We start from the raw sequence: 144,179 nt of genomic DNA on the forward strand, positions 1-144,179 counted from the left end.
AGGCGCTGGGGCTACTGGCAAATATTGTAAATAAACACTGGGGTGTTTAAAGAAGTTTTATGGCATTCAGATGTTTTTCATTAGTAGCTTGAAGTACACTATTAGTATACCTAAATTGTAGGTTGAATTTACTTAAGTATAAAATAATACAACTTTAAGTAAACTAAAACTAAACTATACATATACTGCTGGTATACCTAAAGTGCTCTTGAAACACATTACATAGTAATACTTCAAACAAACAAAAAGCAAACCATATAAATTATAAAATACTATTAGTATTGTGACATTTTTGCTGCTGTGGGTGTACCCAGAAATTACAAGATTGCAACAGACATTGGATCAATCAAGCTCTTTATTCTTCCACCCTGTAACTGCAATGCATAATACAGATAAGGAACCAACATAGTATAGAGAGACACAAACATGTCAATATCAAACTGATTTAAAACAAGGATTATTATTATTAAAAATAAAATGGATTATGGGAAACTATATTACAGTACATGGGAAATGTATGAGATGGGATTTTCAAATACAGTGGTTAGTAATGTGGACATCCTGAAGTTAATACATTTGAAAGGTGTTTGAATGAGCCCCCTTATTAGACAGACTGACCAATACAATACAATACAATACAGTACAATACAATACAATACAATAGCAACAGCAAACATGAGTGAAAGTGCTGCATAAATAGGAAACAAAAGCAGATTTTATTTATTTATTTCAAAAAACATCATTCACATTTCATTCATGATTTTCCCGTCTTTTACATTATCGAAGAACATTTGTTAGTTTTAGCTTTTTTAGCTGCTATTAATAAGGAACCAGTTAAAGGAACTTCCAACATATAATGCGAAGGTTATAATTCAAAGCCACTTATTGATAATTTTTTTCTGTTTATGCAAAGCTGACGGCAGTAGTGCCCTATAACCTGCTTTGAATACGGGCTATGCCACCGCCTGTCTTCATCGCTCCCAGTCAGTGTAGGGGTTGAATAATAAGAAGTGCCAATTCCAAATTGGGAAAAAAAATGGTGAAAAAATGTCTGATTCTAAATTTATTTATATAGATTTAACAAAGAATATACAAGTAGAGGATTCATAATACAAAAAATCATAAATACAAAAAGTAACTCTGTGATAGAGCTGTTTGGGTGGTACTTTTTGTATCTGGGACCACAGCCTTCTCCAATTGTAAAACAATTAAACTTGTGAATGGGCTCAGCGTGCTTCAGGTGTGATATGTGATACTCTACATTCTCTCTTGAAAGGGTTTTGCAGCCATCAGCATTTGACCAACTGCCTCCAACAGCAGTGTTCCTTTTATTTGGTTAATTTTCATCTCCTCAAAGTAGTTTGAAACCACAAGGATGTTGCTCACTGAAATTCTCATCTCCTTTGCTAACATTTCAATCTGAAAGAGAATGAATAAAGTATTTGTTTAGAAGGAACAGCACATTTCAATGCCTGCTGCATGTGTCGTGTGAAACATGCTGTACTTGATGTCCTCCAGAAATACTGCACAGCGATTTTCAGTTTTATTTTACAGCTTTTTTTCTTTATATTTCTTTGTTTTATTGCCACACAAACAATCATTGTTGTATTAATAAACACTTGAATATTTGGGTTTACCTTGACCCATCCAAAAAGGATGGCTGTTTTCTGGACGTTTGGGTTTTACCACATTTCACCAAAATCAATCTATGTTTATAAGAAATAATTTTAACTTGTGACAGAGACAGAATGATTCTTGGTGATACATCTCCCTCCTGACCTGTGAGGGCGCTGTGTAAAGGGAACAGAGTGCCCTGGACTGGATGGCCAGATAATTCATTCCCAGGGTTGGAAGTCGGCCATCTTAGAAAGGGGGCGGAGCCACAATACTACAAGTCATTGCCCCAAAATGGTCGCAGATGTGTCAATCATTGATTGGAGGAAAAGCGATTGCACTCCTTACCAAAGGAGGCAAGACTGATGGTATAAAAGGGGAAGTGGCCAAGCAATCTGTTCCTTTGTGTGGTTAGATATGCACCAGAAGGAGACCGTAATTTCCATTACACGAGAGTAGATGTTAAACTTCATGCTGATTTGAACTCGGCTCTCGCCAAGATAAGCACCAACTAAGACGTAGCTTTACAGTAAACTAATGTGATCCATCTGTGTCTCCATCCATTTGCGTTTCCTTCCATATGATGATGTAGATATCCTTCTGCCTGGTGTTGATGGCTGAAGTGTAATGCCGGCTCCAGGGATCAGCTTATTTTGCCTCCCTAGAGCATCAGCACACACAACGGCTGCGATGCTGGCTCCGGGGATCAACCACAGTGCGGTCTCCCCAGCGCATCAGCATGACAGCCATCTGGATTGAGCTAAGTAGGGAACATCTCTGGGGTCTTCAAGTGGGCACCTTCCATCCTCTGTGTTTCGTCAACTAGCCCACGACACCTCAAGAGGGCTCGACAGTGATTCTGGTGTCCTAGCATCACCCTCCTCCGTCCCCCACTCAACTCAGCCCAGCTTACTTACCAACACATCAGCGTTTCTTTCTTTCTATTGTGCTTGACATCCCCAACCACAATCTTTCCGTCTCAACCACAGCCAGTTGTTGCTTCTCTCTGCTGCTTCAGATAAGTTCTTCACTGTGCAACGCAACTCTTGGCCACTGAATCCAACGTCTCTGAAAAACCAGGTTGTAGAGTGTGCCACAAATCCTCGACAACTCACCTCCACTGGGTAAACCTAGACTCTCCATCCTCGCTGTTCCGCTTCAGCGGCTAGTTGAGCATACCGCAATTTCTTCCTCTCATACGCCTCATCTACAGCATCCTCCCATGGCACTGTTAACTATACCAGGTGAACAAGGCGTGCTGATCCAGACCACAAGACAATATCTGGTCGAAGGTTAGTGGTGGCAAAATAAGCCGTTGACCAACATCTGCCAGCATTTTCCAGTCTCTAGCAGCTTCCAGTTGTCGTGGGCGAGGATTGGTTTTAACACCTTTTCTTGGCGGTTGCCCTCCTGGGCGGAGGAATGTTGTCTTTTGTGTGTAATGTTTTGATGGAACTGGTGGCAACTTATTGGTCATGTTACGCTTGTCTTCCAATGCTAAGGCCAAACATCGCAGCACCTGGTCATGCCACCAAGTAAACCGTCCTTGGCTAAGAGCCACATCTGCTAAGAAATGAATAATAATAATAATAATAATAATAATAATGTTGCAGGTGATGAACACAAAGGACACGAGGGATCCTCTCCTACCCAGAGGTTTAGGTTCTGTGTTAATGGGAGAACATCATATGTTGACCTGATGAGGAAACTGATCCTGCTCTGCTCCATTGACCATAGGTCTTGCCAGCCAATCTTGCCGTTGTATTGCCTGTTAACATTGTTATTATTTACTGCTGTTTCGCCATCAAGCAATTGGATTACAAAATAAAACACCCTTACACCTGGATTATCATTGTCTGTTTGATTATTGATCACCTGCACCTGCACACTGTTAACCACTTTGCCACATAACTTCATACAGTTCTTCTTTCCTGTATCTAGTGTTTACTTGAAAAAAATCACCCATTTATCAGTTCAGGTCTAGTGCTACTTGGACTCTTCTTACTAAATCTTCTTGAATAGCCCTGGATTTTATTAGTGTATGTTACAATCCATGTTGATATTGTTTTGACTCACCTTTTGTTTCATATCTCTTCTCATGTACAGACTTTTCAAATCCTCAGTTTTCTCAACAAGTTTATCAATGAATGTAACAAGCAGCTGGCATGGTACTCCTGAAAAATGATGAATTAGAAGTGTTGTGTTATAAGTATAGTGTGATGATGGATAGAAAATAAGATCATGTTTCAGGTCAATCACTCACATAACAGACTTGATTAACACTAATCATCAAAAACCTAATGTTCCTTTACCCCTGTAGGTAGCATTACCCAAGAAAAATGCTTATCAGGATCATTGAAAACAGACCTATTTTTTTTTTTAATTTAGAGTGCCCAACTATTTTACCCCCAATTTGGAATCTCCAACTATCATCGTTTCTCCTCAACAAACAGCGATCTCCACACAGTGCAGCAGATCTGAAGGTTCAGTGAGTATCCTCCTATCCCACAACCAAGCCAACTTCCTTTTTACACCCAACAAACCAAGAGCGGATATCAGCGAGGTACCAACCTCTGGAAGACAAAGACCAGCCCTGCAGATCTCCACCCAGGCTTACCAGCTGTCTGGCCTGTAGAGTTCACTGTGGCTTGATGAGGAGAGACAGTCCCTGACGGCTTTTCCCTCCCTAACCTGCTGGAAGCGTCAGAGCCAATGCAACGCCCCCTTGGAGTCCCCAGCGCAGACCGGTTGACTGCGCACAGGCAGGATTTGAACCTGCTCTGTAGGACTCATCCTGCACGCCGCGCGGCACTGCTTTTGCCAGATGAGCCACTCGGGGATTCTTCACCAGACCTATTTTTAAGCAGTCATGTTCAACGCAGCAGTCATTACCAGCTAGATAATCTACCACAGTGAGCTGAAGAAAGGAGCACTTAACCAAACACAAGATACAAATTAAAACATAAGAACATAAGAAAATTTACAAACGAGAGGAGGCCATTCGGCCCATCTTGCTCGTTTGGTTGTTAGTAGCTTATTGATCCCAGAATCTCATCAAGCAGCTTCTTGAAGGATCCCAGGGTGTCAGCTTCAACAACATTACAATTATCTGGGTACAAAACTGCCTCCTATTTTCTGTTCTGAATGCTCCTTTATCTAATCTCCATTTGTGACCCCTGGTCATTGTTTCTTTTAGCCTGACTGCATACGACATGCCTTTTAAACCCGGGATAATTCTGGTCGCTCTTCTTTGCACTCTTTTATTTTTATTATTATTATTTGTTTATTTAGCAGACGCCTTTATCCAAGGTGACTTACAGAGACTAGGGTGTGTGAACTATGCATCAGCTGCAGAGTCACTTACAATTACGTCTCACCCGAAAGACGGAGCACAAGGAGGTTAAGTGATTGCTCAGGGTCACACAATGAGTCAGTGGCTGAGGTGGGATTTGAACCAGGGACCTCTTGGTTACAAACCTGTTTCTTTAACAACTGGACCACACAGCCTCCTCTTTTTGAGCAGCAATATCCTTTTTGTAACAAGGTGACCAGAACTGAACACAATATTCTAGGTGAGGTCTTACTAATGCATTGTAAAGTTTTAACATTACTTCCCTTGATTTAAATTCAACACTTTTCACAATATATCAGAGCATCTTGTTGGCCTTTTTTATACCTTCCCCACATTGTCTAGATGAAGACATTTCTGAGTCAGCATAAACTCCTAGGTCTTTTTCATAGATTTCTTCTTCAATTTCAGTATCTCCCATATGATATTTATAATGCACATTTTTATTGCTTGCATGCAGTACCTTACACTTTTCTCTATTAAATGTCATTTGCCATGTGTCTGCCCAGTTCTGAATGCTGTCTAGATCATTTTGAATGACCTTTGCTGCTGCAACAGTGTTTGCCACTCCTCCTGTTTTTGTGTCGTCTGCAAATTTAACAAGTTTGCTTACTGTACCAGAATCTAAATCATTAATGTAGATTAGGAATAGAAGAGGACCTAACACTGATCCCTGTGGTACACCACTGGTTACCTCGCTCCATTTTGAGACTTCTCCTCTAATCAGTACTTTCTGTTTTCTACATGTTAACCACTCCCTAATCCATGCACATTTTAACAGTCTGAAGCTAGCGCACAATATTTATTCTATTCTCAACAGGTGGAGATGTTTACCTGGTGGAGGTGGCAGGGATATATAGTATATACGAGAGAGAGAAAGCAAGAGAAGGAGGAAAAGAAACAAAACAAAATAAAAAAAAACAATATTGTATATCGAGCACATAAAGTATATAAATATACACACACACACACACACACACACACACACACACACACAAGATACAAATTGCACATGATAACAGTCTGAAGCTAGCGCACAGTATTTATTCTATTCTCAACAGGTGAAGGTATATATATGAGTATATAAAGTATATAAATACACACACAGAGAAATTGGCACACACAATGCTAATGATATATTACCAGTCTCTGTGAGCATTCCAATTAATTCTTCATAAAACCGAATCAATGCTGGGTGCATATTTTCAGCGGTATGAAGTGATACAACCAACACAACACAGTGGATTTTGTCTCCTTCCATTTTTGATTTCAGAATATCGTCAAACTAAAAAATAAAAACAAAAATAAGTTTTAGAAAACAGTTACCATTTCTCAAAAGACACTTAAAATATTACCAAGAAAAGTACCCTTTTCTGAGATTATTGCAATTTTCTTTTTAATGCCTCCAGTTAGTCATCTGTATGCATTGAGAAGCAGAGCAGCTATTGAGAGACTGAGGTCTATTAAAATGACCTGCTGGATATCCAATGAATTTGATGACGATGATTAATAATACATTTTATGTTTGTGATTTATGATTTTTACTGAGAGGGAATGTTTTAACTGACTTATTAAGTTTGGTTAATTGCTGTGGTTTTAACTCACACAGTTTTAGCACAATTGAAATAAGCTGTGTTTTCTTTCAGTGTAATAATGGTGAGAATTCCCCACTCCCCCTAAAAAAAAACACGATGCAAAGATGTGTGTGTGTGTGTGTGTGTAAAGATCAAGCCTGACATGATACACCTGACATTAAAAAAATAAAAAAGCTAAGGCTGTTTGAAAGTGTATCTACTTCTGACATGAATTTGAATTTTAAAGGCGCTGAAAGCATTAGTTGTAAATGCATGGTGTGTTTGTATTCACTTGCATTGCATCATACTGTGTGAAAATAGTATTCAGTGATGTTACAGCTGCTGAGCCACTCAAAGGAGCCAATGCACTTTCAAAATGCTTTCTACAAGTCTTTTACACATCATTGCATTAACATTACTTACATACCTTTGTGTCTTCAGCCACTTCACCATCTATGATCTTCTTTAATATTATCGTGGCATTTACTGTTTTCTCCAATTCAAATCCTGCTGTATCAAAGATTTTCATCTTGTCAATGAATTTGTGGCATTTTAGCTGCAAAGAAATTATACAATGATCATATTTATTAAGTGTATGCATTGATGTTATGTGTAGCATGCTAAAGGTATAGGTACATTAACACTCAAGCCCAGAAAACCCAATTAACATAAAGTGCTACAAAACTTGCTCGACTGCTCCACCCCCAGGTTAAATATAGAGCAGAAGGAACTCAATCTGGTCTTTTAACAAGAAGTACTTAACCATATTCCGACAACTGCAAACACGTTTCAATTAAATGAAAAGTAGTGAGACATGAATTACAAAAGTGTAGTTTTATTTACAAGCCTCAAAATAATGCATTTAGCATAAACAGTTTATTTTTTACTTTTTTTTTTTTTTTTTTTTTTTTTTTTAAACACATAAATGGTGGATTATGAGTTACAAACTTCAAAAAATCAGAACACATGCAAAACTGTTATGCAGACTCGCTTCAAAACCGTAGACAAAAATGAAAGGAGTGTGTTAGGGACACGTCAGGCACAGATCTCCTATCAACAAAGCAGGGGCAGATCCAGACTGTCATGAAGGGGGAAACCTGATACAAAACATACCATTAAAGTAAACAATATATTGACATTTTTAACGAAAGAGGGGGGTCCGGACCCCCAATAATAATAATAATAATAATAATAATAATAATATACAGTACACATTTTATATAATGCATCAACCTGCAATTAAATATATATATATATATTTTTTAAATTTTATTTTAAACAATACGGTGCATCGACCTGCATAAATCTTATTACAGAGATAAAGATAAACAACATCTGGATAGGGGCCAAGTGCGTGGGGGCCTGGCCCCAGGGAAAAGTGCGAAACATGTATATTATTTAATTGTGTTGTCAGGTGTATGAAGTGTGTAGCGCTGGCAGAGTTGAAGTTGAAGTATTTGTTTAAACGTGTCATCGCTACACGTACGGTGTACCCTGAAGCCGTCGTCGTAAGTCAAAGTCACAAGACGGAACTGTCTGATTCCAGTCAACGCTGAAAATTAAAATAACTACCAGCAGCTGTCGCAGTCAGAATATTTCTGACTGACAAATGAAGAAACCAATAGCGGCAGCTGCAGGACCAATTCTGAGTCTGTACTGGCAGGCAAGATCTGTTTGTTTTTAGGTAGATTTTGAGAAGTTGCACCCAGCAGGGAGGTGTAGGACTCTACAGCTCATATCAAGTTCCAGAAAAAGAAGTTAGTTAGCACTGCCCCCATTGACCTACAATGAAAGGTAGGCCTACATAGTATCTAAATATAGACCTCATGGGAACTTACAGTATGTTTCTGGTGCAATAAAAGCATTTAAAAAATCATTTTTGTAGTTATTTTTATTGTGAAGTTGAAAATAAATTGTCAAATTTTGTCCTGTCATTTGACGTCATAATTTTTCAACTAAGTTGAAAAAGTCAGTCATATTACTTTACATATTTATATGTGGTAACATATCTTCTTTTTAATGTTTGTCATTAGTATTTTTAGTGGGTTTTGGCTTTCTTGAAACTCAAATTAACTCTACTTGTCTTGCAATAATTAAGAATGGTTAACCAATTAAAATGGAGAACGCAGTTCATGAAATGTAAAAATGCCTGATGCATTTCCTCGGGTAACTTGACATACACATCTCCTGTTTAGCCAATCATAGCTAACTTTAGTTGGAACTCAAAAGTGACACTCAACAGACGAGTTCTGGATGGGGTCACAAGCTTTACAGAAGGAACGGGCTGAAGTTAGTTACTTATTCCGGATTCAAGGCTGAAGTTAGTTACTGATTCGCACAGTTATGTATTGAATATTAGCTCACATTCTAAGGGGGAAATCACATAGATAGTCTGCATGTGCCACCTCAAGTAAGGTATCATTTTAAAGATTGAGCATTTCTTTTCAACATAAAGTAGATTGCAGAGTGGCACAAGTAGGCATTCACAGGCTATGCTGTGAAATATACACACACACCCTTCTTTTTCTGCATATTAACACACATTGTGAGGGCATTGCCACCTCAAGCTGGGTGTGATGTTGAAGGTTAAGCAGTTGTCTTGCGAATACAGTATGATGCATAGTGGCATGTACAGTACTATTAAGTGCTATTTAGTATGAAATTTAGAGCATTTATTACGAATTGTAAGAAAAAAGGCCTTGTTTAATAGCAGATATTTAATTAAAAAGTCACATGTTGTTTTGAACTAAGCAACAAATACACTATGTGAAACTAACTTCAGCCTCGAATCGGGAATAAGTAACTAACTTCAGCCCTCGAATCGGGAATAAGTAACTAACTTCAACCTTTGAATCGGGAATAAGAAACTAACTTCAGCCCTCGAATCGAGAATAAGTAACTAACTTCAGCCCTCGAATCGGGAATAAGTAACTAACTTCAACCTTTGAATCGGGAATAAGTAACTAACTTCAGCCTCAAATCGGGAATAAGTAACTAACTTCAACCTTTGAATCGGGAATAAGTAACTAACTTCAGCCTCGAATCGAGAATAAGTAACTAACTTCAGCCCTCGAATCGAGAATAAGTAACTAACTTCAGCCCTCGAATCGGGAATAAGTAACTAACTTCAACCTTTGAATCGGGAATAAGTAACTAACTTCAGCCTCGAATCGGGAATAAGTAACTAACTTCAGCCCTCGAATCGGGAATAAGTAAGTAACTTCATCCCGGTCCTTCTGTAAAGCTCGGTACCCCCATCCAGAACTCGTCTGTTGAGTGTCAGTTTTGGGTTACAACTAAAGTTAGCTGTGATTGGCTGAACGTGTCGGCAGACAGGAAGAGCAAGCCCCGATTTCCTTAAGTGGAAGTGGGCGAGGCTGAGGGGAATGATTGACACTTTGTGCTTGCACAGTTCAAATAAAACATATTTAAATAAACTGTGGAGCTGAAATACACAGCTCAAATAAAGGTCTTGCGCACCCTAGCGTAAACTGAATTTCAATTTAAGGGAAGCTGTTTTTTGTTCTTGAGTAAACTGAATTTTAAATTTAAGGGAAGCTGTTTTTTGTTCTTGAGTAAATTGAATGTCAATTTAAGGCGTGCTGTTTTGTTGTTAATAGATGTATTTTTGTTAATAGATGAGTTTGCATTATATTATTTACTTTTTGTTACTTTCCCCTCTCATATTGTTACCTCGTAGTTCATGATGACATTCGATCGGGTTTCGTCTTCTTTTCCCTGGAAGAGCATCATCTGCCTGTTACTCCCTGTCTTTAATACAGTTCCTTTGTACAGATGAAGTCCTTCATTGACGGATTGCACCGACGGATTTAAGGGGGAATGTGTGGTCACCAAATTGTTTTATATTAGGGGATTATGTTTGTGTATCACTTGGACTTTCCGACAAAATGGTAAAACATTGCTTCGGTAAAATTTGGTAAAACACACTCAATTACAGATGGTTGAGTATAGAGCCCTATATTTTTCAGGACTTAGGACCCAGGGGAACCCAGTGGCATGCATGCATTCAGGGCGCGGTTCTGGAGCTAGTCGTAGTAGTATACATTACCATGGTCGTCCTAAAACCCGTCGAGAGGCGCCCGGAGGAACCGGAGATGCCTGGCGGAGCCCGGAGACGCCCAGAGTCTATTATTATTATTATTATTATTATTATTATTATTATTATTATTAATAATGACAATAATAATCACATATTTATGTATTTATGTATCGGGAAACAGACAAAGCAAGTACCTTTCACGTTCTTTAGCCTGCAGCAAACCTGCAACCAAACAAAGAACATCAACTTCCTTCTATGTGTTTCATTGCCACTTACTTTTAATAATGATTTAGGCAACTCGATACAACTTTAACAACAACACACGTGTTGTTATGTCTCTCTGTTCTGTCCACAGCTGTGACCCAGTACAGAAACATCTCAAACAATATCTATATTGACACACTATGTTTCTAGTTCCTGCTCTTACATTCCAGTCAAAAAAATCTACAGCACCATGTACTGTGTGTATTATAAATGAAATAACAATACAACACTAACACCCCTTTTAACATTAGGATAATTTTTCCATTAAGAATAGGTCCATTTTTTAAAATGTGTAGACTATTTCTGTACCAGAAATAGTTTTACAATTTAGGATATAGTATGTCACTAAAATGTAAAACCTAGCTAACAATTTTACGTTGTTACGTTTCATTGCCACAGCCCACTTTGTCCATGACGTCCTGTGTCCTGTGTACACCGCCAGCTCTCTGCTTTCCTGTCCAACCACTCTCTGCTCGACCCTCTCCAATCTGGCTTCCGCTCTGCTCACTTCAACTGCCCTCCTGGCTGTCACTAACTCACTAAACTCTGCCCGAACTGCCGCTCTCTCCTCTGTCCTAATTCTCCTCGACCTCTCTGCTGTCGATCACTCTATTCTACTATCCTCTCTCGCTGACCTGGGAATCTCTGGCACTGCTCTGGCCTGGATCTCCTTCTACCTCTCCAACCGCACTTACCAGGTAACCTGGCGTGGAGCAACCTCCACACCTCACCCTCTCTCAACAGGAGTCCCCCAAGGGTCAGTCTTGGGTCCTTTCCTGTTGTCTCTCTACACCCACTCCCTGGGCCCCCTCATCGCATCCTATGGTTTCTCATACCATTTCTATGATGATGATGCTCAGATTTTCCTCTCCTTCCCCACCTCTGACTCCACCATCCCCTCCCGTATCTCTACCTGTCTGTCTGCTATCTCCTCCTGGATGCACTCGCATCACCTCAAACTCAACCTCTCTAAATCTGACCTCCTTTTCTTTCCCTCCTCCTCCTCCTCCTCCCCCTCCTCTGATCTCTCTATCTCCATTCTTCTGGAATCTACCACACTCTCTCCCTCCTCCTCAGCTAAGAACCTTGGAGTCAACCTGGACCCCTGTCTGTCTTATTCCCAGCACATCTCCACCCTGGCATGCACTTGCCGATTCTTCCTGAGCAACATACGAAGAATCAGACCCTTCCTCAGCAACTACGCCACCCAGCTCCTGGTCCAGGCCTTGGTACTCTCCCGCATAGACTACTGCAACTCCCTCCTGGCTGGCCTCCCTGCGTCTGCCACCCGTCCGCTCCAGCTCATCCAGAACTCCGCTGCTCGTCTGGTGTTCTCTCTGCCTCGCTTCTCCCACGCTACTCCACTGCTCCGCTCGCTCCATTGGCTCCCAATCACCACTCGCATCCAGTTCAAGACTCTTGTACTCGCCTACAGATGCCTTGACCAGACTGCACCCAGCTACCTCCAAACCCTCACCTCTCCCTACACCCCCACTCGACCTCTCCGCTCCTCCTGCACTAGAAGACTGGCTCTACCTCCTCTACACTCCCCTTCCTCCAGAGCCCGCTCCTTCTCCACCCTCGCCCCGCAGTGGTGGAATGACCTTCCTACAGATGTCAGGACTGCCCAGTCCCTGACCACCTTCCGGCACCTCCTCAAGACTCACCTCTTCAGACAGCACCTGTAGAACTCCACTTTTCCCTCTGGACACTATCACTCTTTCTTAAATGCGCTTTACTTGCTCTTATCTGCCCCCTATTTTACTGCATTTAATCCTGTACTTTAGAGTACTGTAATCTGTCACAAGTGTTATTTAATCTGTAGTATTTTGTATTTAATTATATCCTAATGTAACTATCACTGACATTGTTATCTGCTCTGTTATTGAATCGTATTTTGTCATACTTGTACTTGCTAGAACCAAAGTCATTGTATTTTATCTTGCTCTTAATTGTATTAATACTTGTACTGTGATTCCTGAAATGTATTTTTGTTTACGACTGTAAGTCGCCCTGGATAAGGACGTCTGCTAATAAATAATAATAATAATAATTATAATAATAATAAATAAATAAATAAATAAATAAATAAATAAATAAATAAATAAATCAGTGTATTCAGGGAGATACTGTCTCACTGATATATATATATACGTATACATGTATACATATCTACCTAGCCTACCTCACTCGCTCAGAAGCTCAGGAACACAACACATTGAAGTCAATACCCCAGTTAAGGGGAAATGTATCCTTATGTGTTGTGCTTAAATGTAATAGTTCAGGTGTTTTGTGCAGCCAGCCCCTGGAGTTTATTACAGTTAATCACAGCGCCTTCAGTAGTTTGCAACAGTTTAAGTGACAGTTGTTACACTGACACAAAATAGAAGAAAATAAACGAAAGAAACAGATATAAGCAGCCCACAAACCACTAACAAAGAACAGGATTCATAAGGGGGGTGTAAACTCAACAGATGTGTTTTACAAAGTGTCTGGAAATTGTAAAATGTTTTTATATCTAAGTGTTTGCAGTCGGCTATATTTCCTGTCACGTGTAACGCGGCACTATGATCTATTTTGGGCTAATTGTAGACGAAATAGGCTAAAAAGAAAATATACTAAAATATTTTAAGTCACCTTTTATTATCTATGTGTCATACAACAATGTGTACAGCGTATCAGCACGATGAATTTGTATTTGATTTATAACTGGTAGCTTATAGATTAAAATAAATAAAACAGAAAGTGTACTATTTGATGTGTAGCTTACTGCCGTACTTGTATAAGCCAATAACAGCTTTACATTCGTACATTATGTCATTTTAGCACAATGACTTGTACATTTAAAATAAATACACAAAACGTGTGTGTGTGCGGTTTGTTTTAAACTGGACACATTGACATTTCGGAGTTGGACTTATACAGAATCACGTATTTATATATTAATACATCGGGAAACAGTGTTTCTGTACTGGGCCACAGCTGTGGACAGAACAGAGAGACGTAACAGCAGAAGTAAAGTGTTTAGAGAGAAGGAAAAAGAACTGACAGAAGCATGCTAGCAAACCTGTAAGTGAAGCCAACTGCTTAATGAACATGTGTTGTTGTTAATGTTGTATCGAGTTGCCTAAATCATTATTAAAAGTAAGAGGCAATGAAACACATAGAAGGAAGCTGATGTTCTTTGTTTGGTTGCAGGTTGGCTGCAGGCTAAAGAACGTGAAAGGTACTTGCTTTGTCTGTTTCCCGATACATAAATACATAAATATGTGATTATTATTGTCATTATTATTAATAATAATAATAATAATAATAATAATAATAATAATAATAATAATAATAATAATAATATGCTCCGGGCTCCTCCGGGCACTTCTGGACGGGTTTTAGGATGACCCCACATTACCATTTACAATGGCTTTCTATGTGACAAGTGCAACTGGTCCGGTTAAAAAACACAAGTATTAAATCACGCAAACAGTGGAAGGTAAGCGTTCACAGTTTATATTAAAATTGCAACATGATGGGTTTGAAATAATATCGATTTATATACTTGTGTTCACATAATACTACAGCTAACTGTAGTTACAGTCCTGATTGGCAGGATATATGTATACAAGAAAAATATCTCCCTTTCTACATTTTTCTATCAACATGTAGACTAGTGTCCCCTCGGCTTAAAGCACCTGAACCTCATGTGCACTTGCTGCTTTTTTTCTCTGCTGTTACTGCCAGTGAGATGACAGGACACAGTAATTAAGCACACTAGATGAGAAGTGTAGGAGGTGTTGGAATTTAAACACTTACATGTTGTGTGACGCTTGTTTGTGCACCTGGTCTCACGGCTTCAATGTTTTGCACTCTGCCATTGAGTTCTTCTCTCCTGAGCTCTGAGAGCACAGAATTCAGAAAGCTTGACTTTCCGGAACCCACATTGCCCGAAATAAGAATATTTGTTGTGGAAGCCTTAGGGTGTGGTTGGTGGTTTTTTATTTCTTCTTGAAGTTTCATGTAAGCACTGTAAAACAAGTAACAAATGAAAAGAAATGTCAAACTTTAAAAGCTCAGTCTTACAAATATTTCAGAAAATACAAAAATAAAAATATAGCTGCAAGCAGCAATGTAGGGGGCCAAGTATGGCAGTATGGCTGTATGGATATGATATATGACTATGGATATGGCTGTATGGATATGGTATGGCTGTACAAATATGACATATGGCTGTATGGAAGCAGCAACGTACAAATCTGGTCACATAGTTTGGCAGCCATATTGAAATATTGCCCAATCATCTTAATTCATTCATAGACTTTATTTCTCACAGTCTTCTACTATTCTGTCAAGTTTCATCAGTCTACTATATTCTACCATAAGATTATACTGAAATATATGGATATAGACCATAGCTGATATTTGATTGGATTGTGGCAGCCATGTTTTTTAATGCAGCGACTTACCTTGACAAAGTGTGCCAATTTATCAGTTATTACCTTCCAATGGTCTGTGCAATTGTGTTGACATTGAAGTGCAATGGTGTTCTTGTTATGGGTTGCAAAAGTTTTTTTTACAATTATCAATATGGCCGCCAAACCATGTGACCAAAATGTGTCATTTTCACCAGTACTTCACGTGAGTCTATATGGTCATATAAAGTTTCATGACTGTAGGGTATTGCACTTTGGATTTATGCACGAATGTATGAAAATAGAGCTGTCAATTATTTGCAAGCCGCGGCCATGTTTTTTAACAAAAAATTTTGCATTGAACAAGCGTAAAAAAGGACCTTGCCGTGAACATGCTTGCCAGTTTAGGTGTCGATTGACGTTGTGGTTTAAGACAAGAAGATTGTTGAATATTTGGCGCCAATCCAGCGTAGCAGGCAAAGTAATTGTTCAATCGACCTCGATTGAACATATGTTTTTTATAGGCCATTGCTGCACTATCTGCTGCCATTGTCACAGTTCCACCTTAAGTTGTTTTTAACGGCAAGAGTTTTGAAAAATTCACAAAATTTCCACGAGATCCAATATTGCGGTCAAACCATGTGACTTTTTCATTTGGGGACATTATCTGCACATAGCCAGCTACCTACATACCCGATTTCATAAGCCTGCCATGAGGTCTCGGAAGAAAGAAAAATAATAATAATAACTAGAGTTGTGAGCAACTTTACGGCTTCCAAGCAGTTAGCGTGAAATTTAAGCGCATTGGCTGTTATAGATGGAACGTTATCATCACAAATCATTTTGGACACAGCTGACTCTCAATTTTGGCAAAAATATTGGAATCACTGGTTAGATGATCAATACTGAAATCTTACTGGCCCACAGCAGCCATGTTTTGTACCATAGCAACTTCCCTTGAACAACCGTAAAAGATAATCATACGTAGATCATTTATGCTAATTTTGGCTTCAATCAGAACTCTGCATGTTATATAACAACCATCTGCAGTCAATAAGAAATGATGGGAAGTTTTAAAGCCAGCTTTAAATTTGACCTTTAGCAGAACTTAACCATACTATATAAAACTAGTTATGTATTACACATTACACTACTTGCATTACCTATAGTGCTCATATAAACACACCAGTTTTGTAAAACAACAAAAGTCACTTCTAATAAATTACAAACATACAAACCTTGCAATTCTGTTAAATCCACAACAAATCAAAACCAATTGATATCAACACACATCCTATATTAAATAATAAAACATAAACACTTTATATAAATAGTGAGTATTTCAAAACTACTATCTGTAAAAATCATACATGCACAACACACTGAGCTATTTCAGTATAACGTTTAAAAGGGACAGTATTCAATACAGGGTTATAGTAGGTTTAAGAAAGAGCTGAAGTTAATATTCAGATATAAAAGTAGTATTACTGAACTGCTTTTATGTAACATTTACATGGGGCAGTATATAATACCAAATTAGTCGTGGGTTTTTAAGAAATGATTACAGTTAAATGCTTTAGCTAAAAAGTATTCACAAAGTTAGTCACCATACATATAAAACAAAGAGGATGGAGAGAGAAATGTGAGATTTGAGAGACAGTCTTACTAAACTCTATAGGTATTGCGTGATCACTTCCAGAATTTGTTTCCGAAGCATGTCTGGGTTTGGTCTGCGGAAAAGGTGGCAACCCTACTTACAGTGTGTGTGTCCGTATGTGTCGCCTACAGTTCTGTATATGCCTGCATGTCCACCAGGATATTTAAAGTAAACAAACAACATTACTCTGGTCAGCTGCAATTATACTAAAATGTCCGCTTTTTGGGGGGATTCTCCGTGCGAGCTTTACCGTTACAAGTGTATTTCATAGCGCAAGCGATTCTGAAGAGTTTTGTGTATACTTTTTTGTTACCTAAAATGACCTATATTATTAATTATAAAAGCCAGTCAATCGAAATTGTTCAAGTGTACAGGTGGAAAATGTGGACGTGAAATGTGTATGTTTTCATCTGCGGTTCACGTTGAGCTGCTAAACAGCGATTAAATAATGATACACAGTGTTTTAGAGAATATTTATAGTAAAATGTCCGTTTTTTGGGAGGATTCTCTGTGAATAGCCGTACGATCTTCACAGATGCAATTCTATTTAATAGAGCAAGCGATTCTGAAGAGTTATGTCTAGTTTTCAGTAGAGATTAGCTCAATGAAAGATGCGCTCACAATGTTGCGCCACCCCGTCTCATGTCGTCTTTTAAATAGGTTACACGCGCGGCTTCCTTACAACACAGTCAGGATTTGTGATTGTTTTATTATCAGTTAAGTCAGTAAAAATAATTTTATTTAAACAAACTGTATTAGTGTGACTTGTAAAGCTCATGTATCAGACATGTTATTGTTTCGATTGTCTTTTGGTTTAAAGGATGCATTTTTTTTCGAGTACCTTCTGTTTAGCTTCAATAGCGTTTCACAAAAAGAAAATAATAATAATAATAATAATAATAATAATAATAATAATAATAATAATAATCCTAACAAAAACAATAGGTTTCCCCAGACTACGGCTTGGAAGCCTAATAATAATAATAATAATAATAATAATAATAATAATAATAATAATAATAATAATAATAATAATAATAATAATAACAATAGATGTCCAGCAACTACGTTGCTTGGCCCCCTAAAAACTGATCACTTACTCATCACTGAATTCAACTTCACGCCATGGATTAGGGAGAAGTGGCTCTGGTCTCGGCGGTTCTGCAAAATAAGGAGAGATACATAAATACGCACAACTGTTTTTTTCTGTGGTAAAGATGAGGGTTTTAATATGATTTACCGCTTGATGGCGATCCTCCCATTGCAGCAGATGTTGAGATGAGGATATGTATTGTGGAAGGTGCTCTGAGGTTACAGAAGTAATGATGCTATTAAAGAAAAACAAACTATATATATGGTAGATGAGGTGACACCCCCTGACAAAAGGAAATCTAAATCCAGTCTATATTTGGTTAAATGGGAGGGGCATGGTAAGATTCTTCTAGTAAATGACTGTGTCTGAACACACTGTTTGCCGTATGTAGGATCTGATGCTGTGAACACACAATACATTGTCACCAGAATCCAGTATTTCCAGTTGCAGAGAGGAGCAAGAGAAGAAGGTAGGGCACACTTTATCTACTTATACTTATTGGGTGCTTTGGGTTGGTTGAAATTTGACAGATTGCATTAAAAAAAAAAAAAAAAACGCTGATAAATTCAGACAAACTACTATTTTGGGATCATCTGATAGCATTTCCACTCAGGTTTTAAGATTTCACAATTTAGTTGGACAGAAACGGTTTTGTTTTTGAAATGTTAAAGCATTAAGGAAATATTTAGCCTCTGTCAATTCTAGATTCTAGAGAACTTATTTCTGGTATATTTCTTGTTTTTACTAATGACAGAAACCTGCTGGTCAGGTCTTTTTCTGCATGTGTCTGGCTGCTGATTATTATTATTATTATTATTATTATTATTATTATTATTATTATTATTATTATTATTATTAGTTTAGCATTCGAATGCGTGTGCAATACAATTCTTCATTGTTATTTTCACAGCTGTGCAGTTGTTTTAAATTAATTATTTAGATTTCCTCAGCCAATCTGATCAGTCGATTAAATTGCACGTTATCAATCAAAATCATCCCATATCAATCGGCCAGTATGTACCTACTAGCCTACTACCCCCTACTCCTAAACCTAATGTCTACAACTAACCTAACCTCAACCCCTAATCCTAACTGTGTTACTATTAAAGCCATTTGTACTATTATTTCAATACTCTAGCGGCTGCTGCATCCCACGTCCATTAAAGCACTTCATCCGTACCTTCTCTACCTGTTGGGAGGCTAGTAGGTACCTACTGGCCCATTCCTATGGGATGATGTTTGCTTGATAACGTCCCATTCAATCGACTGATCTCAATCAGATCGCCTGCTTTCCTTGACGCATTTGTGAGTGTTCCTTAAAACATTTACCGAGTCAGCAACACAATCTAATCAGCTATAGGTCTACATTAATCGGTTTTTGCACTTAACGTTTTCTCCATAATTAATACAAATATTATTTAAATCTGTCGTGTGTCCAAACTGGAGCATGTTTAAGACTTCAGAGCATTAAATCTATTGTGTGGCCAAACTGGAGCATGTTTAAGACTTCAGAATTTACATTGTTTTCGATTGTATTAAATAAATTTAAAATGAAAAACTAGGTTGCCGTTTTAGTTCTGCAAATATTATACATACATGTGTTTAAGAAAACTTGGCTAAACAGTACATATGGGAGATAATATGCCATCAGTTGTGATAAAAATATTTTAAAAAAACGCTTCTTCATGTCAATAGCATATTGCTGAATTAAAAAAAAAAAATTGATGTATTCCGTTTAGCATAACGTTATAGGGTAATGGTAATAGAAATATGCTATATCAAAAACTGGCTCGAACATGCCACCTTGTGATCTTTTTTGGTATCGCACAAGTAATTCTACTAGACACCCCCCCCCCCCCACAACCACAAGACAAAATTTGATAGCCCCTCCTCTGTTTTGTTGTACCTGTGCCCCACACAGGCACGTCTTTCACACGGAAACGCGAATGCTAAAGAAAGATGCTTGATTTTACTGTTGGATTGTCTGCAGTTCATTTAATTAAAGAGCAGAAATATGTAGGTGGCAGAATGGAGAAAAAAGTCCCACTACACCCCTTTTTATTCCATACACTGGAGATATACAGTATACTGAATATATAGACAGCAGAAAAAAGGGGGTGGGTTTGACGAATTGAGGGCGGCAGTTTCTTTATTAAATACACAGTGCCGTTCCTAATGTCCGGTTTCGAGAAAGTGTAAAGTTGGCAAACCCACAGCTCACCAATTCATTAATGCAAAAATATATCAATGTAGGGAAATCCAAAAAAAAAAATTGTATATCATACAATATCATTCTTTCAAACCCGTTCGAAGTTTTCTGACCCCGTTCCTAAGAAGATTCTGACGCTGGTACACTCCGGACCAAGTTCAAAATACATTATTATTATTATTATTATTATTATTATTATTATTATTATTATTATTATTATTATTATTATTATTATTATTATTAATTAGCTTAGCAGACTTACCGTGGTTGCAAAATATCAGAATACAGTTAAGTGCTAGTACACATGAGAGGTGGCCCTGGTCTCTATAACCAGACAGCTATTTACAGATTTAAAGAGATAGTGTACATTTACAGCTCCCCACAACTCTATCTTTGGTTAGGTGAGTTTAGATAAAAGGGTAATTGGAAAGGGGCTCAGGAGGCTGAGAAATAAAGAATATATAAGTCTGTAATATGCTTTTGCAGAATTCAGCATGCAGGTGTTTCTACTGGATGTGTAGCCCATTTTGTGTAGTCTTGTTGACTGACTGGACTCCACACCTCACTTCCATATAGTACAATGGGCTGGATAACACTGTCAAATATTTGTATCCTAGATTCTAACAGGTGTATTTATTTTATAAAGCCTCATTTTGATGGCATAAAAAGCTCTGCAGGCTTTTTCTTTTAATGCATTCATTGCCGGGTTAAAGCTCCCTGACGCACTGATGGTCATGTCTAGGTTTGTATATTGTGTGGTGTGTTCTAGGGTGGAGTGGTGTAGAGTGAAGGGGTACCTGCTTCCTTGAGATCTGGCCTTTTTTTGGAAGATCATCATTATGGTATTTTTCATGTTTAATGTCAGGGCCCAGGTCTGACAGTACTGCTCTAGCAGTGACAGGCTCTGCTGTAGCTCCTGCTCTGTGGGTGACAGCAGGACCAGGTCATCTGTGTAGAACAGGAATTTCATTTCTGTGTCGTGTAGAGTGAGGCAAGGGGCTGCAGACTGCTCCAACACCGTTGCTAATTCATTGATGTAAATACTGAACAGTGTTGGACTCCAGCCCTGTCTCACCCCACTACCCTGTTTGAAGAATTCTGTTCTTTTGTTGCAAATTTTTATTCCGCACTTGTTTTCTGAGTACATTGACTTTATTATGTCGTAAACTTAACCTCCTACACCACTTTGTAGAATTTTATAATTTAAACCTTCATGCCAAATGGAATCAAATGCTTTTTTAAAGTCTATAAAACAAGAGAAATGTTCCTTTATATTTTTGTTGTACATGTTTGTTGATTAGGGTGTGTAGGGTGTAAATATGATAAGTGCAGTAATTTGGTAGGAATCCAGTCTGACTCTTACTCAAGACACTGTGTTTGGTAAGGAAGGCCAGTATTCGGGTATTGAAGATACTGCAGAATACCTTCTCCAGAGTACTGCTTGCACAGATGCCTTGGTAGTTGTTGGGGTCGAATTTGTCTCCACTTTTGTAGATTGGGGATATAAGCCCTTAGTTCCAGATGTCAGGGAAGCAGCCTACCTTTAGTACCAGGTTGAATAAATTCAGCAGGGCCTCCTGCAGTTTGGGGCTGGTGTGTGTGTGTGTGTGTGTGTTTATAATATATATATATATACAGTGCCTTGCGAAAGTATTCGGCCCCCTTGAACTTTGCGACCTTTTGCCACATTTCAGGCTTCAAACATAAAGATATGAAACTGTAATTTTTTGTGAAGAATCAACAACAAGTGGGACACAATCATGAAGTGGAACGAAATTTATTGGATATTTCAAACTTTTTTAACAAATAAAAAACTGAAAAATTGGGCGTGCAAAATTATTCAGCCCCCTTAAGTTAATACTTTGTAGCGCCACCTTTTGCTGCGATTACAGCTGTAAGTCACTTGGGGTATGTCTCTATCAGTTTTGCACATCGAGAGACTGAAATTTTTGCCCATTCCTCCTTGCAAAACAGCTCGAGCTCAGTGAGGTTGGATGGAGAGCATTTGTGAACAGCAGTTTTCAGTTCTTTCCACAGATTCTCGATTGGATTCAGGTCTGGACTTTGACTTGGCCATTCTAACACCTGGATATGTTTATTTGTGAACCATTCCATTGTAGATTTTGCTTTATGTTTTGGATCATTGTCTTGTTGGAAGACAAATCTCCGTCCCAGTCTCAGGTCTTTTGCAGACTCCATCAGGTTTTCTTCCAGAATGGTCCTGTATTTGGCTCCATCCATCTTCCCATCAATTTTAACCATCTTCCCTGTCCCTGCTGAAGAAAAGCAGGCCCAAACCATGATGCTGCCACCACCATGTTTGACAGTGGGGATGGTGTGTTCAGGGTGATGAGCTGTGTTGCTTTTACGCCAAACATAACGTTTTGCATTGTTGCCAAAAAGTTCGATTTTGGTTTCATCTGACCAGAGCACCTTCTTCCACATGTTTGGTGTGTCTCCCAGGTGGCTTGTGGCAAACTGTAAACGACACTTTTTATGGATATCTTTAAGAAATGGCTTTCTTCTTGCCACTCTTCCATAAAGGCCAGATTTGTGCAGTATACGACTGATTGTTGTCCTATGGACAGAGTCTCCCACTTCAGCTGTAGATCTCTGCAGTTCATCCAGAGTGATCATGGGCCTCTTGGCTGCATCTCTGATCAGTCTTCTCCTTGTATGAGCTGAAAGTTTAGAGGGACGGCCAGGTCTTGGTAGATTTGCAGTGGTCTGATACTCCTTCCATTTCAATATTATCGCTTGCACAGTGCTCCTTGGGATGTTTAAAGCTTGGGAAATCTTTTTGTATCCAAATCCGGCTTTAAACTTCTCCACAACAGTATCTCGGACCTCCCTGGTGTGTTCCTTGTTCTTCATGATGCTCTCTGCGCTTTAAATGGACCTCTGAGACTATCACAGTGCAGGTGCATTTATACGGAGACTTGATTACACACAGGTGGATTCTATTTATCATCATTAGTCATTTAGGTCAACATTGGATCATTCAGAGATCCTCACTGAACTTCTGGAGAGAGTTTGCTGCACTGAAAGTAAAGGGGCTGAATAATTTTGCACGCCCAATTTTTCAGTTTTTTATTTGTTAAAAAAGTTTGAAATATCCAATAAATTTCGTTCCACTTCATGATTGTGTCCCACTTGTTGTTGATTCTTCACAAAAAATTACAGTTTCATATCTTTATGTTTGAAGCCTGAAATGTGGCAAAAGGTCGCAAAGTTCAAGGGGGCCGAATACTTTCGCAAGGCACTGTATATATATATATATATATATATATATATATATATATATATATATATATATATATATATATATATATTATATTTTTTCTCAGTTTTTTAAATACAGAAATTTTAAATACAAAACAGTAAATAATGCCAAATGGGACTGGTTTAAATTTGTGTGTTTTTTAAGCCTTTTCTTATGTCTATCTATCTATCTATCTATATATATATATATATATATATATATATATATATATATATATATGATTTTCTTTATATATGTATTCTCTATATGCAATGCCAGAACAGAAGCGCAATCAATCCTTATTGTTAAAAGCTCATTAGCATCTGCAAGACGGGCAGATCGGTTGTTAAAAGCTCATTAGCATATGCAAGACGGGCGGATCGGTTGTTAAAAGCTCATTAGCATATGCAAGATGGGCGGATCGGTTGTTAAAAGCTCATTAGCATCTGCAAGACGGGCGGATCGGTTGTTAAAAGCTCATTAGCATATGCAAGACGGGCGGATCGGTTGTTAAAAGCTCATTAGCATCTGCAGGACGGGCGGATCGGTTGTTAAAAGCTCATTAGCATCTGCAGGACGGGCGGATCGGTTGTTAAAAGCTCATTAGCATCTGCAAGACGGGCGGATCGGTTGTTAAAAGCTCATTAGCATCTGCAAGACGGGCGGGTCGGTTGTTAAAAGCTCATTAGCATCTGCAAGACGGGCGGATCGGTTGTTAAAAGCACATTAGCATCTGCAAGACGGGCGGATCGGTTGTTAAAAGCTCATTAGCATCTGCAAGACGGGCGGATCGGTTGTTAAAAGCTCATTAGCATATGCAAGACGGGCGGATCGGTTGTTAAAAGCACATTAGCATCTGCAAGACGGGCGGATCGGTTGTTAAAAGCTCATTAGCATATGCAAGACGGGCGGATCGGTTGTTAAAAGCTCATTAGCATATGCAAGACGGGCGGATCGGTTGTTAAAAGCACATTAGCATCTGCAAGACGGGCGGATCGGTTGTTAAAAGCTCATTAGCATATGCAAGACGGGCGGGTCGGTTGTTAAAAGCTCATTAGCATCTGCAAGACGGGCGGATCGGTTGTTAAAAGCACATTAGCATATGCAAGACGGGCGGATCGGTTGTTAAAAGCACATTAGCATCTGCAAGACGGGCGGATCGGTTGTTAAAAGCTCATTAGCATCTGCAAGACGGGCGGATCGGTTGTTAAAAGCACATTAGCATATGCAAGACGGGCGGGTCGGTTGTTAAAAGCTCATTAGCATCTGCAAGACGGGCGGATCGGTTGTTAAAAGCACATTAGCATATGCAAGACGGGCGGGTCGGTTGTTAAAAGCTCATTAGCATCTGCAAGACGGGCGGATCGGTTGTTAAAAGCACATTAGCATCTGCAAGACGGGCGGGTCGGTTGTTAAAAGCTCATTAGCATCTGCAAGACGGGCGGGTCGGTTGTTAAAAGCACATTAGCATCTGCAAGACGGGCGGATCGGTTGTTAAAAGCACATTAGCATATGCAAGACGGGCGGGTCGGTTGTTAAAAGCTCATTAGCATCTGCAAGACGGGCGGATCGGTTGTTAAAAGCACATTAGCATCTGCAAGACGGGCGGATCGGTTGTTAAAAGCACATTAGCATCTGCAAGACGGGCGGGTCGGTTGTTAAAAGCTCATTAGCATCTGCAAGACGGGCGGGTCGGTTGTTAAAAGCTCATTAGCATCTGCAGGACGGGCGGATCGGTTGTTAAAAGCACATTAGCATATGCAAGACGGGCGGATCGGTTGTTAAAAGCTCATTAGCATCTGCAAGACGGGCGGATCTGTTGTTAAAAGCACATTAGCATATGCAAGACGGGCGGATCGGTTGTTAAAAGCTCATTAGCATCTGCAAGACGGGCGGGTCGGTTGTTAAAAGCTCATTAGCATCTGCAGGACGGGCGGATCGGTTGTTAAAAGCTCATTAGCATATGCAAGACGGGCGGATCGGTTGTTAAAAGCTCATTAGCATCTGCAGGACGGGCGGATCGGTTGTTAAAAGCTCATTAGCATCTGCAAGACGGGCGGATCGGTTGTTAAAAGCACATTAGCATCTGCAGGACGGGCGGATCGGTTGTTAAAAGCTCATTAGCATCTGCAAGACGGGCGGATCGGTTGTTAAAAGCACATTAGCATCTGCAAGACGGGCGGGTCGGTTGTTAAAAGCTCATTAGCATCTGCAGGACGGGCGGATCGGTTGTTAAAAGCTCATTAGCATATGCAAGACGGGCGGATCGGTTGTTAAAAGCACATTAGCATCTGCAGGACGGGCGGATCGGTTGTTAAAAGCTCATTAGCATCTGCAGGACGGGCGGATCGGTTGTTAAAAGCTCATTAGCATCTGCAAGACGGGCGGATCGGTTGTTAAAAGCTCATTAGCATCTGCAGGACGGGCGGGTCGGTTGTTAAAAGCTCATTAGCATCTGCAAGACGGGCGGATCGGTTGTTAAAAGCACATTAGCATCTGCAAGACGGGCAGATCGGTTGTTAAAAGCTCATTAGCATATGCAAGACGGGCGGATCGGTTGTTAAAAGCTCATTAGCATCTGCAAGACGGGCGGATCGGTTTTTTTCAGCCGGGTGGCGACAGACGCTTTGCTGGGCAGCCAGCCCAGGTGAAAAGGCCTGGGGAGAACCCTGTAATGTTTCCACTGCTGTTCTAGCTTTAGCTGTGGGATGTGTAGCAGGGCACTGGAAAATGTGTGTATTTTGTGGGTGTTTAAACTGTGTTTTGGTGTTGTGTGTATTAATTAATTAATTAATTGTTTGAAAGCCAGGCGCTCCGTGGGGATAGCCTAGCTGTTGTGTTTGGTTGCGGGGAAAGGCAGCGTGTGATTGGCTGTGCCGATCCCTAACCAGCAGGTGGCCGTGTATTGGCGGAGTTGCGGTTAGCTTAAAAACAAGCTGTGGAGGTTCTTCTGGGCTGCTGAAAAGCCACAGGACTTGTGACAGTCTGCTGGGCTGCTCCAGAGGGATTGGAATCCCCCTGGTGAAATACAGGAACTGAAGACCGCTGACGGCTGGGTGTTTAACCAGTGTCAGAGTGGCAGTGTTTACAGAAGAAGAAACTGCAACCGCTGGTGAGCGAGTGTATATCTGGGGTCGGGTAAGAGCAGGGAATAGCTCCAGGATTTAATGCCCGCCTGTGTAGTGAGATCACAGCAGGACCTCCTGTTTTAGGGAGCAGCGCTAGCCGTCTTCACGTCATCTTTTATTTGTAGTTTTTGTATTGTTTTATTTTTGCCTTCTGTACCGTGTGCTGTATGTCCTCTGTGTGCTATCATTGTTGGTAGCGTCACATGACTCTTCTGTTCATTCATGTATGTATGTATGTATGTCTGAATCAACACCTGTAACAGCTCTCATTTCCGCTGCTATTCACTCTTTGGCTGAGGGTTGTCACGGTAACGTTCCCGCTGCTCTTGTCGCTTTGTCTCCTAGTGCCGTTGATCCTGTTTTTGCTGCTTTTGTCTTTGAGAGTGTGGATCCTGATGGCTGTGTTCTAGCTGTTGTCTTTGAGAGTGTGGATTCCTGATTGCTGTGTTCTAGCTGTTGTCTTTGAGACTGTGGATTCCTGATAGCTGTGTTCTAGCTGTTGTCTTTGAGAGTGTGGATTCCTGATTGCTGTGTTCTAGCTGTTGTCTTTGAGACTGTGGATTCCTGATAGCTGTGTTCTAGTTGTTGTCTTTGAGAGTGTGGATTCCTGATGGCTGTGTTCTAGCTGTTGTCTTTGAGAGTGTGGATTCCTGATGGCTGTGTTCTAGCTGTTGTCTTTGAGACTGTGGATTCCTGATAGCTGTGTTCTAGTTGTTGTCTTTGAGAGTGTGGATTCCTGATGGCTGTGTTCTAGCTGTTGTCTTTGAGACTGTGGATTCCTGTTGGCTGTGTTCTAGCTGTTGTCTTTGAGACTGTGGATTCCTGTTGGCTGTGTTCTAGCTGTTGTCTTTGAGAGTGTGGGTCCCGATGGCTGTGTTCTAGCTGTTGTCTTTGAGAGTGTGGATTCCTGATGGCTGTGTTCTAGCTGTTGTTGCTTTGACTCTGGGTTCTTACAATGACGTTCCTGCTGCTGTTGTTTTTGCTTTGCCTCTGGGTTGTACTGAAACACTGAGGCATGATGGGTGTGCTGTTGTAGTTTCATTTTTTGTGGCTCTGGTTCTTGATAGAGTCGTGCTATCTCCGCTCTTTTGTGCTTTTTTGTGCATGGTAATGACAATTAGGAAGTTTGTCCTGTGGCTCATGGCTGATCCTGGTGCTGTGTTTGATTGACTGGGTCATGGTAGTACTGTTGAATGGGCTTTGGTCGATCCGGCGGTGAGTTTCTTGTTTTTGGTGACTTACTGTTGGTGTTCAATTATCCTTTCCCTGTTTGTGCTTCATATAATACTCATGTCTTTTGTTTTCTTTTGAATTAAGATAAATGGCTGATAGTAGCAGTGTTTCAGACCCTTGGAAAATTTAAAGAAAATATCATAGTTAATATTATGAATATGTCCATATTGTTATTCAAAGTAGTTTAAATCAGCAATTTTATTGGCAATTCCAAAAGAGCGGAGATAGCACGACTCTAATAGAGACAAATAAATACATATAGAAATAAATTAACTGACAATGTGAGTTGCCGCTCAAAAGATAAAGACAACGAAACTTAATTTTTTACAATACTGCAGAAAACATTGGCCAGTCTTTACAAAAATAAAGAGATGTAGCATTTCATATGAATGGCATCTAGTTTAATTCAGTAGTATTAAGAGTTGTAATGTTCTTACATTAGGGTTGCCACCTTTGAGATACAAAAATACCAGACGCCCTATCCCCTCCTATTGTCGTCTTCTTCATTTGTCTCTGCCACTGTGACTAACGTTACAGTATGCTACTTAATAGTTCCGCGCTTCTTCATTCAAAGGGCTGTCAAACTTAACAGCAGCGTGCATGCTCACACCAGATAACACACAGCGGTGAGCACACAAGAAAAACATCACGGTACAGCGTTTTGGTGGCTTACGTTGTTACCTCAATTCATTCTGGTGCATTTACACACCGCTGTGTTATAGTATTTGATTCTTCACTCATACAAGCACAACATGTTATATTAAATTGTTTATTGTAACACATTTTTTTAAGAACATATCCAATAGATTAGAATGCTTAGAATTACCGGACATCTTCCAAAAAAAACGGACAGGGGGTTCAAAGTACATAAAAATACCGGACAGTCCGGTAAAATACCGGCGGGGTGGCAACCCTGTCTTACATATTCTTCATGATTAGCATTGAGGGGAAATGCAGTTTGTGTTTTTTTCTTTATAGGAGAGGAAGAACAAAATGGCATGGGTTCAAACCAGAGAGTTTAAAGGTAATATCATTTATATGTACTTCATAAAATAAAACTATATTGGGTTTGTTTTTGGAGTAGCTGGATTCAGCTCTGTAAATGTTCCCTTCTTGTCTGGTCAGAATCAAGCCCAAATTCAAGGGCAGGTGGAGAGCTGACTCAGGAATAGAAACATCCTGGAGATATAATAATAAAACAAGAGTCAATTCTGAGGACGTAGATAATTGACCAATATACATTTCCCTGTCTGAACATAATAGTAAAAAGGAAAGTTATTACAATTAAGAGGAAAGGTGCGGAAAGGAAATTGGCTGTGCTGTAAGAAACTGTTGTACATTTATATCAATCGGCTATTTCTTTTTGTTTCTGAATTTTAGTGTATGAACATGGAGGACGAAATACAGAGATCTGTAAACAATTTACAAGGAAGATTGAAGAAAAAGGAAATTGTAAAGTATCAGTTCGTACTGACATTACGTCTTTTCTCTATGTTCATGAAGTTACCCGGGTTTTTCATGACATTAAGAGTGCACTGAATAGTGCTGGAAATATCAGTAAGTATATTAGCCATGTTAATTGAACATCTCTTTAATAAAGCTGCAAAATGCATAACCATACCTGTCACATAGCTGAACTGGAAATGGATGAGCCTCTAATATATTACATTTTTTAAAGTTTCATATCCAAGGCTTTCAAATCCTTGTTATTGCCTCTTATTGGCAAATTATTGCTAGAAAGAGGAAGCAACTGAACACTCGTTTATACTGCCACTTTAAATAACACAACCTCCCCCCTGCAGAGAAAATGTAAATTCAATTAAATCAGGCTGGTGCCACTGTTGAGCTGGTACTGAGATGGACTTCAATACACTAGAAATAAATCTATATTAAATCAAATACCCAAGTTAGGTACTGCATTTGTATTGGAAAGACAGCCTGGATTGATATAAAACTGCTTTATTTGCTGCATCATACACTATGCTGGTACAGAGCTTTTAAAAAAATAAAATGAAATACTAGTACCTGTAATTTAAATAAACTATGCTTTACTGTAAATGTCTATGGGAGGTAAAAGTAACAAATTAAATAATGAATTAATTAAATGTTAAATTTAAGCAAGTATCGAATATTTAATTTTAGCATCATATAATAAATACTAGCATTAAATATTAAAGTCATGTATCAAATGTTAAATTTCAACATCAAATAATAAATTCAACATTGAATATTAAATGCAAGCATTGAATGTTAAATACTACCATTGAATGTTAAATGCAACAGTCAAATGTTAAAAACTAGCATACGAGCTTAAATATGAGCTTTATCCATTCAATGTGACTTTCATCCATTCAGTGTGCACTTTGTCGTTCGATGTGGTTTTTATCCATTTGATGCTTGCACTTGCAAACTGTCAATCAATCCCATCCGCCCCGCCAAGTCCCACCCCTTCCACATCGGGGAGATCGGTGTTCCTCCTTGTTACCTGTTAACCTGTTAAGCCAATGAGAGGCTTCGATTTTCAAACTGAAATACGGTAGCTGTCTTGTGCCGTCTGTAGAAATTAAAAATGGTCTTGTTGTTTAACATTCGACTGTTGCATTTAACATTCAATGGTAGTATTTAACAGTCAATGCTTGCATTTAATATTCAATGTTGAATTTATTATTTGATGTTGAAATGTAACATTTGATGTTAAAATGTAATATTTGATACATGAATTTAATATTTAATGCTAGTATTTATTATTTGATGCTAAAATTCAATATTCGATACTTGCTTAAATTTAACATTTCATGAATTGTCATTCATTATTTAATTTTTGTTACTTTCACCTCCCATATATGTCTACCTTTACCAGGATACAGGATTTCTGTGGGGCTCGTAATACAGTAAAACTTTCTGGCATGCAATATTGATCCATGTCTGGTGGTGGCTAGCCTTCCTCTGATGAACTAAGCTGTGTGTGCAAGTCCTTTCAAAGCAGAGCTCGCCCTTTAGTACCAAAGCTGAAAGAAGAAAAACAGAAAGATAATGCTTTCTGGGTTAGTTTAAATACTCAGTGAATGGCTAAACTTTTAACAGTAGTAAACCCAACCTGGAGCTCGTACAAATTTAAACTTGACACCACAAATCAGCAAGGAGTGCATGGCAGGAAAAACTATGTCATGTTAATACAGTCAGCACTCGGATATCCATCACCCAGATACACGTCAGTCACATTTTACCAGCCTTGTATTAAGAATCAAATCAATCCCATTATATATATATATATATATATATATATATACACACATACATACATACATACATACATACATACATACATACATACATACACAGTGCCTTGCAAAAGTATTCAGACCCCTGACCAATTCTCTCATATTACTGAATTACAAATGGTACATTGAAATTTAGTTCTGTTTGATATTTTATTTTAAAACACTGAAACTCAAAATCAATTGTTGTAAGGTGACATTGGTTTTATGTTGGGAAATATTTTTAAGAAAAATAAAAAACTGAAATATCTTGCTTGCATAAGTAATCAACCCCCACACATTAATATTTGGTAGAGCCACCTTTTGCTGCAATAACAGCTTTAAGTCTTTTGAGGTAAGTATGTACCAGCTTTGCACACAGTGTCGGAGTGGTTTTGGCCCATTCTTCTTGGCAGATTTGCTCCAGGTTGTTCAGGTTGGTTGGACGACCCTTGTGGACCGCAATTTTCAAGTAGTGCCACAGATTCTCAATGGGATTGAGATCAGGACTTTGACTGGGCCACTGTAGGACATTCACCTTTTTGTTCTTGAGCCACTCCGATGTTGCTTTGGCCTTGTGCTTGGGATCATTGTCCTGCTGAAAGGTGAATTTCCTACCAAGCTTCAGTTTTTTAGCGGACTGAAGCAGGTTCTCTTGCAGTATTTCCCTGTATTTTGTTCCATCCATTCTTCCTTCAATTTTAACAAGATGCCCAGTCCCTGCTGATGAGAAGCATCCCCACAGCATGATGCTGCCACCACCATACTTCACTGTAGGGATGGTGTGTCTTGAGGCATGGGCAGTGTTAGGTTTGAGCCACACATAGCGCTTTTGAGTTTTGGCCAAAAAGCTCTATCTTGGTCTCATCTGACCACAAAACCTTTTCCCACATCGCAGCTGGGTCACTCTCATGCTTTCTGGCAAACTCCAGACGTGCCTTCAGATGGTACTTTTTGAGTAACGGCTTCTTTCTTGCCACCCTCCCATACAGGCCAGTGTTATGCAGAGTTCTTGATATGGTTGACTGGTGCACCATTACTCCACTCCCAGCCACTGAACTCTGTAGCTCCTTCAAAGTGATTGTTGGCCTCTCTGTGGCTTCTCTCACAAGTCTCCTTCTTCTTTGAGCGCTGAGTTTTGAGAGACGGCCTTTTCTTGGCAGTGCCTGGGTGGTGTGATGCAGCTTCCACTTCCTGATTGATCCAACTGTGCTTACTGGGATATCCAAACACTTGGATATTATTTTGTACCCTTTCCCTAATCTATGCATTTGTATTACTTTATCTCTAACTTCTGTAGAATGCTCTTTGGTCTTCATTTTCCTTCAGATTCACAGCCTGACCAATGATCCTTCAACAGTGGGGTTTTTATCCAGAAAATGTGACAGCAACTTTAATGGTTCACAGGTGGAGGCCAATGGTGAGTAATTGTGTCCTTGTTAGGGCAATTTCTTTCATCGGTATAAACTGGGAGCTTCCATAGCACAGGGGTTGAATACTTATGCAAGCAAGATATTTCAGTGCCACTCAAAATATTTCCCAACATAAAACCAATGTCACCTTACAATAACTGATTTTGAGTTTCAGTGTTTTAAAATAAAATATCAAACAGAACGAAATTTCAATGTACCATTTGTAATTCAGTAATATGAGAGAATTGGTCAGGGGTCTGAATACTTTTGCAAGGCACTGTATATATATATATATATATAACCAATGAATGCTCTTACCCGTCACACGCGATTTCCAACTCCGTCACGAGTTTTATGATACAAAGCCCATCTCTTCAATGTTACAATTAATTTCATTATCCGTCACAACCCGCGTTTTTTTTTGGTCTTTATTATTGTGCAGTTACACAGCGCTTCCTCCAGTTTCATCTGATGAAAATGCAGCCAAAACAAAGCGAATGAGACCAGCGACTGTAATGTAAAAGTTACTCATTAAACAGTTTTAGAGACTGTGATGCATTTTTTTTCAATCTGTGATCTTTAGTTGCTTTTGTGCATTTTCATTTGCAAGTGAACTGTGACATTAGGGCCTTATCGAGCACTATATTCTGCAATTTTGAATACTGACTTTGGATACTGTTTTAGTTCTGGAAACTGGTGTTTCTTTTAATCTTTTGCTAAATTGCATTGCCTTTTATGTTTTACGCAGTTATGGTATGGGTAAAATTTTAATTTAATTTTGCTGTTGGGTTGCTAATGGGGAATTTTATATACTGCTACAGTACGTACCGGATTTAAAAGTATGTCCTGTATTACAGTCAACATGTCGTCTCTTTTGGCAAGTGATATTTTCAGAATCATATCATTCTGAATTAAAATACTTCTGTTTAAAATATAGTATTGTACCAACAAAACTAACTACAGTACATCAAAATACTTACTGTAAAAACACAGTCCTTTCAGTTATGTATTTGACGTTGTATCTTTTTTATGTTCCCTGAAAAAACTGACAAGTCTTTGTCTTTTACTGCTGTGTTATTCCCCCAACTCGTGTGCGAACAAATTTCAATGACAAAATCAATGAAAGACCCCTCCTGATGAAAAATAAAACTAACAGGAGAACCGTCTTCAGATAGTTAAACATTCGAGACAGATTGCTGTAAATATCCTGCCTTGACCCTGCTGAATCAAATCTTCCATGAACGATCTACCATCCTCATGAGCCATCTCTTGTGTTATGTCAGATATAAGAAAAAAATAAGAAAAAGAAAACGGCAACAGTGCCAAAGAAAAGAAGAAAACACACTACAATATACGTCTCCCAGTGCAGTCCTCAAACCCAAGACATATTTGTTCTTTCCATATGAAATGTGTTTGTGTATTTGTGTAGGGCAGGGGGTTGTGGTTACAACGTGCTCACCTACATACATGTCAAATCAGATGAAATGATCAGATATGCGTCACACTCGTTTATTAGTCACTGAAGTCAAAATGTTATAGGGTCGGATATGTGAGTGCTGACTGTAGAAAATGTGGATGGATTGTACATTTTTAAAATTAAAAACAAGTTCTGTTTTGTTTTGTTTTTAAGATTCCTATGCTGCAGTGGTTATATTTAGGAAATTAACACCATATGAAAAACCAGACTCCAGTGATCTCTACTCCACACCCCTGCCCTTGGGGATCCCTAATGAGTTACCCATCGTTGCATGCTACTGGTTTGAAAATGACTGTAAGCAACAACTGTGTGACTGTGAGGAAAACAAGAAGTCTGTGAAGAAGCTTGTTCGCTTAATAAAAAGAGAGCTGCAAACAGTAAGAAGCTTTAAATATAATTGTCATTCTTTATTGTTTGATAGGTCTGTGTTTAGGAGCTGCTCTGCTGTTCTAGCTGCCTGCAACAGACCTTACATTGTCTGATCTGCTTATTCTTTCTTTAATTAGGTGAGTTTAGATAAAAGGGTAATTGGAAAGGGGCTCAGGAGGCTGAGAAATAAAGAATATATAATATATCCTGTTTAACACCAGACAGAAAGCAGAGTGACATTTCTTTCATTAACTGCTTTCATGCGATCTGGCTGGCTGTTGTACAAGGTAATGTGCACAGATTCTGGCTGCTTTTCTGTAACATGCTAATCAGACACTAGTGCTACAGTATGTAGATCTTCTCTGTAACTGAGCTGCAGTGACTCACTCAATCGAGGTGTGATAAATACTGCACTGGAAATAGAACACATCTACTGTAGAATATCAAGTAATATAATTGTAATTCTCAAGATGAAATGTACAATATGTTTCTGTGAAAACTTCTTCTGTAAATTAGTGGGTGTTATCCCGTATAGTTAAGGATCAGCAGGCTAAAGGAAGGGTCCTGATGGTGCTGAAGACTAAAGAGTTCTCACATAACAGAAGTCCAAAAACTGTTTTTATTTATTTGAAAAAAAAATCTTTGCAAAACAGAGAGAGCTCCTCAGGACCACAGCTGGTGTGGTTTAAAAGCAAGGGACAGTCAAACTATTTACAGGCAAAACAAGAACAAAACAAAAAAATAAAATTATTAAATGCATAGAGCATGCATTCAAACTGGCCTGTAAGAGAAAAAAAACTCTAGTAGTCACAGCACCCTTACAGCAGCAGTAGTTCTCAGTCCTATTCATCAATGGGCACACACCCCTGCAGGTCTAAATACCAGGGTGGACACACGCGTGCACACGTTCTCTCATGAAGCCATGCAGCCAACAATACGAGAAGCTGCCACTCAAAAGAAAATTAAACTTAACTTTTAAAACACTGCAGAAAACATTGGGCAGTCTTTACAAAAATAAAGAGATATAACATTTCATATCAATGCTACCCTTTTCCCATGCTATATCCCATGGTCTTCAATTTTGTTAAAACACTCAACTTTTCCCCTTTTTTTGTTTCCTATACAAGGACACGGACAGCGGGTCCCCTAGCAGCAAGTCAAGGTAAGTACTATTAGGTTTTACTTACGCTTTACTAACACTGCTCCACAGCACCCTAGAGCAGCAATAGTTCCCAGTCCTTTACAGTAACAATATTATACCCAAAACACCAAATAATATAGTTTTATAATTTAGTAAGTGAATGTTAACAAGTGGCAGCATTTACATTCCACTGATTAGTTTTTGTAGGATATTTATAAGTCAGTATAATGCCAATTTGTTGCATGTGGTAAGTGCAGACCGGTTTGGGAAAGATGCTCTTCCGAGGATTCCTCAGGGAAGTATGTAGAGGTGTGTGACGTACTGGAGTTTAATGGAACATTTGAGGGAGTATGCGCCAAGGTCTGGGTACAACCCATCTGCAACATGTCATAGAGAAGCTGATGAATTCAGAACCTTGCCAGGGATCTACTTCACTCGGAGAGTTTGCTGAGAGAAACGGAGATGAATTTTGCAAAAGATTCATCCTCTTTTTTTTTCTTTTGATGTATCTATTTTTTAGCCTGTCTAGCAAAGCTTCTTCCACAGGATCTAAACTCTTTCTCTTCTTCCTAGCTCGTGGACCAACTTCTGGAACAGGTGCGTAATCTAGCTGACCTACAGATGCACTTTCTGTGTTGCTGCAAATACTTTCACTCTCTTCAGCATTGTCTGGTGGTGCTGGGTTCTAAAATAACAACATCTTCACAGCACAGGCTACTTGTAGTAAAATAATAATCATAAGAAAAAACATTGGAAACAAAGGTTTCAAACTTCATTGTTATGTCAAAGTATATTACTTTTAACTAAAAATGAACAAGACATTAACATGATTCTATCTATCAAACACATATAACAATAAGATATCTTCAAGTTCATCTGTGAATACGTAATTATATCGAGCCTATATATACAAACTAATAATATGGCAATATGTCATGAAATAAATGTCTGTTTTTATTTTGTGACAAAGAAATGAAAGCGAGATGAGTTAAAGATTCTATCAAGCTAGAATTATTTTCTGTTCATGAATATTTAACGTACTTGTTTATTTATTATTACTCCTACTTAATTCCTTATGGCAAGCCTGTATATACTGTACTTGTTTGATTTATATATTTCAATACATGCCTCATCATCCTGCTCTGGGACATTTAAATCTGTGCCCCTGTGTTTGATAAATTTGGATAGGCAGCTCAAAGGTTCAATATATTTTGGTGTTTTCTTACTTCCACCTGCGTCCCCACTCTTTCCCCTCATTTTTTTCTTATTTAGCATATCTGTCCTGTATATACATCCATGTCTCCCTACAGAAATGGAAGTAAAAATTTCAACTTAACGATTCGATGCTCGCGTCTACACCTTGCGTCTCACACACGCACTAATTATTCTTCGATTGTACCGCGAGTAGGTTGCGTGTCCTGGACTCTGAATAGCCCTTAATGCTGCTGCTGTTCTGCTGAGCTGTGAGTGCAGACTGTTCCCGCACGCTGCAGACCTGAATGAAACACAAAACCTCTCTGGTTGTCTTTGTAGAGTTTTATAAAGAAGAAACAGCATACAAAGATTACGAACACAAAGTCTAGTTTCAGAGTTGTGAGGCTCTGAACATAACAGTTCACGGGGATTACAGACAGCGTGTCTGGGTTCAAGATGGATGGTAGATTCTGAACAAACTACAGACAAAGAAACCCCCCATGCACATGAGACTCTGGAGACTGACCAGTCATTCTAGAACATCTGGTTCACCTTAACAGGGTACTTGTTTTTCTCCTGCTTTGTTATTATTATTATTATTATTATTATTATTTATTTCTTAGCAGACGCCCTTATCCAGGGCGACTTACAATCGCAAGCAAATACAAATACATTCAAGTGTTACAATACAAGTCATACAATAAGAGCAGGAAATACAATAATTTTTTTTTCAAGTGTGACAAACCACAATTCAATAATACAGCAGATAATAGTGAGAGTTACATCGGGATATGATTAGATAGTGATAGTTACATCAGGATATGATTAAGTGCAAAATACTACAGGCTTTGTCCTGTCAATCCTCTCACCTTAGCTGCTCCTAGCTAAGTATGTCCAATCCTATCTGTTAAACATATCTACCCCATCCGATACCGAGGTTCCAGAGGACCCCAACCATACAGATGCCTATTCTATATGTGCATCACTGGAGATTTGTGCTCCAGGGAACCATAAGCTTAGCGAGCTGAAAGGCCCTATCCTTGTAGGAAAGCAGACTGTCCTGTATCTGCAGCCCCTGCAACTTGCACCAGGAAAACACACAAAAGAAGAAGCTGCTTCCAACCTTAAACACCTGTCTTCTCCTGGCCCCTCCCTCTGGCTAGCCCATTTTACAGGTATTCTTTTTCACATAATTAAACAACAAAGAGCACAACAGTTAAAAGGTTTAATGGTGAGACTTGGTGAAGTAGTAATAGCAAAATCATTATTTATTCACTGGATGCCTACGAGGGCTTGAGAGGAGGCGAAATTGGGAGTGAGATATTAAGAATGCGACAAGATGAGAGGATTTCTCCGGTTGGTTAGGAGGCTTGAGAGGGATTTGAGAGTTTAAGAGTGAAACGAGTTTGAGAAGGATGGCGAGATTGGGGATGGAGTTTGGGAATGGTGCTTAGTAACATTGAGGTTAGATACTGATAGCAGGACGAGATAGGGAACGAAGAGTTTTCCCTTCTCGTCGGGTCTGGAAGCATCCTCCGGCTGCTGGGCGACGTAAAAGTGAGAGAGAGAGAGCAAAGTTTAGACACATAACATACAACAAACTGACTCTCGCTCCCGACGGGTCAGGCAGCATCCTCTGGCTGCTGGGCGTTTAGTGGAGCAAGAAACAGGAAGGGGACGAACAGGACAAAAGGACAGATCCTTCGCAACTCAGTGCAGCATCCTCAGGCAGCTAAGCTGGCAGCTGGGCGGCGTGGAGAGCTTAGGAAAAGTATCTCAGATCCGTTTAGGAGAGACGAAAACAGAGAAACACCCCCCCCCCCCCCTTGGTCGGGGCCCGCTCGGCAGGTGGAGGCACGGCCTACTGCATGAGGGGGCTGAAATGGTCCTGGACCTGAAATGGAAGAGAGGAGATGGGACAACAAGGTTGAGGCCTGGAAGGCTTAGCGCATAAGGAGCAGAAGAATAGGATGTGGCAGGGGGCCCCCTCAGGCCGGCAAGGAACAGCCGGACGGCAGTGGTTGAGACGAGAGGCCGACCCGGACAGCCGGGGGAGTGAGGGAGGAAACCTCGGGTGGGCCTGGCGGAGAGGGCGCCCCCCACTCCGGGCAAGATAACGAGTGCTTGGTGAGCTGTGGCGATGTCTGCAGAGGATGATCTAATATAAAGTTCAACAGCTAAAGAGATCCAGCGCCCCATAGACTTAATCAAGTGTTGATTGATTCCTGCCCTGGCCGTGGAGGTAGCTGCTCCGATCCGGAATGAATGGGGGGAGAAATAGTTTGAAGCCCAATCCGTGACAAGAGGGTGCATAAACGGGATGAGAACCAGTGTCTCGTAAGTATAGATCTGGAGCTGTCGATGAGGAGGGGATCCGACAGAAGACACGGAATCCTTGGCTTAAATGGACTGTTTTTTGAAGATCTGATGTGGAGGATAAAGTGGTTTCCGGGGATTTGAGAGAGATCGGAGCGCTTAAGGCCTAGAGCTGGGAAGCTGGAAGTTGAGAAATCCAAAGGCAGCGGTCAGGCACAGGGTTTCCATGACGATGTCGTTGAATAGGTTGAAGCATCCTTGCTGGATAGCAGTGATGAGATAAAGGAGAAGGTCTATAGAGATTGGTTAACTTGATGGAGAGGAGGGGAGCAGGCTTTTCTCCATGCCTCTGAGCGTTCTCTCTAGAGATCCGCCATCTCTAGAACGGACGAGAGGAGATAGATTGAAGGCGAAATTGATACTGAATGCCCGCTAGGTAGCATCTAAATAGAGGAGGGGGCTAAATGTAGAGACAGCCTGAGGTGAGTGATGAAGGCAAGGAGGTGCTGTACGTTGAAAGAAGTATGAGAGATCTGTTTTTGCTCGCAAATGTGAGTAACTGAAGACCAGGCAGTTGAGTAGGAGGAAAGGGTAGATGGGGCGAGAGTGTACTCCATGAATCCATGTGGTGATTGAAGGAGGCTGGAAAGAGAGTTATTCAGTTGAATATTGTTTTGCTGAAGGGTGGTACGAGACGAGGGATGGGGTCTGCTCCTGGGACCAGGTAGCGGAACTTCTGGATCTTGATGTAACTGTCTGTTTTTTAAGTCCTGATGAATAGGAGGAAGTTATTTCCGGGGACTTGAGTGAGGTCAAAGTGCCGCAGGCTGATGGCTGGGAAACTGGAGATTCCGAGGAGGTTGGTTGTCTTGATGGAGAGGAGGATGCAAGACTCTCAGACGGACCTCCGGGATTGAAAGGAGCAGGGGGGGACGGGGAACTGTTACTGGATACCTGAGAGATAATTCCTGATGGAGGAAGGGGCCAGGTTAAGGGATAGCCTGAGGTCTGTCATAAAGGCAAGGAGGTGCTGAAGGTTATAGGTGGTGAGAGAGATATGAATCTGGGCACAGAATGTGGTGAAGGAAGACCAGGCAGTAGAATAAGAAGAGCGAGTGGAAGGGGCGAAGGCAATTCTCCCTGAAGCTGCAGGCTGACTGGAGGAGGCTGGAGAGTGTGGAGTTTAGTGGAACACCAGCTGATTGAAAGGAGGAACTTGCCACGGGTTGGGGTCTGCTTCTGGGACCAGGCTGTGAAACTTGTGGACCATCACACAACCTCCACCATGTTTAACACTGGGCATGGTTAACTTTTTTTTTTTACTGCAAGGGGTAGTATTCTGTAGTAAAATTACTACAGCTGGCCAAAGTCCAGTATCTGGGTGCACGGAATGGTTCACAAAACCTCATAGTTCAAATGGCTTAATGCTTGATGTTCTGGTAACTCTTGCTTTTTATTTATTTATTTTTTTAAAACCGGTAAATCACTGGTGTTGTCACAGTAAATTCACAGGGTGCACTCTGTTCCTTCAGGAGTCTTGCAGAGGAAGTGCTTCACAAGAGCAGTTAGACATAATACTTCCATGGTAAGGACATTGCATAGACAGAGCAGCTTTTTCTGAGGGTAGAGATTAAAGAGTGAAGGATGTCTATTGATATAGGGAGCCAGGAGGGAGCAGCAGGGGGGGGGGCTCTTGAGGATCTCTCTTAATGTCAAGCAAACTGATGGGATGGATAGGAGTGTTGGAGAAGGGACGGAGACGAGGCGGCAGAAATACTGAATTCCGGAGATGTAGGCTTTAACGGTAGTAGGGGCTAAGTGAAGAGAATCCTTTGCATGGGCGATGGAGGCTAGAATCCGTTGCTCATTAAATCGGAATGGGATGTATTTTGTTTTGAGTGCAGAAAGTTGTAAATGTTTTCCATCCAGTGGTAAATGAAGATTTGGTCGCTGGGGCTAAGTGTGGCCATGTAGTGATGAGCAGATTGCAGAAGGCTGGAGAGTGTTGTATTTAGTTGAACAGCAGATGTTGGTGTTGCAGAGTTTGATGAGGGCTGAGGTGGCAGCTGGACCTGAAAAAATATATGAAATCGACTGCCGAGTTGTTTCTAAAAACGAAGGCAGAGAGATGAAATGCCAACCGTCCTGTGTTAGTTAATACGGGATTGATCAGCGGTTTGCTACCATCATGTCTGTTTGGAATGGAAAAGGTGAACTCATAAATCAGAGATTTGGGTTTCAATACTCCAATCATTCTCCTTAATTCATAAATCGATTTCCAGTCTTGTACCATGTATTAAAGCTTGTAGTATCTGAGAAGATGAGCGGACATATGACTAAATTGCTGAGGAAGTCAAGCTCTCTGTGTATATATATATATATTTGTGATCCAAGTATTGGAGGAAAGCTGGAGCGTTGGAAGCTCTAGAGGAGAGCAGTTGCAGATTTAAACAGTAAACTAAAGTAACTTTTGTATGCTGCAATAGTGAGCAGATCTGAAGAGGGAGCCGTGATTTGCTGTAATGAGAAGATATTAACAGTAGAGGCAAGATCTGCTGAACGGGCAGAGATCTGAGGGAGTAGACGACGGAATGCTGTCAGTAGTGTTCAGTGGCTTGCTGTAGAGAGCAGAGAGCTGCTGAATGCGGTGAAAATTGGTATTTGAGAGTTAAGGCGTTTTTAGATGATGTCGGCGATGGGGCTGCCTTTGGGCAGAGATGAAGAATGCATAGATCTAAGGCCGCTGCAAAACCTGAGAGGATGGGAATGCATTGCTCGGAGGCTGCTGCAAAACCTATTGATTTGATCAGGAGCAGTCTAAGAGTGTATTGTCTATTGCGGGGTAGGAGGACGCTTGACTGAAATGTTGATAATCATAGCACATAGTTTCCGTATGTGACTGGTAGCTCAAATTGAATGAAATGGACTTTGAAAGTTATATTAAGTGCCTTGATGAAGTTGGGGGCAAATGAGGAAGTGCAAATCCAGGAACAAGAAGGTTGCAGGAATGGCCTGATGCAGGGAAGCTGGAAATTAATGTGACGGTGGATTCTTAACATCTCAGAAAGCTGATAAGCTTGGCTTCATGACGAGGTCCTCGAGGGGATGGGGTTTGGATTTGAAAAATTCAGGAGGGTACTGAGAATCCCTTGGAATGACAATGAACTGCAGGAATTGATAGAAAGTTTGGAGTGTGCGAGATTCGCAGCAATAGCAAACCAGCTTAAATTATATAGAGCTTGTGGTGTTATGCTGCCATCTAGAGGTTGTGATTGGAATTGAAACTATTGGCTTCAGTGAAGCAGGGTAGCATATATTTGGTTATTGCGATTAAAATCCTTGTCTATGTATAAAACATTAGCTTTAGAACAGTTAGTGATGATATAAGTAAGTTAACGTAGGTATAGAAGAGGAGCCTGCAGTATTTGCTTACGATTGTAAGTCGCCCTGGATAAGGGCGTCTGCTAAGAAATAAATAATAATAATAATAATAATAATTTAGATGTCACAATTCGGCGAGTTGAAGCTCTCATGTTGCAAAAGCGCAGCAGCAGGAGCCAAAGATTGCAGTAGTGAGGCACAGGCTCGCATTGCCTGTTAAAGCTGCCTGGTCGCCATGTCAACTTACCACTCCCAGTAGTCACTCGATGAGGCTGCCGTGGTAACCGTGGTGTGCGAGGCGCCAGTGGGAAAGAGTTGCAGTACAGCAGTAATGATGGAACAGTCTTTCTGATGAAAACGCAGACCAAGTTGAGAATGTTGCTATGTTTTGAACGGCGCAGACTGAGCAGGTAGGAAAATAGCTGATACTATCTTGCGAGCGCTGAGCAGAGAAATGGCCTGCAGTGAAAGGAGCGAACACCAAAAAACAAACACAGACAAGGAAGCGGAAATAGTGCTGGGTTAAAGTAGAAAAAGAGAGAGATAGACAGGAGGGGCAGCCAATAACATACGTGGAGCAGCGCTGGCCATGCCCTAATAATTGACAAGGCGAGCGCTGCATTGTGTGGTTGGCTGGAAATACTAAATGAGGCTGAACTGGGATCAGCTTCCACCCGGAAGAGATCGGCGGACATTACCGGGAAGGACGCCATGGAGGGAAGGTAAGACAGGCTAAAGAAAAGGATATAGGATAAGAAAAAGCAGCGCAAAGTGGGAGAGAGCCCTCTACGTCATCCCCCGAATTTCGCCTAAAGGCTAACATTAAAAAGCACACCAGGCAAAAAAAAAAAAAAAAAAGTTTGGGTTTTCAAATAGATTGCAAATAAAATAGGTCTGGTCATGTAAGAAAAGCTCAATTTGGCTACCAATACAAAAAGGATGAATTGCATTCACAAGGTGAAATAAAGTCTTGCACATAATTAAACCCATTCCATCAGAGTGAGAGAGAAAGAGAGCAAACAGTGAACATAAAACAGTAAATCAAATAAACAAAATAGCATCAACAAAAATATAGTGTAAACAAATAGTGGTGTAACTACTGTTTTATAGCAGTTCACCATTTTTCTCCTAGATTCAAAAATAGACTGGCAGAATACTATAGTTTTAATTATTACTAATTCAATTGCAACACACAAGTGGGATTCGTTCTGGTAACAATTTATTACCTTAAACAAAAAATGGCAGTTGTCAAAAACTAGAATCTATATTCTCATGTGCAGTGTGACAGACTGCTCAGGTGGTGATGTCAGACCAGGAACTAGACAGACAACTGAATGGTGATTGAATGCACCAATGCGTGGATTTAATTATAAATGAACAAATAAAACAGTTGAACAAAACAAAAACACTCAAAATAAGCGGCACAATGGCCAAACAAACAGACAAACAAAACACTGACCTCCAACAAGTAGCAGGCAGGTGTAGACCCAGCACGCGTAGCATTTGTTAGTAATTTATTTATATTTCTCCTGACTCTCTCCCGTACTCTCCAACCTCAAGAGTGATTTGTGCATCTATATATATACACACACACACACACACATCTGTGCCGGGATTCAATTACTAATTAATCACTCACTTGAATCTCAGCACATGAACTAATGTGTGCACTTCCTGTGCTTCCATACAGTTACCCATTTTAATCAGCATAGCCCCATTATATCCTGTGCAAAAGTACATATACACCAACAATAAACACACTACATACAACATATAACACAAATTACACACAGGGGCGGGGCACTCTGCCACATATCCCCCCCTCCCCTTTGTGTGCAGCACACATGGCCGCCCACTTCCCCCTTAAAAGCCCAAAAGTCCCATAGTCCTGAGCCAGAGACACAGAGACCTTAAGGGCCCCATTGGCGGCAATGTTCCCCATACCAATGCTGTCAGCGGAAAGGCTGACAGCTTCCAGGCTGGCTCCACCAGCCGAGTTGAAAGGCTGACGGTTGGGAGAGTTTCTCCTCCCGTGGCACCACTAGCAGTGGAAATGCTGCCGGTGGCAATGCTGTCAGTGGGAAAAGTCGACAGCTCCCCGGCTGGCTCCTTTAGCTGGGGCAATTCCTGCAGCAGAAATGTTGCTAATGGCAATGCTGTCAGTGGAAATGCTGCCGGTGGCAATGCGGTCAGTGGAAAAGCCGACAGCTCCAAGACTGGCTCCTCCTCCAGTCGGGGCAATTCCGGCAGTGGAAATGCTGCCATTGGCAACGTTGGCTGCGGTACTGCTGGCAACGGTACTGCTGTCAGCAGACGTGATGACAGAGGTATGGCAGACTCCAGCAGAGGCCACAGCAAATCCAGAACTTCCTGCAGTGCAAATGCTGCTGCTGGTTATAGCAGATATACAATTTACACAGTACACAGCGTTGTAATCATTCCACAGAACAAATAAGACTCAACCAGATTCCCAGTTTTGCTTGATATATCCTAGGATATTTGAATTCAATAGTACTACTCGGGTTGAGTCTAGACCATAGCATGCAGAAACAAAAAAACGTAGATCTCCACTTCAAACGTCCTTTCGGGTTCTCTGATTGAAATTCTAAACCAACGCAGTCAGATTCCTGGCTCGCCATCTCAAATTTCAATTGTAAAAAATACAACTGGAGTTCCAAATAAGATGAGAAAAAACCCTAAAATGTCTGCAAAAAGTCTGCCCCTTTTCAATGGGGTAGGTTTTATTTTTCTTTATTAATTATCATCGTCTTTTTCTATTTTGTTTTTCTCTTGGCAACAGTTTTGGAGGACAGTCATCTGTTTCAGTAATATGAGAGAATTGGTCAGGGGTCTGAAAACTTTTGCAAGGCACTGTGTGTATATATATGTATGTGTGTATATATATAATTAGTTTGTTTTTCTTTAATTTAATCATTGCTTCTGTAATCGCAACTTACACCATACCTTCAGATCTGATGCAGTGGGAGGACAGTCATCTGCTCCGACAAGAAGTAAGTCATATTAAAAGCCTCATCTTTACCACAGAAAAAACAGAGCTGTGCATATTTATGTATCTCTCCTTGTTTTGCAGAACAATCGAAACCAGAGCAACTTCTCCCTAATCCATGGCGTGAAGATGAATTTAGTGATGAGTAAATGATCAGTTTTTTTTTTTTTGTATGTTTTGAAATATTTGTAAGACTGAGCTTTTTAAAGTTTGACATTTCTTTTCATTTTTACTTGTTTTACAGTGCTTACATGAAACTTCAAGAAGAAATAAAAAACCACCAACCACACCCTAAGGCTTCCACAACAAATATTCTTATTTCGGGCAATGTGGGTTCCGGAAAGTCAAGCTTTCTAAATTCTGTGCTCTCAGAACTCAGGAGAGAAGAATTCAACGACAGAGTGCAAAGCTTTGAAACCACGAGACCAGGTGCAAAAACAAGCGTCACACAACATGTAAGTGTTTAAATTCCAACACCTCCTACACTTCTCATCTAGTGTGCTTAATTACTGTGTCCTGTCATCTCACTGGCAGTAACAGCAGAGAAAAAAGCAGCAAGTGCACATGAGGTTCAGGTGCTTTAAGCCGAGGGGACGCTAGTCTACATGTTGATAGAAAAATGTAGAAAGGGAGATATTCTTTGTTGAAAGTAAAAACAACTTCAAAGGACTTTTGATTTTGTAGAAGCAACATTACATCATAAAATTATTCAACCAATGAAAGTTGTTGGAAAAAAGTCATGTGACTACCTGCTTCACTGCCAAATAAAAACAAATGGTGAAGAAAATGAATGTGAAACCGAAAAAAACGACATGGTCAGGGTGGACTCTCCTTATTTTTTTTTTGTTGAGGGTGGTAAATATTAGAGGTCGACACGGGTCTCTGGTAGGCATAATAAAGACAACGTTAAAACAAGCTTTTAACGTCGGCAGGAAGGGGTTAACTGACAGGATATCAATGTTTTACAGAAAACAATAACACTTATACAGCGAGTGGCAAGTACACCGCAATAATAATAATAATAATAATAACTGCGGCAACTATTCCTGTCAGGAACTAAATCAGAAACAAAACATCCTAATAGAGCTCTACAGTGCGACTAATTTGTTCGCATATGCAGGCGCGTAGCATCCATTGAGGCAGTTCTTAATTGTGAAAACGAAAAAAAAAAAGTACCCACTTTATTTTTTAAGAGTGTAAAATTGAGATTTTATATATATATATATATATATATATATATATATATATATATATATATATATATATATATATATATATATAAAATATTTTTTAATTTCTTCACATTACTGTGATCTCGGGCTGTACAGACACTGGGGTATGTCAAATTTGCGCCACAAAGACGTTTCTCATTAGTTAGTTTCCCAAGTTACTCTGTACTCTGGTTTACAGTGCAGCGCTAACATGAAACAGAGAAAAAAACAACCAATTACACATTTCTTTCTAAAGAAGCCAACTCTTGGTAAGAATCAATGTAAAGTCATTTTTATTGTTGTTTTCCCCCTGCACAATGTGATGTTTAGCTGCAATACGTTTTAATAAATCCTTCTCCCCCCCCCCCCCCCCCCATGTAGAATGTTAACGCCAGCACAGCAGAAATCCAAGTACCTGTTTTTATGATGACATTAAATGTGTAGCTAAACCGGGATAGCTGGCTGTGTGGTGTTTTTTTTCTCGTCACTTTAACTGGACAGTCAGCTCGTCCAAGTATCACCCTTCCTGCTATAGCATAGTGTTTTATTCTAGCATAGTGGCTGTGTATTTGCATGTATAGCGACCCGGCCTGTGCGCTAGGCAGCACCGGGACCTCTGCGACCGGTTTCCCCCGCCTGAGGTACTGTACTACTTCCTATCGTCGATTTATATTGACAAAAGAATATTAGAATTGAGTGGGAAACTGTGTAAACTTTTAGCGTTCAGAGGTGGGAACATCACATTATTATTATTATTATTGTTGTTGTTATTTTTGGTGAATACCTTGTCAAAGTACTATAATCATACAAATATTGTACACTAACAGCACCAGTCACAGTGTCAGCACCAGTGTCAGTGCCAGCACCAGTCCCCGCAGTATCAGCACCAGTCAAAGCAGTATCAGCACCAGTCACAGCAGTATCAGCACCAGTCTCAGCAGTGTAAGGCAACTTAAGTAGCAGTGAACCAAATGCAAGTCAATAAAGGTATGAACCCATCTACTTATTAATGCTGATGTTATATTCTTGTCCTTTTAAAATCACATATTTCTGACAGTGTGAATATGGTCATTTTAGGTTGCTGTGGTTTTGCTGGGAGACGATTAGTTTTAATCTTTGAAATAATATGGGTAATCAAATTTTAACATTAACATCATCATCCAAGGGACGTAATATTGCTTTGCAGTTTGCAGAAAGTCTCCAGGCTTTATAAGATGATAACTTTTAGCTTTGTAACATGAACAGGATCTGCAAGAGGTTTGATAAACTTTTTTTTTTTTTTTGCCTCAGTAAAAATCTAATCCTAGCTACGCCCCTGGCTTAATTACTGTGTCCTGTCATCTCACTGGCAGTAACAGCAGAGAAAAAAGCAGCAAGTGCACATGAGGTTCAGGTGCTTTAAGACGAGGGGACACTAGTCTACATGTTGCTAGGAAAATGTAGAAAGGGAGATATTCTTTGTAGAAAGTGATGTGGAAGCTACAATTTCGAGCAACTTTGTTGCAAGCAACTTCAAAGGACTTTTGATTTTGTAGAAGCAACATTACATGATAATTATTCAACCAATGAAAGTTGTGGGAAAAAGTCATGTGACTACCTGCTTCACTGCCAAATAAAAACAAATGGCAGAGAAAATGAATGTGAAACCGAAAAAAACGACATGGTCAGGGGGGACTCTCCTTATCTTTTCCTTGAGGGTGGTATATATTAGAGGTAGACACGGGTCTCTGGTCAGCGTAATAAAGACAACGTTAAAACAAGCTTTTAATGTTGGCAGGGAGGGGTTAACTGACAGGATAGCAATGTTTTACAGAAAACAATAACACTTACACAGCGAGTGGCAAGTACACCTCAGTAATAATAACTGCGGCGACTATTTCAGGAACTAAATCAGAAACAAAACATCCTAACGGTGCTCTAAAGTGCAACTAATTTGGTCGCATATGCGACTAAACATTTGCTTGTGCAAACGTAAATTTTAATTTAGGCGCACGTGCGCCACTAGAAATTCCTAAAGGTTGACTATAAAAAATAAACATGTGTTTCTTTTTTTTTTTTCTTCAGCTGAAATTATAAAACATAAAAAAACACATCTAAACTGTCATCGCTCAATCGTAATGTACTCTGGGAATGTAGTTTATTGGTGTCCACTGCCCACTGTTAATCACACATTAAAAACTACAAATCCCATACCGCGCCAATTTCACTGATTTGTCAGTGTGATGGCTACTCGTTTCCAGACAGTTTGAAAACTTCATATTCAGATATGTTGGCGTCTTTACAAGAAATGAGCAATGAAGGTATTTATTATTATTATTATTATTATTATTATTATTATTATTATTATTATTATTATTATTATTTCGATGTTTCCAATACTGAAAAAGGTTACAGAAATCTACAGATCTGAAGGGACTAAATGTATGTGTACTATAGTATTTAAATATGTATCATGCACTTAATATATGTGTTGTTCTTTTTAAAATCATTACCTGAAAAGGATCCGGATACCCGGGCATTTTTCACGGTTGGTACCCGATCCCGAATTTTTACCTGTGCCGACCTCAATAATATATATTAATGCCACGAGATGAAGTGGATAAAGTGGAGCGGCATTAAAAAGTTTGACAGTTATCTTCCGTGAATGACCCAGTGGAAAATAGTTAGACACTTGCTTAGAAAATATTTTATGTTAAAGTTCCCAAGTTTTATAGTCGTTTGATACAACTTAGTAGTAATGGCTAAAAGTCAGTGGACTCTAAATTGTCGGTCCCAAAATTTCTTAATGAGGGTCAAAACACAAAACACTTCTTCCCACACTCTGACTATTTACGAAACAGTTTAGAATGAAATACTGCAAGTATTCACAGCACAGAGAGTTTACTATATATATATATATATATATATATATATATATATATATATATATATATATATATATATATATATATATAATTTAAATAGTATAGAATATTTAATGACAGCTAATTAGGCCAAGTTCTTACCTTTCCAATGAGCCACTGACTATCACTTTAGTACCTGTAGAACCAGAGAAATTATGTTTGAAGTGGTGAGTGTGTCAGTGAAACTGCAGTGAACAGTGGCAACAGTCCTGGATTTAATGTAAATCGCATATTTTTTCCTTGATTTAACAAAAAAAGTCCAGATTTAGCTAAATACGTAAATGTTAACAAACACATTCTTAAGTCGGAGTGTAAGCCAAATCAAACTCATCAATGGGCATGGGTTTGCATGTTAAGAGTTATGCACACCGGACATGAGCTTGCGAATCAAAAATAATTAAAGCTATCGATTTAAATGAGGTAATGCACAACACAAGCGAAGCGAGTAGCGCGAATGAAGCGAGCAAATAATGAAATACATTTGTTTTATTTGTATTTTGCTACGAGCTGTTCGCGTCGCAATGGACCAATCAGAAATAATGTCAAAGGTAGTGGCTGTCAGACTGTCAGTGTCTCGCTCACGCAGAGATTACCACAGAAAAAAAATAAATAAATACATAATGAGAATGAGAATTTAATTATTAAAGTTGAAAAATATAAATGCTTTATGATGGCAGTGTCAGTGGTTATAAGTAGGGGTCTACCTAAATCGCGATTTCGCGGAAATCGTGAAATTGAGGGGTCACCACGAAATTCACCTCTTAGGGGCCAATGCATACAAACAAGTACGGAGAGGAAAAAACATCGTTTAAATGAACTACTGCACACCGCAAGCGATGCAAACTACGTGTCTTCCTTCTGTAGATAGCACTTTTTATTCCTTCGTCGTCCCGTGTGCATTGCACTTAAGCAAACAACAAACAAACAAAAAACGTCCACAAGTAACATTTACAAAAGAAATTCTCCAAAGCAGTTAACGTTCTTGTTTACTATTCAAATGACAAAGTTTTAATCAGCCTATCAGTGCGTCTGTACTGCTTTTATGTGATCTGTACTGTACAGTAGGGGGTGGGACAAAGTTGGTGCTGCATTGTTTTGATTTAGGTTGCTAAAATCTAGTTTTCAGCATTGGAGGTAAAATAGTAGAAATGGACGACAAAAAAGCAGAGTATATTTCGGCTGATGATCGTTTCAAGATATTTCCCAAAGAAACTACATGCAGACTGAGGTAATTGTTTTGTATATCTTAATGTGTCTTTGGAGAAAATACGATCGATCGCCTTTTAGCTTCAGAATCACATATTAAACAAAAGGCTACTACAAAGGCTGCTGAACAGAATGTAAAATAAACAGCTTTCAGAAACCAAACTGGAAAGTCAGCCCAGACAAGAAGTATTCCTGTCTGCAAGTTAAATCAGTACTAAAACGATCCATCACAGCCACCTCGCTTCAACCTGCTGCTTACTATTTTAGACTCGAATAGCCACTTTTTCTTTGTTTTGACTCGGTACTAATAAAATAAATTATTGGATGGGACAAATAACATGACAACGAACGTACTGCATACATTGACTTTATTAAAGTATGCCAGATGCCCTTGTGTAACCAAGTTTTTGGGCTGTTTCTAACCGATTTCCACATCTGTATAACTTGGCAAAGCTTTGCCTTAACTTCCAACCAATTTAGTGGATGCAGACGTGCAGTCTCAATGTATGGGCAAGTCAACTGCAGGGGGATGCTGCATGCTTGCCTTTTTTAACAAATGACAGCACTCTGTTTTAGTAAGGAAGCAAGTACCACTATGTTTAGGCTTTATAGTGTTCTGAAATACTGTCTACTTAGGTTTATTTAATGTTTAAAACAGGTCCGCAAAATGTCCGCGAAATCCTAATTTTATTCCGCAACATACCCGTGACAAATACATAAATTTACCGCAATTTAAGTAGACCCCTAGTTATAAGACAATAAAAAAGACGCCACATGTCGAGAAATAGCAGAACAACTGGAAATTGATGGTATGTCTATCTCTCTTTATTTCACCTTAATTTTAGTCAAAGTGATCTAGCGTCCACTCGAGAGGGGTATTGCTGCAGAACGAAGGCTCCCAGGTGCGCATGCAGCACTACCCTGTGTGAGCTCCCTGCGAGAGATATGGTGTGGGAGCCTTCGTTCTGCAGCTACATACTTTTGGTCCACTCAACAGTGCAGCACGTTATTAGGTTTTTTAGTTAAATCGCATAAGTTAACTGCGATTAATTGACAGCATATATATATATATATATATATATATATATATATATATATATATATATATATATATATATATATATATATATATATATATATATGGAGGAGGCTGTGTGGTCCAGTTGTTAAAGAAAAGGGCTTGTAACCAGGAGGCCCCCAGTTCAAATCCCACCTCAGCCACTGCCTCATTGTGTGACCCTGAACAAGTCACTTAACCTCCTTGTGCTCCGTCTTTCGGGTGAGACGTAGTTGTAAGTGACTCTGCAGCTGATACACCCTAGTCTCTTTAAGTTGCCTTGGATAAAGGTGTCTGCTAAATAAATAAATAAAATAATATATATTATTTTATTTTATTTTATTTTTTTTTGTGACCCAGAGACTCGCCACACAGACTCTCTTGGGTTCTTTTCCCTTCCAAATCACGACCCAACACACAGAATTTGAATTTTAACCTCTGACGTGCACTTTTAATTATACCAAATAAATAAAACTAAACAAACCCCTAGCTCCTTTCGGAGCACTAACTAAACATTCACTCTAACGAAGCCGGACAGCTAAGCTGTTTACACAAACACAACTAAAAGGTTTCACACAGTACCTTTTGTATTTTACTGTCAACTGGGCCCTCCACACAGCAGCAGCCCTGAAGGGACTGGCCTGCACCTGGCTCTAATTTACAATAATAGCCAGGTGCAGGTGATAATTAACTAATAAAACAATTAAATTAGGGCTTTTTAGCCCGTGTCCTTCTGGGAGGTGTAGTCCTGTGTTCTCCCCAGACTACACTTTATATATATATATATATATTAAAAGAAGCTAAAAGTGTGTTTTCATGGTGTGGTGCACTTTTGCTTGGGGATAACAAACGAGTCGGAGGACCTCAGCTTGCGGGCAGGGACATAGCGGGTCAGCAGGTTGAAGAGATACTCTGGACCTGTGTGATGAAGGGCATTGTAGGTGAGCAGGAGAATTTTGAAAATAATCCTGAACCCTAAAGGTAGCCAGTGCAGTTGGGCAAGACGGGGGGTAATGTGTTCACGTTTTTTACATCTGGTAAGGATCCTGGCGGTGGCATTCTGAACTAGCTGCAATCTGTTGATGGCGCGTGCCGGAAGACCACCATAGAGAGAGTTGCAGTAGTCGAGTTGAGAGGAGAATGCATGACAGAGTATCTCTGCATCCAGGAGGGAAAGGTATGGACGGACTTTGGAGAGGTTATTATCCAGAAGTATACCAAGGCTTCGCACAGTGGGGGAAGGCAGCAGCAGACAGTTTCCGAGGTTCAAGGCAGCTATATTGAAATTCTTAAGTTGAGTTTTAGATCCTACTAGAAGGAGTTCAGATTTGTTAGTGTTGAGCTGAAGAAAATTGGCAGACATCCAGGCCTCGATGTCTTGAATGCAAGCCGAGAGCCAGACCATGGCAGAGGGACATCCAGGGTCGAGTTTTGTTTTGTTTTTTTTGTTTTTTTTAAATTTAGTCGTTGCCAATTATTTTTTATTATTTTCTTCCAATTTGAAATGCCCAATTATTATTTTTTTTATGCTCAGCTCACCGCTACCACCCCTGCGCTGACTCGGGAAGGGCGAAGATGAACACACGCTGTCCTCCGAAGCGTGTGCCGTCAGCCGCCCGCTTCTTTACACACTGTGAACTCACCGTGCAGCCGCCTCAGAGCTACAGCGTCGGAGGACAACGCAGCTCTGGGCAGCTTACAGGCAAGCCCGCAGGCGCCTGACCAGACTACAGGGGTCGCTGGTGCGCGGTGAGCCGAGGACACCCTGGCCGACCTAACCCTCCCTCCCCCCAGACGACGCTCGGCCAATTGCGCGCCGCCCCCTGGGAGCTCCTGTCCACGGTCGGCTGTGGAATAGCCTGGATTCGAACTCGCGACATCCAGGCTATAGAGCGCATCCTGCACTCTAGCGAGTGCTTTTACTGGATGCGCCACTCGGGAGCCCCCCAGGGTCGAGTTTTAAGTAGAGCTGGGTGTCATCCGCATAGGAGTGAAACATGAGTCTATGTTGGTGGATGAGGTGACCCAAGGGAAGCATGTAGATGTTGAAGAGGAGGCCCAAGAACAGACCCTTGAGGGGCATCACAAGTGACTGGGTTTGCATCACCACTGCATCCAGCATAGAAAACTGCATGCGTCCAGATAGGTAAGATGACATCCAGGAGAGACAAGTTCCAGAGATACCAGCATACTTCTGAAGGCGGTCAAGAAGAATGTCATGATCTATGGTGTCAAATGCAGCAGTTAGGTCAAGAAGGACAAGCACTGATGGAGCACCAGCATCAGCATTGAGCAGGAGATGATTTACAATCCACAGCAGAGCAGTTTCAGTACGGTGATGCGGCCGGAAGACAGACTGCAGAAATTCAAGCAGATTATTATCCATGAGCTGTTTCATCAGCTGGCTGGCTACAGCCCTTTCAAGAGTTTTGGAGGGAAAAGGAAGATTGGAGATTGGATGGAAATTAGATAAGACAGCTGAGTCAAGGGGGGGTTTTTTGAGGACTGGTGTGGGCTGCAGGAAATGAGCCTGAATCCAGGGACAGGCTGAGAGTATGCATAATGGAAAGAGCAAGGTCAGAAGCACAGAGACAGACAAGTCTACCAGGGGTCCAAGGGGCATGTGGCAGTAGTTGATTTCAACAGTAGGCCGGATACATCAGTAATGGAGAGAGGAGAGAGGAGAGAGCAGGAGGGGTAACCGGAGGCAAGTCAAGGTGGTCAAGTACAAAACTGGGTTTGTGGCAAGAGAGCGTAGAATAGATGTTGTGAATTTTGTTTCCGAAAGAACGACCTCCACTTGCGCTCAAGCTTGCGGCAGGCAGGCTTAAGCACTCGAAGTTCAAGGGTGTATTATTATTTATTTATTTTCTTAGGAGACGCACTTACCCAGGGTGACTTACAGTTGTACCATGGGCATGTGTATTTTTTCTTCACCATTCTTATTGTAAGCGTGGCAATGGTTTCAATGATCTGAGTAAGGGTGGCATTGTAGAGGTAGCAGTATGGAGTAGTGGTTAGGGCTCTGGACTCTTGACCGGAGGGTTCTGGGTTCAATCCCAGATGGGGGACACTGCTGCTGTACCCTTGAGCAAGGTACTTTACCTAGATTGCTCCAGTAAAAACCCAACTGTATAAATGGGTAATTGTATGTAAAAATAATGTGTAAAAAAAATAATGTAATTGTATGTAAAAAATAATGTAATATCTTGTAACAATTGTAAGTCGCCCTGGATAAGGGTGTCTGCTAAGAAATAAATAATAATAATAATAATAATAATAATAATAATAATAATAATAATAATAATAGAGGGACACCATATTGTCAACCAAAGACGAGAGAGTACCAGTATCCTGCGCGTCTGCTCCATCCAGTGCTCTCTCAGACAGCGTGAGCAGTCAGTCAGATTCTCACCGACGTAGATGCTCATATTTGGTATAATTAGAAAGCCACAGTCCGCCCCTTTCCAAGAGTGACAGCCATATGTGCCTGTGATATACCGCTCTCATGTACTACGTCTTAGAAGGCCGAGCCCAGGGGCGACCGCAATAAAGCTAGACTAACCTCAGAGAGAAATCTGTGAAGTGTGTTTGATACATTGACAGATAACGAGTCGTTATTTGTAACATTAATGTGAAGGCAGACAAATACTATCTATCACTCCAACGTAGAGCACAACACCGTACACATTAGTGCTAAATTAGCTAGCTTGCTTTCTTAATTTCACATTTCCTCATCGTTTTCTTGAGGACTTTTTAACGTATATATGTGATGCATTCATTCAATAATCTACGCTGTCGCTAACCTGTCTGAATTATATGAAGAGGTCAGGGTGCCTGTCTGCCAAATACTTCGCTAAATGTGAGGTGTTGCCTCATTTTGTTTGTACTGTCTTAAAGCACCGTTTGCATATGTGCTTGGAGGGTTCTTTTGCTTTGCCCTGTTCATTCGCTTCATAAACAAAATATTTCCACACAGCACTCCTGCTGTTCTCTTTTTCTAAGAGCGCGGGCCGCTGGGCTTGTGTGCCTTCCATCTTAACCTTTTACTCCTGAATCCTGGCTGCCTCGTTGTCGTTGTTCCCACCTGGAGTGTATGGTGTCCCTGCGCGGACATAAAGGGAAGCTTTTTTTTTTTTTAGTACGACTCCATCTTTTACATGAAGGACGCAAACACGCAATTTTCATTATACAAGTACAGAGTCCTCCGATACTTTCTGTTTTTCGGTATTACCGAATGCATAATTAATGAAGCTCAGAACCGTTTTTGAAATTTGGTATCGCGATAGTATCAAAGTATCGGTATTTTTGACAACCCTATTGGAGAGTGTGAGGCGTGTGAGTAATAATGGAATGTCTAGACAGTAATTTACATGCAACCAAAATAAAATTGGTTTTTAATATTATTTGTTACATGATAAAATAAAAAAAGAATGGCGTGAGGGAGGGGGTGCTGGAATAATGATAAAAAGAAGGGTTCGGAAACTCCTTAGTCCTCTTCACAATATCCCCGGACATAAAAAAGGGATAAAACAGAAAAGAAAACGTTAATGTGTATTCCGCCCCGTGATAGCAAAAATGAAACCAAAACAAGCCAATGCTTCCTCTCTCCCTCCAGCCTAATCACCCCGCCTATGCTTTTTAGGACCAACCCCGAACACAGTAGTACGTTCCCTTTAGTATGCAACGCCCCGCCCCTGTAGTCAGTGGAACACCAATCCCAAACTGACAAGTGTCCTTACAACTCACTTGACTCCAGTGGCTGGAATTTACATAAAAATAAAGATGACTTTCGTCATGGTCACGAGACCTTGGTAAGGGAAGTCCCGAGTTGGTTTGCTGCCTTCTACTGTCGGGAGGCTGAATTACAGACCGAAACCCCTTTGACTCATCACAGAGAGGTTGTCACCTGGTGATGAGCAGATCCAGGGTGTGTCCACGGGTGTCAGTGGGGACGTTGACAGATTGAGAGAGCCCAAGACAGTCCAGGAGCGTTAGGAAGTCGGTCACTAGAGGTGAAGAAGGCAAGTCGACATGAATGTTGAAGTCACCTAGGAGTAGGATTTTGTCAGTAGAAGTTCAGACGAGGGAGAGAAATTCCAAAAACTCAGCAATAAAAGCAGTTATTCTTTGGTGGACGGTAGATAAGTAACGGACGTGGGAGAGGAGAGCTTGATTACGAGATGCTCAAATGAAGAAAAGGCTGGCAAAGAAAGAACTGAGAAAGCAAGCACAGATTTAGCAATAACAGCAGTGCCCCTGCCTTGGCCAATGAGGCGAGGCTTGTCAAAGAGCATAGCCATTTGAGGTGGCTAGATGTAGTAAGTGCATATCGTTTATAGAGTGCCGGGTTTCAGTTAGACAGAGAAGATCAAGATTAGCATCAGTTACAAGTTCAGTAAGAAGCAGAGATTTGTTAGTCAGAGGATGACAATTGAAAAAGCAGGCAGTGTAGGGGAGAAGGAGTTAGTAGCGGTATCTTGAGCAGGTACTTACCAGTGTTTATTCTAGGAGAGGAGAAAGAGTGAGCACGCTTTGTCCAGGGGATCCAGACGTTAAGTGTCAGAGTAGGAATGAGGCCTCCAGTAGCCATTAGGAGAGATTGGGAAAAGGTCCTCACTCTACCTGTCCTCGCTCGGACTGTCACAGCTCAGACTGCCCTTGGACGTGTGGCCCTTAGACTGTCACAGCTCAGACTGCCCTTGGACGTGTGGCCCTTAGACTGTCACAGCTCAGACTGCCCTTGGACGTGTGGCCCTTAGACTGTCACAGCGCAGACTGCCCTTGGACGTGTGGCCCTTAGACTCACATCTCAGACTGCCCTTGGACGTGTGGCCCTTAGACTGTCACATCTCAGACTGCCCTTGGACGTGTGGCCCTTAGACTCACATCTCAGACTGCCCTTGGACGTGTGGCCCTTAGACTGTCACATCTCAGACTGCCCTTGGACGTGTGGCCCTTAGACTCACATCTCAGACTGCCCTTGGACGTGTGGCCCTTAGACTGTCACATCTCAGACTGCCCTTGGACGTGTGGCCCTTAGACTGTCACATCTCAGACTGCCCTTGGACGTGTGGCCCTTAGACTGTCACATCTCAGACTGCCCTTGGACGTGTGGCCCTTAGACTGTCATAGCGCAGACTGCCCTTGGACGTGTGGCCCTTAGACTGTCACAGCTCAGACTGCCCTTGGACGTGTGGCCCTTAGACTGTCACAGCGCAGACTGCCCTTGGACGTGTGGCCCTTAGACTGTCACATCTCAGACTGCCCTTGGACGTGTGGCCCTTAGACTGTCACATCTCAGACTGCCCTTGGACGTGTGGCCCTTAGACTGTCACAGCGCAGACTGCCCTTGGACGTGTGGCCCTTAGACTGTCACAGCGCAGACTGCCCTTGGACGTGTGGCCCTTAGACTGTCACATCTCAGACTGCCCTTGGACGTGTGGCCTTTAGACTGTCACATCTCAGACTGCCCTTGGACGTGTGGCCCTTAGACTGGCTGGCGCTTAGAACGGCTGGCGTTCTAAGACACTGTTTGCCAATTTATACTGTCCTGCAGGTCTAAAGCTGGTCCAGTTTACACGCTATCAAAATTGACTTCAATCTACCACAGCTCTGAACACTTTAGAAAATGTATTACTACAAACAGCTGTGGATGTCATTACAACAACTAACTAGCATTTAGACTCACTTACCAATCTGCAACAAACTTACCTAGTATAAAATAACTAAACACCTAGGTCATAGGAGTATACTGACACAGAGGATAAAACACCAAATACTGCGGCCCCAGCAAGTAAATCAGTACAGCATAAAACAAGGATTTCACGGGAAGCAAGAGAGTAAACTTTAACAGGATCTGTTTATTAGATACTACCATTAGCAAATATAGCAGTAATGAAATGCGTGTACATGGAGAAATCAGTATAGTAGGACTTAAACAGTATCAGAAAACTTTCAAGCACAAACCACCCTTTCAATGTTAAATAAACCAATCATTGCAGCTGGTAGAAAAGATACATTTATATATCATGTGTTTTAATAGCTACATACATAATACCATTTAGAAGGACCGTTAATTGCAAACCATTACTACAGAAACAGAAGCAAACTAAAGATATGCTTCTAAATAATTAGACTGCTTATTCAAAAATCTACACGGCTGCACATTACATGTATACAGAAATAGTTGCACATCAGTGTTTTAGTCCCGGTCTTATAGCAAAAAGTACAAAAAAAAAAAAGTCTAATACAGTTCCCAAAAAATAACAAAAAGATATCCAATAAAACAACAAAAAGAAAACCACTCTTCAAACAAAAACTGAATGGCCATTCAAAAATATATATTTGTAATATCCAATATCCAGCAGAAATAAAAAAAAGGATTGATCTCACCCGGTCACAGTGAATCTGCTGTGTAGCTCCTCCAGTTCATATCACACTGGAAATCTCAAAGGTTGAAACTTATTCTTGGTCCATAGCAATTGAACAGTGATACAAAGTAGCAAATCAAACCGAGAGGTTGTTAGAACGGCACGTGAAACAAGAGCTGCGTGTTGGTATAACTGCATGTTTGCAGCGCTATTCTTAGTCCCAACACATACTGAAAACATAGGGGGAAAAAAGTAAAAAAAAAAATAGCTGCACGCAAAACACAGGCTAACACTTTTATAAGGTTTTGGAAACCAACTACGTTTGTCACCCATAGAAGGAACAGGGAGTCCCCATACCTGGCTTTTTTGTGCTTTTATACCTTACCAGTAACATGCTCCCAAAACAAAGGAATCTCCACCCCCAACTACGGATAAGACGGGGCCACATACAACCATGCATAGCCAGAAAATTACTGTATAAACCATAATATAATAGGGTAGTAAAACATGAATTATACCTCATGGCAAAGGAGTTAAAAAAAACTAGGCAACAACAAAAAGAATATATGGAGCTGAAAAAGATGCATTGACAGTGAACTAGAATGCCTGGCCAGGCTTACTGGCGTTCACTTCAGAATGTGCAGGTGCTGCGCTTCTTGCAGCACATTGTGTGGCGGTGGCTGAGTGACATCAGCCCGAAAAGCATATTATTAATAACTCAGAAACAATAATAGCAAAAACGTTTGTTTCAACAGCACAAACCGGCACAAACGAATGAGGAAAGTTTGGTTCAATTCTGGTATTGCAGGGGGGCTGAGTGACGTCACTGCCCAAAAAAATAATTGTTAATATCTTAAAAACTATAGTGGCACAAACATTTGTTTTAAACGAATGATATATGACTCAAAGTTTGTGCTGTTTGTAGGGGGGGCAACTTCACAGAGCTCTATTATTGCTCTGAGCACACTCTTAAACTCAGGGGAGACGTTTAAGGAGTACAGAGATGTTTTAAACTCCTGTAAGTGGTTTTCTTTGTGCACTAGGCTTACAATATGTCCAGGCAACTTTTCAATACTCAAGAAAATCACACCGACTCATTTAATACAGTGGAAGGTAAGAACAAGTTTGAATTTATATCTCATTTATATTGATACATTGCTATAAGGTATAGGAATTATATTTTAGCTTTGGAGAGTGATATATTGGATGTTTTAGGATTTAGCGGGCCTTTTATGTTTAAATACGGTGTTTCTGCTCTGCAAATGTTAGATATGATGTTCATGAATAAGTCTTTTGAGTTTTATCCTATAGTTTCTCTTTAATTTTCATATCAAAGCTGTTTAAAAATGTAAACATCAAATTGACGTGCGCAGCGGTTCTAGGTAGTCAGAAACTATGGCGGTTCTAGTGTTAATACTTGTGATTTTTAACCGGAGCAGTTGCACTTGTCGCACAGAAAGCCATTGTAAGTGGTAACGTGTACTAACACGACTAGCTCCAGCACCGTGCTCACCTCACACCCTGAATGCATGCATGCCACTGGGATCCCCTGGGTCCCAAATCCTGAAAAATATATTCCGGTATTGCACTGCGGTCACCATGATTTTAGAACTTGAACTGTTATCAAAGAAAATTCCTTTTCAAATTATGTGTAAAATACGGGAAAAAGTCTGTCCTGGGAGCTGTCTTGGACTGACTCCCGGTAAATAAGAGAGAGTTGACAGGTCTGAGGTGAGGGTTTGCGTTGTCAGGACAAGACGTGTGGTGATACCGGACCTAAAGCCTCCAGGAAATAAGGATTAGTGCCAGCCACTGTTTTCTAGGGTTCTATTTTTGTTTTGTATATTTTTCAAAAATGTGTGCGATATATAATTCTATTCTGTGCTCTTGCTTGTGTTTAGGTCTGTAAATCGAGAACACCCGATAAATAGTGAAGTCTCGCTAAACTGAGTGTTTGTCTGTATTGCTGCATAGAATAAACCGAGGTGTTTCCAGTCCAGTTTTCGGGCGCACGTTTCCCTTCTCTCGCAGGTGTGGGGATCTGTAGTGAAGGGTGTTGCTTTGTTTATTTTTGATATTTATTATGTATGGTTTGCATGATTTATTCTCTTTGATTTGTCACGTTTTAGATTCTTTGGATCACTGATTTTTCTAGCTTGTATTAACGTTTGTTTTTTCTGTTTTGTTTGATTGCTGCACGGTGTGTTTCTTTCTTCATTTAGGCACCTTTCCATGGGGGGGTCCAGGGGGTCCGGACCCTCCTCTTTCATTAAAAATGTCAATATATTATTTACTTTAACGGTATGTTTTGTATCAAGTATCCCCCCTTCATGACAGTCTCGATCCGCCCCTGCTTTGGTGATAGGAGATCTGTGCCTGACGTGTCCCTAACTCATTTTTGTCTATGGTTCTGAAGCGAGCCTCATAACAGTTTTTTTTTTTTAAATTTGTAACTCATAATCCACCATATATGTGTTTGATTTTTAAAGAAAACAAACAAAAAAAAACAGTTTATGCTAAATGCATTCTTTTGTTACTTGTAAAAAAAAATTGCACTTTTGTAATTCATGTCTCACTACTTTTTATTTCATTGAAAAGTGTTTGCAGTTGTCGGAATGTGGTTAAGTACTTCTTGTTAAAAGACCAGATTGAGTTCCTTCTGCTCTATATTTAACCTGGGGGTGGTGCAGTCGAGCAAGTTTTGTATCACTTTGTTAATTTGGGTTTTCTGGGCTTGTGTGTTAATTTACCTATACCTATAGCAGGTTGCACATAATATCAATGCATAAGGATAATAAATATGAGCATTGTATAATTTCTTTGCAGCTAAGATGCCACAAATTCACTGAGAAGATCAAAATCTTTGATACAGCAGGATTTGAATTGGAGAAAACAGAAAATGCCATGAAAATATTAAAGATCATAGATGGTGAAGTGGCTGAAGGCTCAAAGGTATGTAAGTAATGTTAATGCAATGATGTGTAAAAGACTTGTAGAAAGCATTTTGAAAGTGCATTGGCTCCTTTGAGTGGCTCAGCAGCTGTAACATCATTGAATACTATTTTTACACAGTATGATGCAATGCAAGTGAATACAGTTCTCTCTTCCATCATTTACAGTGGCATACAGAGAAACAAACACACCATGCATTCACAACTAATGCTTTCAGCTCATTTATTATTATTACTATTATTTATTTCTTAGCAGGCGCCCTTATCCAGGGCAATTTACAATTGTTACAAGATATCACATTATTTTTACATACAATTACATTATTTTTTACACGTTATTTTTACATACAATTACCCATTTATACAGTTGGGTTTTTACTGGAGCAATCTAGGTAAAGTACCTTGCTCAAGGGTACAGCAGCAGTGTCCCCCACCTGGGATTGAACCCATGACCCTCCAGTCAAGTCCAGAGCCCTAACCACTACTCCACACTGCTGCCCATATATTGTGACTTTCAGCTCCTTTTAAAATTCAGATTCATGCCAGAAGTAGATACAACTTTCAAACAGCCTTAACTAATTTTTTAATGGCAAATGTAGCATGCTGGACTTGATTTTTTTACACGTATCTTTGCATCATGCTTTTTTTTTGGGAGGGGGGGGGGTAATTCTCCCTATTATTACTTAAACTATTGCTAAAACTGTGTGAGTTAAAACCACAGCAATTAACCATACTTAATAAGTCAGTTCATTTATTCCCAGCAGGTCATTTTAATAGACCTCAGTCTCTGAATAGCTAATCGGCTTCTCAATGCATATAGATGACTAACTGGAGGCATTAAAAAGAAAATTGTAATAATCTCTTTTAAAATTGACTTTTCTTGGTAATATTTTAAGTATCTTTTGAGAAATGGTAACTGTTTTCTAAAACTTATTTTTGTTTTTATTTTTTAGTTTGACGATATTCTGAAAACAAAAAGCTCAATGGAAGGAGACAAAATCCACTGTGTTGTGTTGGTTATATCAATTCACAACGCTGAAAATCTGGCCTTGATTCAGTTTTATAAAGAATTCATTGGAATGCTCACAGTGACTGGTAATATATCATTAGCATTGTGTGTGCCAATTCCTGTGTGTGTGTGTGTGTGCGTGTGTGTGTGTGTATATATATATATACTTTATGTGCTCGATATACAATTTTTTGTTTTTTATTTTGTTTTGTTTCTTTTCCTCCTTCTCTTGCTTTCTCTCTCTCATATATATTATATATCCCTGCAGCTGCCACCAGGTAAACATTTTCACCTGTTGAGAATAGAATAAATACTGTGCTCATGCCCAATTTGTATGCCAATTAGAATTTGTACGTGCCACTTAGCAAATCCATCTCTAAGTGTGACTCTTGTTTATTTACATTGTAGTTACCTAATAAACGTCTGTGTACTCACACAATTACAGTGTCCATAACTACAATGTACTTGATACAAGTGCACAATTGTATCAGAAAAGGGTACGGGTTAGGTGTGTTAGGGTAAGGTGTAGTTATGATTACGGTTGATGATAGGATGAGATAGGGTTAGGATTATATTATGCATACATGTAAGTACACATGCATTGCTACTAAGTATCTACTACATAAATACACAGTAATTAGAGACACTTCATGTAAAGTGTTATCACAGTTAGACACCCTGTAAAGACTAACAGGATCTTAAAACTCGCTTTAAACAGACCCAGACCAAACTACTGTAAAACCCTTAAACCACACCTTAAAAGTACACCACAGTTTCTCATTTCCCCAAAAATTGTTTTAATATATCTTCTGCAGTGGTCATTACCTGAAGATAACTTACCTTGTGTTTGGTTAAGTGCTCCTTCCTTCAGCTCACTGTGGTAGATTATCTAGCTGGTAATGACTGCTGCGTTGAACATTACTGCTTAAATAGGTCTGGTGGAGAGTCCCCGAGTGGCTCATCTGGCAAAAGCAGTACCGCACGGCGTGCAGGATGAGTCCTACAGAGCAGGTTCAAATCCTGCCTGTGCGCAGTTAGACGGTCTGTGATGGGGACTCCAAGGGGGCGTTGCATTGGATCTGACGCTCCCAGCGGGTTAGGGAGGGATAAACCAGCAGGGACTGTCTGTCCTCATCGAGCCACAGTGAACTCCACAGGCCAGACAGCTGGTAAGCCTGGGCAGAGATCTGCAGGGCTAGCCTTTGTCCTCCAGAGGTCAGTACCTCACTGATATCCGCTCTCGGTTTGCTGGGTGTGAAAAGGAAGTTGGCTTGGTTGTGGGATAGGAGGATACCCACTGAACCTTCAGATCTGCTCTGCTGGGTGGAGATCGCTGTTCGGTGAGGAGAAACGATGATAGTTGAAGATTCCAAATTAGGGGTAAAATAATTGGGCACTAAATTTAAAAAAAAAAAAAGGCCTGTTTTCAGTGATCCTGATTAGCATTTTTCTTGGGTAACCCCTCCTACAGGGGTGAAGGAATATTAGGTTGTTGATGATTAGTGTTAATCAAGTCTGTTAAATGAGATGATTGACCTGAAACATGATCTTTTTTTCTATCCACTATCACTCTAGACGCTATATAACACAAACACTTATAATGTATCACTTTTCAGGAGTACCATGCCAGCTGCTTGTTACATGCGTTGATGAACTTTTTGAGAAGACTGAGGATTTGAAAAGTCTGTACAGGAGAAGAGATATAAAACAAAAGGTGAGTCAAAACAATATCAACATGGATTGTAACATACGCTAATAAAATCCAGGGCTCTTCAAGAAGATTTAGTTTCCCAGAGTCCAAGTAGCACTAGACCTGAACTGATAAATGGGTGATTTTCTTTTCAAGTAAACACTAGATACAGGAAAGAATAACTGTATGAAGTTAAAATCATTTCTTATAAACATCAACTGATTTTGGTGAAATGCAGTAAAATCCAAACGTCCAGAAAACGGTCATCCTTTTTGGATGAGTCAAGGTCAACCCAAATGTTCAAGTGTTTATTTTTAATACAACAACGGTTGTTTGTGTGGCAATAAAACAAAGAAATATAGAGAGAGAAAAGCTGTAAAATAAAAATGAAAATCGCAGTGGAGTATTTCTGGAGGACATCAAGTACAGCATGTTTCACACGACACATGCAGCAGGCATTGAAATGTGCTGTTCTTTCTAAACTAATACTTTATTCATTTCTCTTTCAGATTGAAATGTTAGCAAAGGAGATGAGAATTTCAATGTGCAATGTCCTTGTGGTTTCAAACTACTTCGAGGGGGAGAAAATTAACCAAATAAAAGGAACTCTGTTGTTGGAGGCGTTTGCTCAAATGCTGATGGCTGCAAAACCCTTTCAAGAGAGAATGTAGAGTATCACCTGTCACACCTGAAGCACGCTGAGCCCATTACTCAATTGGTTAATTGATTGCTAATCGGAGAATAGTCACTTGGTATATGGGGAAGTTGATTCCTTTGTTTGGAGAGAGCCTGGGAGCAGCAGGAGGCTGGTGTCCCAGATACAAGAAGTATCACCCAGTCAGCGCTATCACAGAGTTGCTTTTTGTATTTATGAAAATTCAAATCATACTCTTTGTACACTTTGTTAAATCCATTTCTAAGCTGTCAGCTTTGCATAAACAGAAAAAATGTCAATAAGCAGCTCTGAATTATTCAGCATGTAATCTACTGTTTAATCTATCATTTTATGATTTTTTTTTTTTAAATACTCTACTTGAGTACTCTTGTTTAAATCTAGTTCTAACGTCAATTAATGATCTTTGAATTAATCAGCAATAACCTTTGCTGAACCTTACAGCTTACAGATACTCTGCAATAATGTTAAAGACTGGGGAAAATGAAGAATGTAAATCACAGGTGAGCATGAGTCTTAGTTTTCATAACATCATAAATGAAATGGGAATGATGTTTTTTTGAAATAAATAAATAAAATATGCCTTTGTTTCCTATTTACGCAGCACTCATGTTTGCTGTTGCTATTGTATTGTATTGTATTGTATTGTATTGTATTGTATGGTATTGTATTGTACTGTACTGTATTGTATTGGCCAGTCTGTCTAATAAGGGGGTTCATTCAAACACCTTTCAGATGTATTAACTTCAGGATGTTCACATTACTAACCACTGTATTTGAAAATCCCATCTCATACATTTCCCATGTACTGTAATATAGCTTCCCTTATAAAATTGCTTGGATAAATTAAGTGCTGTGATTGGCTGAACAAAATCACATGACTGTGGTAATAATTGTCTTACCGCACGGCTATGACATCATAGACCAACTTACTTACCTGATCTAGCATTTAAATCACGCAACAATCTTTTTTTTCATCTCTGTCACTTAGAATTACAGAAAAAATAGCAAATATACTGTGGTATTTATTTAGTCAGAGAACAGAACAAAGAAAACTCTGAGGCAAGCAGCAGCAGTAACACTATTCAAAAGCCATCTGAGGAATCACCACGCAAGTCTCATTCTGCATGTAATATATACAGGCACCCTTGATAAAGATGAGCAAAAAAGGCTGTATAAAATAAACAACACAGATAATGAGCTATATTTTATGCTCAAATATATGGGAAAACTATATTCTTTTATTCTAATACAATTGCTCAGAGAAAAAAAGTTTTTTTTATTAACAAGTAATAGGGCAGCAGTGTGAAGTAGTGGTTAGGGCTCTGGACTCTTGACCGGAGGGTTGTGGGTTCAATCCCCAGTGGGGGACACTGCTGCTGTACCCTTGAGCAAGGTACTTTACCTAGATTGCTCCAGTAAAAATCCAACTGTATAAATGGGTAATTGTATGTAAAAATAATGTGATATCTGTATAATGTGATATCTTGTAACAATTGTAAGTCGCCCTGGATAAGGGCGTCTGCTAAGAAATAAATAATAAAACATTTTCTCAAAAAGATAGGTGTCAGAATTATTGGCACCCCTAAATATTCCTATAAAATTTAAAAAAAATTAAATATGCATTAACATTCTACTTCTTTAAGTTCATCCCATTCTTAAGGAACTGTATTGTGGCCTTTCAAGGCTTCCTGTTTCACTGGCGTATAAAAATGAGGTAACACGCATATGAAATCCATTTGTCATCCATCACCATGGGGAAAGGCAAAGAACTCACAAATGAAAAGAGACAAATGGTTGTTGACCTTCATAAGTCAGGCAATGGGTACAAAACAATAGCTAAAAAACTAAATATACCACTTACCACTATTAGGGCAATAATTAAGAAGTTCAAAACCACTGGAACAGTGGTAAACTTGCCTGGTAGAGGACGCAAGTGTATCTTACCCCCACACACAGTGAGGCGGATGGTTCGGGAGGCAAAGGGAAATCCAAGGGCCACAGTTGGAGAATTACAGAACTTGGTTGCATCTTGTGGTCACCAAGTCTCCAAATCTACAATTAGACGCCACCTCCACGCCAATAGGCTATTTGGAAGGGTTGACAGAAAAAAGCCTTTATTGAGAGCAACCAACAAACGTAAGCACCTGGAGTTTGCTAAACGGCATTGGCACTTCGATTGGAACCAGGTGCTATGGTCAGATGAGACGAAAATAGAGCTCTTTTGCCATGCACACCAGCGGTGGGTTTTGGCGTCGAAAGAAGGATGCGTGTGCAGAAAAGAACCTCATACCTACTGTAAAATATGGTGGTGGATCTTTGATGTTATGGGGGTGTTTTGCTTCCACTGGTCCTGGGGCCCTTGTTAAGGTCAATGGCATCATGAACTCTACCCAGTACCAGGACATTTTAGCCAAAAACCTGGTTGCCACTGCCAGGAGGCTGAAACTTGGCCGCAAGTGGATCTTCCAGCAAGACAATGACCCCAAGCACACAGCAAAATCCACACAGAAATGGTTAATTGACCACAAAATCAACATTTTGCAATGGCCAGCTGAGTCTCTGGACTTGAACCCCATTGAAAACCTGTGGTTTCAATTGAAGAGGGCAGTCCATAAGTGCAGACCGAAGGATATCAAGGATCTGGAAAGATTCTGTATGGAGGAATGGTCTAAGATCCCTCCCAATGTGTTCTTCAATCTCATTAAACATAGAAGACAGTGCCATTATCCTTGCAAGGGGAGGGTGCACAAAGTACTGAAAACAAGGGTGCCAATAATTGTGACACATTTTTTGGAAATAAATTTATAATTTGAGAAATGTGTAATTTTGGTTGATTCCATTGAATCATTAATAAAGTCAAATATATTCCACATGTTGGAAAATTACATTATAGCTCAGTACTGGGATTATTTATTTTATAGAGTCTTTTTTGCTCATCTTTATCAAGGGTGCCAATAATTTTGGAGGTGACTGTATATGTGAAGGGTGTAGCTAACACCACTCCTTCATGTTCTATTGGGTCCCACATTTTACTCTAAATCATACTCATCAAATCATACATACTGCAAGCTACAACATTAACTGTACTGTACTAGGGATCTGATATCCATTAACTGCACTGTACTGTAGATCTGGGATCCATTAACTACAGCACAGTCTAAATAGCTCACTGTTGACACTAAGGGGGCAATGGTAGTACAGTGCAGCTGCAGTGGGGAGAGGCTGGTAGAATGGGACCACAGTGTACTAACTGGAATCTAAATGCAGAGACGCCGAGCAAAACAATCCTCTCACCTCCTATTGTCTTAATTAACATCATCATTGACCCCTCTCTTTAAAATCCACTATCTTACATCTTATTAGCTGTATTAACATGATCGCTGGTCCCTCCCTTCTTTAAAATCTCTTACCTGCTATGGACATGTGCGCCTTTATGAGTTTGCGTCTTTCTCCCTCCATTTCACATTCCGTCTCTCCACTGACGAGCTGGGTTAGATTAACATACCATCTTTTTCCACAAGGGGGAGACAAAGATACAGCTCTTTCGACTGTGCTGTAGTTAATGGAGCTCAGATCCCCAGTACAGTCAGTGGAGCTCAGATCCCCAGTACAGTACAAGACATTCATTTTTTATTTTGTTTTGTATTGACTTACATTTATTTTGGCTGATGCTTTTAGTCAAAGCGACTTACAGTACCCATTTATACAGTTTTTTTTTTTTTTTTTTTTTTTTTTTTTTTTTTTTTTACTGGAGCAATCTGGATAAAGTACCTTGCTCAAGGGTACAGCATCACCAGTGTCTCCACCTGGGATTTGAACCCACGACCCTCCGGTCAAGAGTCTAGAGCCCCCCTAACCACTACTCCAAATATTATTATTATTTGTTTCTTAGCAGACGCCCTTATCCAGGGCGACTTACAGTCGTAAACAAAAATACATTTCAAGAATCACAGTACAAGTATTAATACAGTTAAGAGCAAGATAAAATACAATCACTTTGGTTCTAGCAAGTACAAGTATATGACAAAATACGATTCAATAACGGAGCAGATAACAGTGTCAGTGATAGTTATATCAGGATATAATTAAATACAAAATACTACAGATGAAATGACACTTGACAGACTACAGTACTCTAAAGTACAGGATTAAATGCAGTAAAATAGGGGGCAGATAAGAGCAAGTAAAGCGCATTTAAGGAAGAGTGATAAGTGTCCAGATGGAAAAGAGGAGTTTCTACAGGTGCTGTCTGAAGAGGTGAGTCTTGAGGAGGCGCCGGAAGGTGGTCAGGGACTGGGCAGTCCTGACATCTGTAGGAAGGTCATTCCACCACTGCAGAGTGAGGGTGGAGAAGGAGCGGGCTCTGGAGGCAGGGGAGCGTAGCGGAGGTAGAGCCAGTCTTCTGGAGTAGTGGAGAGGTCGAGTGGGGGTGTAGGGAGAGATGAGGGTCTGGAGGTAGCTGGGTGCAGCCTGGTCAAGGCATCTGTAGGCGAGTACAAGACTCTTGAACTGGATGCGAGCGGTGATCGGGAGCCAGTGGAGTGAGCTGTGCAGTGGAGTTGCGTGGGAGAAGCGAGGCAGAGAGAACACCAGGCGAGCAGCGGAGTTCTGGATGAGCTGGAGCGGACGGGTGGCGGACGCAGGTAGGCCAGCCAGGAGGGAGTTGCAGTAGTCAAACAGTATATGCACTACACTGTGTTAAACTCCATGTTGTAATGTTGGACTGAGCGTCCTACAAGTGCTGGTCTGATTTCTAACCTAATAGAACTTCTGATGCTGCATATAGATTGTGTGGCAGAGAAGGGGGAGGAGACAAATTGTAGTGCGAGAGGGTTTGTAGGACTATAATTCCCAGAATGCCCCGGGACTGCAAGGGAACTAGGAAGCACCTGAGGCCAATGCGCCTCTTTAGTGTGACATCACATCCGCTGCTAGGTGTTTCTAAACAAGCGGGCGAGTCAATGGCAAACGGCATTAGTGCGTTTTGAAACCTCTGTAAATTAAATTGTAAGACGTCATTTTTAATGTAAATCAAACAAGCGTAAACAGCGTGGTCTAGTGTTGTGCTGCAGACTGCAACCACCATTCAGAAACTTCCTGAGAAAGAGAAAACGATAGGTTGCGGATGCAACCCCGGTTCCCTGAAAGAGAAAATAACCATCAACATGAGATATTGCCGTCAGGCAGCACCGGTAGGCTGAGCTTTTATAGCAAAGCTGCCGATAGGCCCCCACGCCAGCTGCAGTGTAAGCCCGCCCCCCTGGGAGCTTACTTAACTGCGCGCGCGGGGATGCACTTCCTCTTTTGCTCTTCAGGCCGTGAAGGCTACCGGAGCGACCTCGCAGCTTGATGGTTATTTTCTCTTTCAGGGAACCGGGGTTGCATCCGCAACCTATCGTTCCCTTTCAAGTCGAAAATAACCATCAACATGGGATACAGTGTACCCTAGCTGTCGCGAGGGAGGATTCTCGGCAGTAGGACAGACTTACGTCATAACGCAACTGCGTAGGCAGTACATCTAGGCATATGTGGAGCTGCGCCTCAGCGTCTATGCTCGTAATGACACCTGTCTTAAAGGTGGAACAGTCAACACCATGCTATCAACCACTCTATACGTCCGCATCCTGAGGCGTCGTAGAGTGTAAAACAGATGCTCCAAACAGTGGAGCAGAGGAATCCAGTACATTTAACCTGTAAAACCTCATGAAAGTATGCGGCGTAGCCCAACTGGCTGCCGCGCAAATATCAGACACCGGCACCCCTCGAAAGAGGGCCCAGGATGTCGCCATACCCCTGGTAGAATGCGCCTTCAACTGCCCTGGTGGTGGAAGGCCTGCAGATTCATACGCTAATTTAATAGCATCCACTATCCAGTGGGAAAGGCGCTGTTTAGACAGCGGCTGACCCAAAGATCTAGAACCATGGCATATGAACAACTGTTCTGTCTGCCTCACAGTCTTTGTACGGTCAATATAACACCTCAATGCCCTCACGGGGCAGAGCATGTGTAACCGCTCTTCCTCTGGGGAAGAAAAAGGAGGAGGATGGAACGCCATCAACTCGACTGACTGGTTCATGTGGAACGGGGATATAACCTTTGGTAAAAAGGCCGGATTAGGGCGCATGGAGACCTTAGAACCGTCTCCTGCAAAACGAGTACAAGAAGGATGCACTGAAAGTGCATGTAACTCGCTCACGCGTTTTGCTGATACCACAGCCAGCAAAAATGCAGTCTTAATAGATATGAGCTTCATATCCACGCTGTGGAGAGGCTCAAACGGTGCCTTGGTAAGGGCTTCTAGCACCACATCAAGGCTCCACGATGGTAAACTGGTCGTTCTTGGAGGCCGCAAGCGTCTTGCGCCTTTCAGAAACTGAGATGCCAAAAAATGGCAACCAGGTGATAAACCGTCAATGCGTACATGACAAGCCGAAATGGCGGCTAAATACACTTTAAGTGTAGAAGGAGATTTCCCTTCATCCAGCAGTTTCTGTAGAAACTGCAATATTACTGCCATGGGACAGGAGACTGGGTCGTGGCTCTCAGCCAGACACCAACTCTGAAACAACTGCCACTTATACGCATACTGCGACCTAGTAGAGGGCGCTCTCGCACTCTGGATGGTCGATATAACTGCAGTCGAAAGCCCTAAGGCTGACAGGCGCTCCCGCTCAGGGGCCAAGCCCATAACTGCATGAGTTTGGGGTTCGGATGCCAAAGCTCTCCTTGAGCTTGGGACAACAGGTCCGCTCGCAGAGGGAGCTCCCTCGGGCGACCGTGCAGTAATTGCACTAGACTCGGGAACCATATTCTCCGAGGCCACCGAGGAGCGATCAGAATCACTGTCGCTCGCTCTACCCTGACCTTCTCCAAGAAGGCGGGGAGCATCGGAATCGGTGGAAAGGCATACAGGAGACCTGGCGGCCATTCGTGAGCCAGTGCATCCACCCCCAGGGGGCTGTCGAGGTCCTTCACCGAGAACCATAAGGGACAGTGCGTGGTCTCTCGCGAAGCGAAGAGATCGACTTGCGCTGTGCCGAACCATTCCCAGATGCGCTCTACCACCCGAGGGTGAAGACGCCATTCGCCCGCAAGAGGACCTCCTCTGGACAGGAGATCCGCTGCGTAATTGACTCTGCCCGGCAGATGAACTGCACGCAGAGAGGCTAAACGCGGTTGAGCCCAGAGCAACAGCCGCGTTACCATCCGGTGAAGACCGGGGGACCGCAATCCGCCCTGGCGATTGATATACGCCACTACTGTGGTGTTGTCTGACCGCACTAACACGTGCTTGTCTAGAAGCACTGGCAAGAAGTGCCGAAGGGCGAGGTCCACTGCTCTGAGTTCCAGAGCGTTGATGTGGGCTGACCTCCAAGGTCCTGACCACACTCCACGGGTCCCTGTCCCGTTCCAGACTGCTCCCCAACCTTGGTTGGAAGCGTCGGTTGTGATAACTTCCCTTCGGAAGATGGGACCCAAACGCACGCCCTGGCGGATGTTCGACTGAACTTTCCACCAGCGTAATGCTTCCCAGCAGGTTCGGGATACCCTCAACCTGCGGTGCTTGTCTCTCCGCGGGTGCAACGCGAAGGCATTGAACCAGGCCTGCAGAGGTCTCTGGTGTAGTAAGCCCAAAGGAAGGGCTTGCGAGGCGGCAGCCATCAACCCCAGCATGCGCTGACAGAGCTCCATGCTGACTGTTTCTCTCAACCTGAATAGGGAGAGACACCGCTCTAATGAGGCAACTCTTTGTGTCGATAGGGTCGCTTCCATGGACACTGAGTCCAGATGCAGACCCAAAAACTCGGTCTGTTGGCTGGGCACGAGGCGGCTCTTGTCTGGATTGACCTTCAGACCTAGCCGCTGAAGATGGTCTGTAACCATCACTGTGTGCTGTGCCAGCTGCTCCTTTGACTGCGCGCAGACGAGCCAGTCGTCCAGATAGTTCAGCAGTCGGACGCCTTGAGCCCGCAAAGGAGCTAAAATGGCGTCCATACACTTCGAAAAGGTTCGAGGAGCTAGAGACAGGCCAAATGGCAGGACGCAAAACTCGTAGACCCTGCTCTGGAATGCGAATCGTAGATACTTCCTGTGACCCGGACAGATGGGAACGTGAAAGTACGCATCTGTCAGATCTATGGTGGTAAACCAGTCGCCCTGCCGGACAGACTGGACAATGTGCCTGTGCGTGAGCATCCTGAACGACAACACCCGTAGGTATTTGTTCAGTACACGCAGGTCTAGAATAGGGCGGAGCCCGCCGTCCTTCTTTGGCACAAGGAAGTATTTGGAGTAGAACCCCTGGTCGGTCAGAGCAGGGTCTACTAGTTGAATGGCACGCTTCCTGAGCAATGCCTGTATTTCCACATTCAGAGCTGAGGACTGAACCACGTCCTTCACCACAGTTACCACCACCCCCCTGAAGGGGGGGGGTTTTAACCGGAACTGAAGGGTGTACCCGGTGAGTATAGTCTTGCGCACCCAGATATCGCTGGTGCATTGTTGCCAAAACAGAAGCTGTGGAACAGTATAGGGTTGGGTTAATGGCTGCCTGGTTTTCTCAGGGCTGCTTAGGCTTCGCTCGCTCACGAGGGGCCTGGCTAGAGCCACGAGGGCGTGGTCTGCCGCCTCCTCTAGGTCGCCACCCTGTGCGCTGCGGTCGTCCCCTTGGGATTTGGCCACGCGCTGCTGTATCCGCCGGGGAGGTCTTAGTACCCCCTGGACGCGGCTGGTGTTGCGGTGGTGTTCTACGCCACTGATGTTCTTGTGGGCGTTTGACCTGGAAAGGCCTACGCGGCCATATCGTAGCCAACTGCTGTGATGCCTCTCTAGCCTTAGCTGAGCTTTGCAGCATCTCTTCCACCGCTGGGCCAAATGTGTGCCCCGGTGTAATTGGGGCATCCAACAAGGGAGCTTTGTCATGCTCCTGGACTCTCGCCTGCGAGAGTCAGAGCTGTCGTCTGGCCACCACCAGAGACGCGATGCTCCTGCCCTGGGCCCGCGCGTTAAGCTGGGCTAGCTTGACCAGCAGCTGGGCAACTAGCCCCAACTCCGCTCTCAGAGACACCGAAGGGTAGTCTGGGAGATCCTTTATTAGCGCAGCCTGATAAACTGAGAGGAGGCTGGCCAGATTGGACAGTCTAACTGCCTCTGTAGCCGCCGAATAGCCCTTCTTGAGGTGCACCTCAGTGATCCTGCACTGCTTGTTAGGGCAGGTGGGGTCTTTCACCAACCCAGAGAGTGTTGGTGACTTCACCAACGCTGCGAACGCAGTGCCAACTGGCGGAAATGACGCCAGACCCGCTTCACTCGCACCTTGCATGGTAAAGGCAGCCGCCTTACGCGAGGTTGCCGGGGCGGAGGCTGGAGTCCCCCAAGTGGACTGCACCTCCTTAACAAAGTCTGGGAAGGCCGGAAGCGTCCTAGACTGCTGGCCCTGCGCCAAAGGCGACTCAAAAAGAGAGCGCCTAGGTTCTTCAGTGGCAGGCCATTCTAAGCCCATGTGGCGAGTCGCCCGCTCTACTAGGGACCATAAAGAGTCATCTACGCCTACCTCCATCTCAGACTCTGAGTGGTGGGACGTGAGCTCTGCCTCTACACTATCCTCTCCGTGGAGAGGCTCACCCTCTGATGCATCTCGAGAGATGGCATCCACGTCCCATGCGTCCTGCTGCGCAACTGGAACGGACAGGGGTTGTGGTAGGATGATCGGCTGGTTGACAGCCGGTCTGACTGGCTCCTCTGCGGCCCGAGCTGTGGCAAGGGACATGAGCAGCGATTGCTGCCCCATCATAAGGTCCATAAACTGAGACATCTTATTGGTGAGCTCAGTTACACCACCTCGCCTGTCGCGACGAGGAGATCGGGAACGTCCTCTCCTTCGGGGCGATCTAGAGCGGGATCTCGAGATCTGACGGGGGCGTTCGCCGCGAGGAGAAGGGCCTCGCATTACAGAAAGGCTGTGGGAGCGGTCTCTCTTACGCCTAACGTCAGGAGATCGTTGACCAGGGGTAACCTGGGAAGGCGAACTCCTGGAAAAAGGCAGCTTCGCTGGCGGGAAAGCCAAAGAAGGCTGCGGGGCGGAAAGGGTGTGTGACGACCCAGATGAAGGGGAGCGATCCCCGACTGCTCTCCTCGCCCTACGACGCAGAGTGCGCGTCTGAAAGCTTGCACATAACGTGCAAAAGGCTTTATCTGTCAAAGCAGATGCCGCATGCTCCGGCCCCAGACAGGACACGCAGTCCTCATGCGGGTCATTAGCCGGTAACTTCGTCCCACAGGTGACACAGCGGTGAAAAGACATGGTGCAGCACGTTGTATGCCGAAGCGTACCGTGCCAGTAATAAGAGCGCCGAGCGTTAAGCACTGAGCACCAAGCGAACAGCTTTAAGATGCGTTGAGGCGCGTGCACCAAGCACTGAAAGACAAATGTCAAGTGCGTGCACTGAAGCGTCGAGGTGCGTGCACCAAAGGTGCGTGCACCGAGCACCGAGCGTCGAGGTGCGTGCACCGAGGCACCGAGCACCGAGCGTCGAGGTGCGTGCACCAAGGCACCGAGCGCCGAGCGTCGAGGCGCGAGCACCGAGGCACCGAGCGCCGAGCTTCGAGGTGCGTGCACCGAGCACCGAGCGTCGAGGTGCGTGCACCGAGGCACCGAGCACCGAGCGTCGAGGTGCGTGCACCGAGGCACCGAGCACCGAGCGTCGAGGTGCGTGCACCGAGGCACCGAGCACCGAGCGTCGAGGTGCGTGCACCGAGCACCGAGCGTCGAGGTGCGTGCACCAAGGCACCGAGCACCGAGCGTCGAGGTGCGTTGCGTGCACTGAGCCCAAGCACTAGGCGCCGAAGCGCTACACCAGGCGCCTAAGCGCTGACACCGAAAGCGCCGGAGCGCGTGTACTGCACCAGACGATCCACGTCAGCTGACCCGCAAAGCGGAGACGCTATGTGCTCTAGTACTGTGTCTGAGTCCCGAAAGACAAGGTGTTGTGCTGCTTATAAGGGCAACAGTTAATGCACTTGGTGGTCGTCTTCCTTATACTGTATGGGAAAAAAACTTTTTTTTTTTTTTTTTTTTTTTTTTTAATTTTGTTTGGATGCTGCAGCAGACACTACGTATAGTGTAAGACCGTGGGCTATACTCAATAGCAGCCACGTGGCGGTAGAACGCGCCGCGGTGGGGGGGGAGACTGCAATGCAGGCTGCACGCGCACACACACACACACGCGGTCTAGCCTAAGCAAGACCGAGGCTGCAATAATGCGCGTGGCCTAAGGCCAACGCAACACGCGTCCCAAACAATATACAATAAAAAATATATATAACAATATATATATATACAAAAAACCCAATAATAAATATAATATAAATTATATGTTATAATAATAACAATAAGAAAAGGAAGACGGGAGACCACGAAGACGCGATGCCGAAGCAAAGCGAAAGGAAAAATATATATATTAACAAGAAAATATATATAATTTCAAATAACACAATAACTGAAATAAACTCAGAGAAGGGGTAATTAACCAGCTTCTCAAGCGTAAGCTTATCGAGTACAATCAGTTAACAAGCTCTATTATCTATTACCTACCGTACCAAGGCTGAAGACAAAAGAGGAAGTGCATCCCCGCGCGCGCAGTTAAGTAAGCTCCCAGGGGGGCGGGCTTACACTGCAGCTGGCGTGGGGGCCTATCGGCAGCTTTGCTATAAAAGCTCAGCCTACCGGTGCTGCCTGACGGCAATATCTCATGTTGATGGTTATTTTCGACTTGAAAGGGAACTGCAGTTTCGTTACGTCGATTCGATGTCTTGCTGGTCCCTAAATGGCAAGACATGCCGTTTTGTAGGAAACTGTCCGAATAATAGGATACTAATAAAAAATAAGCAGCACAATGTGTGTATAGACATGTCATTTTATCATGTTCGTTGTTATTATTATATTACTGTATATTGCAGAGATGAAGCACAATTGTTAAAATGCACTGTAGAATAATACATCGGTGTCAGCTAGTCCACGTATCTTTCATTAATCAACTACTAGAATTCTTGTTTAAAAATACATTTTAAATCATTTATATTTACTTTACACATAAATTATAATAAAATCCGAGCGTGAATTTAGCGAGAAACTTGCCTCGACATTGTAGGTTTGAAACTGTTTTGGTTTTCAAGACACTTTTAACTGCAGTTAGGGTGGACTGAATTACATTGTAACTGCAGTTAGACTGTACTGAATTACATTGTAACTGCAGTTAGACTGTACTGAATTACATTGTAACTGCAGTTAGGGTGTACTGAATTACATTGTAACTGCAGTTAGGGTGTACTGAATTACATTGTAACTGCAGTTAGACTGTACTGAATTACATTGTAACTGCAGTTAGACTGTACTGAATTACATTGTAACTGCAGTTGGACTGTACTGAATTACATTGTAACTGCAGTTAGGGTGGACTGAATTACATTGTAACTGCAGTTAGGGTGGACTGAATTACATTGTAACTGCAGTTAGGGTGTACTGAATTACATTGTAACTGCAGTTAGGGTGGACTGAATTACATTGTAACTGCAGTTAGACTGTACTGAATTACATTGTAACTGCAGTTAGGGTGGACTGAATTACATTGTAACTGCAGTTAGACTGTACTGAATTACATTGTAACTGCAGTTAGGGTGTACTTGTAACTGCAGTTAGGGTGGACTGAATTACATTGTAACTGCAGTTAGACTGTACTGAATTACATTGTAACTGCAGTTAGGGTGGACTGAATTACATTGTAACTGCAGTTAGACTGTACTGAATTACATTGTAACTGCAGTTAGACTGTACTGAATTACATTGTAACTGCAGTTAGGGTGTACTGAATTACATTGTAACTGCAGTTAGGGTGGACTGAATCACATTGTAACTGCAGTTAGACTGTACTGAATTACATTGTAACTGCAGTTAGACTGTACTGAATTACATTGTAACTGCAGTTAGACACTACTGAATTACATTGTAACTGCAGTTAGGGTGTACTGAATTACATTGTAACTGCAGTTAGGGTGGACTGAATTACATTGTAACTGCAGTTAGACTGTACTGAATTACATTGTAACTGCAGTTAGGGTGGACTGAATTACATTGTAACTGCAGTTAGACTGTACTGAATTACATTGTAACTGCAGTTAGGGTGTACTTGTAACTGCAGTTAGGGTGGACTGAATTACATTGTAACTGCAGTTAGACTGTACTGAATTACATTGTAACTGCAGTTAGGGTGGACTGAATTACATTGTAACTGCAGTTAGACTGTACTGAATTACATTGTAACTGCAGTTAGACTGTACTGAATTACATTGTAACTGCAGTTAGGGTGTACTGAATTACATTGTAACTGCAGTTAGGGTGTACTGAATTACATTGTAACTGCAGTTAGGGTGGACTGAATCACATTGTAACTGCAGTTAGACTGTACTGAATTACATTGTAACTGCAGTTAGACTGTAGTGAATTACATTGTAACTGCAGTTAGACTGTAGTGAATTACATTGTAACTGCAGTTAGACTGGACTGAATTACACTGTAAATGCAGTTAGGGTGTACTGAATTACATTGTAACTGCAGTTAGACTGTACTGGAATTACAGTGCAGGGATGGAAATAAGACTCCTATTGCACAGCAGTGTCACCTATTCCAGCATACAAGGTAAATTACCTTGTATGTTGGAGTGATATAAAAGTTTGTAAGTATTATTCAGAATGAACTCCCCTTGCTTACACTTGTTACTGCACTTTTGTTTGAATATAATAAGTGTTTGATGGTGTGAAAGGGTAGCGTTGCCGCCGCGTCTGACTGGTGGTAGGAATGACGATACGGAGGTGGAAGATTGCAGCTCAGCTGCTCCCAGTCCTTTCCCTCAACTAACCAGGGAGCTTTGTCCCAGTTCCTGATTCATTTACACTGGGGCTAATCAAGCTTGTAGTAAAACCTGGAGTGGGTGAAACTGCTATGCAATAGGAGTTTTCTTGTCATCTCTGCAGTCTAATTGTAGTCTGACTGCAGTTACAATGTAGTTCCAGTACAGTGTAGTCTACTGATATTAAATTGCAGTTACAATGCAGGGATGCAAATAAGACTCCTGTTGCAAATCAAAAACACAGCTGTGCTATCACAGTGCAGAGGCAGGGAGCAGGGAGCACAACCTGCTGCTCCCAGTCCTTTCCCTAAACCCTCGTCCTGGGGGACCCCTGTGACTTATGGTTTTTGTTCCAGCTGAGTCCTCAATTACTATACTTAATCGAGCCCTTAATTGAACTAATAATTTGCTTAATTAGACCATTTTAATTGTTTTCAAGTTATAAGTTTTTATAGGTAACTTTAAATCTGCAACTATTTAAGAGCTGAAAACAATTAAAAAGGTCTAATTAAACAAATTTAGTTCAATTAAGTAACTGAGTGCTCAGCTGGAATGAAAACCAGAAGACACCCTGCTCTAAACTAACCATGGAGCGGTCTCCCAGCTCCTCTTTCATACCATGGGACTGGGCATAATTTATCATCAATTAATCAGTTAAGAGCTGGCCACATTCTGAAACAAACATTATTTACAGGTGCAGGGCTTCATATATTTACATGAAAGTTTTCTAAGGGTTTATTGTAGCTGGTGCAAGTAGGCAAGGTCTGTCCTGGGGAGAAGCAATGTGGGGACTTGTAAGTATAAAGCTTAGGTGTTTTTCTCAGTGAGGGTGAGAGAGGGGTCAGGTTGGGGTTATTGAGACCTGCTGGCTTTTCCTGTTGAATCAAGCTGGTAGTGAAACCTGGAATTAAACTATTGTGCAACAGGTGTTTTTTTGCCATCCCTGCAATGTAATTCTAGCACAGTCCAGTCTAACTGCAGTTACGATGTTATTCCAGTACATTCTAATCTAGTGATAATAAACTAGTTACAATGCAGGGATGGAAAAAAAAATGATCCATTCCTGATTTCACTATGAGTTTAATACGACACACCTGAACTTGCTACCTGTACACACGGAGGCTGATCAAGCTCCTAGTAAAACCTGGAATGGGTGAAACTGCTGTGCAACAGGAGTCTTATTACCATCCCTGCACTAGAATGATTTAGTTAGCACCATGTATTTTAATAGGGGGGTGGTGGGGGGGCAGGATCACCTTCTTTTGATTTCACTGCTTTTGCCAGTCAAGGTATACAAACCCTGTTCTTTCATTTAAGAAATTCTGGTTGAAAAATTCAGGCACACAATGATTTGAGATGCTTTAAAAAGCTTTATTGCATAATAGGCTTTGCAAGTCCAAACTGCGATACAGTGTAGAACCTCACACACATATATATATACACGAGTACTTGACATGGTTAGCTACAGTGCACAGGTCTGAAACGTGCCGCTTCGAAAGAAAGGAAAGGAAACCCCCACAAATGACAATTTATTGGATACAAAAAGAACATTAAAAAACAAAGTGTTTCAACTTAGCATTGCCTTCATCCAAGCTGAAATGTGATGGGGGGGGGGGGGGTTTTAAACAATAAAGTATTTTTTAATATACTGGATTGCTTTTTTAAAATGTTGTTATAGCTTTTCTGAACCAATCAGAATTACAGAATGCTAAGACAAAAAACATTATAAATCCTCTGAAAATTTAGATGCTGCATTACGTATATATACCTGGGTTCTGCCGAGTCAACACCCCGGGGAAAACAAATTGCTCAGCAGAGATTATAAAAAACAGTGCATGGGGTAGTGTGAGATAAATGAGAATTGAATGCCCCCACGGCCTTCGCCCTCTGGGTTAATGTAACATCCCGCCCCTCGGGTGGGCATTCTCATATCACACACTACCCCGTGCATTATTCTCTATATATCATGTTTGTAAAAGAAAAAAAATATATAATAAATAAAATCGAGTAAATGAAGACAGATTGCATTAATGAAATATAATATAAAACAGGGTTTAACGGTTGAATGAAATATGAATCTAAATCCAGTCGTATCCGATTTGTTCAGTTCAGTTCCGTTCCATTGTAAGGCCATGCAGCCATTTAAGGCTGATAACTTGGACTGCAGTCACCCTGTCGTTGTTAATAGCCTAGTGATCTATGAAACTGATTTTACAATGCAGGGCAAAACCTTTAAGTCAAGCAGATGAATATTTCAGCTACTGGTGGTTTCGAGTGTCTTGAAGTTATGAATTAAACATTGTAATCTAGGGCTGGTTTCACATATTATGATTGCATTATGGCTGGTTTCACACATTCTGATTAGCATTACCGATGGTTTCGCAGAGCCTTACCTAATAAATGTGCACACTACTGTATCATGTAAAGAAAGTATCGTGACTCATCGATAACGTGGTGTATTCTTACTCCTCCTATTCTACCACTGCAGGACTATTTATTTATTTATTTCCAACAAGCAGAAACGGTAAAAGCGCTGTTATCATCCTCCGTCGCCCCTCTTGTCTTCAGCCTCGATGGTGAAATTTGCAGACGAAACCCTGCGGAGTAGAGCAGCTCAGGTCGTTCCACTGCAAGGGATCTGCAGGGGAACAAGTCAATGCACAGCTAGCTCTGGAACAAGTCAAAGCACAGCTAGCTCTGGAACAAGTCAAAGCACAGCTAGCTCTGGAACAAGTCAAAGCACAGCTAGCTCTGGAACAAGTTACTGAAGAAATCTTTTCACAACTCATTTGAAATACTGGTTAAATCAAACTGTCCAATAGAATATGATTAAGGCTGTATTTGTTTCACCGTTGTCACGGATATCATGATTTCCATGTAATATGTTGTTCCCTGTGAAAATTCCCATTTCCAAAAGAATAGTGTACATATAATAAAATGATATCACTTAAAAATAAATACAGGAAACGCTTGCCTTATACACTACCTGTTAGACTGCTTCTAGGAACCTGGCAGCCGGTTTAGTTTGCTTCCCTCCAGTAAATGATTGAACACACACACTGCACAGAGCTGCACGATTTCTTTAAAACGTCTTCAATAAAAAAAGACACCAGCTGCATCAAAAATCTGAAATATTTCTGCTAAAGATTTGCTCTGTCCAGTCCAAGGGGACATTTCACATGTCTATTGTTATTTTTACATGCATTTATGTTTTTTATTTTGTTTGATAATTCACTGATGGTGAAAACAGAATGCCTTTAAAAGGTGGATATAAAATATGAAATATTTTACAATTTTGCATTTATTGTTTTCAGGTAAGCCTTTAAGTATTTAGGAACATTTGTTGTATAATAACACTAAAGAGAAAATGATCAAAAAGTTATTTTTCTGCTTTAATAAATATTATGTTTAATTGTGAAATATCTTGAATGACCTATTTTTAGACCATGAAATAAGCGATTTTTTTACATCCCTAAATATGGTATATTATAATATTCTATATGGTGCTGTGCAGGGATGGAAATAAGACTTCTATTGCATCACACCCATATAGAAAGAAAGTATATTTTAAATATATTTAAGGAATTTTATTATTCATATTTTCATACTACAAAAAGCGGCCCATTTAGGTGTATGAAATATATGGATCATATAATTCCTTATATATATTTTCTTTGGCCAGTTTCACTATGAGCTTGATTAGTCACAGTGTGTATAGGTCACAAGCTCAGGTGTGTCTTATTAGACTCTTAGTGAAACCAGGAATGGATCAAACCGCTATGCAATGGGAGTATTATTTCCATCTCTGCTTCAGTCCACAAGAGGTCAGTGTGGCTAACTTAGAATAAAGTATTGTAAGCATCATAGACCCACTAAAATTATTTATATGGCCTCTGAAGGCTTTTAGAAAAACGAATCTACATTCAATACTGGAACATTTGAAGACACTGAGAAATACTTTCTAATTGAAATTACACTGAAAACAATGAGAAAGACTTCTAGTCGAAACATTTGTCATTGAAATTACACTGAAGATGCTGAGAAAGACTTCTAGTAGAAATGTTTATCACTGAATTTATACTAAATACAACGAGAAAGACTTCTAGTGGAAACATCTGCCATTGAATTTACACTGAAGATGCTGAGAAAGACTTCTGGTGGAAACGTTTGCTATTGAATTTACACTGAAGACACTGAGAGACTTCTAGTGGAAACATCTGCCACTGAATTTACACTGAAGATGCTGAGAAAGACTTCTGGTGGAAACGTTTGTCATTAACTTTATTAAGCTTCTTTTAGTATTTTGAAATTCAGCACTATTGCGTATTCAGTAGTTGTGGATGCCCTCTAGAAGCCAACAGGACTTTAAAATCTTGAAAGTCACTTTAAACTGCGACATAAAAGGACAGACACCAGGGGGCGCCTGGCTTCAGAAAGACACTCACTGTATTCGGTGAAATGAACACAATCCTCGTTGCTTTGCCAGTTGTCAGGCTGGTTTGATGCCCAGTAATTATAATTCCATTTTGTCCCATCAGACCATATGAAGAGGTTAGTCTGAGAAAAGAAGAGAAAAGACAAATCAAATGTGGCTAACTGTTTTTTTTTTTTTTAAAAGAACGACAGCTTGCTCTCAGAATGGAAGCGCTCCCGGGACATACAGTAATCCTTTTGTAGCAGATGTTCCTTATTCATTTTTTTTTTTTCAATGCAGCACAGTAGCAATTTTGTGGTATATATTAAAAAAACAAAAACATATTGACTATTTTGACTTACTGTTATGGTGTGTAAAAGGGTGACAGTCCGAGCTTACCCGCACCCACAATCACATTATTCTCTTAAGAACACAGAGGTATTTAGTGTTGACAGATATAAATATTTATTTTTGTAACGGATACTTCACTCAGATTGCAAATGACTATCAGGCTGTACGCAATGACTGACAGTCACAAGACAAACTCATGACTGATCACATAATTTACATCTGTAAAGGCTGGCCCTGGTCCAGGATTGCAGGGCTTCATCAAAACGGTGGCCTCAATCTATGCCGGCCCTGGGCTGCCTTTTCTTTTTTGGAGCGTTCACAGCTCTGGGCTTCTGTGGCGGAGTGTCCCGCCCCTATATATTTATTTATTATTATTATTTGTATTATTGTTTGTGGTGCGGATAACAGCGCCGCGTATTTCTTATTGTTTGTATATTTAAAAATCCGTGAGGATCTGTGGCTGATGAGCTACTGATTATTTAACTAGCTGACAGTCACGCATCCTTACCAAACGCGTGCAGACTGTGGCCGAGGTGTAATAAGATAAATTAACAGCTAGTTAACCCCTCGGCCAGAGTATAAGAACCTGCAGCTGTCCGTGCTGCGGGGGGTTGAGTGTACAAAGGAGAGTACGGGTGAACACGGGAGAGCGAGTGAAAAAACAATGGCTATATTTAAAATATACTTGTTGCTGTTTATTTGTTTGGCCAACGTGCGATTTGGTTTTGTGGTTTGTTTAAATCTGTTGCTTTTGTTTAATTATTTAATAAATACGCTGAGTGCCGTAGCATTCAGCTTCACCCGCCCATCCACTGTTTTGGTTTCTGTACTTCCTGGTCCGTGACGTCACCACACCTCACCACTGCAAGCCATCCTGCCACAGCTTCCTTAAATCACAAGAGTGAATGGGGTCTAATACCACTCACACAAATGCTGCTACTGAGCCGTCTCAGATACGTTAAAAAAATATTTAAAATACCCATTCAAACAGCACAATATACTGGTATAATACCGTCATAACCCTTTCACAGCGCCAAAGGGATCATGCGAGTACAACTTTCAAACCTGTCAGTCAACAGATCGTTTTCATGGCAACGGGAACAAAACAAATAAATAAAGCAGAACATGGGTAAGCTACTTGAAAAACAAAAGGAATGTTACATAGGCCTATAATATATATATATCAATTTCTTATCTTTTAATTATTATTTTATTTCTTACCAGACTCCCTTATCCAGGGCGACTTGTAACGGTCACTAACTTTGGTGCAGTAACCATACAGCGATCAAGACAATTACAAATTTGCAAACCAGTGAATGAAAAAATGGCATTTATTACACAGCCCCCACCAGACTACAGAAAAGACTGCAACCTCGAGCTAACCCTCCAAAAACAAATAAAAAAAAAACAGTTAATTCAAATTAAGACACAATAATAATCATAATATAATTAATGCAACGAAAATAATTACAACGCAACCCTCTAATAGTATAGTTTAGACATAAACAATTACTATATTCTAAACTCCAGTACTACAGAATAATGTCCAATAAACTGCAGTCAACCATCACTTTAGCAAAATTTTATACCCAGGGCAGATCACACAGCGGTGAACACAGAATAGTAAATCAATTTCAGTTACATTAACATAGAAATTACTAATAACAAAATAGAGTTCAAAAAAGAAAAAAAGAAAACAAATCCAGGGATTAGTCAAAAACAAAAATTAAGTCTCTGAAAAAAAACATTCAAGAAAAAAAAATACAAAATCCAGCAGCAAAACGGCAAGAAAAAAAGGTAGCTCTCAGTCCCAGTCCAATTTGGTCTTCAAATCCGCGGGGTTAATTCCTCCTTGGTGGTATTTATTTAAAATGCTGCAACTCTCGTTGTACAATCCCCATACGCAACGGCGACTGTTTACACCATCGCATTTCAAAAGAACCGAAAACAGAACCACTTGAAAGCTGGCGAAACAAAAATATCAAGGAAAATCTTTACGCATTTTATCTTGATACTATGGAACAGCAAAGCTGAAGTACAATGTCTAAGCTAGCCCTAAAATAATCCTACCAGGGAAACTGCGGCTAGCAACAATAGACAGGTAACGACACAGACTAACCAAATATAATAAATACCTCAACCAAGTTCGAAAAAAAGAAACGGTCAGTAACGCGAGAGATTCCAAACAAAAGACAGCCCTTCTCCTCACTGTTTTTCTCTCCCTTTTTAAACCTCCCGGCTCCCAGGAAGCAAGACGGTTTTCAGCTACCACAAGCCGGTAGGGTCAAAATGCACAAAAGCAATAAAAAAAAGCAAAACAAGAATATTGTAACGGGCACGGCTGGACTGACTCGCCGTTGCCACCTGTCGGCGAATAGGGCGCTGTGCCCGGAGCCAGTCCCCTACATTTGGTTAATGTGCAGCAGAGGATGCTGGGAGTACGAACTATGGTAGGGGAGAAACGGAATTATTGTTGTTGTGTTTATTTGTTCGTTATTGTAAAAGTTCCAGTACTGTTCTATGCATTTCCCTGTAATTGTTATTACCCTTCCGGTGTTGTTTGTTAAGTATGTGAATGTCACCCTGAGAGGCAGAGTAGTGCTCTGGGGTGGGGAAGGGCTGTGTGTGCGTGTTTGGTTGGTTGGCGCTGACTTGCTGTTAGCTGCTTAATAAACTGCATTACCTAAAAGAGCTATTGTGTGCGTGTCTCCATTAATCCCTGTGCTCGCTACACTGGTGTCAGAAGCGGGATGGATGACACGCACTTAATCCGCAGCTGGAAGATGGACGAAGAGATCCAGAGGATGGAGCAACAGATCGCCCAGCTGACGGGACGGATGCAGAACACCCAGCGGCAACGCGGAGAAGCAAGACTCGCGCTTCAGAAGACCCACGGCGGCGAACTCTTGCTGCAGGAGAAAGAAGCTGGCAGCCAAGCGCGCCACCTCCGGAGAGACGGCAACCAGGCGCGATGCCTCGGGAGCAGCAGCCGAGACGAGGCTAGCTGAGCGGGCTACTCCAGGATAGGCTGCGAGCACGCCGGTGGCGGGGAAGAGGACGGCCGAGAACGGAACCAAAGTGGCGTGAACCCTTATCAGCCTGGGTGGCCCCAGCCCCCTGCCTCGGTGGAACCAGCACAGCCTGCCAACAAGAGTGCTGTCAAGGCAGGCCGCTATGATGGGACTGCGCCCTGGGAAGCCTACCAAGCAAAGTTCTGCCTCGCAGCCTTGGCAAACAACTGGAGAATAGAAGAACAGGCGGGGCAGCTGGCGGCAGCACTGGAAGGGAAGGCGATGCAAGCATTGCTCAATTTAGACCCAGAGGAGCCGTGTGACTTCCATACCCTATCCACGGCTCTCCAGCGCCGCTTTGGACAAGTGGAGTCAGCCGTCAGCCTGCGTGATCGTCTCGCCACGCGCAAGAGAGCCAGTGGCGAGAAACTCGGGATACTGGCCGCGGACACTAAATACTTGGCACGGAGGGGGTATCCTGGTTTACCTCCGGCTGTACAAGAAGACCTGGCGATGGAGGCGTTCATCCGTGGCCTGAACCCCACCGCGCTCAGACAACAAGTTCGGTTCGTTGCCCCAACCTCCCTAGAGCAGGCTTTAACCCATGCCCTAAGGATTGAGGCCGTGCTCGAGGAGGGCGAGCGAGTCCGGATCCCCAAAGTCTGCGCGGTCAGAGGAAAGGAAGATAGCGAAGGAGACGAGGATACCGCCGCTGTTAGGCAGACCACGCCCTTAAGGCGCTGCTGGAACTGCGGAAGCCCGGGTCACCTGCATGCACAATGCCGCCGCCGCCGTCACCCAGTACCGTCTGAGCAAGAGACGTCGTCGGTGGGAAACAAAAAAGGAGCGGCGTAAACGGGGGACCGCCGCTCCTTCACCTTCCTTCCCCCACCCATAGAGACAATGAGAACGACGCGGTGGCAATGGTGGGCCGTGTTGGCCAGGGCAACAGTCTGCATGCACCCTGCCTCCTAAATGGGGTGCAGTGCAAGGCCTTGGTCGACACGGGCTCCACCATCTCCATCCTGCGGCCCGGAGATGACGGATGGCTGGGAGGCTGGACGCCCACCAAGGTTCGCCGCACCAGAACCACCGTGCGGCATAGCCAGACGAGGGAGGTTCGTCGGACGTGGGGGGGCAGGACCCGGCCTCTCCCAGAAGCAGAGGACAGGACATCGGCGACAGAGTTTGCAAGGGCTTCAACTGTCTCTGCCCCCTCCCCTGCAGAACTTTCACCGCCCCCTGCAACCACAACCGGTGGAACACAGGACTGCAGGATAACTGATGCGGTGAAAGCGCTGTGGCAGAGGAGTAAGGAGGGTCTATCTCAGGGCCAGCAGGACCAGTTATGGGAACTATTAAGGGGGTACTTGGACATTTTTGCTGCAAACATAGAGGACTGTGGGCGGACTGGATTAGTTCAGCACAGCATTAACACGGGAGACGCGGCTCCGATCCGGGAGCGGCCACGGCGGCCACCCTTGGCAAAGCGGGAAGCGGCCGAGGGCATGATTCTGGAAATGGCCGCTGCCGGGGTAATTGAACCGTCGGCTAGCCCCTGGGCCGCGCCAGCCCAGCTGGTAAAAAAGAAAGACGGGTCACTGCAGTTCTGTGTGGATTATCGCAAACTGAATGCAGTGACCCACAAGGACTCGTACCCCCTCCCCAGAATCGATGAAGCTCTGGACTACATCGCGGGCTCCCGCTGGTTCAGCTCCCTCGACCTGCGCAGCGGATACTGGCAGGTTGAGCTGGCCCCTGAGGCACGACAGAAAACTGCATTCTCCATTGGCCAGGGTCTGTGGCAGTTTTCAGTGATGCCCTTTGGACTGTGCAATGCCCCACCAATGTTCGAGCGCCTGATGGAGCGGGTGCTCGCCGGAGTTCCACGGACCCATTGTGTTGTGTACCTGGATGACTTACTGGTGCACGCCACAACCTTTTCGGCGGCACTGCAGAACTTGCGGACTGTGTTCGAGCGCATCCGTGGAGCTGGCTTGAAACTCCACCCTGGGAAGTGCAACCTGCTGAGAAGAGAAACACACTTCCTCAGACACGTTGTCGGGGCAGACGGCATTGCCACAGACCCTGCTAAAGTGACTGCTGTAAAGGACTGGCCGGTCCCCAGGACTGTGACGGAGGTGCGTAGCTTTCTGGGCCTGGCGTCTTATTACCGCCGCTTTGTGAAGGACTTTGCTCAGATCGCCCCTGCACCGCCTGACCGAGAAAGGGGGCCGGTTCAGCTGGGACACTGACTGCGCAGCTGCCTTTGGGGAATTGCGAGAGGCCCTTGTGAAGGCCCCAGTCTTGGCGTTCCCTGATCCCCAAAAACCGTTCATCCTGGACACGGACGCGAGCGATGTGGGGATCGGAGCAGTGCTAGCCCAGGAAGGCCCGGACGGGGAACAAGTGGTCGCGTACTACAGCCAAGCTCTTAGTAAAACAGAGCGGAACTATTGTGTGACTCGCCGGGAACTGTTGGCTGTAGTACGGGCCGTGCACCACTTCCGTCCCTATCTCTACGGGCGAAGATTCAAGCTGCGCACGGATCATGCCTCCCTGCGGTGGCTGCTCAACTTCCGCGAGCCCGAAGGACAGGTGGCTCGCTGGATAGAGACACTGCAAGGGTATGACTACTCCGTCCAGCACCGGGCTGGCTGCCTACACAATAATGCAGATGCCCTGTCCCGTCGCCCCTGCTTCTCTGAGGACTGTAAGCACTGCCATCGGATGGAGGAGCGAGAGGCACAGCGGTCCTTGGAGGAGCGAGTAAGTGCTGCCACTGTAGCTGTGGAGACCCCCCTTGAGTTGCCAGCGGGGGAGATCCAGCGTCAGCAGGGTCTGGACGCTGAGCTGGCACCGCTGATCCGCTGGTTATCGGCGGGTCAGCGCCCAGCCAGACGTGCGGTGTCAGCCCTCTCCCCGGAGGTAAAAGCGCTGTTGGCGCAATGGGAATGTTTGAGCCTCCGGGAAAGTGTGCTGTACCGTGCCTGGACAGACCCTGCGACAGGGCGCAAGCGGCTACAAGTGGTGGTTCCTCAAGCTCTCCGAGAGACCGTCCTGCGAGCCGTGCATGGCGGACCAGCCACTGGACACTTCGGCGTTGCCAAGACCCTGGGTCGGCTTCGGGAGCGGTTCTACTGGGGACGGTGCCGACGTGATGTGGAGACTTATGTGCGACGCTGTGACCAGTGCACCACCCGGAAGGGCCCCTTGGACCGCTCTCATGCCCCGCTCCAGCAGTACCAGGTGGGGGCACCATTAGAGCGCGTCGGTGTGGATATCTTAGGGCCGTTTCCACGGACGGAGGGGGGCAACCGGTACGTCCTGGTGGCCATGGATTACTTTACTAAATGGCCCGAGGCGTACGCAATCCCCGATCAGAGCGCGACTACCTGCGCGGAGGCACTGCTGGAAGGCATGTTCTGCCGGTTTGGGGTTCCCGAGGAGCTACACAGTGACCAGGGGCGTAACTTTGAAGCGCAGGTGTTTGGTGAGGTGTGCAGGCGGCTGGGTATTAAGAAAACCAAGACGACCCCACTACACCCACAGAGCGATGGATTGGTGGAGCGGTTTAACCGCACCCTTGCCACCCAGCTGACCATGTGGACCTCCCAGCACCAGCGTGACTGGGATCAATGCTTGCCCTTGGTCCTAATGGCCTACCGGACTGCAGTGCATGAATCTACAGGGTGCACGCCAGCGGCTCTTATGTTTGGGAGAGAGCTCCGCAAGAAGACTCCCGTTGCATAGCAGTTTGATGCATTCCTGGTTTCACTATGAGTTTAATAAGACACACCTGAGCTTGCTACCTATAGAGCTAATGAAGCTCATAGAAAAACCTGGAATGGGTGAAACTGCTATGCAACAGGAGTCTTATTTCCATCCCCGAGATCTCTGTAGCTGACAGAAGTGAAAAAGGATTTGTGGAATTACTCTGCTAGCTACAGTTAGTTTTAGTGGCCCATTATCCTATCACAGTTTTCACTGCTATTGCCCATTGTCCTATCACAGTTTTAACTGCTATTGCCCATTGTCCTATCACAGTTTTCACTGCTATTGCCCATTGTCCTATCACAGTTTTGACTGCTGTTGAAGTAAGTCTTGGGATTTGTATTTTGTTGTTTTTTTAGAACGGGCAGGAGTGAGCCCAGTTTGGGTTTCCGTGACTTTTACCTTGGGAAACCTGAGCCCCCCGATCCAGCCACTCGGGTTCGAGGGGTTCCCTTGCCGCACAAGATTAAAGACCATGCTGTTCTCCCTTGAACTGTGGATTGAAGCCAGGTGTCCTCCACACCCTCGATTTCTGCAAAACTCCTACAGATAGAAGAAAAAACAGAGGAACTGAGCTTCCCAAAACATTTTGGCAAATTCATATTACATGAAACTAATTCAGAAATAAAAACACAGCTATGTCTGAAAGTGTCTGTAATGCAAACATTTAGTATGACCACTCTTAGCATCAATAATAGCTTTTTCATCTTTTTGGTGTTGTATCTATGCACTTTCTCAAAATCTCTGGTGTAAAGAAGACTCAAGCCATGTTAAACCACTTTCTGCTTTAATTAGGCATCTTAAACAACCTCTAAAAAGTCTCCTGCATTTTACCACTTGTGGCTCTGTGTTCCTTTTCTCTTCCCATTTGAAATGAATTGCATGTGTGGCACATTAAAGTCATCAATATAATAAGACAGTCAATGATTTGTCTATTTTGACAATTTTTCAGGGCTTTGGTTTGATTTCTTCACAACGAATCAAAACTACATAAGCAATGGGGTGTTCTAATAAATGTGCACACTACTCTATACATATATTATTATTATTATTATTATTATTATTAGCTGATTTAGCAGACAATTTTATCCAAAGTGACTTACAGGGACTAGGGGGTGAACTATGCATCACAACTGCTGCTGCAGAGTCGCTTACAATAGGACCTTGGTTTTACGTGTCAAAGTGATTTGCTCAGGGTCACACCGTGAGTCAGTGGCTGAGGTGGGATTACAAGCCCTTGAATTTAACCACACATATATTATATTTTCATAAACATATAATATAAATAGAATAATTGCTGGCTCAGTGTATATATATATATATATATATATATATATATATATATATATATATATATATATATATATATATATCCCTCCTAAAGTCCAACTTCCACTGACTCAAAGTGGCATGAGGGTGACAACGGTTTCGCAAGACGAAGTCTTGAGTAACATACTCGGCCAAAGTGGAAGGGGCACTCACCAACCTGCCTGGCCAGTGTGGTGAGTTATGGCCAACCACCCCATGATGAAAGCACAGACAAAAATATGGCCCTCATTCCCCGGAGGCTGGATTGCCACCGACCAAAGCAGTGACCAGTTAGGAATGAAGGCAGATGGTGCTAAGAACCACAATTTTAGGCTGCCACAGAACACTGACCCTGGCCACATACAACTGCAGCTCTCTTTCAGGTGAAGCAAGACTTCAAGATTTGGAAGAAGAACTTGGAAGAATCAAGTGGGATATCTTAGGACTAAGTGAAGTACGATGAAAAGACTAAGGACTACTAGAACTCGAGTGGACATCTTCTCTTCTACCGAGGCACTACAGATAGACGAACAGGAGGCGTTGGATTCATTGTCCATAAGAGAATCAAGAATAACATAGTAGAGATTGACAGCTCATCAGAGAGGTCCACAAGACTGATAGTCAAAGTTTCAAGGAAGTATGAACTTCAGGTCATCCAAGTATATGCACCAACAACAAGCTGTTCGGATGAAGAAGTTGAAGATTTTTATGAAGTACAAAAACTACACAAAAATGGGAAGAGCCATATAAGTTCATCATCGGTGACTTCAACGCCAAAATAGAGGACGAGAATTCGGTCAGCAAAGTTGGACATGGCGACAGGAACGAGAGGGGCGACAGACTAATCGAATTTGCAGAGAACAAACCCACAAGATATATACAACATGACAGGACAGAAACTGCAAAAAACAATAATAAAAAAGCCGCTCGCATTATCATTAAGGTGAACTACACCACTGCTAACCATAAAACCACGCATCAGCCACTTACTTTCTGCCGTCTCGGAATCCACATTGACAGCTGACCTGCTCCCTTGCAATATTTATAGTGATGTCACTTAAGAATAAACAAGCTCACCAACATTTACATGTGAAATCCAGGTTTCCATGCGAAACTGGGCGTGGATTTTCCCGTGTTTGTTGTCATTTACACATGTAAATGAGATTCAACCTATCCCTCTCTTTGGCTGTTTTTTTCCGTCCACAAACCTGATTTACACGAGTAATTCTCCCAAACGTGCACGCGCATCACCATTTCACGTGTAAATTGTCCAGCATGGAAACCCCATGAATGGGATCAAGCTTGAAGAAGTCAATAACTACGCATACTTAAGACAGTTAGTTTTGGCAACTGAGAACCAAATGTGCGAAATCAACAGAAGAGCAAAAATGGGCTGGAGTGCCTTTGGAAGATTAAGCATGGTTCTGAAAGGGAAACTACCTTTATGCCTCACAAGGAAAGTCTTCAACCAATGCGTGCTGCCAGTGCTAACTTACAGATGTGAAATCTTGACCCTCAATGTAAAAATGGAAAGATGCATGCTGGGAATAACAAGAAGAGACAGGAAAAGGAAGGAATGGATAAGAGCACAAACAAAAGTATGCAATGTTATTATAAGAGCGAAAACTTTGAAATGGCAGTGGGGCTGGACATGTAGCAAGAAGAAGAGACCATCGCTGGATCCCAAGAGATATAAAGAGACCAAGAAGAAGACCTCCAGGAAGAAGGCAAGATGAAATTAGGAAACACGCTGGAGCAATGTGGATGAGGGACACGGCAGACAAGCTTTTGTGGAAGAATCTTGGGGATGCCTTCATCCAGCAGTGGATTGAAAATGTCTGAAGATGATGATTATATATATATATAGACACACACACACACACACACACACACACACACCCACTAGAGGTGACCAGTAGAGGTCATCGGTCTGCAGAATTCAGTGTCTGATTCTGGGTGTGATTCTTTAACAAGGTGATAATTGGCAAGTGAGGGTAATCAATAAAGAGTTAATTGTTTAACAATTACAGGTGTTGTGTATAAAAACCCAGATGTGAAGCGAGTCTTTGTCTAGGTGGAGTGGAGAAAGCACTAATTTAGGACTACCTAATGTTAACTCAGGTAAGGTAGTCCAAGATTTGTGATGATCAGGGTTTGTGAAAGCAGCCAAAAGAGTTGGATATTTCAAGTTATGTCTAACATTGCATTAAGTAACTAATTGTTAGTTCAATTGGGGGATCAATTTAACCCTTAGCGGTCCATTTATTCAGCTCATGTCAGGCGCATGTGGTCCAATTTATTTTCACATGCGCAGTTTATTTTAGACAGGCTGTTTAAAAGTATTTTTTTTCACAGTAAAACAGGTTTAAAAGGCACTGCATATCAACAAGGCATTCAGTACTGCATCTCCAGCACCGCCCCACCCCTTGTTCGCTGTATTTTTCAAATAACTCTTAATAATAGTACATACCGATAAATCATCTCTTGATCACTCGTTTTATCACCAAACTCCTCAATAATGTGATCCAAGTCGTTATTTTATTACTATAACATCTAAAAAAAGCTCTGCAAATGTCTGTGATATTCTTTGAGCGCTAGATGCAGAAGCAGCTATCTTGTTTGTTTATGTCCGTGTTATCTATGTGGTGTTGGGTCTATCAGTATTCATGAGATACACCCTTTTGTCGGCTCCTATCGGTCTCACTCGGCCATTGAATGGTTTTCTCGGCTTTTTCTGGAGAAAAAAACGACTAGAGACCTATTTTTGCGTCTTTTTGGTGATGTCGGACAGGGTCCGACATTGGACCGGAAAGGGTTAATAATTGAGAACTAAGCTGGAACACAAACAACAGACACAGTAGGTCTCCAGGAACAGGTTTGTGAAAAACTGCCATAAATGATGATATATATGTATATATTTATATATGTGTGCACTGCACAGTTTATTCTTTTTACTTGTTTTGATTGTTACGTTTAATAAACATGACGCTCTCAAAAGTGTCCTTTAGTTTGCATCTTTCAGGTTGATCAACTTTACCAGCAATACTGAAAAGTCTCTCTACTTTATTATGAGCATTATTATTGAAAATAATTTAAATGCATTTCAAAGTGAAATATTTTTGAAGCTTTCCCATGATTTTAAATTCAAATGCAAATTATTGTAATTCAAAATATACAAATACCAAGTCAAATGCAAATAGTTCAGCAGATTGCATTTAAATTATTATTAATTATTTTTTAGTAGACGCCCTTATCCAGGGCGACTTACAATTAAAAGTAATAAATTAAAAGTAAATCAGCTCATTTTTTGCTGTTTAATCTACCATTTGTTATTGTAAACAAATACAACTCCAAAGAAAAGTTTAAAGTACCTGGTTGTGCCAGGCAGTCTCCCATCCAAGTACCAACCAGGCCTGAAAATTATTATTTTATTTCTTAGCAGACACCCTTATCCACAATTTACAATTCTGACATTATTTTTTTTTTTATGATTATTTCCATTACACGAGAGTAGATGTTAAAACTTCATGCTGATTTGAACTCGGCTCTCGCCAAGATAAGTAGCAACTAAGACGTAGCTTTACAGTAAACTAATGTGATCCATCTGTGTCTCTATCCATTTGCGTTTCCTTCCATATGATGATGTAGATATCCTTCTGTCTGATGTTGATGGCTGAAGTGTAATGCTGGCTCCAGGGATCAGCTTATATAGGTATACAAATGCCAATTGCTCTGGATAAAAGCATCAGCCAAATCAATTAATGTGACATTTTTTTCTGTCTTGCTATTTATTAATTTATTTTTACATTTGTAATATAAACATTTATTAATTTCTACATTTATTTATTTAAAATGTTTATTTCTAAATATATGTATTCCTCTATGCATTAATGTAAATTATTTATTTATTTCTACCTAATATTTTTTTCCTTTATTTATTAATAAATGATGAACTACAATTTATCAGAGATCAGAGATTTAGAGAAGGAAACTACATGGCACTCTCATGTACAATTCAATTTTATGATATCTACCAAACAAACAGGAAACTGGATATTTTCAAACAGGAAATGGAAAATTTCTACTCGAGCAGAACCTTCAGGTTTTCAGCGAAAGCTGGTCAGGCTTGGATTTAAGCTTAAAAAATTAACGCATTTCAACAACAGCGCAGCGCAGACTAAGGCCGTGTTCTCTTGAAGGACCTCATGTTGCAAGTTCAAACAACGGTATTTTTTTTTTGTGCGATATGTGCTGTTTTAAAATATAAATAAATTGTTTAATATAAACGGTGTGGATATCAAACTGCTTGCATTCCATGGTTTATTTTGATGTTGACCAACATGTGAAATCACATGATTGGTAGATGTCCAGTTATTTAGCTGAAGGAGAATAACAATTTTACCTTAGTTTGACGACTTATATCTCATTGTGTATAAAAGGTATTTACGTTTTTTTTTTCACATTTGATGTAATAAAGTTTCAAACTTTTGGTACTGGTACAGATGGTAATTCTAAGTGATTTAGTTTTGCCGCTGCAACATGGTAAAAACAGCTAAACTCTTGGAGCTGTATAGAGAGTCTCAGTAGTTTCCAACAAGTTTTTTTTTAACTTGTACGACTGTTCCTCTCAATATATATATATATATATATATATATATATATATATATATATATATATATATAACATTATTATATTACATTATTTTTACATACAATTACCCATTTATACAGTTGGGTTTTTACTGGAGCAATCCAGGTAAAGGGTAGTACAGCAGCAGTATCCCCCACCTGGGATTGAAACAACCCTCTGGTCAAGAGTCCAGAGCCCTAACCACTACTCCACACTGCTGCCCCAATATATATATGACGGATTGCCTCTTTGTCTATGTGGATCACGTACGCTATGTCCCCTATTTATATCCTCGCTCATGACCCCTAGGTTAACGAGCGCATCCGCTCCTCCAATCCTCAGATGCCACACCGTTTACCGTCTGGGTCACTGAGTTTGGATACCGTAGCTCCGCCCCTTTCCTAAATGACCAACTTCCACCTACCCTACGGAATAAATTGTCGTGCCATTTAGTTAAGGGTACTCTGTTCCTGTTACACAGCACCCTCACAGGTCGAGAGGGAGATCTAACACCAAGCACCATTCGATCTCTATCACAGTCAGTTTTCACTCCTTCAAATAAACACGTATATCACCAGGATGCCAGAAAACGCTGTGGTGACAATTAGCCTGTAACACCAGCAGAGCAATAAACCACTTCTGTATGTTTGTCACAGGGAGGGGGAATTTGGTCTGTGTGCTCACTGGTAGTGTTTCAAAACGGACCAGATGTCCAGATAGCATTTGAGGAAAAGGTTAGTTATCAGTCTAATCCAGCATATGAAACCATTAGTTATATCTAAAAAAAAAAAAAAAAAGAACAAAACATGCAAGCACACATTTTTATATGAAGGTGTTTTCGTTCTGTGTTAATGAGGAGCCGTAGCTGCACGTCTGTTTATATTTCCATGCGTTATTATGTATATACACATCAGCTCGCTTTGGTTGTGCATTGTCAATGTTTTTTGTTGCAGATGTGATTTTTGAGCTGATAAGGGAATGGTCAGAATCCACTTGAAGTTGTACAAAGAGCATTTCAATGTAAAGTGGAGCAATGAAAAAAAGAAGCCAAGTTAGAAGCAACAATTGGTGAATCTTGGGCCCCAGCACCTTTCCAATTGTGCCTGTTTGCTTGATGCTTGACAAGGTTGCCCCAATTGCTTCCTAACTTGGGCCTTTGTGTTTGATATCACCACTTTAAACGGCTGTTGGGTTTCTCTAACTTGTTTTTTACATTAACATTGTTTTTGTTATGTGTATATATACTGTGTGTATATATATATATATATATATATATATATATATATATATATATATATATATATATATATATATATATATACTGTATACACACACACAGGCTAACTTTATTATAACATTATAACAAGTGAGGGAAAAATATTAGAGAATGTGTATGGCAAATAGACAGACAAGACAAGAGAGTAATAAGTAGAGTAATATAACAGAAATGAGGAAAGATTTTAAAGTAAAATAATGGTATGAGACTGACACTATTGAAAGTGTAAACATTTTATTCTTTTAGTTGGAAATGTACATCCATCAGTGGTGAAAACAATATGTATATTTTGGTAGGTATTGATATTTACATAGGTACAAAACTACAATGTTATGAATGGTTGTATACTGGCACATTTTAATGTGGATAAAACATTATTCTCCTTGATATAGTGGTGTTATGAACTTAGGCCAATGTAAGCCATTTGTAAAGCATTAGATCTCTTCATAAAAGGCCATATACATGTCCTTTGCATTTCTTGGCCATGGTTTGACTTCAATAAGTGCATCATTTGCATGCACCCATTTTCCAGTAGCACCCACAGCAAGAACAGACATATAGTGTCCTGAAGTAACACCCTGTCCTTGGTGTGTGATAATGGAAGGTAATTGGTCATTCCTGTTGTCCACAGTAATTTTGCTCTTATGCACAGCAGTAAACTTGGCATTGTGTCGCTTTGTAAAGGTCTCGTCTGGTTTGGTTTACCAAAGCATAAGTTGGACTGCAATCATTCTTCCTGCTGACTGAATAAGTTCACGTTTCATGATTGGAGAAGTTTTGCATTGCCTACATTTGTCAACAATCTGCGAAACTTAAATTTACTTTTTCCTTAGTTTTTAGTTTTTGAAATTCTCTCCTCTCCACACCCGTTCTCCACTCACCGAACACACAACCCTGAGTGAGTGCTTTGTGCATCTATATATACTGTTGTGCCAGGATTCAATTACTAATTAATTATTCACTTGAATCCCAGTACGTGAACTAATTCTGTGCAACCCCGTGCTCACATATTAAATACTTTAAATGCACGTGAAGTGAAGTGCAATCCCCGTGCCTAAATACAATTATACATTTTAAATAACTCGTGCTGCAAAAAACCCATTTATATCCCGTGCAGCCATATCTATACACCAACATTAACACGCAACATACAACATAAAACACAAAAATACACACAGGGGCGGGGCACATTGCCACATATGCAAACAAATTCCACAGAGCCACAGAGCCCAGGGAATCAGTCAGTTTGTGCAATTCCTCTTGAGTAACTGGCACATAAGGTGGATTCTCATGCACAGGTGGAAGCTGTAGCAAATTCCCCAGAAGTAAGATGTTGATTTTTCCAAATCAGCCATCATCTGTGTTAACTGTCTGGAAAATCTGACACAGATGAAGATGGATGTACAATAAGATGACATTGGAAATCATGGACACCTCATCAATAATGAGGAGGGTCACATCTCGCATGTCTGTACAAAGGCATTGCAGTACCCCATCAGAGAGGTTACGATACACCAGTGTTTTTCCATGCTGCACTGGAATGATTAGTAGTCTGTGAATGGTCATCCCATTAATATTGTATGCTGCAACTCCAGTGGGTGCTTGTGATAGAGAGAGAAAGAATCAATGCTGTAAATCTCTCTGCCAACCAGAAAGGACGCTGTGTAAGAGTGAAGGTACGCTGCCTCCTAGATGGACAACCTTGATGGTAGGTGGAAACCAGAAGGTAACCAGATTAGGAGTAGTGGAGTTGCTTCTCCCACGCAACTCCACTACTCCGCTCACTCCATTGGCTACCGATCACGGCTCGCATCCAGTTCAAGACTCTTGTACTAGCCTACAGATGCCTTGACCAGACTGCACCCAGCTACCTCCAGACCCTCATCTCTCCCTACACCCCCACTCGACCTCTCTGCTCTGCCTGCACTAGAAGACTGGCTCTACCTCCTCTACGCTCCCCTGCCTCCAGAGCCCACTCCTTCTCCACCCTCGCTCCGCAGTGGTGGAATGACCTACCTACAGATGTCAGGACCGCCCAGTCCCTGACCACATTCCGGCGCCTCCTTAAGACTCACCTCTTCAGACAGCACCTGTAGAACTCCTCTGTTTTTCCCCTGGGACACTATCACCCTTCCTTAAATGCGCTTTATTTGCTCTTATCTGCCCCCTATTTTACTGCATTTAATCCTGTACTTCAGAGTACTGTAATCTGCAAGTGTTTAATCTGTAGTATTTTGTATTTAATCATATCCTGATGTAACTATCACTGTCACTGTTATCTGCTGTATTATTGAACCAAAGTCATTGTATTTATCTTGCTCTTATTGTATTATTACTTGTACTGTAACAGTTGAAATGTATTTGCTTACGATTGTAAGTCGCCCTGGATAAGGGCGTCTGCTAAGAAATAAATAATAGGAGGGGCGCGTAGTTGCAAGTACACAGGGCGAATCCATTGCAATCAGCCGCGGGGCAGCCCTCCATTGGAGACATCATTGCGACGCGTTGATTGCAGGGAGGAGTTTGGTAGGTACAAAGGGGAAGTAGCTATATTAATACCTACTCTTGCGTTGAGAAACTGAGCCACCAGCCGGAGCTCTGTGTTTTTGGATTACGTGTTGTTTGTTGTGTGTTTTCAGGGGCGGAGTAGGAGCAAGGGACTGCAGCCACGGAGCTAGTTCCAGACCACAGAGCACTACCTTCCCTTCATCAACATCAGCACACCCCGTGTGGATTACAGAGCACTTTCGTGCACAGGACACTCGGGATTTCATTGTGGACACTTTCTGTTTGTTTTTTGTGTTTTTGTTTGGCTTGTCAGCCAGCTGTGTTTCCCCCGATACCATCGCTGGTAAAGGGGAGGTTTATTTTAATAAACACAGTCGTTTTGGGAGAACTACTGTTTCGGGACTGTTTATTTATTCATTACACCACTCGCATCCGTCACAGTGAATTGCCACTTGTTTTCCCTGGCTTTGTCTCACCCATGCTGTGACAGTTTGAATGAGAAAAGTCTTCCCTGTACCTCCAGTGCCACTCACAAACATGCAGAGGATGGGGGCGTTTGTTTCAGTTTGTTGTTGCAAAGTTTTGGCAATGTGGTCAAACACTCTCTGCTGGTCTTCATTAAGGTGCTTGAGCATGTCTTCTACATTTTGTAGAAGAGGTTGTGCCACCACATCTCTCACATCTTCCTTTTGTTTTTGCTCTACTAGTCGGGTTAACTCCTCATCAGCTGCAGCTATTTGTTGTAGTTGATAATGATAGGCCATAGCTTTTTGACGGCTATCCCTACAAGCATGGAAGGCTTCCATATAGGAATGGCACCCTTCAGGAAGAAGGTCTGTTCTGTCTTTCCATGGCTTGAGAAGTAGGAGGATAGCATAGTAGTTCTCTGGGTAGTCTTGTACACTGTAATGGTAATGATTGATTAAGTAGGGCGTGCTTCTCTTTTTGATGTATCCGAAAGGAAACATGTTTTCTATGTTGGGCTTCTCTGTCACCACATCATGCCAATCAATGAAATCATAGGAGCTTATGTCTTGCAGAGCCTCCGGACTTTGTGGGTAGTATGAGTCAATCCAGGAAGGAAAGTAGATGTCGGTTGAGTCAGGATTTTCTTTTGCTAGCCGGCGGCTAGAAACCTTTGATAAATCAATCCACTTGATGGTTGTTTGTGGATCTGTGCCATAGAGAGGTAAGACTAGGAGATTGTCCCAGGTCAGTCCAGGTCCTCCGTTAATCTGGCAAAGATTGGCCTGATGCTGCAGGTGAAAGATATATTGCTGATTCAGCCTAAATTGCGCGTGGCATGACTGAAGCTGAGCTTTGGCAAACTGTTGGATTCAAATGGGGCGTCCGTTCAGCATGGAATCCATGAATTCTGTGAGTCTGGGAAACACAGTAGGTCTAGTTTCTTCCCCCCAGTCTTCCAGAGCTTCATCCTGTATGTGCAGCATTTGGTAAAGATCAGTAGCTGTACCTTTCTTCCTTTCACTGTGTATGGGATTGTGGCAAAGTGGCTGCTGATTATGAACAGGTGCAGAGGTGATGCAGTGCAGAAATAATCACAAGTGAAAAACTGTAATCCAATGTGGAAACGTTATTTTTATTGTCAACAAAAATCCTGGTCTGGCGACCAAACAATAATCCTCTGGCAATACACCCCTGGTGTAAAACTCGGCAGGATAATGATAATAATGATTTCTAAACAAAACAAATAATAACACGTTATCCGCTCCCACAATACTACATACACAAATCACCGGTCCGGGTGCGTGCAGAAGTGCTCAAGGTGGGTGATAACAAATAATAGTAACAGTGGTGTTTTTGTTCCGGGTAGTGCTGGCCCAAGGCAATAGCTCCAGAGACGCGTTAGCCGTCTAGTGAATTTACAAACAAAAGACAATTACTAACAGTGCTACAAACAAACAAAACACTCACAAATACTTTTATCTCTTTTTGGGAACTCTCCCGGTCCTTCCAGTTCCTTGATTCTCTGAACCCAAGTGAAGGAAAAGATTTACAATTCTCCGGCCCCTTTATGCGATCATGCATGACCCCTTGGTAAACGATTGCAGCTGACTCTATTGCCTGCAGCTGCTTCCTCGTTTACCTTCCGGGTCAATACATTCCTGCAACGGAGTATCGCCTTTTTCCAGGCTGACCAACTTCCCGACCCAGGAAATGAACTGTCAGGCCAACCCGTCCAAAGCCTTTCCCTTTCGCTACTTGACACCCTCACAGGTCGGGAGGGAGATTTACAACCAGAACTCATTATATTTCTGTCACAGGGATATATTGTGTAATTGTGGTAAATGACAGCCTCTTCATCCGGTTGAACCTTATGTAGCAAAGGTTCTTTGTGGTGAGGTTGTTCTTTGATTGTTTCCTCCAGAGTGATTTCATCGTCATCTTCTTCTTAATTGTCAGAATGACATTAAAATGCATTCAAGTTGTGATTAGTAAGCAAGTTGACAGTTTTGTGGCAAGATGATGTCTTTGTAGAAAGGATTGATTTCCTTCAACTTCCATGAAGCATTATAAACTTTACTGACATCCACAATGTCTTCCCATACAGTTTTGGACTTTGTTTGTGCACTGCGTACCAGGGTGTGGAGTTCCAAGTCATCTGTCAAGGCTTGGTTTGGCGGGGACCGTTTGCTCAGTGTTTCCTGAAGATCTGGCTGTTTGTGAATAAATGACATGTAATATTCCTGTTGAGTTTGTTTGTTTAGCTGTTGTTCCTGCTGCTGTTGGGGTCTGGCCTGTGGCGACGGTATTCCTCAATGTGCTGTGTTCGGTCTGGAGATGTTACTTTGACAGTTGCACGACGGTATTCCTCAAATGGGTGGATTTTGTTCTGAATATTTTACATTGACAGTTGCACGACAATAACCCTCAACGGGCTGTGGTTGGCCAGGAGATGCTACATGGACAGTTGCACGTAGTAACTCTCAACGTGCTGTGATCGGTCTGGAGATTGCTGAAATTGTGGTTGTGTCTGTGTCTCTGGTTCCTGATGTGTTATTGTAGTTGTTGTGAGTGGGTTGCGTATTTGTTTATCCTTATCCTGTCCTATCCTGTTCATGTAGTATTTATGTTGTTGTTTTCCTTGTCGTTTCATGGTGAAAGGCATGATGGTTCCAGTGTTTCAGGCCCCCTGTATGAAAGAAATTGTAATCATTAATATTACTGACTTATTATTGAGTATCCATAAGCATAATGTGATATAAAACCGAACTGTAAAACACTTATTTGTCACACTTTTCAAACACGTCACTGGGTTTATGATTTTAAATGTGTTTAGGAATTAAACACCATGTGGTGTTTATTTTATAAACTCTTGGACGTGTTTATGATTTGTAACACTTTTTAAACATTCATACGTGTTTATAACAGGGTTTGTGTTTAAAATCTAAACATTATGGCACAGATTAAACACATAACATTTAACAATTATTTAGAGTTTCAAATGACTAAACACCAGTGTTACACCTAATTACATATAAACACATTTTTTTTGTACTATACACACGCCATTTAGATATTAAACATTTCACACGTTCTGTGGTTTTACAGTGTAAATGTATGAAAAGAAGACAGATGCAGCCATAATTCAGTCAAATAATATAGTCACTTCTGTTAATGTCACACTCAGCTCCAGTCAGGAGCACAGTGCTCTAATCACTACTCCACAGATGCTGTAAGTGAAGGATCACTAGTGTCTCGTTGTATAACTATTTTTTTTTCCCATGAAACTTATATAGGTATACAAATGTAAATTGCTCTGCATAAAAGCATCAACCAAATCAATTAATATGATATATTTTTCTGGCTTGCTATGTATTAATTTATTTATACATTTGTAATATAAACGTATTAATGTCTACCTTTTGTCATATTTGATGTAGGAAAGTTTCTAACTTTTGGTACTGGTACGGATGGTAATTCTAAGTTATTTAGTTTTGCTGCTGCAACACGGTGAAAACAGCAAAACTCTTGGAGCTGTATAGAGGAGTCTCAGTTGTTTTCAACAAGTTTTTCTAACTTGTACGAGGAACTACTGTATATATTATATATATTGTGAACGATTAGAGTTCTATTTCAAAGGGAAAACCCAAAGTTTGCCTTCAAACAGAGGAGACGGAACAGAATAAGTGCTGGTGAGTTTTGGTTTATTTACCGTTCCACTTTAAAGACTCAAAACAAAATAATTAAAACAAACCTGGCCTCTAACTACACGTTCTTCTGGTTCCCTATCTAGCCCTGACGAAGTTTGTCTTCAGACAGGTAAAACTAATTATGTTTTTAGTTCACCTACTATATTCCAGTATACTGTGGTATTTTTACCACAGATGAGTTCATGTTCCACCAGGAACTACTTTACTTTCCACAACTGAAGCACACTGCAGTATAGTTATCCAGGAGGTATGTACAGTCCTTTCCCTCTTCCCAAGTTCCCTCCAAAGCAACCAGAAAAAACAAAGGTTACAGTCCTCCAAAACCCCTCAGTAAATGTACTGACAGTCTCCCTCTCTCCTGCTCGTTATATAGGGGGAGCGCCCTCTGCTGCCCAACACCCTGGATGCAGCCCAGTGCTCACGCAGGCCGTGACCCAGTCAGGATGTTCAATAAAAGTTTAAATTGCTATCCGGCAGCACACCTTGGTATCGACTTGTATACTGTCCTCTATAAACAATTGCCAATACACAGTCCATCACCAAAAGTTTCACCGGTTCTCCTGAGCACCTTTAATTACAACCAGCTGAAGTCCCACTCATAGTTATTCCTCATTTACAGCACAACGATCCATCTTCAAAATCGGCAAAGCCAACGTATTTACAGTCCACTTTTCATTTACTCCCACACGTATAGGTACTACTGCAGACAGGTGTTTTAAAAGAAAATTGATTAAATAACCCAAAAGTAGCGCTTCAGGCTTGTTATTTCACGCAGGGAAATAATGCATAACTGCGTTTTTCCTATTCACCGTCCATTTACTGCATAGCTTATTTCGCTCTGTACATAAACAGTTACTAGTGCTTCGGTCCGGGTCACGCTGAAAGTTCAACACAAGTATCCAAAAGCAAAAATGAAACTATGTGTTCGTTGTACTCACTGTTTCCATACGAGGTTCTTTCCGCCAGTGTTTTAAAACAATCCAGCCGCCGTGTTTTTTCCAGTCTGAACTGTAGTTTTCCTTGTTCTAGTAATCCGAGCAGATATTTATTTTGTCTTTCACCATACACTCCAAATACTCAGAGGTTCCAGCCAAACACTCTACTCCCCCGTTTTCACTCGTTCTTCTATTATGAACTAAAAAAAATTTTCATGTAGCGTTTCCACACTCCATCGCTGACTTCCTTCCAGCCCTACACCCACGTCTGTGTAGGGTACATCCTTATTTTATAATCTGGTTCAGCCCCTACCAGGGCCTCTGTCATCCAACTTCCTGTCTGTTTCTGGGAACTGAAGTTTTTTTAATTCTCGCACCCTATTACTGTTGGTAAATACTTTCCTTTTTAATTTTCTATGTAAGGGGAAAGTATCAGCATCCCCACGTTGCTGACACTTTTTCCTTACATTAAACGGTGACGATTCCTCACATATCCTTCCCTTCAGCTCAAACCTATCAGGTTGAGCGATATTTCTACCCCCACAATGCACCCTTGATAATCCATCAGCGTTTGCATTTTTAGCCCCGCTTCTATGCTCGATTTTAAATTTATACTGCTGTAAACCACCCGGTCACCTTCGCATTCGTTTCTTTGTTTTCTTTCATCCATTTCAATGGTGAGTGATCTGTGACTAGCGTAAACTCTCGGCCCAACAAATAATATTTTAATGTTTCTACTGCCCACTTTATAGCTAAACATTCCTTTTCAACCACTGCATATCTTGTTTCACGTGGTAGTAGCTTCCAGCTAAGATACATAATGGGGTGTTCCTCACCTTCGAAGATCTGGGAGAGGACAGCCCCGATGCCCACTTCTGAGGCATCAGTCTGAACAATAAATCTCTTGTTAAAGTCTGGAACTTTTAACACAGGTCCACTACATAAACGATCTATGATCTGCTTAAATGCTTCGTTAGCTTTTTCCGAGCACCGCACATTGTTGGGTTCGGACTTTCTAGTCAGATTAGTTAAGGGTGCTGCTATTGCAGAGAATTCTGGTACAAATCGGAGATAATATCCCGCCAATCCCAAGAATGCTCGCACCTGTTTCTTATGGCTGGGGATTGGCCAGGACTTCAAAGCCTCTACTTTGCTTAATTGGGGTTTTATGTCACCTCCCCCTACCACATAACCCAAATATTTTGCCTCTGTCAGGCCCACATGACATTTTTCTGGATTTGCTGTGAGGCCTGCTTCTCGGAGAGCCTGTAAAACCCGGTTAACCCTCGGTAGATGTTCCTCCCATCCTTCTGAGAAAACAACAATATCATCAATATAAGCCGAGGCGTACTCACTGTGAGGTCTTAACACCTTATCCATTAGCCTTTGGAAGGAGGCTGGAGCTCCATGTAGTCCGAAGGGCATGACCTTATATTGATATAAGCCTCTAGGCGTGGAAAACGCAATTTTCTCCCTAGAACTTGGGGTCAGAGGAATCTGGCAATAACCTTTTGTGAGGTCTAAAGTGGAAAGGTATCTCGCTTTACCGAGCCTTTCGATCAACTCATCTACCCGAGGCATTGGGTATGAGTCGAACTTTGAGACTAAATTTAATCGGCGGAAGTCATTACAGAACCTCCAGCTCCCATCAGGTTTGGTCACAATGGGACTGTTCCAAGGGCTGGAGGACTCTTCAATGACATCAAGCTGTAACATTTTCTCTAATTCCTGTATTACATCTACCTTTTTAGCCTCGGGTAGGCGATATGGCCGTACCCTTACTCTGACGTTAGGGGGAGTGTCTATATTGTGTTGGATTACCGTAGTACGACCTGGCATGTTAGAAAATACGTCTTGATTTTCTATCACTAATTGTTCTACTTCTTCTCTTTGCTGTACGGTTAAATTGGGTCCTATATTGACCTTTTTAGCCTCCATTTTTACCCTTTCCTCCTGTGCGCAAGAAGTGACTGCTCTATTCCCCCCCTCGGATGGTTCATAATCTACCCAGGGTTTTAACAAATTGACATGGTATATTTGAACCTCCTTCCGTTTGCCAGGCCGATGTACCTTATAATTTACTGGTCCAACAGCTTCAAGGATCTCGTAGGGCCCTTGCCACTGAGTAAACATTTTCGTGGTAGGAGTGGGAACTAAGACCATCACTCGGTCTCCAGGTTGAAAGACACGGATTCTAGCTCTCTTATTATAGTGATACGCTTGTTTAAATTGTGCTTTCTCCAAATGTTCCCGTACTATGGGGGTTACTCGATCAATTCTATCCTGCATTTGGAGGATATAATCCACCATGTTCCTACCTCGAGAAGTTTGAGTCTCCCAGGTCTCCTTGGTGATAACCAATATTCCCCGAGGTTGTCGCCCATATAGCAGCTCAAAGGGTGAAAACCCGGTGGAAGCCTGGGGAACTTCTCGCACTGCAAACATTAAATAGGGCAAAAGAAGGTACCAATCCTTCCCATCTTTCCCTATTACTTTCCTAAGCATCGCTTTCAATGTTTTATTAAATTGCTCCACTAGCCCATCAGTTTGTGGGTGGTAAACAGACGTCCTAATAGAGCTGATTTGTAAGGTATTACAATAGTCCTGCATCCAGTTCAAGACTCTTGTACTCGCCTACAGATGCCTTGACCAGACTGCACCCAGCTACCTCCAGACCCTCATCTCTCCCTACACCCCCACTCGACCTCTCCGCTCCTCCTGCACTAGAAGACTGGCTCTACCTCCTCTACCATCCCCTGCCTCCAGAGCCCACTCCTTCTCCACCCTCGCCCCGCAGTTGTGGAATGACCTTCCTACAGATGTCAGGACTGCCCAGTCCCTGACCACTTTCCGGCGCCTCCTCAAGACTCACCTCTTCAGACAGCACCTGTAGAACTCCTCTTTTCCCTCTGGACACTATCACTCTTCCTGCTTTACTGCGCTTTACTTGCTCTTATCTGCTTCCTATTTTACTGCATTTAATCCTGTACTTTAGAGTACTGTAATCTGTCACAAGTGTTATTTAATCTGTAGTATTTTGTATTTAATTATATCCTGATGTAACTATCACTGACACTTATCTGCTCCGTTATTGAATCGTATTTTGTCATATACTTGTACTTGCTAGAACCGAAGTCATTGTATTTTATCTTGCTCTTAATTAATACTTGTACTGTGATTTTTGAAATGTATTTCTGTTTAAGACTAAGTCACCCTGGATAAGGGCGTCTGCTAATAAATAAATTATATATATATATATATATATATATATATATATATATATATATATATATATATATATATATATATATGTGTGACGGATTGCCTCTGTCAGTTTTCACTCCTTCAAATAAACACGTATATCACCAGGATGCCAGAAAACGCCGTGGTGACAATTAGCCTGTAACACCAGCAGAGCAATAAACCACTTCTGTATTTTTGTCACAGGGAGGGGGAATTTGGTCTGTGTGCTCACTGGTAGTGTTTCAAAATGTTCAGAAAGCATTTGAGGAAAAGGTTAGTTATCAGTCTAATCCAGCATATGAAGCCATTAGTTACATCTAAAAAAAAAAAAAAAGAATAAAAAAACATGCAAGCACACATTTTTATATGAAGGTATTTTCGTTCTGTGTTAATGAGGAGCCGTAGCTGCACGTCTGTTTATATTTCCATGCGTTATTAAGTATATACACATCAGCTTGATTAGAAAATAAAACCAAACCTTTTTACTACCGTACACTGAATGCACCCCAAGGCTGAAAACCGTCTCAACTCATCACACCTCCTTGTATTTTATGTTCCACAGGAAGAATTGGTAAACCTGTTAGTTTTCACCTTCTTAATTTATACTACATCAAAGCCGATGAGATTGCGACCCCGTAATTCATTGTATGTGCTGTTAACGTTTGCTTTTTATACATACACTGGATTATAAGTAACTTTTTAACTTCTTGTGAAAAAGTTAAGTGCAAAACAGCAGTGAATGTGTTTTTTTGCAAGTAACTGAATTATTGTATGTATGTATGTGTATAATATATATCTTCACTGTAATGAACCCCCATGGGACCTGGAGAAATGTTTGTTATATCAGGGTGTTCACTATAATAGGGTTTGGCATTATTAGAATAATGACAAAATGGCAAATTTGAATTGAACATCAATATATAGTACTTTTATGAAGATTCCTTCACATTGATCAACATTTAAACGGTATTGTGACAAGGTACTCATGTCACATGTGTGGGTAATCGCATTGCAAGACAGAGACTGCATTGGAGTTGGAGTTGAAAAGCCGGCACAGGCGCACAGAATTTATTAAACACAAAACAGAAAGTAAACAAATGGGTCATGTGACTCTACCAGTAACGCACAGTCAACAGTGTTGCCAGATTGGGCTTGTTTTTTTTTTTTCATTGTGCTGGTAAAATTTGCATTGTGCGGGCGATTATATTTTGGGCTACTTTTAGACCTGTGGGCGGGTAATTCCAAGTTTCTGTGTGAGGTCCGTACATTTGAAATAAATGCCATAAGCACAATTAAAATAAAGTAAAATTCAATGATTGTCACCAATACACTTTATATGCATTCAGTCACATGTTAATCCACCTTAACACAACCATGCAGTAATGATTGACAGTAGCAGAAACCAGCAGCATTACTGTTTTGTGTAAACTGAGCGAATACAGCCAATCATACATGGACAAGGGGGGGGGGGGGGGGGGGGGGGGGGGGGGGGGATAATCCTTGCAGACCTGTCAGATGATATTAACAGACCAAGCCATTGACTCTCAATGTCAATATCATTGTCAGCATATTAACAAATGCAAAGTCCGAGTATTTTCAATGCAAATGCTTAAAGATGTCAAAATGGTCAAAATATAAAAAAAATGGGAGTCCAATCCCGAACTGAAACGCTGGATTGCCTCTGTAACCAGCGACGAAACAAAAGCCTGTTGCAAATACTGCAATGTACAGATTGGGGCCCACTTAAACGACCTGAAGGCCAACACTGCAACAAACTGGCACAAGACACGCGGCGCACCAACGAGGGATCTTATAACGCATTTTACTACACCAGCTTCAGCTTCGGGGAATGCAATTGCCATTACAGATGACCAGAAGCGGAGGGAGCTAAGGATTGCAACGTATGCAGCCTGTAACACATCAATAAACGTAGTTGATGATTTAGGGGAAATACTACATGATGAGTTTGGGACTTTTAAAATGCATAGAACAAAGTGTACGGCAGTTATCAATTCAGTTCTAGTGCCACACTTCAAAAGAGCTGCTACTTAATGACTTGGGTACGTCGCCATTTTCGTTGTATTTGGATGAATGGACTGACATTTCAGTTTGAAAAATTCTTTGCGTATGCATTAAATATTTAAGCAGCGTTCACAACAAGTTCATTAGCACATATCTCGGAATAGTAGAACTACCACAGGCCAATGCAGACGACGTAGCAGATGCAATACTGCAGTTGTTGGAAGAAAATGGACTGAAAATTGAAAATCTTGTGGGGATTGCCACAGACGGGGCGAGTGTTATGTGCGGGAAAAAACATTCGGTCTATACCAACTTAAAACGGCATCAACCAAATCTTCAACTTGTGCGCTGCGTTTGCCACTCACTTGACATTGTTGCACATAAAGGAATGCAGTGTCTTCCCAGCAGTTTGGATTTCCTAATTAAAGAAACCTACAACTGGTTTGCACACTCAGCAAAGCGACAATCTGAATACAGGGATCTGTATAAGACGCTCGAAAACGGTGACTGTCCACTGAAGCGGATTTCTCCAAGCTCTACACGTTGGTTAGTATTTGCAGATTGCGTGGAAAGAATCGTTGAGCAATACGACACATTGAAGCTGCACTTCAGTCTCGCATCCAGTGCTGAACACTGTTATTCTGCTCGGCTGCTGGACGAGATGTACAGCAATGAGACAAATTTGCTTTACCTTTTTTTTTCTTAACCCTGTCTTGCATGAAATAAAAACGGCGAACAAAAACTTTCAACTGGAAACGGGTGACACACTGGGAGTTTTTCGTGACTTGGAGAGACTGTACTTGTCAACACTCAGAAGAGTTGTGAAACCTAGCGTTTTTCGAATGAATGATCGCACAAAGCTACTGGATTTGAAATCTTCAAGTATATACCTGGCCCCAAATGATGTGGATCTTGGAATTACATTCCAACAGAAAATGGAAGTCAGCAAACTGTCACCGGCTGTGAAAAATGCAATAACAGCAAGATGCATCGAGTTCACCAAAGAAGTACTGACACAGTATCAAATGCGTCGGCCTGAATCAATGGATCTGCTCAGGAAAATGGAACAGTTTAGTCCCAATACAGTGATGTCTGATGATCAACCACGTGTGAAGGAACTGCCAGTGCAGTTTTTCACAAGTACAGTCGATGTCCTGGAAACGCAATGGAGAAGTGTTGCTTCCTGTAACAGAGAAATGCACTTTGGATGAATTTTGGCTCAAAGTGAATGAATTCACAGATGCAGGTGGAAATCATTGCTTCAAAGAACTGGCTTCGGGAGCCATAAAGCTGCTAACCCTGCCAAAATCCAGTGTAGAGAGAGCTTTCTCTCAAGTGGCTCTTCTGAAGAACGATACCCGAAACCGAATGGGATTGAAACTGCTTTCAAGCATCATGTTAATACGGTCATGATTGAGAAGGAATGGTTGGACTTCTGCATCATTTAGTCCTCCACGCGAACTGCTGGCCAAGTTTGATTCCAGCATGTACAACTAGCTGATACAGCTAGAAAATTGATGTATATAGTTCATGATTGTCTTTGGAAAGGAATGGTGATTATGCACTGCTACAAGAACCAGTGCAGTTGGTAAGTGTGAATTTCATATATATATATATATATATATATATATATATATATATATATATATATATATATATATATACACACACACATACACATATACACACACACACACACATATACCGCTCTGGAAAAAAATTGAGACCACTGCAAAATTATCAGTTTCTCTGGTTTTACTATTTATAGATATGTGTTTGGGTAAAATGAACATTTTTGTTTTATTCTATAAACTACTGACAACATTTCTCCCAAATTCCAAATAAAAATATTGTCATTTTAGAGCATTTATTTGCAGAAAATGACAACTGGTCAAAATAACAAAAAAGATGCAGTGTTGTAGGACCTCGAATAATGCAAAGAAAATAAGTTCATATTCATTTTTAAACACCACAATACTAATGTTTTAACTTCAGAAGAGTTCAGAAATCAATATTTGGTGGAATAACCCTGATTTTCAAGCACAACTTTCATGCGTCTTGGCATGCTCTCCACCAGTCTTTCACATTGATGTTGGGTGACTTTATGCCACTCCTGGCGCAAAAATTCAAGCAGCTCGGCTTTGTTTGATGGCTTGTGACCATCCATCTTCCTCTTGATCACATTCCAGAAGTTTTCAATGGGGTTCAGGTCTGGAGATTGGGCTGGCCATGACAGGGTTTTGATCTGGTGGTCCTCCATCCACACCTTGATTGATCTGGCTGTGTGGCATGGAGTATTGTCCTGCTGGAAAAACCAATCCTCAGAGTTGGGGAACATTGTCAGAGCAGAAGGAACATTGTCAGAGCAGAAGTTTTCTTCCAGGACAACCTTGTACTTGGCTTGATTCATGCGTCCTTCACAAAGACAAATCTGTCCGATTCCAGCCTTGCTGAAGCATCCCCAGATCATCACCGATCCTCCACCACATTTCACAGTGGGTGCGAGACACTGTGGCTTGTAGGCCACTCCAGGTCTCCGCCTAACCATTAGACGACCAGGTGTTGGGCAAAGCTGAAAATTGGACTTATCTGGGGATGCTTCAGCAAGGCTGGAATCGGACAGATTTGTCTTTGTGAAGGACGCATGAATCAAGCCAAGTACAAGGTTGTCCTGGAAGAAAACTTCTGCTCTGACAATGTTCCTTCTGCTCTGACAATGTTCCCCAACTCTGAGGATTGGTTTTTCCAGCAGGACAATACTCCATGCCACACAGCCAGATCAATCAAGGTGTGGATGGAGGACCACCAGATCAAAACCCTGTCATGGCCAGCCCAATCTCCAGACCTGAACCCCATTGAAAACTTCTGGAATGTGATCAAGAGGAAGATGGATGGTCACAAGCCATCAAACAAAGCCGAGCTGCTTGAATTTTTGCGCCAGGAGTGGCATAAAGTCACCCAACATCAATGTGAAAGACTGGTGGAGAGCATGCCAAGACGCATGAAAGCTGTGCTTGAAAATCAGGGTTATTCCACCAAATATTGATTTCTGAACTCCTCCGAAGTTAAAACATTAGTATTGTGTTGTTTAAAAATGAATATGAACTTATTTTCTTTGCATTATTCGAGGTCTGACAACACTGCATCTCTTATTTTGACCAGTTGTCATTTTTCTGCAAATAAATGCTCTAAAATGACAATATTTTTATTTGGAATTTGGGAGAAATGTTGTCAGTAGTTTATAGAATAAAACAAAAATGTTCATTTTACCCAAACACATACCTATAATTAGTAAAACCAGAGAAACTGATAATTTTGCAGTGGTCTCTTAATTTTTTCCAGAGCTATATATATATATATATATATATATATATATATATATATATATATATATATAGTAACGATCCTGGGCCCAGACTGTAAATAGTTAAATGCACTAATTGTTCTGTGGGGTTCTGGCAGGAATTGTAGCAATGTGGGTGCCAAAATGTGTGCTGCCAGTCTGCCCGGGGTCGCCCAATCCCGGAGATGCATGCAGGGTTTAATTGGCATGCATGCCTGGGGTTGGGCGAGCTCGGGGGGTACGGGGCGGGACGACTGTGTAAGGGGATAAAAGGGAGTGTCGTGCCCACGTAAAGGAGTTACGTCTGAGTTAAGATTGGAGTTGACTGTGAGTTTCGTGCTGGACCTGTGTAAAAGCTGAATGTGTGTGACTGCTACAGAGCTGCTGTTGCATGTGCTCAAAAACCGTGAATACGAAAACGGTAACTCAAGTCTCTGCCTACCTTCTTTCCCAGCTCGGTCGTTACAATATATATATTAGCCTATATTGTCTGTTTAAATTGATATTCGTATTATTCACATTATTATTTAAACAATAATGGTCATCGTCACTCTACTATGCCCTTAGTGATTGGGCTGTTTTGGGGAGCTGTGGGCGGGTTTTTAGCTTTGATTGTGCTGGAAACTAGCTTTTAAATCTGGCAACACTGCTCACAGAGGACACATACAGAAGACAAGCAGGCAGCAAGTCTCAATCGAGCGCCCGTCTGTAAACAATCATTACATCAAACATAACTCCAAAAAGCACACAAAACAAACCCGTGCACATATAAATTACACCAACACTAACTTCCCCCTGAGCAGGACAATCACCCTGCTACAGGTATGTTTAAAAGAAAACAGTAAAGAAATGAAAAAGGAAATAATGTACACTTGCATGCTAAATACAGTAATTACATGCCCTTTCTTTTGAATAAACTACCCAGCGTAGATTGCTCCTTACGCCCGTTGCCTGGTTGCAGTTTGAATGATTTGTACTACAATAGGTAGTCTTTGAATTAGCCTTATCTAGTCAACCATGGTGTTTGTTTTCACTGAGAGAATAACACACTTGACACTGGAGAAAGTTCAAAATACTCTAGAATACACAGTCACGTCATGGGGTTTGCACTGTCCGTTAATTAAAACAATAACTAAAATACAGGATTTCAATTTAAAACTAAAGGGCAGTGCGGCTCAATACCTGCACGGAGACGGGGCTCAGTAAAAACAGCAATAATTAAACCAATAAGCTCCATCTCCAGCACTGCTTTAAAACCCCAATGCCTTTTAAAACTGTTTAAAAACAAATACACAACAGAATGGAGGCCAAAAGCACAGGGCGACACACCCTTAAATTCGGCGGCTCTTTGTTTCATTTTTGGTTCTCTTAACATCAGGGTCCAATTCTTTTGCCTGCAGGCTGTGCGTTCAGCCTCCACTGCAAACAAACCTGGGCTCACTTCACAAAGGAGAATTCAATCTCTCGAATGGATGAAATCAGGAACATTTATACCAGGTGCTCAACTTCTCCAAATCAATCAATTTACACTTATGGGAGCTGCGAGAGCATTAAAGTGTAATTAGTGCCAATCTGCAGAATATGATGAATATATATATATGAATATGTGCCAAAATAAATGTGTTGATACAAAGTGATAAAAATCAAAACTACGTTAAATAAAAAAGTGAATATGATACAATAATTAAATCAAACGTGCCTATATAAAGTGACGTGCGCAACCCAGCTATATATATATATATAAGTAAAATGTTTTTAAAATATATCAGCCAGGGCCTAAAATTCACTTTTTGGTGACCCAGCCACTTTGGCTAATGGATGGAAAAATTCACCAGCCACTCAGACTTTCTACCAGCCAAATTAATTAGTGACCATTCACTGAAAACACTTTTACATACACTGCGTCGTGTGTTTGACATATTTAATAAATGGAACAAAACATTGTTTAAAACAAGCAACATTTATTAGAACGATGTCAGTAATCTAACTGTGGAAATAACTTCTGCAAATCAAATTCAGAAAAAAAAAAGTTACAGTTCACAAAACCAAAATGGAGAAACTGCTGGGTGCACCGACAACTTCATCAAATCTAATGCAGGAAAAAAGAAAGTCTTCCAGTACACCATGCACAGGGCTGTGTGTCTATTATTATTTGTTTTTGTAATTTGCAGCTTTGAAGTTTAATTAGTAAATGATATTTACATTATAGTCATTGACTAGGTCATTCAGAAGTATAATAATTAATCTCACAAAATAAATATTAAGTAAAAGTAGAAACAATAATTCATAATCAACAAAATACACCATGTTTCCACTGTAGGACTAATATCTAATATCTAATGCCCCCTAAACTGTAATACTGCCATTTGCTACACTAAATCACTCAATCTCCTGAATCGCCAAAATCTGAAAGTATAGAATCATCCTATTTATAGCAGTCTGTAATAGTAAAAGTAATTGTGTTCATTGCAGTTATGTTTTCCAAAACAACTGGGTGGTAATTATATTATAGTAAAATTGAGCTACATTATTCAACATTTCTCAAATTAAACTGATTTGATCAAATACCTGTAATGTTTGCTGGATTTGGCCAAGTTCTGAAGTCTACCACTTGTGTGGCACACAAGACTCCAGTGCCTACATCCTAGCACCGGTTATCCATGCTGCTTGTAAGCCTGTCTAACAATTTGTTCTTTGATGATGCAAAAGAGGTTTAAGTGTTACAGTTTGACAAACTGACACCCTCAGAGCAAATGTTGGCCGTGACAACTTTCAACATGGGGCCAGGCCTGGAAATTTCAAGGAAGTAAAAATATATATTTTGATTGTCTGACAGTAAAACTTTAAATACAGATGAAATATATGAATATATCATGTTTTGGATTTGTATTTTTGAATCACGGCCTGGGTGGATGACAGTGCACTGTGAACCTCAGTAGCCACAGTAATTGTTGTCTTTTGCAGCATCTGAGACAGATTGCTCAGGTGAGTTAGAGCATCATGCAGGAAACAGCTACATTCCACAACACCGCTTGCTGTAGCAGTGCTGTTAAACCTTCGAGTTTGCTCTGCTGCAAACCCAGGAGGCCTTCAGCATCTGGCGATTGAATCTAAAATGTAAAGCAATAAATCCATATAAAATTACTCATAAAACTGTCAATAAAAGAGCTAGTTTCAACGTGATGGTTAAACTGAATATATCTGCCTGCTCTAGGTGCTGTACAATGCCCTTGTACCCCCTCAGGAAATGGTGAAGGGATCTCAGGAAGTGGGAACCCCTCCTTGTGCCTCCCACTTGAGTGGGTAAGAGTGGTTTCTGTCTAAAGAACTCAGTAGCTGTTGATCAGGTTTGCCCTGTTCAGTGGGCTGTTAGGATAGAAGTAATATAAGCCCATCAAGAGCCCTTCCACTCTCTGGTACAGGATGTTGTTTTTAATGGCATCAGCAAAAGCGAATTCAAGATGGTGAGCCATGCAGTGAATTATGGGATTTGTCACCACGAAGCCTGCTGGCAGCACCACTCTTTGCCCCCATCATGACAGCTGCACCATCAGTACCGCAAGCAACCAGCTTTTCTTTCCATAGCTCTTCAGCGCCACTACTGCCATCAACCTTCCTCTTGAGGGAAGATATCGCCTCCGATATACGTTTGGCATCTGCCTTTTCCACAGATTGAATGCCTACAAACTGCACCTGCACCTTCCCTGCTTGACTGAGTCACACATACAGCAGCTCCTCTTCCATGACTGAACTGTCTGTGGACCCATCGGACATCACTGACAAGAACTTTGCTGCTTCAGTCTTTCCCTGCAGCTGCCTCCTCTCTACCTCAGCAATCTAGTGCATAAAGGCTCATGCCTGCATGGCATTCCTGTAGGTGCTCCCTAGATTTAGCCCCTTCTGTTCATCTACCCTATAGAGATCAAATTAATTCCAATGAATTCATAGTTTTGTAGTGCGCTTCTGTTCTGCCGTGAGGTGTTTATTTTTCCTAGAGGCTACACCGGTGTGTCGCTAGCCAATGACATTGGCCCTGATGCTCAGTGGTGGCGAGTCAGTGGCTCAGAGGAGTGCAGGTGGATAAAACATTTTGCGCTTAGTTTTGAACGTTTGATTAACAACAGGGGACGCTAAATCTAAATAGTGAAAAAAAAGCAGTAGCCACTACCCGCCAGTGTGGCTGGTAAGATTGCGAAATTTACTCGTATTTGGCGGGTTGGTGGGTGCAAATTTTATGCCCAGGAAATTTGTTGTTATTTATTTAATTATTCTTCACAGAATGTTACATCTGAACCCCACCCCCCGTTACAACTGACCATGGCCATGGGGACAATTGTAACATCGGAGACATTATATTGCAAGGCCTCTTGCAATATGTATATCATCTCTTAAAACAGGATAACTATGGGGATTGGTAGAGGATAGATGTAAGTTGTTCATTTGTGCGTAATGGAGAGAAAGTTAAAAATAAAATGTCAACAGTCCCCGGTCTCCCCTATGTCATATATGTCCCCTATATGAAAGAAAATGTTTAAAAAATGTACACAAAAGGTTGAAATGATAAAAAAAATATATATATATATACACACACACACACACACACACACACATACATATATATAGTGGGGCTAATTGCGTTAGTTAATTTAATAATTAATTTAAACAATTAATTTGAATAATCACAATAGTTTAAATTAATGTGCGTTAATCAACTTTAATGAACACTATATAACCATTACCATATTAGATCACCGACTAAATCTATAAGTTATCTGTTAAATAATCTGAATATTCATTCATGTTAATTAAGACCTCATCATAATCATTTTATTTAATGACGTGTATAAGATCGAGGAATTACAATAGTGTGGCGGAGTGTCCCGCCCCTATTTATTATTATCTGTGTTTGTTTGCGGCGCGGATGAAAGCGCCGCGTCTTTTGTTATTGTTTTTTATATTTATATTTAAAAACCCTGTGAGGATGCATGACTGATCAGCTACTGTTTATTTAACTAGCTGACAGTCATGTGGCCAAGGGGTAATAAGATAATTAACAGCTAGTTAACCCCTCGGCCAGAGTATAAGAACCGGCAGCTGTCCATGCTGCAGGGTTTGGTTTGCTAAAACGTGCTGGATTAGCCAGCACGACACTTACTTGTTTGTCTGTCTGATTCGTTTGGCCCTCGTGCCCTTTGGTTTGTGTTTTGTTGATTGTTTAAATCTTTTGTTTTATATATTTATTTATTAAACACGCTGAGTGCCGTAGCATTCAGCTTCACCCGCCCATCCATTGTTTTGGTTTCAGTTACTTCCTGGTCCGTGACGTCACCACACCTCACCACTGCGAGCCAGCCTGCCACAGGTAGGTTAAAATATCATGGCAGTTTATTAGATAATAATACTAATGGTACAGAAAGGAAAAACTTTGTGATATAACAGTTCACATACACACCAATGCAGCACAAGTAAACACTTATCCCTTGAATGTATATGCTTCTATATATGTCGTTTCTCAATAATGCATTTAACTACAGTTCAAGTGGAATCCTATTGCTCTTCTAACATTCAGTATAGATTCCACATTCTAACACAGTACATTAACTCCCCTGTCTCAATCTCAGTACAAGCTGCGCGGATCTGCTAGCAGGTGATGACGTCACTCTGCTGACAGCTCCCTCAGCTCAATGCACACAGACTGTGTCCCTGCGTCTAGCGCGTACAGGCACTATGACCCTAGTTAAACACAGTGCATCTATCACCTGCATACAAACATACCTTGTTCAATTACAATTCCTCTAGTAATATATCACAGCTAATGCTGGACTACAGTTGTTTAATAACAATTACACAAGCATACTTTCAAACAAGCATTTCATATGACAATATGAGTTAAGCAGCTTAGTTACTTTTTAACAAGGTTCAAACTCTGAGGCTTTTCATACACGCATTAAAAGTGCAAATTATCAACTTTTATGTGTTGGGATTACAATTACTCTAGTTCCACAAAGGAAAGGTAATGAAATTATACACAGCGGTTCCTTGACGTAAACCAAAAGTCTGTGTCACCACTAAGCGGTGGCGCACTAACTTTCCTAACCGTACTACGCCATCTAGTGGCAATTATACGGGCACCAGGTCCCGTGATAACATGGAGGCAAGTACCTTTTAGAACTCCCTTAACTTTGTATGCTAATGCTTTCTAATTCCTTTTTACACAGGTTCTTCGACCTAGATACACACCCTCAGACACAGAGAAGGACAGACACAACACACAAGTGCTAATAAAAAAGTATTATTAAAAAGATCATTAATTAATCAGAGGGAGAAGGAAATCGGGTGGCAGCGAACTGAATTTAAAGTAAAAAAGAAAAAAAAAAAAACATAAATCAGCCAAGCACTGGCTCTGAAACAAAAATTAATCCCGTCCACACACAGAAAAATAATATTGGTTTGGTTTTATTTTCTAACCGAGCTGATGTGTATATACTTAATAACGCATGGAAATATAAACAGACGTGCAGCTATGGCTCCTCATGAACACAGAACGAAAACACCTTCATATAAAAATGTGTGCTTGCATGTTTTTTTTTCTTTTTTTTTTTTAGATGCAACTAATGGCTTCATATGCTGGATTAGACTGATAACTAACTTTTTCCTCAAATGTTATCTGAACAGACCAAATCCCCCCCTCCCTGTGACAAATACAAAAGTTGGTGTTACAGGCTAATTGTCACCACGGCGTTTTCTGGCATCCTGGTGATATACGTGTTTATTTGAAGGAGTGAAAACTGACAAAGAGGCAATCCGTCACATTCTATATATATATATATATATATATATAGTAAAATAACTCCCCCACTTGGGTTCGTTGCCCCTTTAAAAACACGACCTAGGACACAAATGGAGTTTACATCGCGGTTGCGCTATTTTTAAATACACAAAAACCAAACACAAAATAAACACCTAACTCCGTTTTTTGGAGCGCTGACTACACAGGTTATTCCCTGACTAACTCGCAGGACGGCTAAGCTGTTTACCTGTCACAAACCATATAAATAAAATAAAAAACCACACCGGTTTAATACAGCACTCTTCTCACCACGGATAGACAGAGCCCTCTACTCAGCAGCCGCCCCGTGCGGACGGGCTCCACGTCTTAAATACCCTGCTGTTCTAATTTTCAATCACCCCCGGGTGCAGGGGATAATAAACAATAAAACAATTAGCCACTGCGGCATATGCACGTGTTTTCATCACCGTTTAATGTAAGGAGAAAGTGTCAGCAACGTGAGGATGCTGATACTTTCCCCTTACATAGAAAATTAAAAAGGAAAGTATTTACCAACAGTAATAGGGTGCGACAATTAAAAAAAACTTCAGTTCCCAGAAACAGACAGGAAGTAGGATGACAGAGGCCCTGGTAGGGGCTGAACCAGATAATAAAATAAGGATGTACCCTACACAGATGTGGGTGTAGGGCTGGATATATATATATATATATATATATATATAATCATATACAGTTGTCTTCAGAAGTTTACATACCCTCTAATTGCAACAATGCTATTTACCAATGTATTAAGTATTATAAATATTGTTTGATACACTATACTTACACGGCAATGACACCGCTTGTGAGTGTGTTGAACACTCATTCGCCTTACCAAGTGGTAGTTAAAAATCTGGAGAATTAACTGAGTTAAGGCAAAGGGTACGAATATTTATGACTCCATTAACTTGTATACTGTATATCAAAAAAATAATACACTTTGAGATTGCGGTCCCCAAAAGAACTTCAGTATATTCCACAAAAAAAGGAAAAAAGGAAAATACTGTACATTCAACAGTCCGGGGTGAAGATGCTGGCTGCACGTCGTCCTCCGGAACTGCAGGGGGTGAGCACTGACCAAAATTCCTGTACTGTCCAGCTCGACCCTCTCACCAAGGTGCAAACTGCTAATAAAAAAAAAACGCATCCACAGCAAACCACACTTAGTCAAATTGTGAAAAAAATAATAATAAAAATAATTGGTGTAAAGAAAAACATAAGAAGGAACTCAATATGTAAATCCACAATCCGTAATCAAAAAACAAACTCAAAGGAACAAATCCAGTTTAAAACAATCCACACACACTCATAAAATCTCATCAAAAAATAGAAAATAAAAATAAAATTGAACAGTGCTGCCCCATACAACTGGGAGCGCCGGCCCCTCTTCCAGAAAACACAAATAAAAAAGACAACATACAGTGTAAATGGTAATTATGTATTTATTTATTTAAAATAATATGTATTATTTTATATAATTATATGTAGTTATAGGAACAATTGGAAAGTTCCAGAATTTATTTGGTTTGTTTATTGAAAGGTCATCTAAGAACAAAAGGGTTCCTACGGGTCAGAAAAAATCTTGTCTGTTGTTGTCCAATAGGTGACTCTGAAAAGTGTTTGGACACGTTTTGGTGGAGTAGTGGCACTAAAGTGGAAGTTATTGCCTGAAGCTACAGTTGGGGGGTAAGAGTTGAATTGAAAAGAACCCTAAACCTAACTTTAACCCCTAACCTCAACCCTAGCCCTAGCCTAAACCCTAAATCTGGAACGTCTGCCTCCAGAACAAAATTAACCTAAATAAAATAAATTAAAAAAATGAACAGAGTGAGTTGCGTAGACAGTTTGGATTGAGAAGGAATAAGAGGCACCTGGCTGGACAGGATGATTTTTTTTTTTTTGGTTTTGTTTTCTGATGAAAAAACTGTCATATGAAACAATGTCTGGAATATGAAGGACATAGCTAACCTGTCTGTGACATACCTGAATGTTTAGTTATGGTTTATATTTTTAATAAATGATGCCCCTCACATTTAAATACTTCCCCATGTTCTCTAATTGATTAATAAACTTTAGGGTTGTCTGGGGTGACAGAGACAGAATGATTCTTGGTGATACATCTCCCTCCCGACCTGTGAGGGCGCTGTGTAAAGGGAACAGAGTGCCCTGGACTGGATGGCCAGACAATTAATTCCCAGGGATAGGCGGAAGTAGGTCATCCAGAAAGGGGGCAGAGCTCCAGTACACTAAATCATCGACCCGGAAGGGAAACGATGTGGCAGCCGCGGACTGGAGGAGCTGTTGCACTCGTTAACCAAGGGGTCATGATAGACAGTACACAAGGGGACGTAGCGATGTGATCTGTTCCTTTGTAGTGGTTAACGTGAACCCGGAAGGAGAAACCTGTCCTGTCTGAAAATACCGTTTGTTATTATTTAGACGGCTGAAATATGATCCGGAGCTGTCGCCAAAGGCCAGCACTAAACCCGGACAACACTTCACCTTATTTGCACAATAAACTGTATTTGCACTACAAGCACTAGAGCACGCACTGTGGACTTGTGTTTGTGTTACGTGTGGGTGTAAATTATCATTTCGGGACCAACCCGTGGATTACAGTAAAGCAACACATGCCGCTGTATTGCTTATCATTGTTGTTATTTACTCTGTTTTGTGTCAGACACTTGGATTTAAAATAAAACACTATTGCTTCTGGATTATCATTGTCTGTCTGTTTATTGATCAGCTCTGCACACTGGTAACCTTATATTTAGCAGCTCACACGTTTTTGAAAGCAGTAAGGACACTGTGAATACACATCCAGGGTGTAATACCTGCACTGTCACCCTGGATGGATCTGTACAGATTTATGTGCTGCATTCCACAGTCCTGTGAGCAGGAGCCACGAAAGGAGTCCTCACAGTAAAAACCTCGGACGGCTCCTCGTCTCTCATCACCAGCATATCCTACATTTGCTCCCACAATCCAGGCACTCAGAAATGGTGAACTCTTTGTAATATTCCTTTTTTGCTTCTTTGTTGTTGCAAGTTGAAATGCCTTTGAGATATTAAAAACAATGCGGTTGTCCGTTAAAAATAAATTAATTAATAAATAAATTAATAAAGTACAACTACAATGCATTCACAGATGCAGAGTGGTTTACATTTTAAATCCAAACCGGTCAAATTGTGATGGGCATGGCGGTTCTAGTGTTATATTTCAGTGGAAAATAAACAGAACAATAAAAGCATAACAGGATGTGGTAAAGTGGTTTGCAGTGCGCAGGTGTAGAGGTGATGCAATGCGTAAACAGATGACAGACAACAAAGTTCACGGTCCAAACAATACTTTATTTGTTTTAATCCAGGTTGTGGCGACCGTAAATAATAATCCCTGGCAATACACAGCAATGTGCACTGCACAGTGAAACCACGGGGTACAGTCCTGAAATAATAACCACGGTATAAACACACACAGAACAAAAACACCATCACAAGTCCAGAGTGAGTGTTTTGGTGCAAGTGGTGAAATACAATTTATTTGTGTGCAATAATGCAGTGCTGGCCTTTAGCCACAGCTCCCAGAACATGTTAGCTATCTAATAATGACAAACAACTACAATTTATATATAAGCTGTGGAAGATGCAAAGGCTGCCCTTCGAATTGGTGATATCATGGGGCAAGTTCTGCATGGAAGAGGGGGTCTTGGTTTCAGTTCAGCTCCTCCTACATGGCACAAGGCAGCCCCAGCTCAAAGGAGGAAGCTGGTAGTCAACGAGGTGCAAAAGCAGGAGGAGAGGATGAGGTGTATAAAGGCCATTTCCCAGGCCAAGCAGGGAGAATGGATGAGATGGGAGAGTGTGGAACAACGCAAGATTGGCTGGCAAGACCTATGGTCAATGGAACAGAGCAGGATCAGTTTCCTCATCAGGTCAACATATGATGTTCTCCCATCACCACAGAACCTAAACCTCTGGGTAGGAGAGGATCCCTCATGTCCTTTGTGTTCATCACCTGCAACATTAAGGCACATTTTGACAGGATGTAAGGTGGCTCTTAGCCATGGACGGTTTACTTGGCGCCATGACCAGGTGCTGCGATGTTTGGCCTTAGCATTGGAAGACAAGCGTAACATGACCAATAAGTTGTCACCTGTTCCATCAAAACATTACACACAAAAGACAACATTCCTCCGCCCAGGAGAGCAACCACCAAGAAAAGGTGTTAAAACCAATCCTCGCCCAGGACAACTGGAAGCTGCTAGAGACTGGAAAATGCTGGCAGATGTTGGTCAACGGCTTATTTTTCCACCTGAGATTGCTACCACTAACCTTCGACCAGATATTGTCTTGTGGTCTGGATCAGCACGCCTTGTTCACCTGGTAGAGTTAACAGTGCCATGGGAGGATGCTGTAGATGAGGCGTATGAGAGGAAGAAACTGCGGTATGCTCAACTAGCCACTGAAGCGGAACAGCGAGGATGGAGAGTTCGGGTTTACCCAGTGGAGGTGGGTTGTCGAGGATTTGTGGCACACTCTACAACCCGGTTTCTCAGAGACGTCGGATTCAGTGGCCAAGAGTTGCGTCGCACAGTGAAGAACTTATCTGAAGCAGCAGAGAGGAGCAGCAACTGGCTGTGGTTGAGACGGAAAGATTCTGGCTGGGGATCTCAAGCACAATAGAAAGAAAGAAACGCTGATGTACAGGTAAGTAAGCTGGGCTGAGTTGAGTGGGGGACGGAGGGGGGTGATGCTGGGACGCCAGAATCACCGTCGAGCCCTCTTGAGGTGACGTGGGCTAGTCGACGAAACACTGAGGATGGAAGGTGCCCACTTGAAAACCCCAGAGATGTACCCTACTTAGCTCAATCCAGACGGTTGTCATGCTGATGCGCTGGGGAGGCCGCACTGTGGTTGATCCCCGGAGCCAGCATCGCAGCCGTTGTGTGTGCTGATGCGCCAGGGAGGCAAAATAAGATGATCCCTGGAGCCAGCATTACACTTCAGCCATTAACACCAGACAGAAGGATATCTACATCATCATATGGAAGGAAACGTAAATGGATGGAGACGCATATGGATCACATTAGTTTACTGTAAAGCTACGTCTTAGTTGGTGCTTATCTTGGCGAGAGCCGAGTTCAAATCAGCATGAAGTTTTAACATCTACTCTCGTGTAATGGAAATCATATATATATATATATATATATATATATATATATATATATATATATATTACACACACACACACACACACCGGGAAACTGAGGCACTGTCCCGACACCACGGTCAGATTGGTGCGTAAAGTCTGTCTTGAACTTTAACTTAATCTGGCACGACTTGGACGTGAGGGTGTCCGACAACTAACAAAAACATCTTTTGAGATCCGAAAGGATGAAAACAGACTTGAATATGTGTTTCTCGCATATAACGAGGACACAAACTCACCTGAAGATACAGCTTCAGCATCCATGACAGCTGCTCCCCTTACTTCCTCAGTGTCATTTGAAACTCCGCCCATCATCAGCATGTGCTCAGTCCTCTAGTCTCTAGTGAGATGCCCCTTTCGATGCAGAAATTCACAATAAATGGACATTTATTTTTAATAAGCAAACAATACATTAAATTTGGGACTATATTACACTGCGGATGTATACACAATAAAAGTTTCTGGTTTTGTTTTAATTTAAAATGTGTTTTAATTATATTTCATCCCCCAAATGACAAGTAGCTGTGTTATAAGCGGTATAAACCACGATCGGCCGTGCGGTTCCAATGATACATACCACTTCTGGGGTGGTTAAAGGCCCTCGGTTTACGCCTCTGACCTTATCACCACCCCAGGCGTGGTATATATCATGGGAACCGCATGGCCCTTCGTGGTTTATACCTTACACACACACACGCACACACATATATATATATATATATATATATTTTTTTTCTCATACCAAACCATGTTTATTTTAAAACAGGATATGAACTCACATCTACAAAGCTGTGAAACAAACAAGAATACCTGTTAGACACTGTGGCAAAGTGCCCCCCTGTGTATGTTATATGTTACGTGTTTTGTGTAAATGTTGGTGTATAGTCCTTGGTACACGGGATATAAACGGGTCTGTGTAACACGAGTGTTTAAAATGTATATTTGTATTTAGGCACGAGGATGGCACAGCACTTCACGTGCAAGTAAAATGTAATATGTGAGCACAGGGAATTGCACTTTATTGATTCACGTGCAGTTGTACCGCGACTCCAATTGAATGATTGATTAGCAGTCGAGTCTCGGTACAACTGCATATATAGATGCACATTTCATTCAGTCGGGGTTGGGTGTTCGTGAGTGGAGAACGGGATTGGAGCGGAGGTAAATGTTAAAGAAAAGAAGAATAAGAAGAAGAAGTAGTTGTTTTGTACTCACCGTGTTTGTTTGTCTCTCCGTGCACCGTTTGTTAAGTGTTTAGTACGTTTTGTTTGTCTATTTATTTTGGCGCAAGTGCCGTGTCCCGTGTTTTGTGTTTAAAACCTTTTATTTTCTGTTCTGTTTATTAAATGCTGAGCGCGATCACGCGCCCAGCTTCACCAAACCACATCTCTCTGTTTATTTATTTCCTGGCTCTGGTCTGACACCACCCACTCCGGCCGTCTTTGTGACACGTGGTGTCCTGCGTGGGATCGACAGCGCCTCCAGGACTCAGGCCAGAGCAGGAACCGCAGTTTCTTGGATTACAAAAAAAAAAAAAAAAAAAAAAAAAAAAAAACCACCAACCAAAGAAAAAAAAAAAAATGGCAGATGACTACAGGAAACTACGGGACTGGATCCTGGACAATGCTGGGCTGGAGGCCCAGTCTATGCCCATAGCCACCCGGATCCTGTGGCTGATAGACAGGAAGCGATGGGATGCCTATGGGAGGGAACACACCCTAAGCACCTGGGAGGAAGGTGTGGAGTTGGTCCTCAGCTACCTGGAGGCAGCTATGACCACAACAACAGCCCAGGTAGCAGGTCCACCAGCAGTGGAGTACCTGCTGTCCCCGTCTCCACCAGCAGAGGAAGAATGCCTGCTGGTTTTGCCTCCACAGCCCAAGCGGGAGGAGCCTGAGTGTCCACAGCCCAAGCGGGAGGAGCCCGAACGTCCTACGCCTGAGTGGGAGGAGCCCGAACGTCCTACGCCTGAGTGGGAGGAGCCCGAACGTCCTACGCCTGAGTGGGAGGAGCCCGAACGTCCTACGCCTGAGTGGGAGGAGCCCGAACGTCCTACGCCTGAGTGGGGGTAGCCCGAGCGTCCACAGCCCAAGAGGGGGGAGTCGGTGCGTCCACAGCCCAAGAGGGGGGAGTCGGTGCGTCCACAGCCCAAAAGGGAGGAGTCGGTGCGTCCACAGCCCAAAAGGGAGGAGTCGGTGCGTCCACAGCTCAAGAGGGAGGAGTCGGTGCGTCCACGGCCCAAGAAGAGGAAGGTAGAGCGTCCACAGTCTCCACCAGCAGAGGGTGAATGCCTGCTGGGTCCCTGTCCACCAGCAGAGGGTGAATGCCTGCTGGGTCCCTGTCCACCAGCAGAGGGTGAATGCCTGCTGGGTCCCTGTCCACCAGCAGAGGGTGAATGCCTGCTGGTTTCCCCTTCAGAGGCAGAGCAGCACCAGTCCCCTGAAAAAGGGGGAGACTACACGCTGCTCCCACCTCCATCGGCAGGAGACTACACGCTGCTCCCACCTTCACCGGCAGGAGCAGAGCAGCCGGAGCTGCCTCTGCCTCCGCCACCTCCACCGGCAGGAGCAGAGCAGCAGGAGCTGCCTCTGCCTCCGCCACCTCCACCGGCAGGAACAGAGCAGCAGGAGCTGCCTCTGCCTCCGCCACCATCAGGGGGAGAGGAGCAGGAGCTGCCTCTCCCTTCACCAGAAGGACCAGGACGTGAAGCTGGCGGCCCTCAGCAGCCCTTGCATAGGCTGCTGAGGGAAGCATGGGGAAGAACCACCCGGCCGCAGAGGCCGAGAAGAGGGCCAACACCCGCACCCCAGCTTGTCCTGACTCCCTGCCTCGCTTCGCCCAAGGATGCCGGGCTCGCTTCGCCCAAGGATGCCTGCGACGCTTCGCCTGGGGTTGCCAGCCGCTCCGCATCGCCTGGGGTTGCCAGCCGCTCTGCATCGCCTGGGGCTGCCTGTTCCGCATCGCCTGGGGCTGCCTTTTGCTCCACACAGGGTGCAGGGTGCGAGGGAGAAGTGGAGCTCCCGCTGCCGCCCCTATGGCCAGGGGCTCCCCTCCCAAGTTCGCCTCCCGAGGGTCCGCTGCTGCTGCCGTCGCCTCCCGAGGGTCCGCTGCTGCTGCCGTCGCCTCCCGAGGGTCCGCTGCTGCTGCCGTCGCCTCCCGGGGGGCCGCTGCTGCTGCCGTCTCCTCCCGAGGGGCTGCTGCCGTCGCCTGGGGTCGCCAGGGATCCTGCTTCGCCTGGGGTCGTCGAGGGTCCTGCGTCGCCTGGGGTCGCCGGGGCCTCTGCTTTGCCTCGGGTCGCTACACTGTGGCCGGAGCTCCATGAAGGGGAGCTGCCGGCCATAAAGAAAGAGGGGGAGGTCAGGAGACCAGCTTCCCCAGCCGCATTTCCGTGGCAGGAAACACGGTGGCCGGAGCCCCACGGAGGGGAGCTGGCGTCCACAAAGAAGGGGGGGGAGGTCAGGAGACCAGCTCCCCCCGCAGCAGTTTCGCTGCTGGAAATTGGGTGGCCGGAGCCCCACGGAGGGGAACTGCCGGCCATGAAGAAGGGGGGGGAGGTCAGGAGACCAGCTCCCCCAGCTGCACTTTCGCGGCAGGAGATAGTGTGGCTGAAGCCTCGGAAGAGGGAGCTGCCAGCCACGAAGAATTGGGGGGTGCCAGACATTCAACCATGGCCACCCCCAGAAACAACTTGCTTCCCCCTCTTCCGGGACTTTGGGACTGAGGGGGGAGGTGGCCATTGAGGCCATGTGTGCGTTGCACAAGGGGAGGTATATGTGGCAAAGTGCCCCCCTGTGTATGTTATATGTTACGTGTTTTGTGTAAATGTTGGTGTATAGTCCTTGGTACACGGGATATAAACGGGTCTGTGTAACACGAGTGTTTAAAATGTATATTTGTATTTAGGCACGAGGATGGCACAGCACTTCACGTGCAAGTAAAATGTAATATGTGAGCACGGGGAATTGCACTTTATTGATTCACGTGCAGTTGTACCGCGACTCCAATTGAATGATTGATTAGCAGTCGAGTCTTGGTACAACTGCATATATAGATGCACATTTCATTCAGTCGGGGTTGGGTGTTCGTGAGTGGAGAACGGGATTGGAGCGGAGGTAAATGTTAAAGAAAAGAAGAATAAGAAGAAGAAGTAGTTGTTTTGTACTCACCGTGTTTGTTTGTCTCTCCGTGCACCGTTTGTTAAGTGTTTAGTACATTTTGTTTGTCTATTTATTTTGGCGCAAGTGCCGTGTCCCGTGTTTTATGTTTAAAACCTTTTATTTTCTGTTCTGTTTATTAAATGCTGAGCGCGATCACGCGCCCAGCTTCACCAAACCACATCTCTCTGTTTATTTATTTCCTGGCTCTGGTCTGACACCACCCACTCCGGCCGTCTTTCTGACAGACACCCACGTGAGTTTGGTGTTAATGTGTAAAACATACAGTTTAGTTTCCTGCTGGTACTGGTCAGGACTGATTCTGCTATTTAGTGTCGGAGAACATTCTGCAATGCATTTTTGTAATAGGAGAACATTCTGCAATGAAGTTTTGTAATTTTAAAAATATGTACAATGCGCCACGGTAAACCAACCCTTATTAATGTTTTCCACACTAAAAAAGTGTAATAAAGCACAGTGAAAGCATGGTAAAGCACAGGGAAGCATTGTAAAGCACAGAGAGGTCTGGTAAAGCATAGAGAAGCATTGTAAAGCACAGAGAGGTCTGGTAAAGCACAGGGAAGCATTGTAAAGCACAGAGAGGTCTGGTAAAGCATAGGGAAGCATTGTAAAGCACAGAGAGGTGTAGTAAAGCATAGGGAAGCATTGTAAAGCACAGAGAGGTATGGTAAAGCATATTTAAAAAAATAAAATAAACATGGTAAAGTAGCCCTTATACAAGTTTCCCACAGTAAAAGCACAGCACATTGTAATAAAACACACAGTGAGGTGTGGAACAGGGTTAGATTTTAAGGGATTTTTTTCTGATTGTCCCACAGACAAGTGCAAGGCAGATCACTGGTATTCCGCAAACAAAGCTAATAATATTCAAATGTACAGTAATATAGAATCATTATTTCCCAAGATCCATACGCAGGTTTTTGTTAAAACTGCAGTTAAAAATGGATATTACTATATGGCATGTATGAAGGTCTGTTTATTATTACCGGTACCTGAAATAAAGGTCCACGAAACACAGAACGATTTAATTATTTAAAAACAAACCACAATACATTAGTATAGCATATTACACACACACATCTACTGCAATCAGACCATTTAACAGATTTAAATAACAGTATAATATGAAAATACACACACAATAATAATAATAATAATAATAATAATAATAATAATAATAAAAGCAGTAATTAAAAAAAGAAAAGAATTGGAAAGCTCCAAGCATACAAACAGTGGATGCATAAGCAGAAAATCTATTACACAGCGTTAACATGACTGAAAGTTTGCAACAACAACAAGAAGTTATAAATAACTTTTGTCATGCTGGATAAATGTATGAATAATAAATCATTATTGTTTAAACAAACTGAATAGACTCAATTGCAGGCTATATATATATATATATATATATATATATATATATATATATATATATATATATATATATATATATATATTTCTTGAATCAAAGGGGGATCCATAGCCTACTGTTTGTTACAGCATTTCAATGTGGTGTTATTTTCAGAGAGGATGACATCACAAAGGATACTATAATTAATTCAATTGTTAAATCCCTTAATAATCAGAATATCAGATTTAGCTATACCTGTTTAAACTTTTTTTTTATCGTCCCTAATTCCAACAACATTTTTTTTGAAAGGATCGGCCCGGTTGGTTAAAGAGGAAAACCTCGTGCCCTCGATTCTCGTCCTGTCTGCCGTGATCTTGCTGGAGTTTCCACAGGTTATATTTCTATGTTCTTTTCTGGATTTCTCTGTCTGTCTTTCATAATTAGCTGACTGATAATTTACGTAAGGATACAGTGTGCAGGGCTGCCTACAGAAATATTTGACATGCACCCCTCACGTATTGACTGTACAGTATATATTAATATATTTATAATATATTCAGTTATTTCTTCGTTTTAAATTCTTTTTAAAACGGCAGCCTCGCAAGCAAGCACAGACCTCGTCGAGGATAGACGTGTGCATTCAATGTTGATTACATTTGTATATAATTAATTGGTGATTATTACAAATAGTTGTTTGTTCTTAAAGAGAGAGACTTAACATTAAAATAAAAACAAACGTTCTTTTTCAATAGATTCTTGTAGCTACAGTTAATGCTTTTGCAACAAGTCTATTGCAGGAATGCAACATGTTAGACGGTGTTTGTTGTATGGTCAGCTTTTCTGTGTTTTGAATGATATGCATTTCTTTATTTTATTATGTATTTTAATTACATTTTGCATTGTGGACGTTGTGCCATTTTGATTTGTAATATGTTAATCTACAGTGGTGTAGTGGAAGCTGGAAGGCGCCGGAACGCAGTTCTGCTACTATTTTCCATATGCAGCAGTAGCGTGGACAGCCGGTGTAACGTCGATTTTTTGCTACCTTGTCAAAATCTGATACCTGAACTTTTTGTATGGCTGGCAGGGGCGAACTGGGACCAAAAATCGGCCCGGGAAGTTCGGGTCCACCGGCCCACATTTATGTCAAAATCTACATACCGAAATAATAATGAAGTCAGCGCACGCAGCGTGCCGTCATGATGAAGTAAGTATCGGTAAAAAAAAAAAAAAAAAAAAAAAAAAAAAAATATATATATATATATATATATATATATATATAATAGTTAGGGTAAAACTTCTTTCTAAATTGTAGGCTATAGCTACTACCAGGTTTTCAAACATATTAGGGGCGATTTAGGTATGGCAAAGTATAGGCTATGGCAGTTAATCTAGAAGTCACAAATAATAGGCTATCCTATTAAAAATATCGTAGATTTTTCCGTCTACGAAATATTCTTCTATTCATTATTCTTTGTCTCCGCACGTCTCTCTGTCTGCCACCGCTTTGCGGTCAGTGAATGCAACATTGTATCAGAGCTAGATTCTTTCGCCAATTTGTTCAGTTTACACACCACGGATTATTTCATTGATGGCTCTGCTCTATGCAATTACAATTTTCTGTTTACAGTAATCGGTGGTCTAAAATCTAATTGCATATCAGATTATTTTAAACACAAGATTGCCCTCAGTTGGTAGGCTATTATTTAGTATTGCTATTTACTGTAAGCAAATAATAAACATGGGTAACCCATTTATCAAGTAGAAAGAAACCATTCTCCGCACACTGTAAAGTATAAACACACATCTTATTTATATAAACCATCACCGACCTCACACAGATTGCGCTCTCTCAATAGGCCTAATAAAAAAAAAAAACAAAAAAAAACTGTAAATTCTAAACACATCGGCTCATATTTAGCCATTCTAGAAACCATTAGCAGCACTCAGCGCCAATACAACCCAAAATAGGGTTTCAAAACCCCTAATTATATCTCAAAATACAGTCAACTACTTAACCCAAATCCACAGTAAACGAGACTGTCCTACCTTACGTCGCCAACAGATGTCGCAGCAGTGCACTCTTCTGTGCAATCCTGTCAATAACTCCATCTCTGTCTAGGGCCTTCAGTATCTCTTTCTCTGTAGACATTAGCATTAACCCTTCCAAGTGGTCTTGGGACAGTGTTTCTCAGTCTATTCTTGACAAACGTCAGAGTGGAGAAACAACTTTCACATGCTACTTGCGTTACTGACAAAGTCAGGAGGAATTTGTAGCCCAAACCAATTACATCAGTCAATAAATTGTATCGGGATATAATCAAATAGCAACACATGGCACAGTTTTTGCATGAAGTGCAGTTTTGTTCTCTATCTCCAGCTCTTCTTCACATGCTCCACTGTTTCCATCCTCCTCAGGCATCTCACTTGTTGTTCTTACCCTGTATCCATCCCAAGCTGACATCTTCAGTCTGTCCCACTGTGTTAGGGTGATAACAAAAAAATGTGTCCAGCTCTTTGGACTGAGGGCGTGTGAAGTAATCAAAGCTACCAGCCGACCCCCACCTGCATTCACTTCAAATGCCTGCATATTCTCTCTCTCTCCTTCTCTTTCCTCAGCTGTTGTTCTCTCTGCACTGGACACTGCAACAGCATCCATTCTGTCCCTCTGTCGCTCCTCAAGCTCAGCTGCATCTGCTTTAATATGCATAAATGAACAACAGCAATCAATTAAATTAATACCTTTAGCAAACTTTATTATAATTTGAAAGAATACTCACAAGAACATAGCTTGTTTGATTTATAAAATGGATAGTTCCAGTCCTGCTCTCTGATTGGTCAAAACAGCGATCCAGCCGTGCTATATTCAACCATAGGCCACTGTAAGGCCTTATCACCGTTCCATAAATTATATCTTTGCGCAACAACCTAATCAACATCGACCTCAGTATCAAACCCAATCAAATTCATGTGAACGATTGCTTTAAAATTTGGGATTTTGTTAGTGTGATACATTACATGCAATGTGAAATCTACGCTGCAAGTGTCCAGTAGGGGGCATTACTATAGCCAAATGGCATGTCATGCTATGGTTTTACAAATAAAAATTGGCTAATACCACCATCAGCTCGGCTTGCCATGATGTTGTTTCAGTTTATATCAGAGGTAACCAGCTAAATGGTGGAGAGAGAGAGAGAGAGACGCGACCTGGGAAATGTTTGAGCTAATGTTTTTTTTAGTAACCCAGCTAGCTAGCTAGCTGGCATAGGACGGCTAGTCGATTTGCTAGCGGAGCTTAGCATAGCTATACATAGCTGACTAGATCTCAAAAAGTGACTAACGTTACAAATATTGGTGTAGCCGTTTTATAAAAGCAATAAGTCACAGCCATGGCGTTATTAGGTACGAGGCGCAGCCCAGTCTTTAATCTATGTTAATGCAACCATAAACTCTACTGCTTGTACCTGCTGTGCTCGACCCTGCCACAGCGCCATCTTCTGTTCTTCAGTGGGCTCCCTAGGCTGAGGCGGCTGATTAACACGGGCATCCTGACCTCCCTCGCTCTCCCTACTACCAGCCGGCCTGCGGAACATGTCCATTATTTTTGTGCATTTTGCGGCATCTGCCTCGAGAGATCGTTGCCGTTTGTCTCTAATCTTTTCTGCCCCACCTTTGCTTTTTCTCTCCATTTTTTACACTGACACTCATCCACTAGTGATGTGCAGTTCACGAACGAGTCGTTCTTTTTGAATGACTCACTCAGGTGAACGATGGGAATCGGATCAGAGTCCCCATTGAATCGGTTCTTTTGATTCACCCCATGAACATGCTGCGTGGCGCACAGGAGTCGAGTTACCAGCCTATCAAAAGTCATGAAGTGATTCCTTACCTCTCGAGTCTGGCTGATTTGTTCATTGTAACAAGCAAACCGGGTTGTCTCTCAGATCGTTGAGTGTTATGAAACTGAAGACCGTATGTGCCATGTTGGATCCAAATTCCCGCTTACTTAGTGCAAGATAAGAACTCTGTGTGAGCCAAAATGGCATCAGTTATATCCTCCAGACCATATATCTATAATCCAGATGGTGTATGGTAAGGAGGGATGGATCTTTCAATCAAATTGGGCAAACAGCGTTTTGCTATGTGCTGAATAAATAACACGTACGAAATGCAATTGACTATTATTATTATTATTATTATTATTATTATTATTATTATTATTATTATTATTATTATGTTTTAAAGATTAAATTAAATTAGATTGATACTGATGGCTAAACAATGCTAATGGTTCAAACTGTTATGTTGTAACGATCACTCTGCACAACTGAGAAGCAGTTGCACTGTCCTCCCTAAGGAGATACTACTGGCCCTATTCCTATAGCTAAATAAGTCAGCAAGAGTGACAGACAGCAAAAGCAGGGACGTCAGAGGTGTCAATTTCACGAACAATCGGTTTATTATTGTGAACAATAATGTCAACAAATGAAAAAATGAACAAATGAATGAGATGAATAATGATAAGAAAGGAATTCAAATAATTGCAGGTAACAGGTATGAATAAAGCTGGTACAGATAAGTATGTAGGGACAAACAGAAGGCTAAACAGTATCACCAAATAGAAATGAATGTAGTGTCCGGAGGGTCTCCAATAAACCCACACTCACAAACACAACACACACAGATAAAGGCCAAGGATAAATAAATAGATACAGATGAAAAACAGTGACTTGTGGAAACAATTACATTTAACAGTCTCTATGGCAATGGTGGGAAAATGACAGGTAGGCCCAACAAGTCCAGTAATAGCAGGGTAATTGAAATCCATACAAAGTAACAAAATAACAAAAAAATACAGGAAACAAAGTATCAAATTAAAGTAGAAAAAATGTAGAAGGTTGAAAACATTGAGTACGTTGAAATTGTTGAGGCTGTCCTGTAGTGTTGAGTTGAATGGTGAACAGTTGTTTGGAAAAAATCAGGAGGATCAGGAAAAAATGGAGGCTGTCACACATAAAACAACAAACACTAAACAGACCTAGAAAAACAGCTAAACTTAAACAAGTAACAGTGAAAACAAAAAGAGCAGTTTAGACAAAGCGCAGCAACAAAAGAAAATGAACGGATGCACTGGAATTATCTAAGGATAGTAATGGATTCACTGAAATTTAAGTAGAGAAAATGCTGTAGTTTAATGGATTCCTCTGAGAAAGGGAGTCTCCCTCAGGCCTGATTAGCCAGCTTTAATACAAGAGCTGGCTACTAAGGAGCTCTGAGATTGGAGGGGTGGAAATCTGAATGAGCCAATGGGGAGAGAGGATGAACAGTGGGTGGTTGCAAGGAACTATGGGAAATGAAGTTTTAACCTGGCCAGGCTACTGACCCTAATTAAAGGGACAGGTGGGTGAGACTTACACCCACATTATGTAGCATGGGAATTGCTACAATGTTATCTCCAGGATTCTAAATATATATTATTTTTTTTGTCAAACTATATTTAATTTAATGCTTATGAACCCAGTCAACCAAATATAGATTCTCCCTAGCTTTTATGATGTGCAGTTCGTGAACGGCTCGTTCTTTCCGGTTCAAATAAACTAACGTAAACAATCTTAATGCGATCTACATTGATTGGTTTGTATCATTGAATCAGTGAATCAAATGAAAGAAATGAATCGATTCACCACTATCAATACAAGAGGTTCAAACGAAAGACGAAATCTGGCTGACCAATCACGTTCTAAGAAAATCCGGGCAAGTCCAATCAGGGAGTGGCCACTCCTCGCCCCCCTCCCCCCCTTGATATTGCGATATTGGATCTACCCAAGAGATGACTGGTGTGGTGATGTGTGCGCGCGAGAGAGAGCGAGACTGCCAAGTTAATAACAGCGTCATTCTCAGCATGTAATGGGAAGAAAAAAAAAAAATTATGAATCAAATGTAGACCAGCGGCCCACGCAGGTCCAAACAGACCGGCCCACCGGGGATTCTCCCGCACTTCCCGATGGCCAGTCCGCGCCTGATGGCTGGGAACTATTGTATCCTACACCGGAAGAAACATGCAAAGAACGTTTCCACAGGAGGAAAACGACTTGCAAATGCGCATCAGAACACACTGTGCATAAAAGCAAAGATTTAAGTAACCACCTCAGCCGTGGATTTTACACGGAGGTGAGAACAGCCGCGGTGAACACTGCTCCGTGGCAGGCTACTGTGCTCTGCGCGCGGGTTTAAACCGCCACCTCGAGTCCTCAGTGCTACAGCGGGGATTCTGTGTTTTGTTTATTTTCAACAGTGTCTCAGAAAAAGGGACTCTTTATTTTTCTTTATAAAAAATAACAAAAGTCTCTGTTTAAACCACAAAAGTTGATTATGTCTTTTTTTTCGTAACAGTTCCCCATTTTCTAAGCGCAATGAGACCTTCCAGGGTGGGCGTTACTGGGCTACACCAGACCTTTCAGGGGCTATAAGGGGGCTCATTACGGCCCTGGGTGATCCGGTATTCCCCAATACCACCCACCCTGTTGGGTCGTATTGCTTACTTATTTTATGGATCATAAAACAGGTAAAAATCGTTTTTAAAAATCCCACCCCAATTCCACAACCCAAACAGGTGAAGATAGGAACACATAAACAAATGAAACAGTAATGTAAATGACCTTTGTACATCCAACTTAAAACAGAAACGTCCAATTTAATTACATCAAAACTTTCTGGAGGGTCCCATGGTGCAGCGGCAAAAGCCACTGGGATGGCATAGGCCTAGATAAATCGCATGCCTCACAGGCACAAATCTAGACTGGGGATCTATTAACATTACTTATTATCAGACTAATACCAACAACATGAGAAATGGTACTGAAACTCAGTATTCCCCTTGATGCAATGAAAAGAGCATTAGGAACCTCTGTTACAAACTACTTTTTTAAGGCTAAAAATGCTAACAAAGACGACAGCAACACTGCATCGACTAAGACTGTGTGGGCACAAACACAATCAAAGCTCTTCCTGGGATGGCATACAGAGAACCGATGAGACGACCCTTCAAAAGAAGATGCGCCTGCTTCTGAGCCAGAATGAACTATTGTATTACCTATGATGTTTGTTAAGTTCAGTATTCAAATAAAATGTGAATTTGTATAATAATTCTTGATTAAGAAAGTCGATATTTTAGTGGCACTCCAGAACCTTCAGATTTCGTCCTACAATACTGTTTTGGATTACAATATGTGTAATTGCTCGTGCATATTATAAACAAATGGTGTTTCTTCTACTTATGTTTTTATATTTTTGTCTTTTTTTTGTTTTGTTTTTCAGACACAATGTTTTAAGGCTTCAATACCGATGGACCTCGCAGGAAATTCCCTTGACGATCAATATGTCGGTTGTAGAAAGGAAATGTTAAAAATCGTCAATAAAAAATATCTTTCATCAGAATTAAAAAAAAACCCAGACTTTAAAAACGCCTGGGACACAGCAAAAAAAACAATGAAAAAAAAAAAGCAGAAGGCATTGAAACTGGAACAAGCCATGGCAATCTATGTTTACACTATGGATGCTGTACATGACCAGTTCAATAAAGCAGTTAGAGAAGGAGGAACACATTACAAAGATTTTCCATTCAAGTCATTGCATTTTCTTTTGGCAGACGCCCTGAATACTCTGAGATCCATGAAGGGTAAATGTTATAAGGTTTTTAGAGGAGTTACTAAAAAGTCTACCGCTGTTGTAGGTGCAATTGTACGATTTGGGCAGTTTGCATCTTCCTCTGTAGACAAAAATGTAGCGAAAGAGTTTGGAACAACAACAGTGTTTGAAATACACACCTGCCTCGGCTTGCTAATTGAAGAATATTCAGATAACCCACATGAAGAAGAGGTACTTATTCCACCTTTTGAAAAATTTAAAGTGTTGAATGTCAAAGGAAATCAAATCCAACTGGAACACATTCCTGACAAGACGAGTAACTTCAACTGCTTGGGAGGTAAGCAATGATCAAGCGTGTGATTGAGTGGAAGAGCAGCCATGCTGGAAATGAACTTTTCTAGTTAAAGCAGGGCCAGGATTGGCTTTGTTTTAAAGAGATTCCGTCTCCGTCTTCTGGGATATTGCCTGTTAAGGTTCTGCTTAAGATCATTGCTATCTGACACTGTGCATTTGCATAGAGGTTTTCCGTTTGCTTAATCACGGTCAGCCCCATCGCAATGTTTAACACGCCTTTGTCAAGGGAAAGTGTGATGGAAAACAAACTGTGGAGGTATTGATAGGCCTTTGATGCCAGGGTAACCACACTTATTTCTATTTAAATCTATTACTGTGCTTGTGATTTCATTTACTACACAGTTAATGATGTAAGAAAACAATCTACTGTTCCTGTCTATTTAAACCTTCAGGCATCATGGTGTCTAGTTTATTTGTCCATTTATTTTCCTTTATTCTTCAATATTTTACATGATCTAATCTTATTTTTTTCTAAAACTGCAAGTTTTAGGTCATTCATGTTATGTTTGTTATTTGTAAAGTGCTGAACTATTGGTTCATTTACTCTCTTATTTCTCATGATTGAGAGGTGATTCTGTATTTTTATATATAATGCTGTACCTGTCACTTCGATATATTTTATTTTATTACATTTTTTGCAAACATGAGAGGTTCCTTAAGACTGAATATTTATTCTCTCTATTTGAGATTTCACTTTTATGTTTACAAATATATTTGCACACTTTACATATGCTCTTACAGGTTTTAATGTCCTTTAATGTGTCTGTCATGTAAATGTGATCCATCTTACTCTCCTCTATCTGAGCGTAATCTGCAGCTTAATAAAGCATTTGCAAACTAATAGTGAGCTATTGTTTTTCAATCGCATTTTCAAAGGCTGGCGCCTGCTTGCCAGCTCTGCTGTTTTGGTCAGTCAATTAGCATCGGGAAGAGTGAAAAAGAAAATATGGAGTTGATGTTTTGGATCAGATGGCATGGAAGTATTCTGTGAAAGCTGGCTCCCGACTGTGGTCTGTTCAGGTATTTTACAATGTATTGGACCTAGCAGCCATCAACTCCTGGGTACTTTACAAATAATGCATGGAGAATAATTTTCAAAGGAGAGAATATATTTTACAGTTAGCACAGGAACTTTGCAAGAAGCATTTGGAACAGAGGGAGACTGCCAAGCATGTACCCACAGCTGAAGCTGACAACACTGCTGAGAGCAGCGAGAGACGCCAATGCCAGGTTGGCAAGTGCAATAAAAATAAAACTTCGGGCAGCTGTGCCCTGTGCAGAAAGGCGGCGTGGAGAAGCGCATTATCTGTATTGATTGTGAACAGCCTTAGACTCAAGGTAAAGGAATACCATTTTGTCGAAAAAAAGAAAAATAAATTTAGACTTTTTTTTATAACTTCTTGTGCTGTGCGCTTCTGTAAAACGTTTTCTTCTAAGTTTATTTATCTACGTTGTTCAGTTGCTTTTGCACATCTGATAATAAACCATTTGCTGTTGAAAAGTTAAAATGTATTGCTATCGTTTTAGATTTATAAATATGTATGTTGTAATCCGACGTCTGTTCAGATGTTTATTTATTTACATTTTCTTGTTTTGATTTGTAAAATAAATGTTCATATACTGTATATATATATATATATATATATATATATATATGATTCGGTTTTTCAGATGCTTATGTAACATACTAAAAGAAAAACTAAATTACATCCGACTGTTTCTCCGTTCGTTATACTATTTACGGTGTTTTGAATACAGCCGTCAGAAAGACTGCTGCGGGGCTTCTAGGTATGAGTATATCTCCGGTCCTTCTAGTGTTGAAGACAAATCGCATTCTTTATTAGTTTGCAAATGCTTTATTAAGCTGCAGATGACACTCAGATAGAGGAGAGTGAGATGGATCACATTTACATTCATGTTTTTTTAGTGATACACAGGGGCGTGCATCAGTCTTGACCTCCCTCTACATTACCATGTTAATACAGGTGGGATTACTTCACCAGTGTTCATGCAATGCCTAGTTTATTCACATGAGCGAGAGCGGCCAAATAAGACAGGGGATAATAATAGGGAATACATTTTAAAATCTTGGTTAGCAACCCTTTAAAGGGTCCGCCAGTGATAATGTTGCTCGTGGGTTGTAAAGTCTTCCATTGCCAGTTTAATCTTATGTTAATAGCTTAAAATCTTTAGTTACTACACAGCAGTGTGCAAATTTATCAGAGAACCCCGTTGCTTCTGTAGTTTTGATTTGTTGTGCATATGAAATCAAACCACTGGAACTGAAAGCCCTGAAATATTGTCAAAACAGGCAAGTCATTGACTGTCTAATTATATTGATGACTTTAATATGCCACACATGCAATTCAATTCAAATAGGTAGAGAAAAAGAACACACAGCCACAAATGGTAAAATGAAGGAGACTTTTTAGAGGTTGTTTAAGATACCTAATTAAGCAGCCCCAAACGAATGTACAATGTGAGTGAGAGAATATAATTCTCAAGGAAGGTACACTGGCCTATACTAAAAATAATATAGAACAATTGATTAGACACCCAGCATTTTCCCAGCGTTGAGTTTTGCATCTTCAGGGAGACTTGTTAACTAATGCAACATAATCCTTCACGACAGGAGCATTTTTTCGGCACTGGAATATAAGGAAAAAAAGAACAAATTAATAGCAATATATATATTGAGAGGAACGGTAGTTCTTCGTACAAGTTAGAAAAACTTATTTGAAACTACCGAGAGTCTCTATACAGCTCAAAGAGTTTAGCTGTTTTTACCATGCTGCAGCGGCAAAACTAAATCACTTAGAATTACCATCTGTACCAGTACCAAAAGTCTGAAACTTTCCTACATCAGATGTGAAAAACAATGTACATACCTCTTATACACAATGAGATATAAGTCGTCAAACTAAGGTAAAATTCTTCTTCTTCTTCCGTCTACTTTTTAAGGGTGTGTAGCGACTATTCAAACATAAAAGCTAAATAACTGGGCATCTGCCAATCATGTGATTCCACATGTTGCTCAACGTCACAACAAACCAGGTTATGCAAGCAGTTTGATATCCACACCATATTAATTAAAAATAAATAAAGGCATAATTTATTTGGTAGAAATAAATAAATGATTTAAATAAATGCATAGAGGAATAAACACATTTAGAAATAAATATTTTAAATAAATAAATAAATGTAGAAATGAATACATGTTTATATTATAAAAGATATAAATAAATTAATAAATAGCAAGCTAGAAAACTACGTCATATTAATTGATTTGGCTGATGCATTTATCCACAGCAATTGACATTTATATACCTATATATACCTATATATATATAGGTATTGCAAGTTGCCTAAAATTAATAGCGCCTCAAAGAAAGTCACATAGGTTGAAACATTTAATGGTAGCTACTGAGTCAATCTTTACATTGTAACGTTTAAAACAATCTTTTAAAATGTAACAAACAAGGGTCATTTAAATGTGTTGGCTGAAAAAAAGTAACAAGCAGACAAAACTGATTAAAACTAAACAAGTTTGAATAACAAATTCGGCAACGTTGTCGAGTTTTGTAAACATTTAAAACTTGTATGCTATGTTCATACAGTAATTAAACGGACTGTGTTGTATAGCATTATGCTGACTTTGAAAAACAAAATGTTAAAAACAGGGTTTAGTGCAAGTTACAAAACCGTTTTTCTTTACACACACTAAATTATATATGACGCGCTCGCAAGCATGCTCTCTCTCTCTCTCTCTCACACACACACACACACACACACACTCACACGCACACACGCACTCACACTCAGGCAGAGGCTCTGAACTCTTGACCTGAGGGTCGTGGGTTCAATCCCAGGTGGGGGACACTGCTGCTGTACTAAAATAAATAACAATAATAATAATCGTGTATCTTGTTGCAGTTTCAACACTCATAGTTTGTCTTTCTTGTGTAAAAACCTGTCCATATGCAGAAACTGCTCGTGCTGCATCCACAGTTTGGTGGAATTGACAAAAAACAGCGTGCAATTTTTGCCATGTTTCGGAATCTGATTTCATACCTCAGCAAGAAATCAACAATATTTACATTTTTCACAGTAGACAGTCAAATTCGTGAAATCGTGAATTTTCCGTGGTTTTATACAACGAGACACTAGTGATCCGTTGCTTGCAGCATCTGTGGAGTAGCGGTTAGAGCACTTTGTTCTTGACTGGACGTTTGTGAGTTCAATTA

General features: G+C 41.5%; 3 protein-coding genes across 3 annotated transcripts; 2 read left to right on the plus strand and 1 right to left on the minus strand.

Annotated features, from left to right (window-relative positions):
* Positions 1–214: 214 nt before the first annotated feature.
* LOC117409801 (interferon-induced protein 44-like) lies at positions 215–18,333 on the minus strand. Its single transcript, XM_059008264.1, has 7 exons — positions 18,162–18,333; positions 18,022–18,082; positions 14,669–14,879; positions 6,965–7,093; positions 6,107–6,248; positions 3,691–3,788; positions 215–1,419 (listed from the first exon to the last, which is right to left on the minus strand). The coding sequence occupies exons 1-7, from the start codon at positions 18,181–18,183 to the stop codon at positions 1,258–1,260; spliced, it is 825 nt and encodes a 274-aa protein (XP_058864247.1). The 5' UTR covers positions 18,184–18,333; the 3' UTR covers positions 215–1,257.
* A 57-nt stretch (positions 18,334–18,390) lies between these two features.
* LOC117966829 (interferon-induced protein 44-like) lies at positions 18,391–65,803 on the plus strand. Its single transcript, XM_059008244.1, has 13 exons — positions 18,391–18,483; positions 28,825–28,870; positions 29,227–29,403; positions 34,146–34,369; positions 35,489–35,523; positions 36,076–36,099; positions 45,364–45,404; positions 45,485–45,545; positions 45,645–45,855; positions 61,977–62,102; positions 63,055–63,196; positions 64,727–64,824; positions 65,310–65,803. The coding sequence occupies exons 2-13, from the start codon at positions 28,840–28,842 to the stop codon at positions 65,469–65,471; spliced, it is 1,332 nt and encodes a 443-aa protein (XP_058864227.1). The 5' UTR covers positions 18,391–18,483; positions 28,825–28,839; the 3' UTR covers positions 65,472–65,803.
* A 72,544-nt stretch (positions 65,804–138,347) lies between these two features.
* Positions 138,348–139,929, plus strand: LOC117965586 (erythroblast NAD(P)(+)--arginine ADP-ribosyltransferase-like). The gene is made up of 2 exons (XM_059007921.1): positions 138,348–138,362; positions 139,252–139,929. The coding sequence occupies exons 1-2, from the start codon at positions 138,348–138,350 to the stop codon at positions 139,927–139,929; spliced, it is 693 nt and encodes a 230-aa protein (XP_058863904.1).
* Positions 139,930–144,179: the final 4,250 nt, after the last annotated feature.

Source organism: Acipenser ruthenus, chromosome 36 (assembly GCF_902713425.1).
Source record: "Acipenser ruthenus chromosome 36, fAciRut3.2 maternal haplotype, whole genome shotgun sequence".
Lineage (NCBI taxonomy): Eukaryota > Metazoa > Chordata > Actinopteri > Acipenseriformes > Acipenseridae > Acipenser > Acipenser ruthenus.

Bases quoted from the DNA above. Each gene is read 5' to 3' on its own strand.
- LOC117409801 (XM_059008264.1), bottom strand. From the start codon at position 18,183: ATGGGAGGATCGCCATCAAGCG. The intron at 14,880-18,021 runs GTAAGTGATCAG...CTTGTTTTACAG, and splicing joins GAAGTTGAATTCAGTGATGA to TGCTTACATGAAACTTCAAG. The intron at 6,249-6,964 runs GTATGTAAGTAA...TTTATTTTTTAG, and splicing joins AAGTGGCTGAAGACACAAAG to TTTGACGATATTCTGAAATC.
- LOC117966829 (XM_059008244.1), top strand. From the start codon at position 28,840: ATGGCATGGGTTCAAACCAGAGAGTTTAAAG. The intron at 34,370-35,488 runs GTAAGAAGCTTT...TTCCTATACAAG, and splicing joins TAAAAAGAGAGCTGCAAACA to GACACGGACAGCGGGTCCCC. The intron at 64,825-65,309 runs GTGAGTCAAAAC...TTTCTCTTTCAG, and splicing joins GAAGAGATATAAAACAAAAG to ATTGAAATGTTAGCAAAGGA.